This window comes from Amia ocellicauda, chromosome 10, assembly GCF_036373705.1.
Source record: "Amia ocellicauda isolate fAmiCal2 chromosome 10, fAmiCal2.hap1, whole genome shotgun sequence".
Classification (NCBI taxonomy): Eukaryota; Metazoa; Chordata; class Actinopteri; order Amiiformes; family Amiidae; genus Amia; species Amia ocellicauda.
In genome coordinates, this window is record NC_089859.1 from 8,372,587 (window position 1) to 8,516,765 (window position 144,179).

Consider the following 144,179-nt stretch of genomic DNA (forward strand, 5'->3'; position numbering starts at 1 on the left):
ACAGAGAACATATGATTATGTTCTTGTTTTTGTTTTGTATGGTATGGGCATGGTGAAAAATGAGCCACAGTAATTTAATTCACTAGAGAATCTTTCAGTTTCTGTCAATTATTATAATGCCTTCCACATCTTTAGAAGAAAAAAAAATCTTCCATACTACTTTTTCAGGAAACTTAGAAAAGTACTCTTCTTTCACCTCTCTATTTTTTCATCTTTCAGTGCCTCTCATTTTGTTTGTCTTTTAATTTGTAAATATACAATCAGATGTAGATTTGATTTATATATTGCAGATGTAATTTATTAGCACAGCTGAATTAAAATTAATTGTGACATATTACATGGGCCATCTAGTAGTGTAGTGTTGTGTATTAAGCAATATACTGTAGTTAAGCTTTATAAAGAAGCCAATGGAGGTAGGGGCTAATTAGATTGAGGGAGAGTATGATATAGGCCTAGCCTATATTTCACTGCTTTGCACTTGCTATTCTTTACTAACATGACAGGATTTATCTTCAGAGCAGCAATGATATCTATTAGTTATGATAATGTTAATACATTTGCAAAGCTTTTAATCCTACTGGCTACTGGGGAAAATTGTACAAATGCATGGTAGCACCATGTCAGAATTCCTCTGGACTTGTGTGTCCCCGTGTGAGCTCAATTATGTGCCAAGGGATTTTGAGAGATGGAAGCCAGGTGGTATGAGCTGGTTTTACATATATATTAAATATGATGTTTTCCCACGATGTAGTAGGAAATGGGCGAGGCTGCAGGTTGCAAGTCAAAATGGGTTTACATCTGTGAAGCTACAGCTGGGTAATAATGAGAAGCCTTATCTGATCTCAGTTTTTTTTCTCTCAAGTTCCAGTAATGTTATTTCAGTAATGCTTTTACTTTTTCTGAAAAGGCATTTCTTTCTATAATAATAAAAATATTACTTACATCAGACTTTACTGTAATCACAAATGTTTAGGCTGCAGAGTAAGGTGTTCTGGGGGAGAAATTTATCATTTATGTTGTTTTCATTATCTAGGTATTATTAATTGAGGGAAAATCTGAAGTAATTCCTGTTCAGTTTTCTGGGAAGCCAAGTTTCATAGATAAAAACTGGCAACATTTGATTTTCCATTCCTGGTGACATCTGACTGAAGGCATTGGGATTTTTATTTTTCCACATGCTGGATTTCTGTCTTTCTCTATCAGATTCCTTAAAGATTTATATAAAAAAGAAGAGGGACTCGAAATGCAAAATGTGCTAATGAGCTGAAAGCCACTGTCACTGCAAACCCGGTGCGGTATGACCAGGATGACTTGGAACTGTAGACGCATTCTTGCATCTGGAATGAGTTTAAATTCCGACCCTCTTTTCAATGGAAGACAAGACAGACAACTCTCTGGAGGACAGCATTACTCACCTAAAAGAGATTTGTGTCTCCAGATCCAAATTGTGTCTGATTTAGAAGATGTGGCATTATTCATTATTTACAGGTTGCTGTTTTCCTGACAAATCATCATTCAAAAAACATATACTAGGTCTACTGGGTCACTTAGCGACTCTGTAATGGCACCATTATATACAATTACATTATGTATTATTCATAATAATACTAGTAATTAATTCATTAGCAGATTCCCAATTACACACATGTGGAAAGTGGTGTTGACTCCAATGATTTATTAGAGGCCTGGAATACATAGACTGTACAACCAAGAGTAGGCAACAAGCCCCATCATTTATTTTTCAGGTGTGTTTAATCAGTTTAAAGTCACTTCTATCAAGTAAGTTAATGATGATAATGTAAATAAATAAGCATGATCCAACATAATGATTGTGACAGTATGACAAAATAAAACTATAAGTAAACACAGCCAAACTTCTGACATTCCTACTCCTTGTAATAGGTGTAGAATAAGTTCTATTTCTGTTTTAAAAAGATAACATGTCAAAATAAGTAGCTACACATCTGAAACCCTAGCTATAAAATGCATTACTGAAAAGTTTACAATTACAAAATATAAATAAAGAGAGAAAAAAGTTTAAGATTTTAAGACACTGAAAAATGAATTTGGAAAATTGTTTACAGTTTCCGTTAAACTGTTGTTATGTCTATGTTTAGTGACTCATTCTTTCAGTTTACAACATTTAATTCAAGGTTGTATTTGTTGGTGTGAATGTTGGGTTAAACATCAAAAGCTATCTACTGGAGGCTGCTACTAGATAGATTTGTCCTACATCATTTATGTTTTAGGAAGGGAATTACTACACAGTATATACAGAGTCCTGAGTAATTCAGAAATACAATGAGTCTAAAGTTCAAGTTGATTCGTTATATTACGAAGTTCCTGTCTGCGCATTCAAACAAATGGAATCAACTTCAAGCCTTTTGTTTTACATAATATAAATAAATAAACCCACTGCCTACTTGATAACTGCATTTGCATTTATGATGTCTGGTTTCTGTGACTCATTTGCCTTATCAGCATTTTCTTTTCTTTTTTGTAACTGTTCATGTTTTAATAAGACGAGACTGATCCTAAAATTAGCAGGGTGGAAGATTGTAAGCTTGGATGTTTTACAAATGTAATACCTGGCTACAGCTTAGTCTGTACTTTCTCAGATGGCAGTTTGCTAGTGAAAAGCAAACCCTCACTTTATCAAATAACACACTCAAATGAACCAGGCCTGTAGGAACCTGTAGGAACTTGTAGGAACTCAATTTTCAAACCTACATCAAAGAACTTTCACAATGTCTCGACCCTTTTGTATTATTTTGTGTACATTGTGTCTTATCTCAGACAACAAATCTGCAGAACTGTGCCCAGAAAGACCAGGCCCCCATAGGAACTAGATATTATTTACCTATTAAAAAGAAGGAAAGCCCCCACATTCTTGGCTTACATAGACTGCTTCTATACAGCTCATTGAAAGTAGACTGTAGGGTAAAGCAACTAGGAAATACAAGACAATCTCATGAAGGCTGTGATTGGATGTGCCCCCCTCCTTCCACTAAGCAGCATGTTTACTTGAAGTTTGCTCTTGGCAGAGAACTCACTCTGTGATTTACTTTAGTGGCTTCCAGATGGAGAGAGCAGATCACTTGAAAGCCCCAGTCTTGTGGTAGAACTGTCTGCTGTGTTCAACCAAGTAGCTAATACTGGATCAGACCTAATCTATTTAATTTATTCTGCTCTCCAAAAGACCAGTGTCCTTTGCATTTTGCACTCATCTTTAAGAAGCTCCTCAGATACTTGAAGGTAAAACATTTTTTCACTCCTTTTCTGTGCTGTGCTGTGTGACTTTTGTGGTAGTTTGCTGTTGCTGTGGATGACAAAAGCTTTTGCAACAGCAGCATGAAGCTTTCACAGCAGCCACTGCATTACTGCTTATCAAGAATGGATCTCAGCTTAGCTTGGTGGATTAAATATGCATAAGCTGTATGTTTTTATGAACTGATTTTCAGTTGCTTAGACTATTGAACATATTCTGTTGACATGAGTACCTCTAACTGGAATGAAGGAATTTCAATTTAGTGGTTTCAAAATATATATGGAAATAGATTTTATCCTGAAATCATGCTTTTCACAGAAATTCTGGAAATCGATCCTTTCAGTTAATTAGGCCAATTGCCAATTTTAACCTAATGTGATTTGTAAGCAACAGCATTGAAATTGTTCTCTATAATTCAGCTGGTTTCTTAGAAATGCTGAGCGATTTTAATGTCTCCCCTGACATTGAAGCTAATGAATCTTAATACCTTAACTGGCAGGCAGTCTATGGTTGCTAAGTTGGTGTAGTGGCATTTTAGATTTTTTGGGGACTGTGTTGTATATCCACATGATGCTGTGGTTATTGTTGTTGTCATTCTGAACATGTGTTAGTTATTTGCAGTAGTTTGCAATAGTTATATGTAGGAGCTTTCAGACACTATGGTGCAGATAGGGGGACCTAGCAATACATTTTTTATTTTAGACATGAAAAGCAAAGACAAAGACAATGCATTGGTGATGGCAGTTGTCACACTGGGTTCCTTCAGAATAACTGTTGTCTAATCAGTAACAGCAGGGAGGCGTGTAGAGAGAAAGTTCTGTTTATTCTTGACTTTAATATGTTTCAGCAGTAAATTCTAGACAGAAAAGTAACACAACCGTGATAGAATAATTTAAGAAGGACATCTGGTAGCTGTCAAATATATGTTTATTTATAAACAGTCATATCAAAAGGCTCCAGGTTACAATCTGCTTTCAATTAGTGACTCATAGCTGGGTGCATATAGCCCCCTTCATATAGGAAAAATGAAGAGGTAAAGTGGATAACATTGAAGGGGAATAAAATGGTAAGCAGACAAGGTTAATGTAACTGTAAAACACCACTTAAGGAGAGAGAGGGGGAAAAAGCATTGGATTGCTCTTCATACCTCTCTACATAATTTCCAGACTTCCAAGACAGATTTTGGCTCACAACTAAACCACAAACACATTAACAACTCATACAAGGAAAGAGTTTTCACATCTGTCATGGGATTGGGATAATCTACTTTGTGACCTTTCTAATAATATTCTATTAATAATCTGATTCTCAAAGAACTGTGAGTGAGTGACAGATGGCCATATTGCATTGGTAACCATTCGGTTTTTCTCTACTTTATGATTTGCCATTGTGCAGATGTAGCATTATGTTCAGGTTAGTTTGGATAGAAATTTAACTCTCAGGCCATATTCTTAATTTCTGCCATTCAGAAAACAAACTAAAAAGGAACAAAACATTAAAACAATAACATTCCCAAGTGCCCAAATATAAAGCCTGAAGTTCTTTCTGCTCCATCACTTGATATTTAAGTTTATTATGTTCATTCTGCTTTTTGAGACACTAGTTTAAGCCTAGTGGTCAAATTGTACACATATACATATTAAAAAGAAAATTCAAGTTGCAAAACTATAGCACAGTTTTCACAGGTGAGACTGTTGCAACAACACATGAAAACAGCTCAGATTGTTTCAGTTCATACCTGAAAAAAAAAGGACTTATGGCTAATCCAACCCCAATATAATATTACTTGCGTCTCAGTTACCCGGTTTGTTTCTATTTTCCATTCTGCTAATGCGCTTCAAGATCCTGCAGTGCATGTATAGAAAGCATTCAGCCTGCATAGTAATCATGTATCTTTCAATAAAGTTAATATGTTACTAAACATTTTTCAATTAGAGTTCAAACATCAGTAACCATATATAGCAGTTAATTTATTTAGTCTCCAACATTTAACAGTCTTAGAAAAAAAAGAAATAATAAAAAAAAAAAAAAAAAAAAAATATATATATATATATATATATATATAATGCAAATAGACCTGGCCACTCTATGTGACTTATATGTCACACTTGCCTAAACCCCACCATAGTGAAATCTGTAGCTATGTTCAATAAACTCTGTTAGTTTAAAAAAATACCCTTCAAACAAAGCAAATGTGGAAAGGTTCTCTGTAGTTAAATCTCAGTGCAAATCTTACTTCTGAGCATTTGATGTTACAGAACAATGATTTTGAAAGGATTTGGCATTTTTTGTTCTATCAAAAGTTGCAGAACAAAAACACTTTTGTCACAATAGTTGCTGCGAGAAAGAAACAAAACCATCAGGTTTCCAGTATTTTGTCACAGTTCATGAGTTTCTTACTTCAGCATATCGTATTTGAAGAAGTGATCTCTAAGATTATCCAGAAAGAGATTTCTCTAGTGCATCATCTGTTATCAGCTTTATTATGGGAATAAACACCTTCTGTGAAGTTCTAGCAACGGCATTTGTTAAATAAATAAATACATAAATAAATATGATGCACTAATTAAATATGTAGAAATAACTTTTATGAACATTTGGAAGAGGACGCACAACCAAAAGTAACAGAGACTTGAAAAGGAAAAAAAGAAAGCTGCACACTGTTCAAGCACTCCAAAAGGCAAAAAAGAAGAAACCCACCAACGTTTTGGCTAAGAAGCCTTCATCGGTGATGTTATAATGTTATAATTTGTACATTTTCCTATGTCTTATGATACAATGATGATAAAAGCACAAGTTCAAAATTACTACTAGAAAATTTCCAATAGGAAAAGGAAATGGCTCATGTTTAAAACTGGTATAATCACACCCAATGTATTTTTGTACTTTTTCCAGTCTTATAATAGAATCCTTTAAAAAAAGTTTTTTGACGAAAAGTACCTACATGTTAAAAGTATGTAAAATACCCCAAAAGTACACTGAGTCTCATGTTAAAAATAAGTATAGTCACATCCAATATAAATTAAGTTTTGTAAACTGTTTTTTAAACTGAATTCAACACAAGTCCTAAATATATCCCTAAAACATAGGGTCAACTCTAATATAATACATTTAATATATACTATATTACAATACTGATACTGCTTACTCCAAAACCAGGCAGTATGTCACTGTGGCAACAATATAATTATATTTTATAGAACTGTATTTATTACCATTTCAGTCTTATTATACAATGATGATTAAAATAACAACTAGTTCATTTGCAAGGAAAGTACCTAAAACATTAAAAGTACATTAACTGAAATGGAAAATAAGAGTTTGAAGCTCACCAATTGTATTTGTCACACCTAATGTAATTTTGGAGAATTTCAAATACATATCCTAACAATTTTCCTATAGAAACTGCATTATTATTGATGGGAATTATAGTATTTAATCATTTAATTTCATATGGATATATTTAGGCACTTTACAACTGTAGATGTAATGCTGTAAAGTCTACAATTACATGAATCATTGCAGTCTTGAGAAAACAAGATCAAAGCAAATGTTTCCTGCATTTACTTTGCTTTCAAAGCAATATATAATGGCTTTGTGATACTGGATCTTCTGTGCATAAATCAAATTGGTCTTTGCAAGAAATAAATTCTTATGTCTTTAGGCATACAAGCAAACGCACACATACAGATGCATAGTCAACATCGAGACATGGCTTAGGAGGAAATAAACAACACATGTTTTATATCTGCCCATTCTTGTCTTTTTTGTGTTACTGGACAGAAATCAAATTTGGTTTATAAAGCCTACAATGGTCCTGATATCAAATGATGTTGTGTTGAAACCTGAAGTATTTTCTATGAAGAACACACATTTATTGAAATGTAAAACGATATTGAGGGTGGGTGCAGCAATAAAACTGGCTAAATACCCATAACTAGATTTTACTAATTAAGGCTAGCACACTGTATTCTTACTTTTAGTGCTTTTTCAAATATGCTTCATTAGAATGCTTTCATGGTGCAAACTTCACTTACATGTGTTTTTGAAGCTTATAGGTCATTGGTACTTTCTTTACCTTCTCCAGATAATATTGTTTTCATTGCTCTGTTTTCATTCTTTTATTATCATGAGTCTTACCAGTGCAAAACAGACAGACATCCATATACCAGAAAGATGCTGCAAATGTAGTAGGATTAATATGAAGCCTAGTTTCAAGTGTAGACACTGTACATTTATAGGTCTGAAATGCCATTAACGTAAATCACCTTTAAACATCACAGCCAACTGTAAATATTGTCATTTGTTGTAAAGGTGTCCGTATACCATTTTCATCACATAAGAAACATGTGGCCTTTACCCTTGACAAAATTCAGAGATAAAATGGCACAGTTAATGTTGAAGCAGTAAACATGGAAGGTAAGAATGTCAACAATAAACCTTTTGCTGAGAACTGGGATTAAGTCCAGGCTAATGGTATAATGCCTGGGGCAAAAGTTTTTGAAATGACGATACATACTTTGTTGGCTGCTTTTCCATTTTATAAATCTCACTTAGTGAGCTTCATTAAACAGTATGTTTGGGATTTATATGGATACCAATAGTTACCTAGTCCAACAAAGGTATACACCACTCTGATCAGAGAGGTTCACTGGTGAAGGACTTGAAAAAACACCAGGCAGATGCTTGCTTTTTCATATTTCATACTGCTTATAATCACGTAAATGAGCTAATGTTCCTGCAAGTGTTTCAATATCCCGAATGTTCCCAGTTTGTTTCAAGTTCCAATTTATTTAATGGATTTAGATTTTTATCAGTTTACTCCTTAATTTAAACAGAGGAGCGTGTCAGCACAATACCCAACACATAATGAATAAGACCTTCACACTCTCGTAAGCAATAGCACAGAAAAGGCAATCCACGCTGTGCTAAATGCACATTTCATCAAATTGCCAAGTTTGAAAATAGTCCTGATTTTCACTGCAATAGGAGACCATGTTTTCCCCTGCTGTTGTTTATTTAGGGAAGATATGAAAACTAACTTCCAGCAAAGCTTCCAGCGAACCAAAACAAACCTGAATCCACTGCGACTCTGTGATTCTAAGCTTTTAGTTTCAGGAACTGGACCCTCTAGCATGATCTAAAATAATGTAGCAAAGTCTACAGGAAAACAGGAAATAGGCTACAGACAGTTTGACTGATTAAAGACAGATATTTGGTAGGAAACCTACAACTGATGAAGTAATAAATGCTATAATGTGCCCTTTTCAACTGATACTCTGTGGAATGCTTTTCCTCATGGTATTAGGGTTCAGGGGTTGTCCATCAAACAGCCCCTGAATTGATTGGATATTTATTTTGGATAGAAACCAAGCTGCAAGCAACAAACCCTTCTTAGGGCTAGTGTATTGAAGTATATCTCATTACCAGCAGATACCCCCTGTTTACAACGCCACTGTACTCACCATTTGAATCAGATGCAAGACATAAACAATGGAGAAACAAGAGAATGACGGATTGGAGCAGCTTGTTTTTACAGTAGTGTGAGGGCTTAATCATTTCAAGACTGCAGCAGCTTCTGCACTAGGTCAACTACAAACACTCCAGTTGGGAAATTGTATTATATCTGATAAAGTGCTTCTGAGTTCCTTCTGGGCACAATTAAAGTCTTGACACAGTGGATGGAGAGTCACACCTTGATCTTGTGCTGTACGATTTTAGGCTTTGTTCACGGCTACAGAGATCTCCGTGTCATCAGCAATCATCACCTTAATTTGCAATCCTGCAATCTTTTCTACACATGCTGTGTCTCTTAACCAAGGTTGGGATGCATTAAAGTAACTGTTGTTTTGTGCAATTTCTTGTCAAAGATCGGACGCGAGATGGAAGGATAGGAGGGAAAGGGAAGGTTTTGCGGCAGCCCCACGCGTCTAGTATCCAATACACAAATGGGCTCTTTCCTGGCTCAGAGGCAGTGGGGAGCATGCATGCATCAGTTCAGATGAAGAAGAATTTAAAGGTAGGATATGCTGTGGTGTGGCAATAATGGTTCCTTGTGTACAAAGTCCTCTACCCAGGAGCAAATATAATGGCACAGAGAAATCTAAATAACTAACAAAGTGTCTGTGATAAGAAAGGGCAATAAAAACTACCGAACTACAGAATTCTATTGAGGAAACCGTTATTATCTCCTATTACCTCAATGAACTGCACCAGAAACAAGGCTTTCATCTGATACCGTGGATATGCTGGATTTAGGTGTTTGATATATCATCCAACTCTGCACTTAAGGGAATAAAGTTCTTAGCCCCCTGATCTCTGAGACTTGATGTGCTATCTCAGAAGTTTCAGTCGTTTAATTACTTCACAATCTGCGCTGGCAGATTAGGTCCACTAATAAGATAGGGTCGTTTCTATGGTTTTATTGAGTGTAGGACAAAAGGGCACCTTTAGTAGCTGTGGCATTCATCACAGTTGGCACTGAGTGGCATTCATACATTTTTATAAAAGTGGTTCATAAAGAGTCTAGATTTTGAGTTAATACTGGCTTGCAGATGGTTGCTGATGACACCAAAATGAGTCTGCTGGTAGACACATCAGAGACTGTGCTAGATTAAGGAGACCATGTGCAATTTAAGGAGGTATTATTACACAGGCGAGTCTTTTGCATTGGTCTCAACTGTCAGAGGAATACCAGAGTCTTTGCAGATTAATTTATTGCTTTTTCATCTGCATGTTTTCCAGGGTGAACATAGGTGGACTACCATGTTTGGACAGAGTGTCAAACTGCTGCCGGTTCCTATTCAGAGTCTTTCTGAGCTGGAGAGGGCTAGGCTACAGGAAGTGGCTTTCTACCATCTGGAAGAACGAGAGCTGGATTGCAAGATTAGCATTCCCAAAGGTAACATCTTACTTTGTATTCCACTCAGGAAGTTATAATTTTACATTTGCATGCTTCATTGGTATGCTCAAGGCAACTTGTCAATGCTCAGAGTTTCTGACTTGTAACATGTCTTTGGCTGGGGAGGAGGGTTCTACCAATCCATGTTAAATTGTCTACGAATTGCCTAGAAGTACACATTCTCACATAGATGAGTTTATTGATTTATGTAGTGGAGGCTAGTTGTGAATGTAATTTATGTCGATATTGTGAGGCATTACCAATGATTTTCACTCTAGGTTTACTGCTATCAAGGAAGTGAAGTAGACCTAATACAGAAGTCCTTTCAGACGACAGTTTATGTTACAATTATATCTGACCTAAGGTGTCAGCTGCGTTGGACAAAGCTGAAAAGGCCAATTCAAACATGTTGTGAAAGACGAATGGTAATAAAAATAAAGCTGTTGTAAAGTCCATTATCAAATAAACAAGCTGATAAGCCTCACAGTGCATGTATAAAGCTTAACTGCAGTGCCACATAGATACACATGGATATATTTAATGTGATAAGGGGCATGTAAGGTAAGATTTTAGTCGTGTGCTGCTCTTTATCAGCCACTGATATGATGTACTTTTATTCAAAATATGAACCAGTGGTAGGCAAACTTGAACTTGGTATGAATAAGTTATGAATCATAATGAAAACATGTACTATAAGTACATGCAATCCAATGTATTTCAGGTCATTGTCCTGTATTTACAATACACACATTTGTTATGATACCAGTGCTCAATACACACTATTGTTTTTTTGAAGATGAGAAGGTTCCTGACCTTACATTATTGTTTATTTTCTGCAGATTTCCACTTTCTCCCTAACAAAAGCATTAAGCAATACCAACTTTTTGTGAGAAAGGGGGCTGCCAAAAGCTTAATGTGTCACAGCTTGGTTTGAGTGGATGTCAATGACATTTAAAAAATGGGATCTTACATATCTCTCTGGCATTTTGGAAATGGCAATGAGAGATGAAAATTGAACAGTGTCTTGATTCGCATAAAATCTAATTTAAAAAGGGAAACAAATGTGCAGACAAACTATTATATTATTTCTTCTGGCAAAAGAAAAAAAGGAAATATGACATAACTAAAAAACATTAATTATAATAAGGATGTGGTTTGTTTCTTTATTGCTGTTCTGGAAAATTAATAAAAGCCTGAAATCAGCTTGTACTTTGATAAGTTTCTCTTTTCAACAAAAGCAAAAGGGAGTTGTACAATAGTGCTTACATGGGATTACCAGGAAAATGCTCCTCATCAACTGTGATCTAATGCAATAAGGTCAGTAAAGTTTGTGGGAAAATTTACTTATGAAACTCATGAGTAGTCATGTACTCTTTTTGTGTATACTGGATTTGCTTAATCGTTATTATTTAATGCTTCTTCCTTGTGCTTGTGCATGGACTGCGTTGTGTTATTGTGTGTGCCCTTCCATTTAAAAATGCACTTTTGCATTTATTTATAAATCCAGACTGGCTTCTGATATTTTAACAACACATTCCAGTTGAACTGCATAGCTTTGTTTTTAAATGTACATGCAGTGGATGATATCTCCTAACGCAAATGTTAAAGGAAGTTTTTTTGTTTGTTTGCCGTTAACAAGAACGTGACCCTCTCTTTTTACTCAAAACTTAGCTGGGAACATACAACAATGTATTTCTTGTACTTTCCAGTGTCACACATTTGTCAGTAACCATTTTAGGGCAATTGAGTGTAAGCTGAATTTCTATAGATGGCACAAATATTAGCATTACAGATATTCTTGCACCTTCCAAATGAGAGATTCTACTAAACCCTTAATAGAACACCACTTCTATCAGGCATACATGTTAACAATGTGTCTGGAGGGGTTAATTTCCCACCATAATCTTGTTGAGTGTCAAATACTAGAATAAAGGAAGATCCATAAACTAATTTAATTTAAAAGTGGATTTGTCACTTCACTAGCCATTCCCTCATCCTTATAAAGTTGTTATTCTCATTTCTTAATGCATTTCCAGAGTTATGTTACTTCACTGTATCAATAAAACTCTACTAACAATACAATTAAGAATATAACCACTGAATGAAATGATTTACCCCTCCTCCCCACAACCACAACATGAACTTGACTTTGTTAGGTCACCAACAGTTTTTAAACTATTTTTAAACATATTTGAAATCCACTACATAAACTGACTAAGACAAAAATGTCTTATAGGCAGATATGATTTGGAGACACCACAAACTGATAGCAACTTTCAGCCTACTTATTTTGAAGTCAGTTTCTAAACAAACAAGTAAAAAATGCATCTATAGTAACAATTTAGTTTCTTGTTTTTTTATGATAGGGAATCCTAGGATATATTCTACGATATAAATTATCCATGTTTTCCAGAAGAAGACTCAAATCTGACCACAGGAAAACTTCTGAACGGAACTATGGACCTATAGCCAGTGTATGAGGAGAAATAAGGAAATGCAATGAATGAGACTTGATTTACTTTCACATCACAAAGAAACATTCAGACCCACTGCCTTGGTTAAGCCCAGTATTGACCAGACAAGTTATATTCACCTCCTTCATTCAGCGTCTTAGATACCTTCTCCAGGTAGTACCACCAGATCAAAAGAAGATCCAACTCCAAGGTCAAAAAGTCTGATCTAAGTTCCCTTTAATCTCTTAAAATCTCTTGAAATTAGACACTGAAAAAAAAAAACCTTCATTACCTGAGGAGACAACAACTGTGAAATAGTTTGTGTGTGTGTGTGTGTGTATTTCCAGTTCCCAGAAAAACTAAGCCACAGCTCAGAAGTTCAAACATGAATGCTTCACTTGAACTAAATGCAAACGCCACTGAACACTGCTGGCGAATCTGTTCTGAGTATCTGCTGATGCTGTAGCACTTGGGGGGGGTGCTTTAAATAAACTTTTAATTTCCGGCAGTCATGGGAATATGACCTCGCCTAAGCCTCTCTTTCTCCATAGGGGTCGGTTGCTCTGTTTGTGAGTGCTTTGTGTTGTTATCCTTTAAGTCGCTCTCAGAATGTGGCACATCTGGCCTGGTGCTGGAAGTAAAACTAGAACCCCCCCCCCACAATCTGGCTCATTTACAGAAAACAATGTAACCTGAAATAGCAGCCCTAGAGAATAGTAAGGAAGGAGCTACACTCAAAAGAAATTAAACCACTTTAGGGGGCTTACCGAAAAAAAGGGCAGTTTCAGCAGTATGTCTGGCTTTACACATTCATTTTAGTTTATTTGAATTTCCTACAACATTATTGAGAAATTTAAGAAACTAAAGATGTTAATAGACGTGTTTAGTCCCAGTGAAATACTATACCAGAACATAAAACTATCAGTTGTATAAAGCTATTTAATAAATGTGTTTGTGTTTGAGTGTAACATTTGCTATTGCAACATGGTGTCTGCGTTGCCACAGGTGCCCCAAATGTATTCCAAGAGCAGTTAGAGCTTGCACATTGCAAAATGATTATCACCTTTCAACACACTCTTATTTAATGTAGAAACACGTATGAAGACCTGTCTTATCCAGGGCAAGCAATTATCCTGATCATTACGGATTTTTACCACGGGATGAATGCATTGTTGGCATGGCAGGTGGTGTTGCTAACATGGTTTTGGATAGACACATTTTTGTAGGTATAAGATTATTCAATGAGTTTTAAAAATAATATAGAAACCTATATGCCATTTTCATATGGGCACAGACAGACCAACAACAGACTGATAGTAATAGATGGTAAATAGGAATTTTACGGACTTTTAACTGATCTTGGCAACAACAGAGTATTCAAATGCACTGTGTTCAAAGTGGTCACTACAAATGATTGAACTCGATTTTATTTCAAAATATTGGTCTGTTATTCGCAATTTTTTTCCAGTGTAACCTGTTTTGTTCATTTGATGGAAAGGTAAACAACCTCACTCCATCTTTAAAAAAAATGTTCACATATTGGCAAACCGTTTTTGTATCTGAACCAATGTCACCGATTACTTGTTTCTACATGGAGTTTATAGCGTGGAACACACACTCGAAGAGGCATGATACCATGGATCAGTGGTTTTCAACCCGTGTGCAGCGGCATATGACAAATTATGTAATTTTTTTTGTCAACTTCATAAATCTTTTATCAAATCAAACTTATTCAAAGTTATGAAAATGTAACATTTAAACATTTACTGTAGACTTTTTAAAATTATATATCCAACTGAAGTCGATTTCTAAACGGAAAGGAAGGGAGAACTGCGGCAGTCGGTTCGAGCTGGTTGTGACTGAATGCGCACCTGCGCTGAGTTGCAGTGCTATCAGTGGTACTGAAACGCAATTGATTAAATGGACGGATGTTGAATTCGTTTTTATTATCTTGCACTCTGCTTGTCCTTTTTCTAGGTTGGACTTGTGGACGAAATTGATTTTATAAATAATATGTTTGTCCTTGCCCTTTTGGTAGGCTTATTTATTTGATATGAAACTGCTTAAATTAACTGTGGATATACACCGATCAGCCATAACATTATGACCACCTGCCTAATATTGTATAGGTCCCCCTTTTGCCACCAAAACGGCCCTGACCCGTCGAGGCATGGACTCCACTAGACCTCTGAAGGTGTGCTGTGGTATCTGGCACAAAGATGTTAGCAACAGATTCTTTAAGTCCTGTAAGTTGCGAGGTGGGGCCTCCATGGATCGGACTTGTTTGTCCAGCGCATCCCACAGATGCTCGTTTGGATTAAGATCTGGGGAATTTGGAGGCCAAGTCAACACCTTGAACTCGTGATTCATCAGACCAGGCCACCTTCTTCCATTGCTCCGTGGTCCAGTTCTGATGCTCATGTGCCCATTGTAGGCGCTTTCGGCAGTGGACAGGGTTCAGCATGGGCGCCCTGACTGGTCTGCGGCTACGCAGCCCCATACGCAACAAACTGCGATGCACTGTGTGTTCTGACACCTTTCTATCAGAACCAGCATTCACTTTTTCAGCAATTTGAGCTACAGTAGCTCGTCTGTTGGATCGGACCACATGGGCCAGCCTTCGCTCCCCACGAGCATCAATGGGCCTTGGCAGCCCATGATCCTGTTGCCAGTTCACTGCTTATCCTTCCTTGGACCACTTTTGATAGGTACTGACCACTGCAGACCGGGAACACCCCACAAGAGCTGCAGGTTTGGAGATGCTCTGATCCAGTCGTCTAGCCATCACAATTTGGCCCTTGTCAAAGTCGCTCAGATCCTTACGCTTGCCCATTTTTCCTGCTTCTAACACATCAACTTTGAGGACATAATGTTCACTTGCTGCCTAATATATCCCACCCACTGACAGGTGCTAACAGGAGATTAACAGTGTTATTCACTTCACCTGTCAGTGGTCATAATGTTATGGCTGATCGGTGTATGTTTATCGTACTCAGCTCAGGTGTGCATTCAGTCCACAAACAAAACATTTCAGTTGCGAAACGTTTAATCAAATAGAATAAAACAGAGAGGATGGCATGTTTGATCCATGTGCTATTGTTTTTCAACAATTGTAATGCCCTTTGTTATGTTTAACCACTTAGTTGAATTAACTTATGTTATAAGATATTGTGAACTGAACATATTTTGCTGTTAATTTTATATTTACTGTGAATAGTTTTTAGTGTCTGGTCTTTGTCTGCCTGCACTAAATAAATGATTTGTATTATGTAATTTTTTATTATGTCTGTCTATTTTTTCACCATACCACTAAAGGCCCCTCCTTGCACATCACACATTTACCTTTTTAATTACTCATATTTTAAAACACCATGTGCACGTGATAATAGTTTTATCAACCCATTGCCATTCAGGTAAGACAATACCTAGAAATTTTTTTTTTTTTTTTCATGTTGGTGTGCCGCAAGGTTTTTGGTCTTGGCAAAGTGTGCCGTGGCATTAAAAAGGTTGGGAACCACTGCCATAGATATCAGTTTATAGAGTGCTTGCCTGTATTTTGTAATATGAATATTTATGAGTAGGTTTTGCCATGAATTTGACATTTAAGCATGAAATGGCGCATGTGTTCAAACATAAAAACATAATTAGAAATACTTTTACATTTAGAAAGAGCGAGCAATTTAACCTTCAACACATGAAGAAATTGTTTAATAGCAACTAGAAAATAACACTTGAAATAATAAAATAATGTAGGCCTACTACTTTCTTCCCTTATTATAATTTGCCACAATAACTGCAGTAATGTTTTCCCCCATGGTTATACCACATATTTACTTTGCTTTTACATGTTTTTCAATCATTTTTATCATGGTTTAATATACTTCTGTAAGAACTGGCATGATTATACTTTGCTTTCTTATTATGTTGACTCTACCGTTGTCTTGACCAGACTGCACTTACCTATATACAGACTCTCATCTCTCCTTCCCTCCCGACCTCTCCAGTCCTCCTGTGCCAGGAGACTCACTTTACACCTCTCCACTACTCATCCGACAGAGCCACTCATTTTCAACCCTTGCCCTTAAGTGGTGGAATGACCTTCCACTGAGGTCAGGACAGCATAGTCTCTGACCACTGTCCAGCGATTACTCAAGACACATCTGTTCATACTTTACCTGTAATACAGCAGTTTATTCTCCTGAGCTGTTCAGCACTCAGCAGGGCTATTATGCACTTTATTTAACTATGCTTCCTTATTCTCCCGTGTACATATGTACTGTTAGTACGTCTATGGTTTTACTGTAACTTTACCTATGCCCCCCTCTCTTTAGCACAGTCTTAGAACTGAATTACATCTGCATCTGCATGTTACATAATTTAATTAGGATTCTGTTACTGCACTTATATAAATACTATTACTACTACTAATTATTATTATTATTATTATTATTATTATTATTATTATTATTATACAGTATACCATAATACAATTAAATTGCATCAGTGTTTAAGTCATTTTTATTGATTTTCAATGTCTATTGTCTTCCAGAAACTCCAAAAAGGAGGAAATCACTGCGAAGGAAGTTTGACTCCTTTTCCAAAGAGAGAAAGGAAAGAGGTAAGGGCAAAGCAAACAAAAGTGGCCTTGTCATATTTCATGTCTGAATTTAAAAAGATAAGTACCTGTTAAGTCTGTCAAGCTCTCTGTGTGTCCCTAAGTGGTCTCTTGCACACAACTGAACAAACATTGGAAATAATAAGGCTAGAAGTAATCAAATACATAATGAGAATTTGCTTGAAAGCCCAAGGGACCATTTAAAAAGCACACACAATACTCTTACAAAAACAGTACCCCAAGGAGAATCATTCAAAGAACATATTCAGTATTGCCAACATCGAAGCTACATTGTCAACAGCTTCTAGTAATTACAGCACAAATGCTAAAAACACTTTATCCATCTGCTAAACATACCACTTTGTAATAGAAAGCAGTTTCAATTTTGCAGTGCCAATAAAATAAATGCTTAAATAATTAATAATGTGTGGAGTTGCAATGGACTGAGAAATGTTTAATGATATTGAAAAGAGATGTGGCAACCACACCCCTGACCTTAGGAATAATATTCTGAGTTGGAAAAAAATGATTGTTTTTCTGTTTCACATTTAGCAATGTTCCATGGGCCAGATGAGAATGCAGCTTGTTGCCAAGTTAAAGAGTTACATGGGTTTTCCCAGGTCTCTATAAAGCTCCTAGGCCCTTAAGAAGCTAGGACATAAATACCCTAATCAAAGGGTACATTGGTACTTTGCCATGGACATTACTAATGACCTGAGCACTTTGTGTTCTCTTTGTTTAAGTTGAGTCATTTATTATCATGTCAGAATATCTATTAGGGTTATTTCAGATCATTATGAAATAATATTTCCTATTTTAACAGATTTATAGCAACACATGCAGCAATTCGCATACAACAGTACTGCTATATACAGGGTCTAAAACATATTCAGCCCAATCACTTTCCCACACTAACCACTAAATGTCACTCTTCACACTACGTTCCATAGCTATGTTTTCAAAAAATAAAAACTCCATAACTTCTTGTGACACTGTACTTGGAATTAATTACATCCAATCATAATGACAAAAAACAAATTAATCATTAGGAAAATGAAATGAAAAATGCCACACAGAACCAAAAAACTGTGATAATGCTGTCAAACTGTACAAGGTCCTATTTCCAATGTGTAATGAATTATTACATTTGCTAGTACACAGAGGAGACGAGAGTTGGAGGTGGATAGTGTATGTAGAAGCATAAGTATAAGTTTGATTATTTTAATGTAACTCTAATCTGTAATTTATTGACACTTTGGAAACTGAAATTGGTTACATCTGAGGGTAGGGTGGAGGACTATACAGCAATGTGTGTGTTTTGGGACAGAGGGGAGTAGTAACTGCCAAATGCTAACTGGATCCAAGAGGGGAGTACTTCACAATGAAGTTTCTGCTATGTGTGCAATACAGCTATCTTCCTGCAGAACCCTCAGCCAAATTAAAGCTTAACGGGCTGGTGATGAAGTCTCAAAGCTGGAGACTGACAGTAAAACCTGATTGACCTTTATTTGCATTAGAGCATCTGAAGTCAGAAGTCAATTGTATTATTCTGGCTTTTTTTAAATTGTTAATTGTTTTAATTGTTAATTGTTGTTTGACAAAGTGTTGTCACACTTGCAAAGTCTCACATTTATAAACTGAACACGTATGTAGTCTGCTATATCACATATATCTTGATTAGTGTAAGGAAACAGGCTTTTAGGACATATGTGTGATATAGGCAACCATAGGCCAGGGTTATGTACTAAATTAATCCTCTATAGTTCTGAATGAATCCCCCATGTTATTGTAAATGTACAAATCAAATATTATCCAGAGGAATCTTTTATGTGATTCAAAGTGTTCTGAGAAAAGGGAATCCCTCCCCTTCAGCTACTCCTGGGCTTTCTCAATTCCTTACTCAATATTTTCCTGAATATGAATTACACTAGGTTGGACATTATGTAACGAGTGAGAGATCTTATTTTAATTGTTGGGAGTGGAAGATGCATTAAACTGGTGTCCATATTGTAATGTCGCAAAGCACTGGTAATACTTTAGTGATCCTTAAAGCATTGGTGAAATCAAGACATCTGATTAAAGGATCTAAAGGGCTGCCAGCTGGGGACACTGGCGCACATTGAGAGTGGATTATTTAAAGACAACAGGATTGCTCTCAGGTTTTCTCAAGTCTAAAGTCTAGTATATTTAAAGTAAAGGGTACATGATCCATATGTTGTATCATTACTGAGCAGTTGGAGACTAATTATCGATAAAAAATAAAACGTCTGACATACACGTCTATTTATACATTATTCCCTGCATCAAAACGGTTTCTGGTGCTCCACAGCTAGTGGCTAAACCACTACAGGCCCAGGTGGATATCGGTTCAACACTTCTTTTTGTGCCAAGATGTATTGCTCTGGTCAGTCATGCAGCATTAACGGTACAATACAATTCATTAGCACTTCACAGGCAGGGAGAAAGCAAACATTTGTGTAAGATGTTGTCATAATGAGATTAGAGCTTGCAACCTTCTGTCTATCGCGATCATTACAGTAGAATTTATACTTACCTAGCTGCACTGGGTATCAAATTTCGTCTGTTTTAAATCGCAAAAAAGTTCAAAGGTGTTGCCTCCCAGTGTGTCAGTGAAGCCATGTATTCTACAGTGAGTGAGTTATAATTGATATTACAGTTGTGGAGTGTTTAATGAACAGCATTTCGGCTGTTGGGTTTCAGAGACTGCTCCGAAGGCCTTTGGGATCCCTCTTTCCCATGTGATCGCGAATGACAGAGCCCACAAACAGAAGCAGGACGCCCTCAAGGAGAGCCGCAGGGACTGCCTGGACCTGGAGGCCAGCGTGCTGCGATTCCGGGCCGAGAAACAAAACAAGCCCCCCAACTCCGACCCCCGCACCACACTTGACCTGCACAACAAGCATCTCTCCCCCACTTTCCTGGACAACACATCCAGAAGCCATCGCAGGGTAAGCTATCAGCTGTCTCCCTGGCCTGTTCCAGTGTGTACCATCTCCAGGTGTAACCACAGCTCCATATCTAGATTTCTCTGCAAACCCCTCTCAACCTGCATCCTGTTCCTTACCCTAAAATAAAATTGATGTTTGCAGGGAGTATGAGTTGCCAATGGGAACATGTCGTAGGGCTTTTAATTGTTTTCCTCTGGTAAAAGCATTCCAAGAACAGAAATTCACAGATTCTATTGTCTCGGTTGTAGTGCAAAAAAATAAGAATTTGTTGAACAACCTGACCATTTTAAGCCTGTTTGTTGAAGTCTGGACAGAGACTCGTTGCCAAGTACTCATTTAAAGCCAAAATGTTTTTCTAATGTAATCAGCAGAGCTTTGTCCGATATAGACAAATAAACAAAATGCCCACTGTTGCACCATGGCCAGAATTGCTTATTGAGAAATAAGTACGCAGTGGCTGAAATACACACAAAAAATGCAGAAAAACATTGAGCCAACTCCCTTGATATTACTAGAGAGAGCAAAGTTGAGCTTGAAAGGGTTTTTCTTTGATATCCAGAGCTCCACGGAGATGTGTTCTTTTCATGTATTGACTATAATGAGTTACCATACTTGGCTAGGGACCTAAAGCCACTGCCACATTAGCTTCACCTTGCTGATCTGTCAGGTGATGCGCTTGGTCCTTGGCCTGGAATCTGTCCAACATCTGCGATAAAGATTTACGACTGGCTGGGTTTCTGATGCTTATGATAATGCTGTTGGAACTGCATTGTTTGGAGTCAATTTAAGTCTGGTTCACACAAGACCTATATCTGACATCAATTGGATGATAATTCAATTCAATGTTTATTTAGTATAGAGACCTTCACAAAAAAACAGAAAACCAGTAAGCACAGGAGAGAAAAACAAAAACTCTGATAGAGTATCAGACTGTTACAGGAGAAAATAAATCATTGAGAGCCTAGGGCCTAGCCCTAATGGTTGCCTCCTCTCCAGGCAAAAAACAAACACAGACACACACAAAAAAAACATTTGATAAACAAGGTCTGTTCTTTTCACTACAGGTAGGCCCTATCTGTTTGACTTATAATAATAAATCACCTTTTTCGATGGGAAAGGCTTACAGCATAGCATAGGAGATAGTGTAATAAGTTAAGGCATGTGATACATGTTTATATATGTATAAAACAAACACTTGCATACCTACAAAGTGTTTTAATGCCGGTTTATTTCAGGGAGGGCTGTCAGTGGATTCCATCTCAGACCTGGTTGACAGTCAGTCACGTTTATTGGAGGCCCTGCAGCTCTCCCATCCGAATGAACTGGAGAGCAAGAGGGTAACTGGGCGGCCAAAGAAACTCAGCCTGAATCCCATCTACAGGCAGGTGCCCAGGATTGTTGACCGCTGCTGTCAACACATCGAGATTTATGGTGAGTTCAGCAGAATCCAATGATGTTGTAATGTTGGTTACATAATGTATTCATGTTTGCAGTTTCACACACATTTTTTGTTTGTACTGAGTCAATAAAACACAATCTTTAAATTGTTTTATCTTGTAAAAAACGCTTAAACTTTTGCTACCAGTCAGTTTGTCTCTAGTGTCCACATGGGAGACTGAATCTTACTAATTATGGTCTGGGTAAGGGAGTTTGTTTATAATTGTTAATTCTTTGACTTCAAGCCAGATCCCTTATCACATAACACTGCTTCTGATTTTCTCTATAGAAGTTTTTACACATTTGAGATGTATGCCTTACATGGTTGTCCTTTCTAGAAAACGAGAATAATACCCTGACTGCTCAAAGGCAGTAAGGAAGTGTAACAGCTTGTAGAGGCACTCTGGTTTTTATTGGCTCATTTTGTCCTCTGCATAGATTCTTAAAGTATTCTCTCTGTCTGTCTTTCTTTAGGTTTGCATACTGTAGGGATTTTCCGAGTTGGGAGTTCAAAGAAGAGGGTCAGACAGGTATTGCATTTGCCACCTCTTTACCGTTCCTGAAACTTGCACAGAAATGGAATACTCAAAATATGTACCCATGTCATTCCCCCTCACTACCTGCTTACCTGTTTTTTGTATCAGACCAACTACAGTTTCTATCATCAAACACACCATGCCAGCATGCAAAGAAAGCTGTGCAAACATGCTGTGTATTTTCCTTATTTAAATATTTACATCAAAAATCTGCTGCCACCTTTTCCAGTAAATTAATTTATCAGCTTATAAGAATCATATTCCCATGGAAGTATTTGCATTGTCTCTTTAAATACATAAAATGAGAAGCTTGCTCTACATTTGAATGAATATTATTTGTCCTTGATTTAATGTAAGGGGCAGTAAGAAATGTGAACTGTCTACAGCATTTGAATATGATGTCCCCATGGCAGCCAAACTTAACATTGTGTTTGCCTTTCAGCTGCGTGAGGAGTTTGACCTGGGCAATGATGTCATTCTGGATGATGACCACAGTGTCCATGATGTGGCGGCTCTCCTGAAGGAGTTCCTGAGGGACATGCCTGATCCCCTGCTGCCCAGAGAGCTTTACTCAGCCTTTCTTCACGCTAATGGTATATAGCAAGAGAAAAACACTCAACGCAGTTTTGGAGTTTTTCTAAACCCGTGCTGGAATCCAAGTTATCCACATCTTTGATCTCACTTGCGTCTATTTATAGATCAATGATTCCAGAATATGCACTGCTTTATGTTGCATGTAAAAACAACAACATGCATATTTCATTTGAAAATGTGGAAAGCAGAGTGTTTATCGTTCAAAAACATGTACATAGTGTGAATTTCAATGTAAATTATGAAGTGCTGTGTAGGAAAAGAATTCAGTCAGTTGTTTGGGCCCCAGGGCGGGATTAGAAACTGAAACTCTGTATGAAACTAAAACTTTCACCTGATATCCATGGCGTTCGGGTTATAAATAGATGTCATGCATGTTTGTGTTTTCTATCAGTGTATAAAAAGCATGTGACTTGAATGTTATGTGAAATAAATACAAAACAGCAAAAACTTATTTTCACCTCTCTGTAATAAGTGGTCTCTTGTATTCCACAGACGTAGATTGTTGTTTGCGTGTCAGATGGCCATAAAAAAAATAGAAATATGGTTGAAACCATTTACATGTTCTTTAAGTAACACTATAGTTAAATATCTGACTGAAAGAGAGTGTATCAGCTTGGATTAGTTCACTCCCCTCTTGGTAGCACTTTGCTGCAGTGGGTTATCTCGCCCTGCCTTACGTTGTATCGCTTGTCTCTGTGTTACAGCATTGAAGGGGCCCGACCGACTCCTGTTCCTGCAGCAGCTGGTGTATCTGCTGCCGCCATGCAACTGTGACACCCTGCAGCGGCTCCTGCAGCTCCTCCACACGGTGCATAGCCATGCCCAGGACACCACGGGCCCTGACGGACAGGAGGTGAGCATCTCTGCACTCGCGTGGGGATATGATATCATACTGTTTAATGTTGTAGCCAATTAATTGATAACCCTGCCTGTTAACTGCATTTACATGAATCTGCAATTGTTGTCTTCTGTACTTTCCCTTCTTTACACTGTTTACTTGTTAATGATCTCAGTGATCATTATGACAATGAATGAATAAGGATCAAAACCATTAAGAGTACTCGGACTTGGCTGACTCTAGTGTCTCCTTCCATAGATTCAGAACTCTTTAAAGATCCCTCACACTGAAAATGTTTTCCTTTCTTTCATCCAAAGAATTAAAACAGACATTGGGTCTCTTCTGAATCCCAATTTGCACTTTCAGATTTCTGGGAACAAGATGACAGCCGCTAACCTGGCAGTCATTTTTGGACCCAACCTCCTTCAAGGGGAGAAAGCCACAGAGAAGGACTATAGCCAGCAGTCAGTGGGAATAGAGGACAGCTCCTCCATCATCTCAGTCACACTAGAACTATTACAGAACTACAAATCCTTGTTTACAGTAAGTTAGCCTTTATCTTTTCTCAGTTTTTTTCAAAGCTATTCAGAAATCACTTTTTCATTCAACAAATGGTGTGGACACATATCCTCGAAACAGCTTTAAACAGAGAAACTTGTGATTTAAAAACTAATATTTTGAACAAGCTGTGTAAATCATGTGCGGTGTAGTCAGGTCTGAGCCCCCATTATATAAGCTATGGCTGATAATAACAGAATCAACATTCATGCAGGAATAAAATTAAAAGTTAATGGTTAAATAATCTGATATCAGTATAAATAATAAGACAGTTTGTTGTATGCAGCACCCAACTTCATTAAATTCTAGTTGAGTGTTGAAAGAATATATCAGGTATCTATATGGAAAGAAATAAACTACAGCTGTCAGGGGGCAGTATCTAAAAATGTCCATGACTTAATTTCTAAACTTGCATTAACAGTTCCATACAAAATAGATATGCCAGTATCTAATTTAGGGTAAATGATGTCTACCTGTAACTCAGCAATACTAACCATTAAACAGAGTTTCAGCATTTGCTATAGGTGTTAATTCTCTTTAGTGTGCGTGCATATTTCAAACCCCATCCTGTCTTAAAGTCTTCTGGGATTAGGAGGCCTAGTATTTGCTGGGCATCACAAAAAGTGTTAACTGGACAGTTGTAGAAAACTGACTCACTCTATTCCGGACAGTGCTATTTATTTCTATTCCTGGAAGCAAGGTGGCCTTCAGAGCCAGACCCATTATTCCTGATAGACTACTAGGAGCATTAATGACTCAGCATTGCCATACAACAACTTGCACCATCAACTGATAAAAACAGAAATGTATCTTCAGGCAGGATGTTTGTGTTGCCAGCACTCAATGGAAACATACAATGGAATAACATGTCCTCACCTTGATCAAGGGAATTTAAGATACCCTGTGAGATGTGTTTTCCTCCCCAGCTGTGTTTGGACAAAGCAATATTGCTTTGGCTGTATTTCAACATTTGGTGTCTGATACAGTGCTATTTCACAACACCGAAGGCTTCGCACACATGCCATGGTCCTGTTATGTAGTGTGCTTCCACTCCCAGGCTATGATTTTCAAGAAAAATAAAAAGACCAATTTATTTTACTTTGACATCCCATTCCATGGGATTTTTTCTCTCTGCTTTAGAATGTAAAGCAGCCTGGTTGTGTAATTAAACATCTTCAATCTTCAGAGTTACTAGAAGCTTGCTTTATTGTGTACAGGTGTCTGCTGAGCTGCAACAGGAGGTCCTTATGAGTTTACTGCAGACTGATTCAGATGTCATTGACTATCTCCTCCGCAGGAAGCTGAGGTACAAAGCTAATCCTTGAAAAGTATGACCCTTACATTTACACTACCGGTCAAACGTTTTAGAACACCCCCATTTTTTTCAGTTTTTTTTTTTTTTTATGCAGTTCAAGTCCAGTGAATAACCTGAAATGGTACAAAGGTAAGCGGTAAACTGCCAGAGGTTAAAAAAAAAAAGTTTAGATTAACAAAAACTAAAAAATAATATACTTCACCCTCTTAAGCATTATTTGGCAGTATTACACGCAGCTTCTGTGCATAGAAGTGACACTGTATTCCTACAATGCCCACATCGTTTGAAAGCTTATTCTCTTGGTTACCAGCGTTTCATACTCAAACACATCAGATTTACAGTTTCCGTGTTGCCTGCCGTCATTCAGAGCCCGGGGGGTAAACGCACAGTCTGCTACGGTCTGCTCATTCCGACGGTCACAGATCACTCAATTTCGATCGGATTTCTTTGTAAAGAAAGCGTGGGGGGCGGGGTGGTTATAAAAAAAAGTTTTATATCAGAGACTGCTTCATATCGTTAGAAAGCTGATAATCTCGGCTTTCATGGGATACCAAATACTTGTCAAACAACACAACAGTGTAGAGTACACATGGGATTAAAGAGAAGCAAAGGGATATAGGGTACCAGAGGGGTTTGCAGTTTAAGTAGTTGATCTTGTTAAACAAAACGATTCCATGATTTATTTTTTATCTCCAATTGTTTATTTGTACTATGCTTTCATTTCAGAGTACATTGAGACATTAAACTGCACACATTTCAATAAAAACTGGTAAAATTGAGGTGTTCTAAAATTTTTGACCGGTAGTGTATATCAAATTTTGTGTTTGTTGTTTCTCATATTTTGTAGAATTGATGCATTAGAATATGTTATTTTTTCTGATGCAAATAATCCCATCATAAAAGTTGTCATGCTCATTTAGATATTTTTTGTTGATGTTTTGTTGTAAATTAAAAGCATTCTGTGATTTGGCATCAGATAATAAGGCAAGCCAAAACTGGCACAGGACCTTTGTGCTACTGTTATTGGCTTTTACAGCCAGGATGTGTTTTAGATTACTTTTGAAAGTTATCCTCTGATCTTAGCCCATGATCTTCTTGTGTGACAGAGTCTCTGATGTGACCAGTGAATCTGATTCCTCTGGGAGGCACTGTTCCTCCAAGTCTTCCTATGATTCCTCCACGCTGTCTAGTGGGGATATTTCCCCCCTGGATGCCTCTCCCATCTTCTCTGAGCAGCAGGGCGCTGGCAGCCTGAGCAGTGATATCTTCCTCAACCTCCTCAGACTCAACAAGCACAGGAATCGTAAGTCAGGAGCAACATGGGATAAAAGGTCAAAGGTCACTTTAGGAGGCACTGCCTGTCTTAAACTATTATTTAGCTTCTAACTGCTGTTTAGCGTTTGGGGAAATTGCCTCATACACTTTTAACATTTTTTATGTACCACAAAATGCTGCAATGTTCCTTTAACATGAACATGTTATTTCTTTTTGTATGATTTGTCTTCAATGTGACTTGAAAATATGTTCCACTAGATGACAAGAAGGCAATATTTAGCCTCTGCAATGTACAATGGCTCATAGTCATTTACAGAAATGTTACTAACCAGTATGCTCTGTCTTAGGTTCTTCTGAAGACAGCCCTAGAAAACCGATGAACCAGACAAGGCAGTTTTACTCGCACCACAACCTTATGAGTCTGACCCAGTCTCCCTGCGGAAGACAGTCAGAAGAAAGAGATCCTGTTGAACAGGAGAAGACCGTCTTCCATGCCAAGAACAATGGCCAATCCTCTCAGGAAAGCCCCTCTCAAAGCGATGCCCAGACAGTAAAGCCGGGCAGGGGAGGGGAGTCACCTCAGAAGCTGATGGGTCTCTCGGAGAGGAACGAGACTCCAGACATCCAGACTCTTGTAGACTACCCACAACGCCTCTTCAGCTCGGGGCAAAACCCCAATGCCAACAGCAATAACAACACAAACCCTGGCCCCACAGCCCAAATGAATCAGCCACCTTCTCCAGGAGACGGTGTATGGGTGAAACAGGACACTGCAGATACAGTTGAGAGCAGGCCTCAGAGCAGCCCCACAAATTTCTGGGACTTTTTCACAGGAAAAATCTCTGGTTCAGAAACAATCGTATGACCAGTAAGGCTGGTCCCACAATGGTAGCATTCTAGACTAAGACCTGGACATGACCAGATTTAAATCACTGCTGTGGTGTTTTCTGAGACTGTACAGAACAAACAACAGGCATGGTTCACCATTTCAGAATGTGTTCTTCTGTCAAGATGCGAGTTTTTGTAATTTTCCATCAGCTTGTGTTGTTTTCTGTGCAGCCTTGCAGACGTGCAACAATCTGCCGAACGACTGACAAAGTGTTGGCAAAAAAGTGAAACTGAAGATTATGTTTTCTGTTCTTTGGTGCACTACATCCCTCACATTTTTTGTTCTTGCCCTTCTGCTCATAAACATTGGGCCCCTGCAAACAAATTTGACACAAGTTCTCCTTTGAAGTTGTTCACAGTTGTCCCTGCCTTAGACATGTATGATATTGCCATATACTGTAGATATAGATACCTATCTATGCATTTTTATGTATCATAATTTTCATCATCATCATCCTTTGTTGATTCCCTGCTGGATTAAGGTCTGCCCAAGATGCTTCCCAATTGTTTTTATCTAAATCCTCTATTTTCCAGGTTAGACCACAAAGGTTAAATATTCCCATCTTCTATGTGGTCTTCATCTTGGTTATTTTTCACCTCTTGGGTCCAATACTATAGTCCTTTATTCCATCTCTGATATTTTCTTGCAGTGTGTCCGCCTCATTGCCATTTTAACATCTTCACTCTTTATATGCATAATGCAAACTTATTATTTTGCCAGTTACAGATATTGACATCAGGAAAAAGCACCTAAAAGCACTAAATGTCAGAAGAAACTGATGCCTCCTTCATAAGCTATGGTACTTATTTTCTTGTAACAGACTTGTATGTATTCATTGCACAAGAGAAATGTCTTCACAAATTGTTCATGATCAAAACCTTTATAAAGCTATACTTTATTTAATAAAGCCAGAACAGTGTCCCTGCAATGTACAAGTCATCCTTCATTTCCATATTGGTCTTCATCATAAATGGACAATTACATTGTATATCTGTAGATGCCTCATAGGGAGGGCCTAGTTGTCAAGACAATACATTCAATTATATTAACACTATATTGTGACCATCTTTTTGTAAGATCTGTTCTGTTTCTAGATCCTGGGGGTGATAGTTCAGATACATGTTCAGTTTAGTACTGACAACTTGACTGGATCACAAACCAGAAAACATAGGGATCCTCTAGGACAGGGGTGTCCAAACTACAGCCCACGCAACATAACGTGCCTACACATACGACTGGGGAAAGTGTGGTGAGACGATGGAGCGGTCAGGAGACAGAATGAGGCTACGGACAATGCGGTAAAATAATAAATATTGTTGGCTCAACAATAATTTAAGACCGGGGCATAACACATACCCTGGATGAAACACAATAAATAGCAGATAACAGGAATAAAGGGAGGACGAACACATGGGTGCCAAATCAAAGAAATAAAGAAATCCCTCATCCATTTAAGTCACTAAGGCAACACCTTCCTAGCCTAGCCCAAAAATACACATTGTAGCACCCTGTGAAGGACTAGCCTAGTGTGTTGAAACGGAAACCAAACCCTACGTGATGTAAATGTAAGCGCTGGGGCGTCTTACCTACTTACCTCACCCTTCCCAGGCTTATTACAGGGATGGGTAACAGTGGGATTTAAACAGATAAGATACACAAGACAATACAAATGCAAACCCGCAGGTATAGCAACAGCAAATGCACAAAGCTCTGAACAGCACAGACAACACATTCAGAATGACAAGCCTCCTGCTGGAGAAAATGGGAGGGGTGAAGTAGTCACAGAGCCTCCTCTGATTGGATGACAAAGGACAGCTTGAGAAACAACCAGACCAATGGTGTACCAGTGATGAGAGAGGAACCAAAACCAAGAGAGAGAAACAGAGAAACACAGCGCAAACAACAAAACGACACCACACAGGCTGCACAAGTGTGGGGTCGTAACAGCAAGTAATCAATCAGACGTCAGAAAGCTTGTGACAGGATAGAATTATTTTAAACACAATGCCAGGAAAAGATAATACTGTAGTTTGGAAACGTTTTGCAAGCAGGTGATTGGGTGGAAGATATTCATTGTGTACCAGTGGAATATAAGTAAAATATGTTGTTTTATTTATTTTCATTTTGCATTTCCATATTCATTGTTTTTATGTAGATTTTGATCAGGTGTATATGTGCTAATATTAGGCTACAGTGTGAGGACATAAAACTGCACTATAGTTACTGTACAGTGAAAGGTCATTAGACTGCACTATAGTTACTGTGCATTGTGAGGTCATAAGACTGCATTATAGTTACTGTATAGTGTGAGATCATTACACTACACTGTAGTTACAGCACAGTGTGAGATAATTTCACTATACTATAGTTACTGCACAGTGTGAGTTCAATACTCTGCACTATATTTACAGAACAGTGTGAGGTCAATACTCTGCACTACAGATACTGTACAGTGTGAGGTCTTTACAGTGCAATATAGTTACTGAGCATTGTGAGATCATTACACTATACTATAGTTACTGTACATTGTGAGATCATTACACTATACTATAGTTTCTGTGCAGTGTGAGGTCATAAGATTTCACTATAGTTACTTTACAGTGTGAGGTCATTAGACAGCACTATAGATACTGCACAGTGTGAGGTCAATACTCTGCACTATAGTTACTGTACAGTGTGAGGTCATTGCAGTGCACTATAGTTACTGAATAGTGTGAGTTCATTACACTGCACTGTGTGAGATCATTACACTGCACTATAGTTACTGAATAGTGTGAGGTCAGTTCACTGCACTATAGTTACTGTACAGTGTGAGGTAATTACACTGCACCATAGTTACTGTACAGTGTGAGGTCATTATACTATACTGTAGTAACTGTGCAGTGTGAGGTCATAAGACTGAATATACTACTAGAGGCTCAGGAGAAATTTGTACCAAAACATAGCAAACTGCGGACCATAAAACATTGGCCAAAATGGTTTAATAGAAGTATGCAAAAAAATATCAAGAGAAAGAAAATGTTGAATAGCGCATACAAAAGGGATGGAGACAAATCAAAATACAAAGAATATGTTGAGCTGCAAAGAGATCTAAATAAAAGGATCAGGAAAGCAAAGAGGGAAATAGAAAGAAACATAGCTCTTACAGCTAAAACTAATGCGAAGAGCTTTTTTCAATACTACAACAGCAAGAGGTCAATAAAGGAGGAAGTGAAACAGATAAAGGGCAAAAACTGAAGTAACTTGGAAAACGAACAAGATGTGGCAAATATTCTAAATGAGTATTTCACAGAGGTTTTTACAAAATGACAAAACGGATAACATGCCACAGGTTAACAATCAGTCCAGTCAAATCCTAAGAGAGATCAGGATAAATGAAGAGGAAGTACTAAAGGGATTAGCAGAATTAAAACAAACAAATCACCTGGGCCAGATGGTATATTTCCAACAGTACTTAAAGAAATCAGGGAAATTATTTATAGGCCACTAACTAAACTGTTCCAAATGACACTTAGAACAGGGGATGTGCCAACTGACTGGAAGACGGCAAATGTCAAACCAATCCACAAGAAAGAGGACAAAACTGAGCCAGTAAATTACAGACCAATCAGTCTCACCTACATCACTTGTAAAATGTTGGAAAAAATGATTAGACAGAAAATAGAGGAGCATCTTAATGAAAAACATATTCTTGGAGATAGTCAACATGGGTTTAGACGAGGCAGATCATGTCTTACTAATTTATTAGAATTTTTTGAACATGCAACTGCAGCTGTAGATCATGTGAAAGCATATGATATGATATACTTAGATTTCCAAAAAGCTTTTGATAAGGTTCCACACCAAAGACTGATCCTCAAATTGAAAGCTGTAGGTTTTCAGGGTAATGTAAGTAGATGGATTATGAACTGGTTGATGTATAGGAAACAGAGGGTGTCGATTAGAGGAGTTGCTTCTAACTGGAGTGAGGTTGTTAGTGGAGTTCCACAGGGATCAGTACTAGGGCCTTTGCTTTTTCTAATCGATATTAATGATCTGGACTCTGGGATAGTTAGCAAACTTGTCAAATTTGCAGATGATACTAAAATAGGTGGCTCAGCAGATACAATCTTGGCAGCACAGGCTATTCAGAGGGACTTAGATAACATTCAGTTGTGGGCCAACACCTGGCAGATGAAATTCAATGTGGACAAGTGCAAGGTAATACATGCAGGTAACAAAAATGTCCACTATAATTACACTATGGGAGGAACAGAACTAGATGAAGTAATGCATGAGAAAGACCTAGGAGTCTATCTGGACTCCTCACTTTCTCCATCCAAGCAATGTGGGGAAGCAATAAAAAAGGCAAACAGAATGCTAGGGTATATTGTCAAAAGTGTAGAATTGAGAACAAGGGCAGTGATGTTCAGACTGTACAATGCACTAGTTAGAGCTCATCTGGATACTGTGGACAGTTCTGGGCTCCACACTTCAAGAAAGATATCGCTGCTCTAGAGGCAGTTCAGAGGAGAGCAACCAGACTTAATCCAGGTCTGATGGGAATGTCCTACTCGGAGAGACTGAGGGACCTGAACCTTTTCACCCTGGAACAGAGGAGACTACGTGGGGACTTGATCCAAGTCTTCAAAATCATGAAAGGCATCGACCACATCAAACCAGAGGAGCTTTTCCAGATCAGCAGGGAAACACGCACCTGGGGACACAAATGGAAATTGGGCTTCAAGGCATTCAAGACAGAGAACAGGAGACACTTCTTCACACAGAGAGGTGTCACAATCTGAACAAACTCCCCAGCGATGTGGTTGAAGCTGACAATTCGGGAAAATTTAAAGTCAGACTGGATAGGATCCTTGGATCCCATAGTTTTTAATGGACACCAAACAAGCACGATGGGTCAAATGGCCTACTCTCGTTTTACAGTGCACCTAGTTACTGCACATCTGAGATCAATGCACTGCACTATAGTTACTGTACAGTGTGAGGTCTTTACAGTGCACTATAGTTACTGTGCATTTTGAGGTCATAAGACTGCACTATACTGACGTTACAGTGTGAGATCATTACACTACACTATAGTTACAGCACAGTATGTGATCATTACACTACACTATAGTTACTGTACAGTGTGAGGTCAATACTCTGCACTTTAGTTTCTGTACAGTGTGAGGTCATTACAGTGCACTATAGTTACTGTGCATTGTGAGGTCATAAGACTGCACTATAATTACTGAGCAGTGTGAGATCATTACACTATACTATAGTTACTGTACATTGTGAGGTCTTTACAGTGCACTATAGGTACTGCACAGTGTGATGCCATTAGACTGCACTATAGTTACTGTACAGTGTGAGGTCATTAGACTGCACTATAGTAACTGCACAGTGTGAGGTAATTACACTGCACTATAGTTACTGTGCAGTGTGAGGTCATTAGACTGCACTATAGTTACTGTACAGTGTGAGGTCATTAGACTGCACTATAGTTACTGCACAGTGTGAGGTCATTACAGTGCACCATAGTTACTGCACATTCTGATGTCAATACACTGCACTGTAGTACTGTACAGTGTGAGGTTTTTATAGGGCACTATAGTTACTGTACAGTTTGAGGTCATTATAGTGCACTGTAGTTGCTCTACAGTGTGAGGTCTTAAGACTGCACTATAGTTACTGTACAGTGTGATGTCATTACACTGCACTATCAGGGTGAGGGATGCCAATGTTAGTTCACGTGAAACATAGGCAATGGAAATGTACTTCATTTACATTCTATTAGTTGTGACATTTCTAACATTGGCGAAAAAATTACCTTAATTGGATGGAATCTAAAGATTGTGCAAAATGATCGTGGTCAGCTCAAATAATCACGGTCAGGCGATCATGTAATAATTGCGACAGGCCTAGTTTCTACCTACCATTTCACAGTTAAAGACATTATAAAAACACATTGGACTATATTATCCAGTGATCCCAAACACAATACAGTATTTAAAAACACTTTGCTTACAAATGTTCAAAAAATTTGAAAGACTATTTGACCAAATCAGATATTTATATGCCACCTGGAAGTATTTTTTTAATAACTGCTAGAATTACCAATTATCCTTGTTATAATTGTTCGAATTACAATGCTATGATTAAAGGTGAATATTTTACACACAAGGGGAAAGAAATGTATGTAAAAAGTGTAATCATGTGTAGAACAAATTATGTTGTGTATCTGTTGAAATGTCCATGTGGTTTGTACTATGTAGGGAAAACCAGAAGAGAAATAAGATTGAGAATACATGAACATAAAAGTACTATACTGAATAAGAACATTAAATCTTCTGTTGCCAGACACTTTAATGTCTGTAATCATGATGTGCGCTAATTATGTTTTTTGGTCATAGAAATAGTACACACCTCTAGAAAAGGAGGGGACAGAGGTCTAAATGAAGAATTATTTTTTGTTCTTTTTATTTAAGAAAGATTTGTCTTTGATGGATTTTTTTTGTTTTTTTTTCAAAACATTTTTTGGTTGAATTTTTTGTTTAAATTGAAAATGTCCAAAGTGAAATATTTTGAATTAAGAATGGTTATTTATACAAAAATGTATTGAAAATATATATTTCTATTTGAGTTGTTATTTGTTTAATGAATACTTTTGTAATTAGGAACAATTTAGGCTATACCCTGAATTAATAAACAACTAAATTGATGTACTAATTGTTCAATTAACTGTGATAACTATTTATGTGCTGTTGCATTCCGGGATTTTAAAACACTGAGGAAGGCAGATTGCCAAAACGTGTCTGTTTTCTTGTTCTGCTGTGGATTGGGGTGGTAATTTAGCAGATTTATACTATTTTGACGTGCTTCTGATCACCATTTTGTTAGTGGAGTGTGCGGGGCTTTTTTGATATGCAAGCTGATATAGATTGAAATGTTATGTACTACATGGTATAGGGAAGGCTAGGTGATGCAGCACTAAAAGCTGATGTTATCTATCTATTCACAGAAAGAATGTGTTTTTCTCACTCGGCAAAGCCGCAATCACCGTCTCCACAGGATTCCCAGTATCCATGTCATACTTGCAACAACAAAGCATTCATCTTAAACCATGTATTAGAGCTGTTCTTTATATTTTGTACACCCCAGGAGACACAACACTGATATGACAACAAACAGCAGCACCACTCCTTAAATATGTTCCTGCAAGGCTCTGGAAATTAAATAAAGAAATACCTTTGTTAAAAAAAAAAAAAAAACTCTGTGCCTGTGTCCACTTTAAGCTGCAATCCCTCCACCAGAGTTTAGCATCCTCTGGGGAGACACCGAATCTGTACCAGCAGCTCACCAGCTTCTGAATGTAATCCATTAACAAGGAAACCTGGTTAAAAGACCCATGTTTTTTCAAATAGTGTCTTAAGAACCACAGGTAGCCTTCACGTTGGTGTTTCAGACACTATGGTGCACCTTGTCACCCAACTGAGGCATTGAGTTGGGAATTTCTTGCCCAAAGGAAAGAGTGCCATCTATTGGTCCACTAAGACCAATCTCCATCTGCTTTGGATACCTCAATAAATAAATGAATGTGAAAGGCATCTGCCAGTAGTTAAAGGCCAACATCCTCTGTGATCAAAAGAAAGACATTATACACACAGTAGAACTTAGCTGTGTGATTTATGCATTGGACCATATCATATTCAATTGATATGTGTTGAATCACAGAAATGTTCTAAGGAAAAGTAACTGGAACAGCTGGACTACTGACCTTACTTATTGTTAGACATTCAAATATTCTTTTAAAAATGATAAGGGCATCTGCCAAGAAATAAATAATAATAATAATAATAATAATAATAATAATAATAATAATAATTGTCTTTTAAACCTTCTTTATAAAATAGTTATATAATACAAATCATATTTAGTACAGTGGTTTGTTTTTAATAGATATGTTTATATAATACATAAGGCAGAGCAAAGCAGACTATAATATCAACAGTTGGTGTCAATCTTTAGTTGAGCATCAGCACAGGAAATGTTATTTGAATACACTCTTGTTCCACTGGGCAGCGCCAATCAGCTCTAAATGAATCACTGAAGACTGTGATCAACAAGAATGCTTGTTGGACTAAATACAAATAGAACAATTTTACATTGAGTCATAATCATGCATGTATGAATATATTGTAGAATAATAATGCACCAATAATTCAGGTATATATTAAAACTGCTCCTGAAATGGCAACATTGCCCCCCTTCTGCACCGTTTACCCTGAAAATGTTCCTTCACAGAACAGAAACATATCCAAAAGTTAATTCCAATCGTTGATCTGATGACAAAAGATTACGGACTGATTTATTTGCTGTATTGTCTTGTTTGTGTCTTTTTATTATTTATTATTATTAGTTATATGTAGAGTAGGGATCCGTTCCACAGTGTTTATCGTAGGCTTGAGACAAGCTGGGGTTTTCTTTTGGAGTTTTGTGTCTTTTTGGTTTGAGCACTGTAAAGTAAAACACACATTTTCCCCACATCCCTGACACTGTGTTACTTAAACACACCTGAGAGCCCACCAGTGCTGGACATACCCCACACTGCCACAATATGATCAACATGATCAGATTTCCTATTTTAATGTATGTATTTACTTATATATTAAAATTATTACATTTAAAATCACATTTGTTTTCAGGTCCTTTATTATTTCTTACTTTACAAATGCAGTAATGTCCTGTCCAGTGGTTCATCTTTTCTTACACACACACAGTGTCTATATTTCTAACACGGGATTCTAGATTTCATTACAGGAATCATTACTGATTCAAATCAATGGACATTAAAATGACACAATAAGTATGTCATGAACAAAAAGAAAACCCAAAAATAAAATCCAACAATAGAATGCAAAATCATTCTCAAGTGTTTCCAACACTTTCCATTATACTGTAGTTTTGAAAGCTAAAAACAACAGTTCAAATAAATACTGAATGAACTTATCCCTCAAGCTGATGGGTTTCAACCAGGTCAAGTACTAGGTCAACACCCATTCAGCGAGCTCCTGGAAGCCTTCATCTCCAGCTTTGTTGTTTCCTGGCTGACAGGAGGCATTACATTCATTTTAATGCCAACTATTTGTAGTGGAAATAAGTTACTGGCTCTAGCGCTCCAGAATTGGAAATGCTAATTACAGAAATTGTCAAGGTCAGGCATCTATGGGTTTTTTAAACTGAAAACAACTAAGTAAATAAAATAAAAATACCCCCCACCTTTAGGGAATAACTGCATATTATCACTACTGAAGGAAAAAACACCAAAAAACAATTGGTTTCCTGCTATGCGAGAGAAGAAGGTCCCACAGTTTTAAGAGTGTGTGGGGGAATGTTTATTGTTCCAGCCGTTCGTGTTAATGACTAAGAGCAGTCATGGCAGCCAAAGGTCAGAAGTCAAACATTATGGAGAACTACCCAGACAAGCTGTAGAGTGAAGCTGAAGAACTTCCCAAGTGTTCGCATTTGTGACATTTCTTGCGTACGATCATTCTCCTCAGATCCCGCCCAGCATAAAGTGATACATTCTCCAAACCATACAAAGGCCCTTATTTGCCTTTAACTCTTTTTTTTTACCAATAATTTCTCACAGAACAGAAACAAACATCCTGTGAGTATATCTGAAACATCTTTACACTTACAGGCCCGTTCTGGCATTTTCCATTACTGCCTGTTTATATTCCAAATTTATTCTCACAAGGGAATATCTAATTTTAGCCTGTATGTAGTACAATGTAAATGGTATGCCAGTTCTGACATACAGAAACAAAAACCTAACCAGCCCTGAAGAGTACTAATACATTTATATATATATTTATATATATTTATATATATATATATACACATTTATATATATATATATATATATATATATATATATATATACACTCACCTAAAGGATTATTAGGAACACCTGTTCAATTTCTCATTAATGCTATTATCTAACCAACCAATCACATGGCAGTTGCTTCAATGCATTTAGGGGTGCGGTCCTGGTCAAGACAATCTCCTGAACTCCAAACTGAATGTCTGAATGGGAAAGAAAGGTGATTTAAGCAATTTTGAGCGTGGCATTGTTGTTGGTGCCAGACGGGCCGGTCTGAGTATTTCACAATCTGCTCAGTTACTGGGATTTTCACGCACAACCATTTCTAGGGTTTACAAAGAATGGTGTGAAAAGGGAAAAACATCCAGTATGCGGCAGTCCTGTGGGCGAAAATGCCTTGTTGATGCTAGAGGTCAGAGGAGAATGGGCCGACTGATTCAAGCTGATAGAAGAGCAACTTTGACTGAAATAACCACTCGTTACAACCGAGGTATGCAGCAAAGCATTTGTGAAGCCACAACACGTACAACCTTGAGGCGGATGGGCTACAACAGCAGAAGACCCAACCGGGTACCACTCATCTCCACTACAAATAGGAAAAAGAGGCTACAATTTGCACAAGCTCACCAAAATTGGACAGTTGAAGACTGGAAAAATGTTGCCTGGTCTGATGAGTCTCGATTTCTCTTGAGACATTCAGATGGTAGAGTCAGTAAACAGAATGAGAACATGGATCCATCATGCCTTGTTACCACTGTGCAGGCTGGTGGTGGTGGTGTAATGGTGTGGGGGATGTTTTCTTGGCACACTTTAGGCCCCTTAGTGCCAATTGGGCATCGTTTAAATGCCACGGCCTACCTGAGCATTGTTTCTGACCATGTCCATCCCTTTATGACCACCATGTACCCATCCTCTGATGGCTACTTCCAGCAGGATAATGCACCATGTCACAAAGGTCGAATCATTTCAAATTGGTTTCTTGAACATGACAATGAGTTCACTGTACTAAACTGGCCCCCACAGTCACCAGATCTCAACCCAATAGAGCATCTTTGGGATGTGGTGGAACGGGAGCTTCGTGCCCTGGATGTACATCCCACAAATCTCCATCAACTGCAAAATGCTATCCTATCAATATGGGCCAACATTTCTAAAGAATGCTTTCAGCACCTTGTTGAATCAATGCCACGTAGAATTAAGGCAGTTCTGAAGGCGAAAGGGGGTCAAACACAGTATTAGTATGGTGTTCCTAATAATCCTTTAGGTGAGTGTATATATATATAAATGTAATATATTATTACTGTGCATATTTTTAGCAAAGCTAATATCTTTACATTTCCAAGTTTGAAACACAAGATGCCTATCAGAACCCTTATAGATGTGGCTGATGTTTAACTCTTGATTCTCCAAGTATAAATTGCTTTAATGATTCCAATCCAAGTAAACTGAATTTGTGCAGACGGAACACAACCCAGGAACATCCCGTGAATCTCAATGCTTGGAGTCAATAGTCACTGTTAGACCCTGTCTTGGTCTCTGCCATGTTAAAAGTACTGCATGTCAACTGGTATCATATCCTAGTTCTTGCATCTATACTTATGCATTTAACTAAATTCAGCGTTGCAGATTTTCTTTCAATAACCATTTGCCATCACAACAATCTCATCCACTAAACCAGAAAAATTAAAAAAACATTCTGAAAAATACTTTTCAAAGAAAGACAGTTAGATTTAGAATTTAAATAAGCTGGATGAAAATAACTAAAATTATAAAATTCAAATAATTATATATTACTAAGAGTACAGCTACAATTCTTAACAATGGCCACACTGAATAATAATATAATATCAATCAAGTCCTATTTGCATTTAAGGCCCTAAGTGCAGATGCAGAAAACTAGAAATGTAATTTCCCATCAGGTGTTAAAGGGGTTTTGCATAGAACCTTAATGCATTGAAGGCAATATGCAATACTGGGTTCTATTCAATATTTACATTATTCAATACTTAAAGGGGTTCATGCAACTTATTCCTGGTTGACTGTATTGAGTCAGTATAATTTCCAGAGGTAATCTGTAAGAAGCTGCCTTCCGTGCCAATACTGAACAGGAGAGCCAGTGGGATCGCTATTGCATTTTCTTCAAAAGAAATACCGTCAGAAATACAGACCAACAGACTCCTCGTTTTATTCATTCTTTATTCGAGACACCATCCATCCATTAACCGTCCATTGTTTCCGGTCATTTACAAATTAGAAAGTTGATATCAAAAGTGCACTTTGTTATTTTTGCAATCTACAGTATACATTTTTTGCGGTTTTTGTACAACAAAAAGAAAACTAAAATACTAAACAAAAAAAACGATCCTGCCCAATATACAAAAACAAAACAAAAAAATACTGTAGTGCTCTGAATGGCCTAAAATGGTTTGATATGGACTGAAGTCAATGAAGGCAAAGAACCGATGGATTAATCAGGTCTTGTCCATGCTTCATTTTCTTTTTCCACACATATTTTTGATAAGTGATCAACCAAAATGTGTTTTCTGTACAAGTTTATCATTTCATTGAGGTTGCCTTTTAACATCTTTTGCATTCCAAAACGGAGACCTTGGCCTACACACAATGCAAATATAAAAAGTGAAAATCTAAGAAATTAAAATAATATAACTTTTTTTCTTAATCTTATTACTCATAAAAATAGAAGAGCTTTCCTTTTACACACATTCCCCCAACCCACCCGCATCACACTACCTACTTCCAGTTAACACGTGGATTGGAGGACTAGTAGTCAAGACCTTCATTCGGGCCAAACTCAACCTTCACCACTCGTTTGCGAACACCAGAAGAAACAAAAGTGTTTGGTATCCACTTCAGTCAACTACATTTTTCAAGTTTCAATCTCGTTATCTGGTGAGGTAAATGCTTTGCATGAACAATAATCAGACAAATACTTGAGCGTTTGCCTAAGACAAAGTAGGTTTCTGAAATTAAACCCAAACACGGGATCCTTGGCGGGCCACGTTCACGTTGGTGGTCAATAAACCTCCATTACAATTCGAATCCAAAACCCACATGTAGCATTCGGACGGTGTTTTCCCTCTGAACCCAAAATGTCTCCTTAATCTCTTACAAATCACTGTCAGCACAGACTTAAAACCAGCCAGTGTGTACAACCACCAACTCCAAATATTAACTGCTGCGAAAACTCACAAACTGTGCTTGAAGGATCAAATATAAATTAAATGAAAATATTTAGTGCTTAACTTTGTCAAGTTACAGAATTGGCAGATTTCAAGTAATTTTTTGTTCCCAAAAGACTGCAATACAAATACTTTGCCCTTCTACTACTAAGAGTGAGAAAGGTACCCATAACAGTGAACAGTACAAATCCTCCACCTCTGAGCACACTTCCCATTGGTAGATGAAGGGAAAGCACTGTATCCCAAACCCCAACCAGACAGAAGGGAGACCTTAAATTATCCAAGCCCCTCACTCACAATAATTGATCCAATTAACCCTACAGAAACTTAGTTGGCAGGCTGCAGATACAGCTGAATAAAACTGCCCATGTGAATACATTGCTGTCGATGACATCTTCCGTCAATGTGAATCAGAAGATAGTGTGAAAGGTCCTGCTATGGGCTTGGTAACTATGTGGCGTTTCAGGAAGCTGTAATATAAATGCACTGGTTTGCTCGGAAAACAACTCCCACTCACCCAACAACAAAAGATATATATGTATACTGTAATTCAAGCATGGAAATGGTTAAAAGTGTTGAACCTGCACAATCCTATGTATCTTTTTAGTATATTCAATAATACTGGAACTACTAAGGGCCATATTACTCTACCCACCAGCCCTTCCAAATAGATTAAACATTTAATATATTAAAAGGGGGGGTTTACAATTTAAGGAATCATTTAAACTGGTTGTAGGGACTGTGAGTATATTTAATTTTGTGTATATACTATATACACACAAAAACACTAAATAGTGCACTTGGTGGGATAGATACATTTTATGAATATGGCCCTATACATCTTCATTTTAGTTTGTACAAAAGTTATGTTCGACTGTTCAGTAAATCACTGCATTTCAGTTTGGGACATTTCATATAATTTGCATGCAGCAAGGCCTTGAGAACGAATACAAGACTCAAGAATGTGTGATTTGCGTACCTCACTACAGAGTCTACAAGAGCAAAAGTCTATCATTGAAACCAATCTTTAATGAACAAAAAAAAGTTAATATCTCTTTTGCACATTACATTTTTTTCAGCTGCCCTCTCTAAAATTACTTATGCCTCAGTTTCCTTGTTTGCGTTGGTACACTCCATCTATTTTTTTTCTGTGCACTATACTGCAACAGGCGGCAGTAACAGGGTACTTTAAAATAAACAAGGAAACTGAGACGGCACGCTTTACTAATATGTCAAAAGACACTGACTGAAAAGGGGATTGTAAAATATAATAAACCCTCTATCATTATATACAAAAAACACAATCCACTGTTTAAACTGCTGAAACAAAAGCAAACGAATAATAAGAAATAACAAAAAAGGTAATTATAAACCATATAAATATAAACAATTTGTCTGGCATAAAAGCAGCAGAAATCATCATTAACCCTTTAAGGTCCCCCAATGGCCCAACCTTTTTGTTTTCGAAAATCATGCTATAACCAGGGCCAAACTCCACAGGGGAAAAGAGCAGAAATGGTAGGCCATAGGGTTGGGTTGCTCTGGCAGGCACCAACAGCAATTGTACCCTGTATGGTGTGTGTGCAGTTGCAATCCCATTTTGAAGAAGAGTGCCAGCAGTTTCAATGAGAAAAATGCACAGACATGGCAGCCAGTTTACCACATTGCGCTTATTTTGTGGAGTGTTTTAAAGGCTAGCACAAAAGGTATGTAGGCTCTGAGAAGGACGGCCGGTACCTTTTATTTCAGTAAGGTAAACACTTTAGTTTAAGGATCAACTATAAGGCAAGTACTGTATTAAGCTTCATTTACTAATGAGCTGTAGTTAAACAGTTACCGAGTAAGTATAGAAAACTAGGAGGCACATTTTAAGTAGTAGTTGCTAGGTAGTTTAGTCATTAATTGCAAAGGAAAATAAAAATATATACATATATATTACTTAGTGTTAAAAACAATTAGTGGCTAATGAGCACATTGTTTTCTTTGCAAAGTCTTAATAAAGTTTTAAGTCTTGCATTTGGATTTTATGCTTTTATTAGTTAGGAATTTGTCTCCGTTAGCTAAAAAGCAGCACCATTTAAACATTACAAATGTAATTATTTGATAATTACTCATACTCTGTGCCCCTTGACTAGATCCTTAAAATAAAGCACACCCAAATACAATCTGTATAAATGAACTCAACAGTTAATCACAGTAGACTTAAGAATACTCTGCAAATTAGTCTATAGTAGGGTCTAAAAGGGTTAACCAAAAAAATTAAGAACAACAAAAAAACATATATATGCTTATATGGAATATTAATTCTAGTAGAAGTTAACAGCAGTATAGTCTTCTGTTGGACCATAACAAACGCCTACCTGTACCTGAGCAAGTCTCTTCAAAGTTGTAAAGTTGTAAGAGAGTTAACATACAATTTTCCTTAATTCACACAGGTTCGGATTTGTATTTTGTATTTATATGCAATCTGTGCGACAAGAAAATAAATAAATAAATCCAACGTCCCCCCCCAACCATCCCAATGCTTCAACGGTGGTATACAATGGTATACAAGTGTGATTTACAGTTAAATTCACCCCATGAACGGTTTACTTCAGAAGACTTAATGGCACAGAAACAGAGGACTGGGTCTACTGACACTGACAAGAAAAACACACAATGTACTGTTTTGTTCAGTCAATGAACAGACAGTAGTGCTTGGGATAAATGGGATGAAATACACTTCTTCCACCAATTTCACAATTGCTCAGTTATTGTAGGGGGTTATTGGACTTTGCATTCTGTGCCAGAAAGGATTCTGTGTTGGACGCTTCTTGGATAAAACCGGATTGACCTTGCAGTTTCTGTAGCAGTGGTATGCGGCTGACACAGCGCCCCAAAATGTCCGTAACATAACTAACACAGCTTCCCTATCGTTGAGACGAGACTTGCACAGGAGGAGACTTGACAGGCCCTCACTTAACGGATACAAATGGAGTGGGTAAGACCTGCCCCTCAGCCAGATCATCTTGTGCTCCTGTCTGAAGATGTTTCTCCTAAAGTCTGTTGCTCCACAGGAAGCCTGCGGGAGGGGAATCTGCCGAGCCAGATCCCGCCCCCAGCACCCCACCCCCCCGCCCAGTGATGACCACAGCTCGTCGCTTCAGCTCAGTCTCTTGACTGATAGAAGAGGATGTATCCCGACTCAGAGTTCTTGGAAATGTCAGATGTTAGACCGTAAAATTCCTCTATTGCTTGGGCGTCTATTTTCTACAGGGGGTGTAAAACAACAAGAACAAAAATAGACATTAGTGGCAGGGAAGTATTATGGGAAATTAGAAAAGCAGGATCATAACCTTGTGGTTTGTGTATCATAAATAAACAAAAACAGGTCTGTGTTGTATTACACAGAGGAAAATAAATTACGCGACAGACAACTGTATTTGTTAACCCCGGCCTCATGCATCATACTGTCCTCATATCTATATCCACGTTGTTTTTGGTGAGATTATGATTATTATTGTTTGTTTAAGCTTCCCTATCTATTTTTTGTGAAAGGGACTGACGAAAACATTCTTTAAAGGTTCAAATGTGAGAACTTAAACATTTAAACATGTAAACACGGAATCCCAAAGGACTCTCATAACTAAGAATAAGAGTATCTTTCCCAGAGAAAATACATCCGACAGACAGAGATACACATGGTGCTCTGCTGTTCAATCTTAATTCCTTCAAAGCTCCTTTCCCATGAAGGTCATCGATCGGCCAACTGACCAATCCTCTCCGTCTCTCAAACTCAGTCGCCCCCTCACTAGTACAGAACAACAGCTAAGAATGCATTCTTCATTTATTATTCTATTTTGGTTTGTATATACAGCTATTTCGGGGAACACCTCCATCCATGGTTTCTATATTTAGACACCAGAGACAAATCGCAGTATGTAAAAGAAAATACGTTCTTTCTATTGAGTGTCTGCTACAGGACACGCCTACTGCGTTTCCCTCTCTGTGAAACATGCCAGTAAGACGTCTGGAATGAGATTTGTTGTGCTTTGTCAATTTGACCCAAAGCACTTTGCGTTTCTGAACACGCTGCCAAAATTCAAGTTCAATCACATTCATGGGCAGAGCCATCATTAGAATAGCTTTTGACTTGGAATCTATGCATATGCTGCCAGTGCTATTTCTTACGTTTCTGCCTGGCTTTTCTATATGCTCCCAATCGGCAGTCATAAAAAGATAATCAAGAATATATTTGATGAATAGAACTTCAATCTAGATTTGTCATACTGATTAACTCCACAGTTTCCTTAAAGCTTTACAAATACAATTTATCCAACATAGCCTTATACAGCTCTATGGGTGTGTGTGTGTGTGTGCGTGTGTGTGGACACGCATGTTCTTTTTGGGGGGAGGATGACCTGAAGAAGGGATAAGTCATACCTCTACAATGTCATCATCAAAAAGCAGCCAGAACCCATGACTCTTCACAATGGTGATATAATGACCTCGATTAGGGCCACTGTGGATGAAAAGACAAGACATAAACAACTTTAAGAACACAGGGAAATCGAATATTTATCCTTATAAAGTTAGCTAGAACATGATGGAATTTGGTTCATCATATTTAACCTGACATACCCTGTTGTATATTCTGTATGCAGGTTATAATTTATCTCATTTTCTTGTGTAGGCCACGTTTACCACAAGTACACTTATCCCTTTCATAATTAGTCCTTCCAGACAAATGTAAATTCAATAAAAACTGTACTGAAGCAGGGTTTCAGCAAGTATTACAAAAAACGATCCATCGATGAAATATGAAGGGAGAGCGGAGGGTCGGAATTCTGTATCGGCCACGTTAACCATTGAAAGAAAGAGAAATAAAATATTTAGGACCACTTTATTAGTTCAAATCTCTTTTAAACTCATAAGGTTGACACCTGGAACAAATCGGTTACCCTCTTGAGCTTTTCCCACACGAAGGGAAAACACACACCAGATGTGACAAAATCTGAAAGTTTAACTTCCCTACAATGGCATCCTGAAACACTTAAGGGAAGCTTTAAAACTTAATGGCCGTTTCTATATTCGCACAGAAATGTACAATGGTGGCAAGTGTTCCATAAATATGAGTCTATAGACATGAAAGAACCCCCTACCCTCCACAACTGCCCCGAGACACCAAATACTGCACTCAGGGCAGCCTGACAGTTTATGCTGGATGTGGTTACCTGCCACAGTGCACCACGACAGCCACCAGGTCATACATTCGGTCAGGGTTGGTGGCGTCTCCAGATGTGTTGAACAGTCGCAGCTCCAGCGGGAAAACAACGCGATAGGAGAGCTTAGTGTATCGGTGGAGCTGATCCATGTACTTAAACCTCTTCAAGTGCAGAGCCAGAATCATGGGCAACTTCTTTACCCTCATCCTAAACATACAAACATACACGTACATAAAGACAACAAAGCTCTGCAGCATTAGGGCAACATCAAAGGGAATTCATGCCTGACTGGGGGTTTCGACTGGTAATGTCAATCTGAAGTCAACACTCGACAGCCTCAGTCTGTTCTCAAATTCTCAAAAAGCTCAAGTGATTAATTGGGCCAATTTAGGAAATGTCTACCAACACGGCGCATTTTATGGCACTTTCTGGGCAGGCACACATTTGATTTAATTGTCTATTTAATGTACTAGTCTGCATTAAATATAGGTTTCTAAATCAAGACAAGATAAGAATCTGCTCTGATGGGAAGTTACTGAGCCAAGTTACTGGGCTTGCGTCAGTGGGTAGCTCGGGTCTTCTCAAAACGCAGGGCTATGTTTGATTATGTTTTATTTTAAATGGTAAGTGTGAAAAAAAAAAACTAACCTCTTCTGTGCTTCCTGTTTACTCCGACACTGTTCACAGTAGTACTTGTACTCGCTGCATAGGGTCTCAGTGTTGCTGAAGCCCCTGTGGAGAAATAGGACAAGAACAAATGATTGTGTGAATTCCAACCAACATACACATTGGAAAATTAAGAAAATGTTTCTTAGCCCACCTCAAGCAATGGGTTATTGAAGTGTTTTGTTCCACATCTACCGAGAGATCCAAAAAGTCCTCATCTTTGCTGCTGACCTGCGAAGAGAAAGACGTGCAAACTGAAAAGATCAGCCTCATGCTGCAGTTGAGGCCTTCAACGTCCCATAGTCAGCCACGTCACATTTTCAGTAAGGCGGCCTACTTTCGATAAGATGTAACGATGCCAGGCCCTCCCTAGTTAAGCGTGTGCCTCTCACCGCTTCGCAGTTGAGACAGCGAGTCTCGTTGGTGAGCGTGCCCTGGAAGATCTCGTGGACCCAGGTCTCCTCGGTCTTGTCCGCCTCCTCGCTCTCCACACAGCCGTTCTGCAGTTTGCCATTCTGCTTCTCCTGGTTCATCTCCTCCTGCAGGAGGTCAGCAATGGTGTTGAGCAGGTAGTTCAGGAACTCATGCGCATCCTGTTGCATATAGTTGTCAAAGAGCTCTGGGGGAAAGAGCAGTACACAGACATGGTCATTAGTCGTCATATTTAAAATAATAAACAAACGTTTGAAGGGAAAAGCTGAATTTGTTTGTAAAGAAAAATTTACACTGCAATTTCCAAATGTCTTTAAATGAAGGGACACGTTCGATACCTATTGCTCACCAGTCAGAGAAGTATATTATCTATCTGTTTAGGCAACCTGGGGTTTACACATCTTATCAAGGATTATGGGATGTTTGATTTCAGTCAGATTATAAAAGATGCTAAGGTAGAGTTTGATGTATCAGTATTAATTGAGATTGTTTGGTTTATTTAAGGTTAAAGGAGTTTCAACCCAATCATTACTAAGAAATAAGCTACACGTAAGGATTATAGTTTGAAATGGATTAAATTGCAAACTATTTCTGTGTGGAAACAAACACTAACACACTTGGTAAAATAACACAAATTATACCACAAAAAAATTGTCAATAAAGTCAAAATATCAATCACAGAAACTAGAAACTTGATCTTTATAACTCAGGTGTTTGAGAGGTTGAAATTAACACGGTGCCTCTATAACATGCATAGTGATATTGATTGAGATATTAAAAAATGCATGAGACACAGTATATTAATTAAAAATAAAGTACAAAATTTGGATTTGTAGAAAATGATCTTAAAGATATTAGTTTAAACTTAGGATAACCTTAAAAACCCCATAATCATGATGGTGTTGTGAACCACATAATTCTAGAAGCAATTTACACGCTTTAGCTCCGTTTTCACTTGAGTAGTGTTGCCATAGGAACCGGTTCAGCGCTAACAGAAGCCCCCCCCAGCCCCCCCCCAGCCCCCCCCAGCACCAGCACTGCACAGACTGGAGGCCAAAGTCAGAAAGTCCGTCTGCCTCCTGCTTCACTGTCTACCAAGTTATTATATTGGCTTGAGTGCCCCTTCAGTGTGAATCAATACAGTGGATTAGCTTTTCACTTTCAAAAATATTGGGCTCTATAATGCAACCTGTGCCCCTGAAAAGGACATATGATCTAGCGGAAGTGACTATATCCATTACCCCCCTCCCCTTTACTTTACCAAAGGCTTTGAGAAGTTAATTACATAAGAAATTAACTCCTGGAAGAAAAAATAAATATCTAGACCTTTGCATCTCTATCTTTAATTGCCGCTTATTAAGATTTGTGACTATTTTGCAAAGTGGGAATGTCCAACTATCCTTCCCTGGAATCTATTCAAGTTTGTAAGATAATAATAACTTTTAAAATGACTAATGTTTTTCATAATGACAATTCATTCCATTCGGATTTTAACTTGACGTAGAAACTGATAAAAACTAAGCTTTATCTTGATGGGTTTATTTCGGTATGATTTATTTAATTTTTCTTACCTTATTTGGAAACCAGAATTTCAAAATTCCACAACTAAAAATAAGATCTACATCTAATTAAACTACTAAATTAATCTTGGGTATACCAAGACAGCACATGTCATACATTCTGTATCATTTATTTTCCAATATGAAAGACTTGCATAGTTAAATGCATTCAAATGTCTACAAGAGGCAAACAGAAGAGGTATACAGAAGAGAGTGTAAAACTGGCTGCAGGTTTTAATATTTACTTTTCACAGTGTTAAACTGATTGGTCATGAGCCATGTATCCCAATAACAGTGGAGAGGAGGCATGGTTTCTGCTCTAATGATGCACACTGTGGATCATTACAAGCATGGGTAGAAAACAACAAAGCACACTCAGTTGTGTTTTTAAGTCATTTCCATTTACATCTAAAAGTAGACAGACTATTACACGGTAAAAACCATTCATGTATTTAAAAACAAATCTCTCTCCTGATACAATGCCAAAATAACCAAAATAAGTGCTTAAATAAGTGATTCTTACTTAAATAATATTAGTTTAAATGTTGTTTACAAATTAGGGATAAAATTGACAAAGTTCAAAGAGCAGAACCAAAAGCATCTCTACAACTACATGACAACGTTCAACGTACGTAGAACAAATGAAACAGTTGATCTTATTGTCCCGGGCAATCTGTCCACCTCATATTAAATTAGTCCACAGTTTACTCAAAGTGAAAATATAGTTTATATACGTCTTCTCACCGTTTTCTTTCCTGAGCCGGGAGATGAACTTCTTCGGCGGGATGACTCCCACCTTCTTCTTCTGGGTGGCGATGCTATTAAAGAGGTCCGACAGGCAGGTCAGCAGACTCTCCTTCTTCCTTGGCTGGATCTTATATGCCAGAACTTTTTCCCGAAAAGGCCGGCAGAAGTAAAGTGCTTGCAAGACGGAGTTGCAGTAGCAAGTGTTTCCAAACTGAACAAAGAGAAGGAAAGAAGGGTGATCAGAGATCTCAACACAGAGACAACAGGTAAGGTAATGTCTAACAAAAGGATATAACAGAATCACTTGGCTTTGTTAGTGATGAAGGACATAATATGAAGACTGATATTTATAACATGGGCATGTAGGTATTGGGGGGAAACTAGACAATTCTACTGTATTTGGGGAGGCATATTTTAATACCCCAAGGTGGTGTAGAACTTTTAAAAAGTAATTTTGTCAATTGACAACTTAATAAGACATATTAAACTAACTAACTAATTAGATAAAGTTTTGAAAAACACATGTCAAAGACTACTGGATCATTATAAATGTTGCCAATAAAATCAGAGACTTTTAATAACACAAGGTTAAGCAAATATTCCTAGGAGCCACTTGAGAGAGAAACTGAAAGGCAGGAAGGAAACATTTACATTTCAATTGGATATGGAAATTGGTATTTTGCAATTTTTCAAGAATTTGCATAGGATACGAGGAGATCTGCATACAATATACATGGTGTATAGTTACCAAAATAAGCATTTAGCTACAATCTATAAACTTACTTGTAAACTATTTTTGGGAGAAGGACCCTTATTTGCCGTGAGCTCCCATATCATACATTCCTATGATAGCAATGGATTCCTTTCATACTGACTGACACATTGTTCTTGAATTCTGGGTCATGAACTCATAGCTAAAAATAAGCTGGGTATGCCTTAAAGCAATCTGCATGGCTGCTATAATGTGGCTGGCCAGTTCAATTACATTGTTACTGCAAAGACACTACTCTTAAAGTGGGTGAGCAGCACAAACAATAGAGGAGAAGAATTGAATATATTGTCTACGTATAAGGTATGGCATGCTAATTTGGGTGCGTTTATAATAAAAAAATACTTTTCTTCAACATTGCAATATGGAAGTACAGTTATAAGAATATAGCATTCAAGTACAATTAAAATTGTAACGTAAATATAACGTGGATTAAAAATATATATACAATAAACTCTAAATTATTAATCTTTATAGAAACATGTAAACATAAGCTCTCTTAGGGTATCAAAAAAAACATGTAAACACACACACACACGTATATAGGCTACACTATATATTTATACCTTAATAGATGCAGATGTCTGCACTTGTTATCTCATTGTACTAGGATGTGTTCTTATTGTATTTTGTATTACTGCACATTTGTAATGTTTTAAAATGTGTTTTGTGTAAACTGTAAGATGCCCTCAATAAGGTCCTCAACTTAGAAATAAATATAATTATATAAATATAATTGCTGTGCCAAATTAAGGGCTAGACGCATATCTAATATCACATTTCAATTTACTGTTAGAAGCATCTTTCTACTATTTATATATCAAAATGCAATAACAACTTCAAAACTTGCGATTTGCAGGTGTGTCATAATTTTGATGTGGTGTAGCCCTGTTTTTCATTTTAGGATTTCACAAATTTAATTTAAAAAAAGGCACAACACGAATTTCTTATAATAATGAAAGAAACTAATTAAAATCAGCCAAATTTCCATCCAAAGACCTTCATTAATTTTACACATTATCTACTAGAACCCCTAGTATTTCTCTAGTATTACTCCCCCAGGGCATCAAATTTAGGTTGCCCTAAATCAGCATTTATCAAAAAGTGTATCTCCAGTGTCATGGAAAGTGTTTTCCATGAACACAGCAACAATATAGATATGCAAACCATAGTATTTTGACCAAAGAAAGCTATCAATAGCTATAAGTGTGGACTAAAGTATTCCAAGGTCAATGACTCAGATCTGAGTTCAATTCCTATATCTGTAAGAGTTAATCATTTGAAACAACTATAACGCCTCGCATTTAATTATATTCAGGTCAGATATTTTGAGGTGTGAAAAACACTTTGAGACTGTGCATGACTCATCCTGATTGTTTCCAGAAACGTAGGGTCTCAAATGCTTTAGACATACTGTATGCACTGATGGGGTTTGAATTACATTCAGGAAAAACACACACTTACAGTCAATAAACAGAAAACTGAAATAGACATTCACAGAAATATTAAAGAATACATTAAAGCATTTGCAGCCCAAACTACACAAGACAAGTTTGTTGTTCTGGTTACAAAAACAACAACACCATGTCCAAGCTAAATCAGATATCCAGCTGTACTTTAACTTGGAGCTCATTACAGTTCTGCTATACATTACTTTACACATTTTCTTCTCTCGCTCACAAACTTCTGGGTGAAAATCGAACATAAAGATTCACAAATAATAATAATTTCTTGTTTGGGGCCTTCAAGTAAACCCGTTCAGAAGTCAGCGTGCGGCAGAGAGCCAAGCGCAAAAAGGAAAAAAGGCACTTACGTTGACCAAGCCGAAGTAGTGTTCATTCACGGGAAACTGTTCCGGTCCAATCTCTTTCTCCAAAGCTGAGGCATTGGCGCCCTTATGAAGACAGACAATTAAGGCATGTCTTGTTATTCATTATCCAGTCTCTAACACAGCAGTCTTAGTTACAGTCTTGGTAATGATCGACTGAAAAGCTCTGAACTTAAGAGAAAATAAAAGGCTTCCAGAACATAACATTTTAAAGCTTATATCCACCTGCATCACCTCAACAGTTTTTGTCTTAGGACTGCGATGCATCTCCTGTGTTCAAACCCTGAGCAGCCTTCAACTGTCTTTGGTTTGAAATCCGCTATATTTAGTTTCAAGATGTCGGTTTGCACATCTGGGAAGTTTCCAGAGGTTTCACATCTGGTTCTGTGTTAGAACTCACAGAAAACTCATGGCATCAAGGAATCCTCAAATATCTAAAACATGCACTTTTACAGCTGGTAAGCACTTCCAATCTGAGGAACCTGACACAACATTAAAATAATTAACTTTTTATGTCCAGCTTGGGAATGCATTCCCTTGCAGTTTTCAATGAGGTACAACAACCTTCACCTCCATTCCAAAGGAGTTATACAACTGTTAACAAAATACAAAATGTAATGAATAAATACATGAATAAATCACACTGCTTGCACTTTGATATTTCTACTTAATCCGCAGCTGTAGATATTCACAAAGGAGACACATAATAGACACCTTTTCCTGATCACATGATTGGTTCATGGTTTTTAACTGATGATTTGAAAAATTGCAGTGTGTGTTTAATATAGCATATTATAGCATATAGGAAAAGGCTGGATGAAAAGATGAGGAAAAGGGATGATGAAGGGGTGGCAGGAGGTTGCTCCAGGGCAAGGTTCAACACTGCGAGGTCTAGAGATCAGGGAGGCTTATAGTCTCAGACCAGACTTCAAATTAAAGGTGGCTGATACGATTGCTTTAGGCATCTAGTCTAGCCTGCTGTTAAGTGTCTCAGCTTTCAGATCTCCTGAACACCATGCAGGACCTCACTGCTAACCTCACATTGTACTTTTGTCTGCAAGACACTAGAACAAATAAAAATAAAAGCCTGGTATCATTTATTTGGCTACTGTTTTCAAATAGTAAATGCGTGTGTGTGTGTGTGTGTGTGATAACTATTTTCCTGTTCTAGCTTTTGTTAAATCACAATTATGTGTGTGTTTAAAGCAGCCATGCTTACGTTAATGGGTTGTAGAGTTTGTCATGGAAACTGAATGATCTCTTCCGCTTGTTGTGCAATATGCATAGCCTCTAGTCAAAATGGGCTGCATTGGTCTGGGTGCTTGGCTTTAAGAAATCAGTTAAACATTATTATTTGAAACATTAAATTTGAAAATGTTAGAAGGTAACATAAGCATAAGCTGTTACTCAAAAACAGTTGAACATTCTGGAATATATACTGAAGATATATCGTGCATCATGTCAGTAAACTAGGAATCGATATTCATAACTTCATCTACAGGAGCGGACAGACAAGAAATACGCCAGTCTGTCACACTAGCACTGGTCGCTGTGTTTACGAGTCATCAGCACATCATCCCGCTCCTGTGCTTTAACCCTCAGTGCGTCGTGCTGTTGGCGGTGCAGCGCTGGCAGGACAAACATGCACCGTCGCTGTCCCACTAAATCTGCCTGACAGACGAGCAAAATAACACTTAAACCCCCACTTGATTCCTGAATGTTGCGCATGTTATTTAGCCCGTAAATACGTCTCCCTATGTGTGACTGACGCTGGCGCCGACAGTGCTGTTTAAAGTGCTCAGATTTAAAAACACATCCACCTCCGCGCTGCACGGCTGCAAACCACAACTATATCTGAACAACCGGCTGCTTCATCACCTTCCTGCCCAATGACCAGCGAGCAGGGATCACTGCGACCGGTTATTTTTACCGCACGTCGTGGAAACTCGGATCGGTTAAAAAAACACATCGCATTTCAACTTGAAGGAGCTTTAATAATAAAAGCCGATGCACCCACGCCTCACTGATATCACTACCACCGCGCAGCACTAACACAGGGGCGGGGGGACTTCCTGGAAAACAACGCCGGGAATCTACCGCATCGCCGCCGGACCGGAGCCAAACGCAACTCGCCGCGGTCGCAGGACACCCAATCTGCCGGCAGGATATGAGGAGAAAACGCTCACCATCGTACAAATCGAGGCGATCTTTCGGACTGTCATCAGTATTTCCATCCGTCTGCCGCCATATTGGACCGAACCATACACTGAATTGACAGCCGCAGCGGCCGGAGTTCCGGGGAAGCTGGTCCAGCCGAGCCCACGGTCACAAAGAGGGAGTGTCGCTGGGATATGCGTCCGACGCAGCCTGCAGTGGTTAATAGGCCCTTCCCATAAGGGCGGCCATGTTGGAATGAAAACGAGGCTCCGCGCACACGCAGGCACTGTGACTTTCCCAAGTCTGGTCTCCACTCCACCTGACTGGGTGTGCAGCATGAGGAGCAGGTCATCTTCACTGTGGTGAAACCATAAGCACTGCTATTACTGTATAACACTGTTAACCGATTTAAAAGTGTAAATACCAAAATGCATGTAAATGAATGAGTTCTGAAATAATTAACATAAAGGTATTTAGCTGTTTTGTTTTCTTCATACAGACAGGGAGTGTGTAAAGCATTTAAATGTGCACTTTGAGATATTCATGTCACCCCTCATTGCATACACTTATTTGAACAACTTAGCTGAAAACAAACCTAAAAGCAACAAGAACAACAACACAAAGCTGAAATATGAGATATTGATAGTGGAATAATGTTAACAACACTAATAAAATTAGCGGATACATGCATGAAATGGTTCAATGCAGAAGGTGTAAATATCTTAAACGGAATTAGACTAACAGGAAATGTACTTACTACAAAACTCAAGTGATCTCAACATGATCCTGTAATCCTGGAGTTTACCCTTCAATAGTCTTTGATACCCATCCCAGAACACAACTGCAGAGTGAATTACACATTTAAAATAATGTATTTCAGGTAACTATTAATGTACATAACTGCATCCAGTATGAACAAAACGCATCATTTGGCATCAATCATCATGAGGCACTAGTCGGAGATGGCAGGGGAAGCCAACACATGGTTAAATAAGACATGCCCTCTCAACGCTCAAGCACAGGGTTGCATCCCGCCCTCAGGACCCTGTGCTCTAGCGTTTGCATTGACCGAGGCAGCGTGTTACTCACTGGAGCCGCGTTAACGCACAGAGACAGGGCTGCTTTTCAAGGGTTGCTGGACACCGACCTGGCGTGCGTGTTTTGGGTCGGGATCATTTTTGGCGTTCATCGTCTATCTAACTAAGTGAGAGGTCACTTGATTTGCGCCCTGCCTTGTTTTCCATGCAGCAGCTGGACTTGTGTGGACACTTTTGTTTGTTTGTTTCAGATTGTTCTGGGAGCCTGTGTTCATAACGGTAAGGGTGCGGACCAGCCAAAATGAAGTCCTAGTAGTTGGTTTTGGAAGCACCAGGAGATACGGAGGGTTATTTTCGGACAACATTAAAAAGATAAAGAGTCAAGCCGCAGTTTATAAATGCGTCTTCTCGTCCATCATCAGAAAACAATGACCAGCTACTCTAGCAACTTTCTGCTAGTCCCCATACCGGAGTATCCTGTCTTAGACTGTGTCCCCAACAAGACCGTCAAGATTGTTGTTCTGGGAGCAAGCCATGTTGGTAAAACAGGTAAGTCTAGTCACATCCACTTTGATGATAGTGTGAAAGACCCAGAAACATCTGGGTGAACACCCAGAAACATCTGGACAGTTGCATTTCCAATCCACTTATAAATACCAGAGTTCTCAAGGTTAGATAATTCGTCCTGAACACAATTGCAGATCCAAAACAGCAACTAGAGCATTTCCTTCCTGCTTGGCTATTGCAAATATAATTTTAAGTGGGTAATTAAATCGTAGCGGAAAAAGATACCTGAACTGCAGCAACTTCTGTCAGAAAAAAAGCAGTGCAATATTTTGAAGTTTCTCCAAAAGGTAACACCCCACATATGCTAAGCTGCTTTTGCAATTAGTCACTCATTAATTTACGAACATGTCTTTGTGCTTTTATGTAATTTGCTGGTTGTTCAAGTGGATTTTGTGTTTTGTTTTGTTAAATCATAAGTTGTCTCTCGATTTGTCGGGGAAAAAACTACACAAACCTAATGAGCAATGGCAATACTGTGCATAATTAAGCATGTTGTCTTTCATTCATTTTTTTTTTACCTATATCAACGCTTTAAACAGAAAGTCCTCACTTTCCTAACTCCTCTTATTTGTGACGCTTCTGTATCTTTAAGAAATATTGTTCAATCAAAAATACAGCGGGCCTTATGTATTGTGTGTGTTTTAATGGTAACATGAAAGATGTTTGTCTATATTTATTTATATAACATATAAATAATTGGGGGTACCTGTTCAAAGGTAAATCATTGGCCCCATTGTAGGGCCATATAATGTCCTAATCATTCTTGCAGAGCACTCTGTATAACATAGCTGAAATACAAGAGAAGGTTTCACAGCCACTTTAAAAGCTAAATTAATCGGTTTTGATTCTCGTATGAATATCAGCTATTCCTTCTTGATGATGGTTGTAGCTTTTATCCCCCCTCCCATTACATTAAAATGCCTGCTAGGCCATCAGGGGGCGACATATGAGTAATTTTAAAAATGCAGTGTAGCCACTTTAGCAAAAATCCCTAAATCTGTTGAGCAGATGCGACAGAGCAGTCTGAAGTTGTGCTTTTATTCAAACCCCCACCAACAGAAAATACTGACTTAAATGCATTGTGTTTAAGGATGAAGTATCCTCACAATAATCACTTGTGTTGTTGGTAATGCATAACTATGGCTTGAGCACTGAGAAGCATCATGTGATTGAAACAGTTGCACAGTTTACTGCTTTGCACTTTGGCTCACTGCACCTCATCAACGGTCTGTCGCCTGATTAATGTCTGATAACAAAAAGACTAAAAAGAAAAAAATCAATCCCCTTGCGGTTTGCTTTCTAATATAGTGCAAGAAGAGGAAGTCAATTTGCAATTATGGTTTAAACAGATGGATATGGAGGGAAAATGTTATAGTCTGAGTTGAAATTGATCATTCAGTGATACAATATGATACATTCATGAGTACGATGGTCATACCTATTAATTATGCCTGCAGAAAGGACATGTATTTTCAAAATTCTGTATGCACATTGTGACTATTTTTGTTGAATTTGCATAATTAGTACACAATAAGCCAAGACTGTCAAAATAGTTTATGCTGGCTGAGAATGTCTTTTTTGTTTGTTTGTTTAAATGTTTTGACAATGTTGATTGAGATATTCTGTATGTGTCTTTTTCAGCTTTAATAGTGAGGTTTCTAACAAAGAGGTTCATTGGAGACTATGAAGCTAATACAGGTGAGCCCCTTCTCTTGAAAAAAAGGATATATATATATATATATATATATATATATATATATATATATATATATATATATATATATATATATATATATATATATTATTTTCAGTAAGACCCATATTAAGAAGCAATGATTTGTAATAGACTAAGAAGACCTTTGATACTTTGTTCAGATGTGTATTTTCTTCTCCACTCAAACACCCTCCAGTTAAATTATGGGACTGGAATTGGATTGCTAATAAACTAAAATTGTAGAAAAATAGTACAAACACACAATTCAGGTCAAGCATTAATGTAAGGCCTGTAAATTATCAAGAAGCTCACAGTTCCCAGGCAGACAGTCCATACAGAAATGGAAGATGGCTATCAAGTTAAAAGAATCAGCAGGACTGAGTGGATTTCTGATGTTAAGTGAGAAACAAATATCACAGTATTTATATAATCCTGGCAGCAAGTAATGGAAAAGAGAGAGCAGATACAAATTCAGTTAGGAAGAGAAGAGAGGAATGTCTGTTATAGATTCACACCACCTATGAAAATGATACTAAGGAATTAACAATTGTGTATGTTAATAGCTATTTAATGAGGATATACATCATCTGCACTTGCTTTCATCCTAGGGGCCCTCTATTCCAGAAAAATAAGCATAGACGGGGAGCAGGTATCTTTGCAAGTCCAGGACACTCCATGCGTTGCTCTCCAGGTAAGGTCATTTTAGAAGATGCTTTTTCACATCACAGTAAAAGCTACAGAGAGTTCAAACCAACCAGTATTACAGGGAAAGACATATCTTACAATATGAGCTTACATTCCTTTCCTTTGCAAAGTCTCTATTCTAATGAATTGATAAATGTTTTAAGGAATATTCTGGTGCAGCCAAAGGTCTGTCAAGTAAATAATCTACTGGATGAATCAAAGTACTGCAAAGGTAGACATAACTATAGTGGAAAATAAATCACTGCCATACTTAAAGGAGCAAATTGGAAATGGATACAATAAAACTGTGAGAAGAAAGCACACACAAACGCACACATATTGTGTAGATTTTCCTTGTTCATCATGCCAGATCTGATATAGATATCCAGGCATAAGGCTGATATTTATACCATGGGTGCAGAAGTACTGTGGTAGAATTTGTACATAACACAGGTGTGGGTGTGTCCATTCTTTTATAGAAAGATGTTATAGTTGTAATAGTAATAAATCATTAATTACAGTAAATAAACAAAAAAGAACAGGAAAACAAAGGTGATATAAACTTGTCATATAAGAATAAAGACTATAAACATTGAAACTGTTACAATACTAGAGACCATACTAATGGACTTTTCAAAGCTGCCTGAATATCCAGGTTTTGATTGACATATTTAATTTGGATGTTTTTTAATGGATTCATGGATTTACAGAAGAACTAAAATATATATTTTTTGTTTTTGTTCATTATCAGAAAGCTACTTATAATTTCAATTTTTTTCATTTTGTTCTTTGGTTTCACCAATGCCGCACAAGAACTTTCTTCAGATGCCACGGTTGTAAACGCTTCATGTACCATTAAAAATAAAGATGGAGTGCTGTACTGTTAACCTGATCTCTGTGGAAAAAAGAAAAACAACAACAAATAATCTCCTCATTGTGCTTATCCTGTTTAAAGTCCTGCACTGAAATTAATAGATGTTGTGGACAAGCACCATAGAAGTGTTTCACAAAAGCATTTGATTTCATATTAACTTCAATGTCTTCGATTTGTATCTTTTTCCCATGATGGAAGATGGATCACTGAGTACTTAATGCCTCGTGGCTAAGGACTAAACACAAGCAAAACTTTTTAATGTCTTGTCAGGCTCTTTTAATAAAATCCAATTTCATGAGAAAAGTGTTGCCTCGTTTTGATTGTAAAATTCTTGAAATGTTTGCGGTATTGGAACTACCCCTTTGGTTTGAGCACTTAAAATTGTGCTAAACTGTATCTTATGTTGAACAGCTGTGACTGATCTGTTAAATACTGTGGTATCTTAAGGGGATAATCTGTGTAATCATTTTAGATATATGATATATATATATATATATATATATATATATATATATATATATATATAAAATAAATATTATTATTAACCAGGACTCTTAACCCAGGGTGACTTATAAACATCATAAAACTCTTTATATGTGACAGATCACGAAATGGAGATGAGACAATCCAAGAAGAATCTGGTCACTTGGCTCTATGCACCTATATTTATGCTACCAGGGTGGAAGAATTATTGGTAAACCTGGCAAAGCCCACTGTGTTTGGCTTTAAGTTTTATAAACATATAATATGACGTGGTTTTGTACACACAAAAAATATATACAATTATGTAAAATAAGGAGTATCTCATCAAATTGAACTGACATTTTCCATTTTGTTGTCCATATTTCTCTTTTGCAGGATGATGCAGAGGGTCTATACTGTCAAGAGCAGATTAACCGCTCCATCTACTGGGCAGATGGTTACGTGCTTGTCTTCTCCATCACTGATGACAGCAGCTACAGGACCATCCAGCCTCTCTACCAACATGTCCGCAAGATCCACCCCCGTGGGAACATTCCAGTCATCCTGGTGGGAAACAAGAGTGACCTGCTCAGGGCTCGCCAGGTGCCGACCAGTGAGGGCGAGGCACTGGCCCAAGAGCTTGGGGGGGTATACTTTGAGGCATCTGCCAGGGAGAACCACGAGGGAGTGCAGAACGCCTTCCTCCACCTCTGCCAGGATGTCAGCCGGGCTCTGGGCAGCAGCAATGGTGAGAAGAGAAGAGGGCTCCACCTGGTCAGACCTAAGTCTCCCAACATGCAAGACCTCAAGCGTCGTTTCAAGCAGGTGCTTTCCTCCAAGGTGAAATCAGCCACCACTCTATAACCAACATCCCTCCAAAGCCGGGAGGACAGAGGCAGCTTCTGATTCCAACTGGCCAGGCCATCGATGAATCGAAGACCAGCAAGTATATTTTCTGGCCAAGTCATCAGAGAATGGGAAGGATATCAGAGACACTCTCCAAACCTTGTTGATCTTGTGTCAGGCCAGCAACTTGTTCTAGTTCTTTACAAATCTCAGAACTGATTTCATAAAGGATTATTTGTTGTGTCCACACTAAACAAGGTCCTGTTTCCACGAAGAACCTGCATTAACTCTTTCCAGTATGTTCCTTGAAAGACAAGGGAAACTGCAGATGATAGTCTGTTTGCCATAGATTCGCAGAAGTTGGAATGGCCCCTGCAAAAAATGTATTCCTTTTAAACTATCAGGAAACACACTCATATTACAATAATTAACTTATATCAATTAGATCACTGGTGTAGATTCCTTTTTGGATTTCTATGAAACAGTGGAATGAACAGCACATTATTTGGTTTATTATAATACATGTTTGTAGTGGGATATGCTTTTAAAAAGTGTCAAATAAGTACAGCATGGTAATATCACTAGAAGAGTACTAACCAAGCCTGGTACTGGAGAGAAGCAGCTGTGCAGGTTTGATGGGTATTTTTAAATGACCAATGGCCATTGAAATAATGGAATAAATTGATGTTGTAATTAAAACCTTAAGAGGAATGAAAAAGACTATGCCACTAAAATACCAGAGTTAGCTTTGCAAAGCCAGCAAACATCTACAATGAGTAATTACAGGTTTTAAAATTGGGCTGTGTTCCCAAAACCTGATAAATAATCTTGTATTTCTTTTTCCCATTTATACTACTTAAGAAAGCCAGTTTTTGATGTAAGTTTTTACTGTCTGCATAGTATATATAAAGTTGTTATGTATATCCAAAACATGTCCAATTTTGCCACTATTCACTACCCTGTGTAATGTACACAAGATTATGTCCACAGACATACATTTTGGAAATATACACTCCATTTATTTTTGACAGGAAAAAAAGGATTGATGCCTGAAAACGTTTTAGTAAAACAGTAAAAAATGCGGGGTTACAGAATGTGTCATGTGGCAGGCCTTTTGCATTTCGGTTAGTTGGCTTTGGTTTGTGACATTTTACTGTGTTTTTCTTGTCTGAAAATAGGAGTCTTTAGTGTTTAGTGCTCATAAACTCCCTTCACTTACTATCAGTGTTTTAATTTACTGCAGTAGTAGGAGGCAGTAGCATGATATCAACCCCCAGATTTTTCCTTCCTTTTCAAGGACGTTGGAACGTGTTTCACAGATATAAGAGCATTCCTATGAAATACAGTGGACATAGACGGGAATTCCTTTTTTCCTTCTATGAAATTGTTGTAGTCCTTTGCGCCACTAGCATATAACTAACTCAAAGTGAGTGGATGTCTTAGCAGGTTTTAGAAATGAAGGCAACAGATTAAAGTGAATGTTTTATACCTGGTTATATTTTCAGTATAGACAAAATCCACAAGCTAAATGGGATGTGAAACAATTGAGAATACTGGGGAGTGAATAAAGCTGTTTAATCATTTGGGGGTGAGCAGATCTCTGAAATCCTTCTTAAACCCAGATATGACTGAAAATAATTGCCAACAAGCAACAGAGCATTGAAAAGAACATACAAAAAAGGATGGAAGCAAGTAATACATGGAATAACATAAAAATGCATATGCTGTAATCTAATTATTATTACTTTTTTTTAAGGAACACAGTCATTTCATTACAGTGAAGGATATTTGTCACTTGGTTAATATGCTTTTTCTGTCATTTCTCCGATCACATTAAGTACCATATGCACAATGTGAGTGTTTCCCCCCCCTGCTGTTTGTTAGCTTTTTAATTTGCAGGGACAAATGTCAGCATTTTGGTATGTATTGCCTCTGTTTAAAATGAAGCCTAGCTAAAGATCCAATTCAATCAGTTTGCTTTCATCTCTGTAGACAGTCCCTATTTTTATCTTCTGAAGCAGCCGAGTTTGACTACACTGCCTGCCTTATCACAAACTCACCCTAGACGGTGACTGTAGAATGGTTAGTTAACTCAACCCTCCTTTTGTTTTTTGGGAGAGGTTTTATTTCCTGTCTTCAACATAATTGGTGGAAAAGCCATGGCCAACACAGTGTTCCCAGTGGACTAAGTGTGTTTCAGTGTATTTACTTGACTTGTTATAAAAAAATAGGTAAAGGAATGATAAAATCACACACATACACAACCCCACACATACAAATGTTTCTTTTGATTTGAAACTCAAAGGCTGCAGCATATGGTAGACATCTATCTCCTTCAGGTAAGCTAACAGAAACAGGATTTCCATAAACATAGACCAGGAAATATGTTTTTCCATTCATCACGTTTAAATACCATCAAAAGCAACCTGTCCTAAGATGCTCTTGATTCATGTTCAAATGTTATACACCCAGTGCAGATTTTTTAATAGAGACCTAATCGCTACCTTCAAAACACAAGTACAAAGCCTGGATGAAATACAATTACTTACTGTGTTTCAGTATAGGGAGACATGACACATGCAGCTATAAAAAGATAAGCACATGGGGATATAGCTATAGCAAGGATTCCCAAACCAGTCCTGGAGGACTCCCTGTCCTGTTTTTTTTTTTCTCCAACTGAGAACTGAATTGCTTAATTGAATCCTTAATTAAACTAACTGCAATATAAAACTCAATTGCGTAATTAATAGCTGGAACAAAAACCAGCAGGGCAGGGGGTCCTCCAGGACCAGTCTGGGAATTCCTGATCGATAGGAATGTAGATTTATATGATTCGTAGCATGACGACCTTCTTACTATATGGGCTTAATACAAATCAGTTAATAATAATTTGGGCAGAGGGGTGCTTCAGTAAGGTTGCATTGATGCTGATTGTGCCACAGAAGAAGATGAGGTACTGTACTATACTTGTAGACATGTGTAATAGAAAGTCTAGAAGGGGATTTTTTTTCTCTCTTTAAAAAACACAGACACATATACACACATTCAATAAATGTCTATACATACATATGCATACATACATTGAGGGAAAAAAGTATTTGATCCCCTGCTGATTTTGTACGTTTGCCCACTGACAAAGAAATGATCAGTCTATAATTTGAATGGTAGGTGTATTTTAACAGTGAGAGACAGAATAACAACAAAAAAATCCAGAAAAACACATTTCAAAAAAGTTATACATTGATTTGCATGTTAATGAGGGAAATAAGTATTTGATCCCCTATCAATCAGCAAGATTTCTGGCTCCCAGGTGTCTTTTATACAGGTAACGAGCTGAGATTAGGAGCACTCTCTTAAAGGGAGTGCTCCTAATCTCAGCTCATTACCTGTATGAAAGACACCTGTCCACAGAAGCAATCAATCAATCAGATTCAAAACTCTCCACCATGGCCAAGACCAAAGAGCTGTCCAAGGATGTCAGGGACAAGATTGTAGACCTACACAAGGCTGGAATGGGCTACAAGACCATCGCCAAGCAGCTTGGTGAGAAGGTGACAACAGTTGGTGCGATTATTCGCAAATGGAAGAAACACAAAATAACTGTCAGTCTCCCTCGGTCTGGGGCTCCATGCAAGATCTCACCTCGTGGAGTTTCAATGATCATGAGAACGGTGAGGAATCAGCCCAGAACTACACGGGAGGATCTTGTTAATGATCTCAAGGCAGCTGGGACCATAGTCACCAAGAAAACAATTGGTAACACACTACGCCGTGAAGGACTGAATTCCTGCAGTGCCCGCAAGGTCCCCCTGCTCAAGGAAGCACATGTACAGGCCTGTCTGAAGTTTGCCAATGAACATCTGAATGATTCAGAGGAGAACTGGGTGAAAGTGTTGTGGTCAGATGAGACCAAAATCGAGCTCTTTGGCATCAACTCAACTCGCCGTGTTTGGAGGAGGAGGAATGACCCCAAGAACACCATCCCCACCGTCAAACATGGAGGTGGAAACATTATGCTTTGGGGGTGTTTTTCTGCTAAGGGGACAGGACAACTGCACCGCATCAAAGGGACGATGGACGGGGCCATGTACCGTCAAATCTTGGGTGAGAACCTCCTTCCCTCAGCCAGGGCATTGAAAATGGGTCGTGGATGGGTATTCCAGCATGACAATGACCCAAAACACACAGCCAAGGCAACAAAGGAGTGGCTCAAGAAGAAGCACATTAAGGTCCTGGAGTGGCCTAGCCAGTCTCCAGACCTTGATCCCATAGAAAATCTGTGGAGGGAGCTGAAGGTTCGAGTTGCCAAACGTCAGCCTCGAAACCTTAATGACTTGGAGAGGATCTGCAAAGAGGAGTGGGACAAAATCCCTCCTGAGATGTGTGCAAACCTGGTGGCCAACTACAAGAAACGTCTGACCTCTGTGATTGCCAACAAGGGTTTTGCCACCAAGTACTAAGTCGAAGGGGTCAAATACTTACTTCCCTCATTAACATGCAAATCAATGTATAACTTTTTTGAAATGCGTTTTTCTGGATTTTTTTGTTGTTATTCTGTCTCTCACTGTTAAAATACACCTACCATTAAAATTATAGACTGATCATTTCTTTGTCAGTGGGCAAACGTACAAAATCAGCAGGGGATCAAATACTTTTTTCCCCCACTGTACGTACATATGCATATATCAATTCTGCATATGTGTATGTTTCAAGGGCTGTTTTCATTAGTTTCTGTAAACCACTAGCACAAATCCTGTCTTTTGAAACCTTTTGTTTTTAGAACAAATTGCATTCTTTGTTTATGTCTAGGGATGACATTGTAGAATCTATGCTGGAAATATCAGTCATGAGCGAATGTCTTCCTTTTCTTAGAAGGAACAACAATACTTTTGGACTGCACTAACCTAATTTTCAGGCCATCATTCCTCAAAGGGAGGGACTGACTTAAACACACTAATTTGGCTGTGTTTTGAAAATCTTGTGAACACGGAAAAGCTGCTTCAAGTGAAATGCCTTTTCAAGTCCTTGCTCTCTGTGCTTTTTTGTGTGTTATCAGATTTACAGGAAGTGTGACTGGATTTTGTCTTGGACTGCGTTCAAAACTAAATCCCTAGGGTTAAGACTTGAGCTGAAGAGGATTTACAAATTCTAGGCTGGGATCTGCCTTGAAAAAGAGTACTTTTTTGCCTTCCACTTTGAATGTCCTAATCCTGTTAACAACACTTCCCATATGCACTGGTGTTCACAAGCATGGTGCTATCTGGAATTCTTTCTTAAATGCAACTAAGAAAGACAGGATTATTGATGTGCATGGAAACATTGACTTGGAACAGACTCAGTCCAATGCAGATTATGTTTTGCTAGCCTTTAACTACAAATTGTTCTCATCAAAACACCAGACCGTTACATTGAAGTGGGGTGAAGACCAGCCCATCAATTTTAGCACAGATTGTTTTTCTATCTGACTTTCTTTTTCTCATCTAATTTAGTCAAGCACTGTGTTAAGGGTCATAATCATTTTTGACAAACAAATCCTTCACTCACAAGTCACCTTCCTGAGGATCATGCATCACAATGAACAATGAAAAGATTTTGGGCCTTTACTAAATTTACTAAATCTCCTGTTTACACATCTGGGAATAACAGAATTGTTGGGATTCAAATAGAATGGGATCGCAGCTCATTTGATGATAATTTGATACTATGAACTATTGGGCAAAACAAAGTGCAACTACTGATTGGTGGAAGAGTTTCCTCCCAAGAGTTGTACTGCACAAGCAATCCATGAATTGAGAAATATTTCGTTTTAGTGTCAAAGGATGGAAAAGTTAATTGAAGGAGTGGTGTTAGAAAGCAGTCTACACATGTCCATACACATGAACAGTTTTGGGCCCTCAAGAAACCAATGACCCATCAAATGTGAAATTCACTGACACTGTTAAACAAAGTAGACTAGTGCTTAACGCCTGGGTCACTGGTGCAGCAGCTGTTTGCAGCCCTCCACATTTGCAAAGTCAACTAATGAAAAATAATTTGAATGGAAAAATTCCAAGTGTTCTTCATTTCACCCTAAGCTGTAATGTTAATAAAAGACCAATATCTCTTCTATCTTTTATTGGCACATATGAAATTTAAGACATGTATTATATGCAATATACAGAAAAAAGCACCCCTCTCTTCCTATTCTCTATGCCTTCTGCCTAGAATATGTATATCTGCCTGTTTTGTGCCATGATATCACTAAACTGCCTCTTGCTGGTTCTCCAAGTTAAACAAACAGGACTGTCAAAGTGCATGTGTTTATTTGCGGTAGAAGTATTTCCTGTGGACGCTGGCACTGTTTAATTTCATGATCTCCTTTCCCAGCCGGCTAGAATTCCCAACAACGGAGGCAAGCGTTTTTCCCACAGTGCCTGAAACAGGAAAAAGGACTTTTCGAAAAAAGGCAAAAGCTCTTTTATAATCTGTAAATCATTAAGGTCTTCAGCAGCTTATCTCTATTAAGTTATTTATTATTCCATCTGCTCTAGCACTCCTCAGCAGGGGAGATTTCTACAGGGGCAACATGAACTAACAAAGGCGCAATCTCTTCTGCCCAGTCTAATAAACTATCTCTTGCATCGAATAATGAAACAGAATAATAAACACCCTTGTTAGCCACTGTTTGTAAGCAGCCCTGAAGCAAGACAGGCAGGTGAGGGATTATACGGGATTATTTAATCACTATTATTTATAATCTTTAGCTCCCACATCAATCTGTAAATAGGAGAAGTAATTAACTAGCATTTCATGTATGACTTGTATGTCTAACTTACTTTTCCTGGTTCCTAAAAGACTTCTCACAGCATAACCTTGAAAGAGCATGTTTTGGAAAATGTATACTGGAACGTGCAACAAGCAGAGAGATCGAATCACAGCCAAGTACTCAATTACATATTTGATGACTTCAAAGAGATGCTTTCACAAATAGTCCTTAAAATATCTCTTTTATGTTGTAGTTGACAGGATTTTAAATTTAATTACGAATCATCCAATACATAACATAAAATGTGGCCTGTTCTATTTCTTCCCTAATTACACCTTTTTAATCTTCAGTTTGGACCACCTTCCAGAGGGCATACACACTTTTTGACATTGACATTGATTCAATCACCTGGGAATGCTCTTTGCCTATCATCCCTGATAGTCTTCCCAGAATAAACAATTAACATTGACATACCTGGCACAATCTGCATTTACAACAGCAGGGCTTTGGATCTGTTATATGCCAGAATGTAGGACATAACCAGTACTCTGCAAGCCTGAGTTTAGACTGCTCAGGCGTTCCAAGGATTTTTAAATCAAGTAAACCTTATCTTAAATTAAAAAAGGATCATCGCTGTTCTGGAACCTTTTTGAATTTAAATCCTTTGAAGGTTATCCAAATCAAAGAACCTTTTTATGATCACTTCAATAATTTCCGCAATCAACCTGGAATTTTGGAAACTATGAGTCTGCGGTCATAACTGAACTCAAATGCAGGGCTGACATACAGTGGCAGAACAAATTCATAGATAAGCATGTATCCTTATGGGAAGTCACCCATAACCTGGCACATTCTAAAACATGGGCAGTAAACCAAATCAAGTTTTAAAACAGAAGACCACTGTTGCCAAAAACAAAAACTAGATTTTTCAAAGATTGCATGAAGTTTGTCCGGGGACCAGGCTACATTTGGATTTTCATTGAATCCCACTCAATGACATAAAGAAAAGCTTTGTCCACCACAAAAAACATGTTTGATGGTGTGTGACAGACTTGGTTAATATGTTACCTGCACTAAATCAGATTCCAAGAGCTCAGATGTTGCTGTGTCTGCCTCAGTAGTCTCAGTATCTGTGGTTGAGCTCATAAGTCTTGCACATCTGGTGATAATATGTGGGACTGCTGAGTGACTGTGCACTTCCTTCATCTTTGTCTCCAAACACTCTTTCCTGGGTCACAGTGGAGAATCTGCTAAATATACAAAATATCTAAACACGGTGATGATACGAAGTGTGGTACCATATAAAATAATGTGCATTACAACTGCTATGGTGTGAAGTACTACTACAGTGAGGGGAAAAATGTATTTGATCCCCTGCTGATTTTGTACGTTTGCCCACTGACAAAGAAATGATCAGTCTATAATTTTAATGGTAGGTGTATTTTAACAGTGAGAGACAGAATAACAACAACAAAATCCAGAAAAACGCATTTCAAAAAAGTTATACATTGATTTGCATGTTAATGAGGGAAATAAGTATTTGACCCCTTCGACTTAGTACTTGGTGGCAAAACCCTTGTTGGCAATCACAGAGGTCAGACGTTTCTTGTAGTTGGCCACCAGGTTTGCACACATCTCAGGAGGGATTTTGTCCCACTCCTCTTTGCAGATCCTCTCCAAGTCATTAAGGTTTCGAGGCTGACGTTTGGCAACTCGAACCTTCAGCTCCCTCCACAGATTTTCTATGGGATCAAGGTCTGGAGACTGGCTAGGCCACTCCAGGACCTTAATGTGCTTCTTCTTGAGCCACTCCTTTGTTGCCTTGGCTGTGTGTTTTGGGTCATTGTCATGCTGGAATACCCATCCACGACCCATTTTCAATGCCCTGGCTGAGGGAAGGAGGTTCTCACCCAAGATTTGACGGTACATGGCCCCGTCCATCGTCCCTTTGATGCGGTGCAGTTGTCCTGTCCCCTTAGCAGAAAAACACCCCCAAAGCATGATGTTTCAACCTCCATGTTTGGCGGTGGGGATGGTGTTCTTGGGGTCATTCCTCCTCCTCCAAACACGGCGAGTTGAGTTGATGCCAAAGAGCTCGATTTTGGTCTCATCTGACCACAACACTTTCACCCAGTTCTCCTCTGAATCATTCAGATGTTCATTGGCAAATTTCAGACGGGCCTGTACATGTGCTTCCTTGAGCAGGGGGACCTTGCGGGCACTGCAGGATTTCAGTCCTTCACGGTGTTTTCTTGGTCCCATCAGATCATTAACAAGATCCTCCCGTGTAGTTCTGGGCTGATTCCTCACCGTTCTCATGATCATTGAAACTCCACGAGGTGAGATCTAGCATGGAGCCCCAGACCGAGGGAGACTGACAGTTATTTTGTGTTTCTTCCATTTGCGAATAATCGCACCAACTATTGTCAGCTTCTCACCAAGCTGCTTGGCGATGGTCTTGTAGCCCATTCCAGCCTTGTGTAGGTCTACAATCTTGTCCCTGACATCCTTGGACAGCTCTTTGGTCTTGGCCATGGTGGAGAGTTTGGAATCTGATTGATTGATTGCTTCTGTGGACAGGTGTCTTTTATACAGGTAACGAGCTGAGATTAGGAGCATCCCTTTAAGAGAGTGCTCCTAATCTCAGCTCGTTACCTGTATAAAAGACACCTGGGAGCCAGAAATCTTGCTGATTGATAGGGGATCAAATACTTATTTCCCTCATTAACATGCAAATCTATTTATAACTTTTATGAAATGCGTTTTTCTGGATTTTTTTGTTGTTATTCTGTCTCTCACTGTTAAAATACACCTACCATTAAAATTATAGACTGATCATTTCTTTGTCAGTGGGCAAACGTACAAAATCAGCAGGGGATCAAATACTTTTTTCCCTCACTGTATACTACCTAAAATATACTTAAAATATGTTTCTGATAGTCCCTACCAGTGTTGTTCCTGGTGAACCTGGTTTCCAGCGTTTATAGATATTTTTTCGTTTGTTGTTTGTTGTAACAATTTTTGCTGTCAATGGCGGCAGATATCTAATCTTCAGGCATTTATTTAATGTCATTTTTAGGAGTAAAGCTGTTATGGTTATAAGTCTCCATGTCTGAGCATATTTTTCTTGGCAGCCATGACATATTAGTAAAGGCAACGAGAAGCACAGTGAACAGCAGTGTTGAAATCATTAGTGTTTGGCTTTTGGATTAACAGGCTCCTCAGTCTTGTCAGAGGAAATACCTTACGACCCGGGACAATATCTCTCTTTAACAATTTCACTTAGTAAGTAAAAGAAAGCTGTCTTCTCTGTACCCCTTTCATTATATCTTATTTTCAGACAGCTGTGTACAAGGAGCACTGCAGTTCATTCATTGCATGAACACGACCTACTAATTAGTCACTGTAGACAACCTCAGTGCATGCAACACTAATACAGGCAGTGATGGAGGCCAGCTGCTTGTTCTGAAGACGTACGTGTTTTCTGAGATACAGTGATGACATATTGAAAGCTTTTCTAAATAACTTTTCTCTGTGTCCATCAGTAATGTTCCATCATTTTACTTTTGCCACAGTGGGAACACATTCACTGATGACTCGCAAAAGGCATACAATTGTATTTCCGGACACTGAACTCATCCAAATGCCTCTTCTAGTCTTTATTCCCCCTTGCAATCCTGGCTACTTATCTCTGTAAGCTCTTATTTCCCGTTCCCTTGTGTCTCAATGTATTCCCTCTTATTCGCAGTTTGTTTGCTGGCTGTCTGACTCTCCCTCAACTCTCCTGTTACTGTTTGCTTGCTCATTCTCCTGAAACTGCTCTATTTCTATCCAGTGCCCCAAAACTCACCAAATCTGATCACACCTGCACTATGGCCCTTCGCTCTGGTTACTTTCACTGCCTGCTATAGGAGATCACATCACAGGCACCTTTTGTTTGTTAGCTCTACTACAAGCTCACTATTGGTGATCCTTCACCTTACATGCTGTGACAGCTGTGTGTTGTACTGTACAGTTTGTAAAATGTATCATTTTCCAGATATGCAACTTTGAAGACACAATTAAATCAATTACCTCATGTATTGCAAGTATGGCATAATTTGCCAATAATTTGTTTGTATCCAAAATTCATGAGTACAGCTAAAGTCTGTGTGGGTTCTGGTCTGAATGAATGTAGGGAGTGAAATTGCTGTGGGCCTGGTTTCAATCACTTGCTGGTCAAGTTAAGCCGTCTATTGCATGCAAATATTTGGGAGAAAAAGCCATTAAAACCTACAGGGGAGGACTTATGTTACACTGACCTCTTGTGCTAAGAAATTGTACTTCAGACTGCTGAGCTACTAAGAAGGAATGCTGCTCTATTTACAGTTACAGTTACAGTTGTATCAGTAAAATGTAAAATAATTGGTCATTTCCTGTATGCACCAGAAGATCAAGACCAAACATTCACCCCTTGATAACAGCACGCCCTTTATGCTACTATCTCTATAAGGTTAATCAAAATCAAGAAGAGGAGGATAAAATATGTTTTTATCTGAATTCTGGGGCTTTAGGCATCGACAATTATTAATCATGCTGCCTTTCAAGCATTTAATCTGGAATGATATCAGGGAGGAGGATCAGGATGTGATAAATTACACTGGGGCAGAATTCCTGTTACAACGTTACTCAGCCAGACACGGGAAAGTGTATTTTATTCTATTTAAGGGAAAGAGCTCCCCGTCAAAACACTGTGTATCTGCCATTGTCTGCATGAACACTGTATTTGAATGAGCTCTCCTGCCCTTTGCAACACTGCTGTCGAATGGTCCTGGCCACTATCAATCAAGACAGGATCCGATTGACAGATTTTATAGGCAGGAACTGGTAATGAAAGGCAAAGCAAAAATGCATTTGTTTCCCCCCACCCTGGAAAATCGTTGTGACCTTTATTGTGGTTCTTAATCCTCTCATGTGAATTGTCTGTCTCATGCCGACATCCTTGGGAAAATAATGGTGCCAGAAGCAAATGGAATCTTTCTCCCAAGACTTTTTCTTCTTGATTGTAACCAGTTGCTTGGCTGGACCACTTGATGACAGGAAGTCCATAGCTAGGAGATACTGCATTTTCAGGTTAAACAAGTTTAATTGTTTAGAGAAAGGGGTCAAAAGGGTGCTATTTTTGGATTCAAAGGGGCATGCAGACTTATGGACTAGCATTTATCTCTCCTTTAAAAGGAAATATAATTACAGGAAAGATATTCAGTTTTAGGGGACTTAATTTACTATTTCCAATTACAGCTAAAATTCTTCCATTCCCAAAGGTGATAAAACAAAGTCTCACCACATTGATGTGGTGACACTGAAACTTTTAACTTCAGAGGCTTTTGTGTGAAAAGGGAAGTACATTGAGTATTTTGCCAGTTAGACACTTTTAAAACTTTGCATGGAGTTGAGAAGCTATCGTAGCTGAGCTTTACACTTTGTCACAAAAGACAAGGCTTTGTCACTTAAGAAATGCTCCATTGCTTTAAAGAAATATGGAGAAATATGTCAGGAATTGTTATGCATAGAGAGTGCCCTGCCTTCAACTTGTTAAAAGGTACAATTGCAAAACAGGACAGATACAGATTTAAATGTATTTTATCTTGGTGATTTTTCTGTGTGATTTTTGCTACTGTTATATATAATTGATTTAGGGGGAAAAGCGTCTTCACATGTATTGCATTCCAATGCCTGTAATTCATTAGTAGAGAGTTTTGAAAATCCTCAGTGAAGCAGAATGAGATGCAGTAGATGGGATTTAATATAATCTTCAGGTCAATCTATGTAGGTCGGTAGTATTGTCACCCACCTGATATGACTTTAAAGGATTTAGCACGTCGGTGAATAGGATTCTGATCCAGGCCCACATGCCAAGCACTGAACCTCACCTCTAGGGCTTAACTGACCCTCCGCTCAGTTCAGGATTATTAAAATCCATGTTTATTAATTTGTTTTAATTCATATTTTTTAATTAGTTGAAACATCAAGTTCTCCATGCTTCTGGATTGCATCTTGGAGTTGGGCGAGCTCTTTTGGGAGTAACCTTGATTACATTAAGAGATTTTCTGAGATCAGCTAGTTAATGCGGCAACACAACGAGAGAAAGTAGAGTGTGTTTCCTTTTCAACTCACAATGGTAAGACACTTTATTAATTTCACATCAACAATTGGATAAATGTCCATAATTGTAAGCAAATATATTACCATTGACGAAATCAGCAATTTAATGAGTTATTTTATTAAGGTTAATAATAGTTGATTAATAACAGTTTAACTGTACTTAGAAATGTATTGATTCATTTAGAATGTATGTCATTATTTCCTGAGTGAATTGCATTTTTCAAAAACCTTTTTAAAAGTAATTACAAATTAATTCATAGAAGGCATTTAACTTTATCTTTTATATCCTTTATTTGACAATGCATGTAATTTACAGGACAAAAAGGATAATAACATAAACTGTCCAGAGTTTCATTGCCATATTTAGAAAATCCTTTGATGGATTAATTCATCCAGTTACACTCTCATTGTTTCGAGCAATAAAAAGCAATCCAAGCATTTTGGGAGCAATTTTGTAGTTTTAAAAGCAATAGGTTATGAGGGAGGTTGGTTTCTTATTGCCTACAAACAACGACAGAGAAACCCTGTGATTACAGATAGAATTAACTGAATGCCTGAGTTCCATTTTTGGAACACCAAACAACAATTGTTCTTAGATAGAGATTTCACACACACAAAACATAATAATAATCTCATAGCTTGTTGGCTGCAAATATGTTTACTTAAATCACTTAGTTACCATGGAAGATGTGTCGATTTCCAGTCTAAAATGTTTAAAAAGCGTAATACTTTTCCCATCAAGTCAATAAGATAAACTGTAAATTTCACAATTTCTCTTTACTCTATGTCCTTAACTATTTAACATGTTTAATTACAACTGGGTTATTTCAGTTTTACATTACTGTGATATATTCTTATCATTATTTCAAAGAGTGCTGGAGACATTTCTTCTTGATCTCTTATAAATTTGCATAAAATAGATCAAATCTAACTGAACGTCAGTAAGGGGCCAGAAAGTGACATTTCCATCGTATAACACATCATTGACTTCAAATTCTGACCTTTACAAGAAAAAGAAAAAACACCCTAACATATAAGGAAGCTTCTAGTAATTAAACTACACTGGTAATTTCTTGGTAATTAAATAAATACAATTATGAGGAATACCTTTGACCCCTTATTTTATATAAGTTAAAATAAGACTTTCAACAATAATAACAATAACAGCAATAATAATAATATGAAGAAAGAAACCTAAGAAAGAGAATGTAAGGATAGAGTATTATATTGTGATGGTTCCTAACCCAGTCACATGGATTATAAAGGAGATGACAAAAATATGTACAGGAGATACTATCTAAATCAACTGGCATTTGCTCTGATTTGTACTCAAGCCTGTCCCCTGTGACCTATCAAATCTAGGTAGATGTTGTATGTTGATATATGATGTAGGGCCATTACAGATTAATTTGGTCTGGGTTTCATTCAGTCGAATGGCAAGTGATTAAGGAAACATTACTTTGAGGCTTGCATTAATCAGCTCCAGGAATTCTAAGGAAAATCTCTTTAAGAATGTTCTTTCTTTATTTTTTTAAGTATACAGCATAACTGCGTTTACATTTCATCAACATTTCAAATATGAAGACTCACAGTTCTCACAGTTTTTATTTTTCCAGTGTTGAATTTCCTGTGGCATTGTAGGTTACCTGCTGTTACATACTAGCATGTAAAGAGACTTGACAAATTGAAACAGATGTATTTTGGAACCACATGAGCATTGGCATAATGTGAGAGGAATTTATATACCTCGCACTGCTATTTTTTTCTTTACACAAGACATCAATGCAGTTGCACAATGCTTAGAGGAGGTCAGTAATCCTGGTCTGTTGCAAATATATTATCCCTATTCATATTTCACCAATGCAGTTCCATCATAAACAAAGGTGTGATCCACTGGAAAAGTACCCAGCAGTTTTTGTAATTACTAAGTTTAATTTAAAGCACCACAACAAATAGAAGTAATAAAAACTACTATGGCGTAGTATAGCATTATAGCATTATAGCATTATAGCGTACCCGGCTTCAGGAATATAGTTCCAAAAGATAAAAAAAACATTCACTGCAGTGAAGCTGAAATAGCAATCCAGGTATACCCTTTGAAAAATGTTTCAAAGATCTTTCAAAGGCTTTCGACGCAGTTCAATTTACATGACTTGAATATCAAGCTTCCCAATATCAACTACATCAATAGTTTAACTTTTCAATGAATATTAACCACCTTGTTCACATTCTGTCACAGTTTTATTATTAAGTCAAGGCTGCTTTTTACTATACTTTCTCTGTGCACTGACACATTACAGCCAGTTCTTCTTAATATTTGAATGACCAACGATATGGTAATGATATGGTAATGAGCCAAAGAATAGAAATGGAAAATCTGTGGTTGTGTTGGGAGTCTGAGGAATTGGGGCCTGTTTTCTGAGAACATAGCAAGTTTAAAAAATAAACTGTATGACACATCAAGTAACTAAAATGTAACATAGTAAGCTTCACAATATTATATATATATTTTTTAAGTGTGGTAGCTACAATACAAAGAATGGACACATTTTGAAGTTCTAATGAAATAGAAAATGGCCTTTATTTGATCATGTATTCATATAACTATGCATTTATATTATACAATGTTAAAGCCTTTAATTATAGTTGTAATGTCTCTCTTGCAAAGTGTACAGAGGTTTTGGTTGTCAGTATGGAATTGCAGCAGATTTTTAAGAAAGCGGGATATGAGAATTAAATAGATGGTGACTGTGGTTGCTCATCTGTAAAGCTTAATCTGATTTCAGATCATATCCCAAATTAGAGTACTGAGGCCTGCTAAATGTATTACCTCTGAAATGGTGATTCAGTTGCTGATATGTTTCTAAACCCTGCAATCTTGGAATCTGAATTTTAATCTAAACATACATGCTAGGAATTTAGATTGGTGACATTAGACGATTATATGAACAAACAGAATCCTGGCTTCTGAGCTTTACAAAATCATTATTGATGACACTGTTATGTGCCCTTTCCAGCTATGGCATATTGGCAAACCTGTGTTATTGCAGACAGTCAATTCTGAAGTTTGCTTTGATGCTGTGCAGAATAACTTTATTATTTTTCTCACTGGCCATTGTGTTCATATTCTTGAAACTGAGCAAGAGGTGCATTCAATCCCAATAGAAATGTTGCAAGCTGTGCTGTGGAATTACATTATTCAACATCAACTCGTCATTACACAAAGAGAAGGGCAAATCGAACATGTTTGAGGACTGTATTTCCCAGACTGGTTGTACACTCCTAATTAAATACATAATGAGGTATGTGCTGTATGTTTTCATTTTTTAAGTAACTGAAATGGTTAGCTGAATGAACATTTCCTACAATGTCCTATTCCTACACCTTTGGAGCCACACACTTTTATGATAGCAGTTTCAATACCTTTTCATCCAGGGCTGTTTGCCTAAATATACCCTTATAAAGTGACCAGGATTTCTAAATGTATTTTTAGTTATATGACAGGAAAATATTTTTCTATAATCATCTGAACCCATGACCTTAGGTGTGAATGAACTGAAAAGCTGACATATCAATTTACAAACCACATGCACACAGCTATATCACTGGATGTTTTTAGAAAGAGTTCAAGTGTGTGTTAATTGGGCACATTGGGGGTGGGGGTTGTTAGTTTTTATTCATGTTAGGCACATTGTAACTGCTTAAATACTCTGTAATAAACTATTGAAAGCAATATCATTAATCAGCTGGGAGATGTACATACAAGGACTCTCTATAAAACGTTTATACACTCACCTAAAGGATTATTAGGAACACCTGTTCAATTTCTCATTAATGCAATTATCTAACCAACCAATCACATGGCAGTTGCTTCAATGCATTTAGGGGTGTGGTCCTGGTCAAGACAATCTCCTGAACTCCAAACTGAATGTCTGAATGGGAAAGAAAGGTGATTTAAGCAATTTTGAGCGTGGCATGGTTGTTGGTGCCAGACGGGCCGGTCTGAGTATTTCACAATCTGCTCAGTTACTGGGATTTTCACGCACAACCATTTCTAGGGTTTACAAAGAATGATGTGAAAAGGGAAAAACATCCAGTATGCGGCAGTCCTGTGGGCGAAAATGCCTTGTTGATGCTAGAGGTCAGAGGAGAATGGGCCGACTGATTCAAGCTGATAGAAGAGCAACTTTGACTGAAATAACCACTCGTTACAACCGAGGTATGCAGCAAAGCATTTGTGAAGCCACAACACGTACAACCTTGAGGCGGATGGGCTACAACAGCAGAAGACCCCACCGGGTACCACTCATCTCCACTACAAATAGGAAAAAGAGGCTACAATTTGCACAAGCTCACCAAAATTGGACAGTTGAAGACTGGAAAAATGTTGCCTGGTCTGATGAGTCTCGATTTCTGTTGAGACATTCAGATGGTAGAGTCAGAATTTGGCGTAAACAGAATGAGAACATGGATCCATCATGCCTTGTTACCACTGTGCAGGCTGGTGGTGGTGGTGTAATGGTGTGGGGGATGTTTTCTTGGCACACTTTAGGCCCCTTAGTGCCAATTGGGCATCGTTTAAATGCCACGGCCTACCTGAGCATTGTTTCTGACCATGTCCATCCCTTTATGACCACCATGTACCCATCCTCTGATGGCTACTTCCAGCTTAATCAGGATGTGGTGGAACGGGAGCTTCGTGCCCTGGATGTGCATCCCACAAATCTCCATCAACTGCAAGATGCTATCCTATCAATATGGGCCAACATTTCTAAAGAATGCTTTCAGCACCTTGTTGAATCAATGCCATGTAGAATTAAGGCAGTTCTGAAGGCGAAAGGGGGTCAAACACAGTATTAGTATGGTGTTCCTAATAATCCTTTAGGTGAGTGTAGTGTATTACACTGTATGTTCTTTGTTTAAGCTTGTCATTAAGGTGTTATGGTGGGGATGCTGACATTGATGGTAGTCCAAGCAAAATATCAACACAATCTGTGTCCAAGGCAGTGGTTATAAACCACACACAACACATTCATTATAATAATTATACTGTTTGATTCTAGGACATAAAATGTGATGCCCAGTTTGAACAAAAATGGTATTAGAAACATCTAAAGTATTATTAATTAAAATACATGGAAAATGATTGTTGGCATTTGTCATTTTTCTTTGACTGAGGTGTGTATATATATATATATATATATATATATATATATATATATATATATTATTTAAAAATAAAATAGATTGTATCTCCTTTAACTTGGCTTACTTACACATAAATAATTGAATCTACCCAGTTTAGTCTAGTTTGGTCATAAGAACATACAAGGGAAAAAAAAAGAAAACTGTTGCTATTAATAATCAATTCCATAATCTAACCCAGACGTTTCTTGAAGAATCCCAGAGTCAGCAACATGGCTGGGTAGTTTGTTCCAGATACCCAAGAATCCTTGTTTAAATAAGTGATTGCTATTTTAAGTCCACACATTCCTATCTTCTTTCAATTCTGATATTATGTCCTTATTTCATTGTGGAGCTTTAAGGAGCCCTTTGGGTTGACTTAAATAAATATCTTTGAGGATTCTGAATACTCAAATTCAATTTCTTCAACTTACTCTCCTGGAGACTACCAGATTCAGTTCAAAAGAAAACAAAAATTTTAAAATGTCCTAGCCACCATTTGGGAACCTGACCTAGGACTAGCATTGTTTCCTTAAACTTAGCTAGAATGGAGACATGACAGAGAGCTAACACAAAAAACAACTTGACTTAATGTACATTTATAAAGTATTGACTCCATTGCCTGTAGCCGTATAGCCTTCACACGACTTCCTGGTCTTGGTCAAATTACAATTTATTGTATAGAATTACAGTGTTTTATCTGGCTAGTTTCCAAAATCACTTCTGCCTTTTAGTGCTGGTTTGTGTGAGTTTGATCTCCTTTTATATATATTTTTTCATCAATCTGAGTATGAGTTATTGCTAAGGTTAGCTTGAATGTTTTTGCTGATGTTTGAATTTGTCTGATGTACAAATAGCTAAATATTAGAGATGGGGGAGTAGCTCATTAATAACAGGAATTATGCAGACAAAGATAATGGATCCTGAAGCTTTTTAGTCATTGAGTCATTATCTTATATGCAATGGAAGCCATGAATGAATGCTCCATAAATTAAGCAGGTGTTTTTTCCCCACTCTAACTATGGTGTTTTATTTGAATATTATTTTCTGACTTACCTGAAATGGGTAGAAAGACTTTGGGGACCTTTTCCTGACCTCTTCACTGTTGAGAAACGCATCCCTGCACTAATCCTGAAAGGATTAACAGTGCCAGGTGATGGAGTATGGTTTGAAAATGAACATGATACAGGATTTGGTTAGGATAAATAGATGATACTGTATAGACCTTCTCGAATCTTGAATGGTTAGGGTGGGAGTAGATTTTCATAGAAGTAAAGTAAGTAATTTTCTTAAGATTATACTGCTTGAAAAAGGTATTCCAACAACATCAGATCACATGACCACAAGTTGGCTGTTTTTCACCATATAATCAAAGTTTTTCTGTTCCTTGATGTTTGATTGTATTTTACTGCCAATGCATGATCCTCTCACTTTGAATCAAAAAGAGTAAACTCACAATCATATACAAAATGTGCAGTGCATTATCAAGTAAGGGGGTGGACCATTATTTTTTCTCCTTTTCAAAAAACAAAAACAAATTAATTAATTTTGTCTGACTGTCCTTTTTCTTAATATTTCAGGAAGTTGGAACTGCAGAAGAAACATCCATTGAAGGGAAATAAATTACTTGCAAAAGCAACTGCAATGCTACAGCGGCTTTGTCCGTTCCACAGTTTGCTACAGAAATGGTGGACAAGCAGACTAACAGCAACTGAACCAAAGTGCCAGAGGTTTCCACTCCCATCAATGGATGTGCTGTTGTTTTGTGTTCTGTTAGCCATCCTGTCCCTTCCTTGTAGGACTCAGGCAGCTGTTTATAAGGTTGGGGTAGTGGGACCTTGGTCATGTGACCCAATTTTTGCAACAGCCCTCCCAAGTGTGGCTGCTAAACTAGCTGTTGACCGCATCAACAGTGATATGTCTCTTGAGCTAGGGTACACTTTTGAGTATGTCATACTCAACGAAGACTGCCAAACATCCAAGGCCTTGAATTCGTTCCTTGGGTACTACAGGTTGGCTTCAGGGTTCGTTGGGCCCACCGACCCCGGCTACTGCGATGCAGCTTCTCTTCTGGGAAAGAACTGGAACAAAGCTGTCTTCTCTTGGGCCTGTATCAGCTATGAGATGGACAATTCTCGTAGCTACCCCACTTTCGCGAGGACCCTGCCCTCCCCCACAAGGGTCCTCTTCAACTTCCTGAGGCACTTTAGGTGGGCACACATTGGCATAATATCTTCTTATGAGGACTTATGGGTTAATACCGCCAACAACTTGGCCAACGCCATTCGCAGTCATGGCCTCCCTGTGGGCATTGTTACCTCAATGGGCAGTGACTCTGAGAGTGTCAGACAGACTCTGGCAAAGGTCAAGAAAGTGGATAACCTTCGTGGTAAGTCACAACAGATCACAACAGCTGATCTGTTTCTCATCAACTGATCAGGTCATATTGTGGTTGTCTTTTTAGCTAAAATGTTAAAATGTTGCATTAAATACTCAGTTCACATCTCAAAAAGCATGCTTAAAATATTTTATATTTTAAAACGGTAGATCAAATTGCTTTCATCCAAATCAAACATCAATGTTTCTTTTTAAACATGTTAATCATGTACCCTTTTACCTCTGTCTGGTCTTTCCTTCTCTCATTGCAGTGATAATCATGTGCATGCACTCAGTGCTGATTGGAGGAATGGCACAGAAGCAGCTCCTGGAAGTGGCTCATGACATGCAAATGACGGAGGGCTCCTTGATGTTTGTGCCATATGACACCCTACTCTACAGTCTCCCATACAAGGACGTACTGTATCCAGCACTGCAGAACAACAGCAAACTGCGCAAGGCCTATGACGCGGTTCTCACCATCACAGTGGACTCTGCAGAGGTCTCCTTCTACCAGGCCTACCAGGAGGCTGTGGACCGGGGTGAGCTGAAGGCTTCACTCAAACCTCAACAGGTATGCCTCTCTACTGCACTACAGTCAGGTACTTAAAATATCTGAAATGTAGCAAAGCATAAATAACCATACAATTTTTTATAGCCATTTTGTAAATGTTTGACTTGTCACAATAAGGAATGTGTCTTCTTCACTGGCAAATATCAGATAAAACATAATATGTTGCAAGGCACAATAATCCAAGTAAAATCATTCTTTAATCCTATTACGATGGTGTTTTGTTTGCTGGTTTGTTTTTTAATAACGTTTTAGAGAAATAACTCTCTCTGAAATAAAGCTGTCCTGTTTGTTTGTTTGTTTGGCCAACAGGTGTCACCTCTGTTTGGAACAATATATAATGCCATCCTTTTCATGGCCAATGCAATGCAAAATATCCAGGAAACAGGGGCCTGGCTATCTGGCAGTAACCTGGCACAGCACTCCCGAAACCTGGTCTTTTACGGCTTCAATCATAGGATCCAGACCAATAGCAGTGGAGCTGGATTTGGAAACTATGTCATCCTGGATACAGATGGGAGGTCTGGCGAGATGTACAGTACTCATTTGATTGACTTGGAAATGGACATAGTGCGATTTCTGGGAAGAAATATTCACTTCCCACGGCGGGGATCCCCAAAAACCGACTCAGGCTGCTGGTTTGCTCGAGGCAAAATCTGCAGTGGAGGTAAGGCCAAGAAACACACTTGAGAATGCAAGTTATATATTCCTAACCCAGAGGTCTCAACCTGGCTTTCAGCCCATCTTGAAATCATCAAATGCCTCAGATCGCAAAAACATTCATATTAATATTGATACAATAAATCAGTGTCCCTAAATGACCACAGACTGCAGTCTCTGTGGTGGATTGTAAAAAAGCATTCCATTTCACAAATCAATAGTAGGGCCCGACTATCTGAGTCTACAGCAAAACTTTTGTGTTTGTTCAGGAACTAGGCTTGCAGGCCAGGGCTGTAAGTCACTAACAGCAAGAATTATTTAGGGTGGCAAGAGCTTTGTATTGTCATTATCATCAATCTCTTAGAAAGTCATTATTTCTTTAGACATGCAGTTATTGCCAGTTATTCAGGGAATGTTCAGATTATATTAAGTTTAAATAACCTAATAATATGTATTTATTCTTTGTCATGTCTTTTCTATATTTTCTTTCTGGTGGCCTTTTTTTCATTCTTTCTTGGCTATAGGTGTTGATCCAGTCTTTGCTTTAATGGTTTTCCTGTCTGTCTCCTTCATCATTACCTGCATTATCGGACTCTCTTATCTGATAAGGTACAACATGTGGAGTCCATCTTCATTTTAAGAATTTACCAAAACTGTATGAGCTTATGAGGCCATGAGCTACATTGGTACATGCATGTTTGCGAGCCATACATATAATCGTTGTGATTGCTGTATGCCATGTCTCATTGAACTCATTGTGTGTGATTTCCAGTCAGCATATCGGTATCCTCTTTTGAATAGAGCAAACCCAGCATTTGTATTTTTGTTTCCTTTTTCACAAATCAGGACATTCGTTTCTAAAAGTAAGCTTGTGAAGCAAATTATATGCTTCACTCTGGAAATTTAGAGAAGCATTCTGAATGAAATTGCTTTATGTACTGACAGAAATTTCAATGAAATACAAGTTGATTCGATCTAATCATCCTATCAAAAAACTATCAGTTCCATAAACCTTTGCTGTGCTCTCTGTAAAGCAGGGGATTGCTTTTTGCTGCTATTGCATGTACTTTTTTGTCCAATTTTTTGTTATATATTACCTCTTGGTATATAATATCATTGTGACACTGAAGAAGACAGATTGTTTAATAAAGATGAATACAATATTTTTTCCAGTATGTGCCTTATCTCCACTGGGAATATATTAGCATCTGATATCAGGTTACAGTCAAATAAGTCAAAGCATTCAACCTTCTGAAAAACATTGCAAAATAAGCAGTGTGATAAAATAAATGTCACACTCTTCTATTACATTTAAAAAAATTGTTCAATACATGGTATCAGTTGATTTGTTTTCTACAAATACTATATATTATGTATTTTATTGTTTTATAGCTACTGTCTAAGCTCTAGTTCTATTTCAAATGTATGTAAGAAAATAATTTTGCCATGCTTTGCATAGCTTAGGGAAAATACATTTGTACTTAATTATACCTAAACTTACACCTAAAAAAACACATCTTTAGATAAAGATCCTGAGATATGATGTAATGGGCAGGTGGTCTGACATTTTGTTCAGGGCCTATATGAAAAATGGCTTTTCCTATTCAACCACATACATCAGTATGACATCATGATGGACATTGTGACAATAAAGTGATCAACCCATTAGTAATAAACCCATATTTGATTGGAGGGCTAATAGCCATTCAGTTCCATCTAGTGGACCAGAAATACATTTTCATTTTCTCAGAAAAGCCATCAAAAAGGAAAGATTCTAGACAAAATCTTGATGGGAATTAACCTTATTCCATGATTCAGGCGGCGCATAAACCAAATTCGATTGGTCCGGGGCCCCAACAGGATTCTGCTGACGTTAGCTGACGTGACCTTCATCAACCCTCAGCTGAGCACAAAGGCAAGTTCCACAAGGTGATTGGTCAAAGAACCTGAGCACTGTGTGTCTGCAGGTCCCTTTATAAAAGGCATCCATAACAATCCTGTAATTCAAATTCAAATTGAACAAGACCAAACAAGCATATTGTACAAATTCATTTTAACCTTATTTCTTGTTCTTAGTGTAACATAACCAATAATTGTACACTTTTAATTGCTTCTCCACACATGCATAGAGTGTTTTCTAATTACAGTCCCTGCCATTTTAAAACAAACAAACAAACAAACAAACATAGTGCAATCATCCAGTTGTTCCACATAATGTCAGTGCTCCTGGTATAAATATCAGGCTTCTACATAAGTACCTGCACATGCAGACTGTGTTTTGTATTTGCTTTTAATGAGGCAGGCCTCTGTGTATTGTGGTACCCTTTATCAGAAATGTCATGACCTTGTCAAATCAGATCACTTCAATCTTTTTTCACATTTATTCTCAGAAGATGAGTTCAGATGACAGTAAGGTAAGTGACCAAGGGAGGAGCTTCTCTGATGCCGACCAAAGTCTCAGGTCTCCATATTCCACTTCCAGCCTCACCCCAGCCACCCATGAGAACTCCAATGTGGCTATTTTTGAGGTGAGAAATTTAGCCAGCTTTGTTTTTAGGATTTCTTTTCTTGTATGCTATCTGTCTGTGACTCTTCAGTTAATCTGTTGAAAGCCTTTAAATGAGTCCAGGACTGGCCCCATAGACTGCAGGTGACTGGTTCAAATATTGTCTATGCCAGTAGATGACTTGTTGCTGGAGCTCTGAGTCATTGGTTGAGAGGATTGACATTGATTGAGGAGTCCTTGTGTCAAACCTCTTATTTCACCTTATCTGTGAATTACAGAAGCATTGGTTATGTGCTTTCAGATATGTAGAGTAATAATGTCTCTCATTTCCCAGGGAGACTGGGCTTGGATGAAGAAACTACCATCTGGAAACTTTGGATCCATCAACCCCAAAACCAGTGACATCTTTGAAATGGTCAGTTGGGTTGGGTGGCTCTACTCTCTTGTCTGTGGAAGCCTAGAACAGCTGAAGTAAATCTTAACAGCATCCACATTTACCCTTCTGTAAATCCAATAGTATTTACAATATTTACAGTAAAGACCATATCAGATCAACTGCAAAAGATTTAGAAATTAATAATATTGTGTATAACTGAAAATCTCCACCCAGGTAATCTCAAAAATTAAATGTAATGCCTATTTGCTCCGATTTCCTAATTATCTGATTATAATCTTATTGGTTAACCTACTTGAACATTCTATCAAAGTGTTCTTTTAGCCTTCACGATGTGAATAAAAAAGTTTTTTTGAAAGATAAAAGACGCAGATTTTCTGTAAATAATCAAATAGCTATCAATTGGCACAAAAGCCATTACCAATGGGTTAACTACCATCCTACTTAACTTACCATTCAGCGGCTGTATAAGGCTTTACTTTGGACTTACCCCAACCACTGTAATATCGGTATTTTTCTCTCAGATGAAGGACATGCGCCATGAGAATGTCAATCTGTTCCTGGGTTTCTTCCATGATGGTGGAGTGTTTGCCATAGTGACCGAGTTCTGTTCCCGGGGGAGTATGGAAGACCTACTGCGCAACAAGGATGTCAAACTGGACTGGATGTTCAAGTCCTCTCTGCTGCTGGACCTCATCAAGGTGTGTGTGTCAAAATATCGCCAATCAATTCCTCAACAAGCAAAAAGGTATCACTCTTGACACCTGCTTTTATTCAAAACAAGCTTTCTCTGAATAGCCTTTTTCTTCTCAGAATTAGTTAACTATACTGTACATAAATTGTCACATACAATCTTAAATATTTTGTCAGGTGAGAAAGAGGCTGTGTAAGATTTCTGATTTCAACTGATTTTTAGATTCCCATCTAAAATGTGTTAGTTTAACATGTGACTTTCACCTTCATTGCCAGCATTTTTATATTTATTTGGGTATAATGTCCACTTCCTGTAAAATGGATCAGAAAGCTGTTCATACTTTTAAGAACAGTAAAGGCATTACATTACATTTCCAAATTATTTCAGCATGATAAATATGTTAAACTTGTACAACGTCTCATTATAATCTTAAAACAAGTAGATTATAGTACCAAAATTGAGTACAATAAAGCATTTGGGCACTAGGAATAGAAACCTTGTGGAAATGCCTCATGGGAAATTGAGACCAGCAGAATCAATAACAAACCTATGTGTGGTGTAAATAGTACCCATAATGTATATTGAAGCTTTTTTCTTTTAATGAAACTGATAGGGTATGAAGTATTTGCATCATCGGAATATTTACCATGGCCGATTGAAATCACGAAACTGTGTGGTTGATGGGCGCTTTGTGCTCAAAATCACAGACTACGGGTACAATGAGGTGCTCGAGGCACAGAAGTTTCCATATAAAGAGCCTCCTGCTGAAGGTAAGTTTGAATCCTAATCTCTCAGTCTGACAGCACCTGGATCCTGGGCTGCACACGGCACATTTCAGAACAGGGGAGTAGAAACCATTGAACATTGTGCGCATGAGCTTTTTATGGGATTCTGAAATGGCCTCCTCTCATTTGTAATTTATTTATTTAAGTACCCTGTGTGTGTATATTCATTGATACTGATATGGTGTTTAAGCAGTCTGGGTGTCCTGCAGTCATTGACAGGTACCGATTATCATAATTAAGAGTTGTCTTTGTGGGTACTGTTGCAGAGCTGCTGTGGACAGCCCCAGAGATACTGAGACAGCCTTATCCCGGGCTGTATGGCTCCTTCAAAGGTGACGTGTACAGTTTTGCCATCATCATGCAAGAGGTAGTGGTGCGCGGACAGCCCTTCTGCATGATGGAGCAATCTGCCGAAGGTACAGCTCAATTTTACTCTTCATATTCTGTTTTTCTGCCTGTAACTTTCAAATTAATTCTTCCCTCTATATGTCTCATGTACAATAAAAGCCAATAGAGACTTCTAAGTGCCTGATCCTCACAGCTCCACCAGCAGAGTAACAAACCCATGACACCCAAAGACCTGTCCCCTCACACAAGGTGTTTGAACACCCTACTACTCTAAGTTCAGAGAGGGATGACATCACCATAATGAGGTCATAGACTATGAGCCCCATTATACATCAATAGTTTGATAGCTGTGTATCAGTCCTCCCCATTTTGTCTTTGCTATTTGGCATCATGTATCAGCCTTTAAACTATACAGACTGAGGCAACTGTCTAGAGGTCTCTCGATAGGAACTTCTCATCTCAGCACAGAATTTGTGATGTGCCTATTCATACCCAGTCAGTTTGCTGAGGGGTCTGAGACTTCCATGTCCCCACAGAGTTGATCCAGAAGATTAGGAAGCCACCACCCTTGTGCCGCCCCGTGGTTTCCCCGGACCATGCACCAATTGAGTGTATCCAGCTGATGAAGCAGTGCTGGAACGAGCAGCCTGAGAGGAGGTTCACCTTTGATGAGATCTTTGACCAGGTATTGTACTCCCAACAGAACATTTTTTGCTATCCTCTGTTGGACAATCATTTATGGATGGGCTCATTTTTTCCTAGTTTAAAAACATCAACAAGGGAAAGAAGACGAACATCATCGATTCAATGTTGCGGATGTTGGAGCAGTATTCCAGCAACCTGGAGGACCTCATCCGGGAGAGGACAGAGGAGCTGGAGATAGAGAAACAGAAGACAGAGAAACTGCTCACACAGATGCTGCCTCCGTGAGTACAGCTCTCCTAAACACTCATGCACAGGCAGCAATTGTATTTTCACCAAAGCGTCTGATTATGCAGCATTTGACAGAGCCCTGAAACTATATGGAATAACATGAAACAGGAGTGTAAATCAACAATGCTTTTATTGTAATTTTATACCTTACCCCCAATTCAGTAGTCAACTGTAATTGTAATGTATTTCTTCAGAGATTGTGCATTCATCAAACTATTCACACAGGTTTTAAATAGTGTATTCATTTTCTTAAAGACACCAGAGTCAGAGTTGATATAGTTTCTTCATGAACATGGGAGAGAAAGCTAATATTCTGAATTTTGCATTTTTAGTGATGATGATACACAGAAGATAAGGCATCTGAGAACACATATTTGAAATTTCAGATGGTCCTGGATATCAGTGTAATCCCTGAATAATAAACACAAACCCCACATAGATTTTATCTAGACAAAATCACATATGGCAAAATCCCCCATAAGTATATATATATATATATATATATATATATATATATATATATATATATATATACATACAGGCGGGTGATAAATTAAAGGAAAAACCTGAATAAATGAGTGGAGGAACATAACAAATGCAGATGCCTCCAAACAGGTGTCCTGCATGATACAATTAAGCAATTAACATCCTATCATGCTCTGTGGCATGTATAAAAATGCTGGATCAAGATGGCAAAAGGAAAGGATCTAAGTGACTTTGAAAGAGGGGTCATTCTTGGGGCATGAATGGCAGGAGCTTCAGTCACAAAGACTGCTCAACTGGCTTGTGTTTCAATAGGAACAGTGACTAAAGTTACATTTCATTTAGATTTATGGGAAAGACATCTGTAAATAGGTTTGGAAATTGTGGTCAAAAGCGCAAATTCGATGACCATGATGCTCATGCATTACTGCGATATGTAAAGAAAAACAGAAGAGCAACTCTTTCTCAGGTGACTGAGAATGTCAATGCAGGATGTGAACAGACTCTGTCAGTCCATTGAGAACTACACAGAGAGGGCTATTATAGTAGGGTCGCAGTGCATAAACCCTCATTACAAGACAAATGCACATTTGAGAGTTCAGTGGTGCAATAACCATAGGCACTGGTCAGATGAATCATCCTTCACTATATTCTCGACAAGTGGGCGAGTGCATGTGTGGTGACACTAAGAGAACGGTACAGGCCTGACTGCTTGACCCCTACAATGAAAGGGTCTGGAGGCTCTGTTATGCTGTGGGGGGCATTTTCCTGGCATGGTTTGGGTCCACTTGTCTCCTTGGAGGGAAGGGTCACTGCAAATCATTACAAAGTTATTCTGAGTGATCACCTTTATCCTATGGTGAAACATTTCTATCCTGATGGGAGTGGTCTCTTCCAGGATGACAATGCCCTCATCCACAGGGCACGAGGGCTCACTGAATGGTGTGATGAGTATGAAAATGATGTGAATCATATGTTATGGCCTTCGCAGTCACCAGATCTCAAACCAATTGAACACCTATGGGAGATTTTGGACCGACGTGTTAGACAGCGCTCTCCACCACCATCATCAAAACCCCAAATGAGGGAATATCTTTTGGAAGAATGGTGTTCATCCCTCCAGTACAGGCCAGAGACTCGTAGAATCTGTGCCAAGAGCATTGAAGCTGTTCTGCCGGCTCGTGGTGCCAACACCTTACTGAGACACTTTATGTTGGTTTTTCCTTTCATTTTGTATATATATACAGCTCTGGAAAAAATTAAGAGACCACTCCAAGTTCAGAAATCAATGTTAAGTGGTCTCTTAATTTTTCCCAGAGCTGTATACATATATATGTGTATGTGTGTATAATGGCCAAAAAAAGATAAAAACAGTTTATTAGTATATCTCAGCTAAAGGCTAGCATTGTTAAAAAGATCCCTGTTCATTCATATTAAGAAGAATACATATTGTGGATTGTTTTTTTCCTGTGGGGTTTTGTTGGCTTACATTCCGTACCCTGAGATCCTAACTCAATTCACGTAGATCCAAAATCAAGAACATAATTTGTTGGCTGGGACGTGTTGATCATGGGGCGGTTTTCTTCCAGATCTGTTGCCGAGGCCCTGAAGATGGGGTGCACTGTGGAGCCTGAATATTTCAACGAGGTCACCTTATACTTCAGTGACATTGTGGGCTTCACCACCATATCTGCCAACAGTGAGCCCATTGAGGTGGTTGACCTCCTAAATGACCTCTACACATTATTTGATGCTGTTATTGGAAACCATGATGTATATAAGGTATTGCCAGTTTTTCCTTTGTATGTTATCATATCTTCTTTCTGAAAATTCACCTAACAAACACAAATTCCAATAATCATCCAATAACAGTCACCTGATAGTTCATTCAAAACTGTTAGATTGCACTTTTGAAAGGGGTAGAAGCTGCCCAAAAAGAACGAGTGTAAAATAAAGTGATGATCTCAGTCTTTTCATTTGCTTTTACATATCATGGATACATATGGAACACAGTTGGGTATTTAAAGAATATGGTTTTGTACCTTAATTTAAGGCATTTTAAGAAGATGCCCAGCATTTTCTCTAGAATAAACTAGAATAGGCAAACTATAGGCAATAATGAATGATAATTAAATGAAATATAAAATATCAACCTTTGTGACTCATGGAACTCAATTTGGTGTCTCTCCTGTGGCTCAGGTGGAGACCATAGGGGATGCGTACATGGTGGCATCGGGGCTCCCCAAGTGCAATGGGAAGCGTCACTCTGCGGAGATCTCCAACATGTCACTGGACATCCTGAGTGCAGTGGGCACCTTCAAGATGAGACACATGCCCGACGTACCCGTGAGGATCCGCATCGGCCTGCACTCCGGTGAGAGACGCTCAGCATGCTCTGGAGGACAGAGGCTACTGACTTTACAGCTCTAAATTGATGGGGGTGGTAGGGGATGTGCCCATTGGAACAACTGCTCCCAAAATACTATAGAATAAATAATATTCATGTATTTATATTATATTTATATACCTGAAGGATTCCACATATATTATTATTATTATTATTATTATTATTATTATTATTATTATTATTATTATTATTATTATTATTATTATTACATATAGGGTACTAATTGTAATAGGGTAGAACCATGTATGCACTTGGATGCACTTTGTTTTTCCACATAATGGATGGTGTGTGGCAGTGTCTTACTATACATTTACTATACATATAATCCTGTCCATGTGTTTGTGTTTTCAGGCTCCGTGGTGGCAGGGGTAGTGGGGTTGACCATGCCAAGGTACTGCCTGTTTGGTGACACAGTAAACACAGCTTCACGCATGGAATCCACAGGGCTCCGTGAGTACAGCACAATATTCTTTACCATGAGGAGAGTGAGGACCAGAGGCCGAAAATGGTTCCCACAATGAATTCCTTAAACCTTTAACATGTTCGTTTACAATATTTTAAGAAGTACCCCTTCTCAGCCATGGCCATTTCATTGAAGTGCACACTCATGATTTACCTTCCAGTCACTTGCAATCAGCTAAATTTTGGATCAGCAATGGGGTTTTTCAGTAACTCAGCTTTAAAATGATTTCACTCTTACTGACACTGTATTTGAACATGTACTTTTGTCTCAAAGACCACATGTGCTTTGCAACACCTGCTTTCATATATGCACATCTTGTGACAGAAAACGGATGGCCAATTACATTTATACAAATACTGCATAAAAATGCATAATAAGAAGACTGGGTTGTAAAAATGTAGATGCTCTCAAAAAACAATTCATGAGGAAAGGCCTTAATAAGGCAAATGTACTTTGCTGTATATGGAATTTATGAAGGTATTAAAAAGGCCCAGTGGAGTTGTTAAAGTTATTCAATGTTCTAGTCTGATGACATATTGAATTAGTGTACTCATCATGCATGGCTCATAATTAAAAGGACAGAGATTTCCTGGAGAAGGCCCAAAGAAGGACAAATATAGAGACTTGAGTCATGATGAAGAATCGAGACCTTAGTAGGCAATGACAAGGAGGTGATTTGATTTAAGTTTTAGAAACAAGTGAAGGATTAACCAGAGTGGATGCCAGCAGTTATTGCAAACTTAATTCACCCACACTGGGACATAAATGGATACATAATAAAAGTAGATTCACAACTTTTATGATGACTTATCATTTTACACACAGTGCTAAATGTTCAAAATAGTTCACTTTGTCATTTTAGGTGCAAAAGTGAACTCTTGGAAGCTTTGTATTGTCCCATGCCTACATAAATGTTTTAACTATTACCACAGGATTTGCAATGCTAACCCTACAATTTCTTTTTGATTTGTTATTTTATGCAAACCTCATGTCCACAAGTTTCTTCCAAAGTTCCAAAAGAGATGACAACCTCTCAGCAGATTTTGACTGTTTAAATCTCTCTCCTGGAATTGACTTTCCAATATAGGTTTTATGTTCTACATGTTCCCCTCTTACTATATAAAAAAATCACAATGAAACTTTATGTCCCTGCATATTTGATAACAAAGGGTCCCATTAGACTCTTTTCATGTGCTGTGCACTAAAATCACATCTGTAACTCATCTTGTCTTGCAGCGTACCGCATTCATGTCAGTCACAGTACTGTTAAAATACTTATGGAGCTAAAGGAAGGCTATAAAGTCCAGCTAAGAGGAAGGACAGAACTTAAGGTTAGTGTTCATCACCTGGTGGTCTGTGTGTCTCCCACCTCACCCTATGCTGATTTCATAGGAATCTTTCCTCCACAGTGTCATGAGAACTCCCTCTCCCCATTTCTACATCAGAAACCTATGAAAATTGCCTAAAATACCAGAAAGCTCCACAAAACCATTGGCTAATGCATGCTGAATGTTTTCTAGATCTGAATTTACTTGTCCCAGAAGGAAACTACTACAGCATAACATATTGTAGCATGAATATCTGCTGTCCATGTTGTGATAAGTCTGAGTCGGAAGAAGAGTGACCTCTGGTAGGAAGCAGAGGTTCATTTGAGTTACACCACAGAAATAAAACAACGTAGTGCTCTTGCAGCAACTTTCTGGGGAACCATCTCTGAGCCCCAATGCCACTGACTCACTGTGTTTTTAGACAATTCCCAGTGAACCAGCCATCTGTATAATATAGATGGTGAATCATATATTGGGAACTTTCTTGGCTTTAGCTGCTGGTTTCTGCTGAGCAAAAATCCATATACCATCTTGGCCTTCTGTCTTTCCTATGCAATAGTGATAAATTAAAATCTGGAATTTAGTAATTTCAGAAGACTCCTTCACTTCCTACTAAACATGCACCCCCTGTGACTAAACAAGGATGTCTCAGGACTAAGAATTCAGCAGTTTTCCTTGTTAAAATTGCCATCTGTGCAAAACATCCTCTGAGAGTAAAGACCGTCTGGAACCATCTGCGAAGAGAGAGCAGAGTCTGGGATAGTTCTGAATGTAAAAGACTTTAAGAGAACAAGTGTATTGAAAGAAAGACCATTTAAACAGTGGAGTGACTCTTCACTTTGTTTTGTTTAAGGGCAAGGGTACAGAGGAGACGTATTGGCTGATTGGGAAGGATGGCTTCACCAAACCGCTCCCCGTACCTCCAGAGATCAAGTCAGGGTAAGGACCTTAATGCTGACTTTTGCGTCTTGCTTACTGTAAGTGTTTGCCTTGTTTATGGTACTTCTTTAATGTATTTTGCAGGCAAATGGCTCATGGCTTGCAGATGGAGGAAATAGCTGCATTCAAGCGCCGGAAAGCAGAAAAGCAACTTACAAAGAAGAATAACTGAGGTAATGTTATGCATGGAAAATGTATAACATTACTTGTCCTTGGCTATTAACATTGTGGGTTAGAGATATCTCGTCTTCTCCTCAAATCCTCATGAGACAGATTTCTCTTTTCATTAAGTTGTCATGAAATCCTTCTAACTGACAGGAGTGGCAAGTAAACAAGAATTCAGCTGCTGCGGCTTGCTAATATTCACTCTGTCTGATTACATTTAAAAAAAAAATATTATTAAGACATTTTTATATGACAATTGGGCTGCATTGTTTCCAACCTTGGCATTAATTGATTTTCCTTCAGTCTTGTTTTCCGTGGATGAAATCATTGTTGTTTTTTGCCCTCATTTTTCTCCAGTGGGGAATAACCTTTTGAAATTTTGCTTCCTTGTTGCTGTGAGCAGATAAAAGGGGGACCTGCTGAGCAATGGGAGTCTCCCAGTCTTTAAGTCTAGTCAACTCTCTTTTCAGTTGATGAACCCAAACAGCAGATGTAGGCATGCTAATCAACAAAGTCTAACAGGAGCAGTGGTATGAAAGTGGGGCAGCGAATGAAAAACAGGCATGAGCAGGCATCATCCTCACACCATGACTAACTCTGTACATTGGTCTGTCTTTGATGTTTTGTGTTTGTTGGCTTGCTACTCACCTGAAGTTACTGCAAACACTCTCTTTTAAGGGGTTTGTGATATGTCATCATAAACCATCTGTAAACTTTGAATACTTATGCTATTGATTGTTATTTTTATAGAGAATTATATTGTAATGTCAGAAAAAAAATACAATTTATTATAATATTTTGTAGCTAAAAGCAGTTTAAATAATGCAAAGTGTTAATAAATGCAGGTCCCCAAGTAAAGCGTTGCAACTTTATTCAAGATAGTGTAGCTTTTCAATTGAAACACATTTTTATACAAAATTACTTGTTTGTAATCCATGCTTTGGGTGATCTGAAATCCCATTTTAATAATCTTACTGGTAATTACTTCAAGACTTATGCAATTGCTTTAAAGCAGTCTGGGTCTTTGATTGCTTGGCAGGAGTAACAGGAAGTCACATGTGGGGGACATTCTATGGTTCTTTTGATCTCAGATCACTCAAATCACTGGTTCTGAATTATTATTTTTCACATGACTCAACACATCAATGAAACACTAATCTTTTTAAAATCTTAGAATCAGAAATGGAAACATCTGCTTCAAACCTCTTCATCCTCGTCACCTAATTTAGTTTTAGTTAATCAGTAGATCAACTACAGAATTGTGGTGTGATCTAATTCTATAATAATGGTGGACCTCATTTACTAAAGCAGGGACTTTGATAGTAATGGGTAAATGCCCAGGAAACTACATTCAAGGATGGAAGATACAAATTGCTTTATCTCTACAGTCTTAACATTTATGTTTTTTCTACATTTTCAGGTAAAACGTACTTTAAGATTTGTGATTTAAGCTCCCTGAATTGGATTGGACATATTGATCTTCGAGGAGAAAAAAACACCTTTGTTTATTCAAGTATCTTGTTTCTTTCAGGAAAAACATGGCAAAAGACTTCAGGCTGATGCTTAGGAAGGCAGTCAGGAAGATATCGCATGTTCAGCAGGTATCTCGGGTAACCACGACGGATTGCACAGAAGGCACAGTTGGCATGTGTCACCACTGAGGTCTGTGAAGCAAGCTGGCACCTGCCAATGGCCATTGGGATACTAGGACAACCATCAAGATCCACTTCCCACAGAGGGGGATGTTTTTGTTTGGTAACGAAACAGTGAATTAAAAGCACACATCTCAGCGGAGCCAGAGTGGTGCTTTCATCCCCCCTGCTTTTGAACTGTGTTTTCTGGAAGGAAAAGTACTGTGATGTCCACTAAGCAGGCATGGAGATGGCTGGCTTGAGCTTAGAGGCTTTTTTTAGAAGCACCTTGGAGACTGAAGTCACTTGTGGAGCTAAAAATAACCTGAGGGATTTAAGTTCTAAGCTCAGTGAGGATCAAATCTGCCACCCCCTCCTTGTTCGGAGGAGAGACACCTGTTCAGTTACCTCCAGGTTAATTTGCCCTTCAGGATGGAAGGACTTGCTTCAACCGTCTACACACAAGTATGAACATTTGCAAGCTGTGAGTTTGGGGACATGTTCTTCCTAGTTCTGTTGCGTTGCTAGGCCCCCAGCTGTGCTGACTGAGGAACAGAAGGACAAATTAAGCTTCTCTTACTGCCAAGGCCAGCTTCAGGTTTTGCCAGCATTTTCCCATTCACTTCACATGGAACAGTCAGAAATGTAACATTGAAGGAACCATGTAATGGTTTTGTAATGCAGCTAGTAAGTATAGAGCAACAGCACTGATGAGGGGGGAGAGATAATGTTCTCTTCACAGTTAAAAGCATTAAGAGCCCAATTCAAACACAAAAGGACAGAAGAATACATTTTCTGGTGTTGATCATGTAGAACATGGACTTGATCCACATCATTCTTCCAAGGCACAGGCATGGACCAATCCTTCTGCCAACGGTCTAATGGCTGCACCAACATTAGGTGGGATGTGTCATATTTTCTCAGTGTTAGAAAGGTCACTGCTACATGTACAGGTCCAAGAGATGTCATTATCTACATATGCCAGGGTCAACTGGCATTCTCTAGTTAGGGCACTCTTACAGTTTGCACATAGCAACTCAACTCTTTCTTATCAGTCCTAGGGCTAGATTAAATCAAAACTTTGACCCACCCACTAATAGAAAACTACAAACCTGTACATCATAGCGGTTACATTTACGATTAGAAGAAAGTAGCATCTTACTAAAAATGAAGCCGCAACTGAGTACATGGCAGTTCCGTGGAGTAGTGGCTAGGGCTCTGGACTCATAACTTGTAGTTTGTGGGCTCAATTCCCAGGTGGGGCAGTGCTGTTGTACCCTTGAGAAAGGTACTTCACTTAGATTGCTCCAGTAAAATACCCAACTGTATAAATGGGTACAAATGTAAGTTGCCCTGGATAAGAGTGCCTGCTAAATGACAAATAATGTAATGAGTACAGTTCTGTAGTTTTCTATTAGCGGGTGGGTCAAAGTTTTGATTTAATCCGGCCCCTAGTCTGATGCACACATACCTGATGAGAATATTCAGCATTGATTTTAATTTTAATTTGGAATGTATTTAACAATGCACAAATGTTGCTCTTGGAATTGTACTGGAACGATTACCATGTTTGTTTCTGTGTTGTTTTAAATAGTCTGAACTTTCAGTTATAAGTTAGCACATTGTATAATATACACATTAAACATTGAATATTTTTTAGCATATAGTTAACACCTTGCATGTAAGTGCCAGGTAACTGTAGGTCATCTGGAGAATGTACTGGAAATTGTGTTAATTGTCACAGCAGTCAAAAGTCTTTCATTCTGTGTAGTCCCCAAACCCATTAACTGTATTCATCAAGTTAAGCCACAGCAAAACACAAGGGACTGAGTAAACAATCAAAGGAACTTTACAGAAGATTTGCTGTAATTAATTCTGCAGTTCAAAATAAACAACAATGTATTAGGCATGATCAAGTTCAAACAGCCACCAGCTAGCCTAGGGGATCTAAGTTTATATCAAATGTAAATCCTTTGTTGATTCCACCATGTCCTGCCAGTCATAATGAAACCCCAGCACTAATTTATGGGAACACAAAATGGGTTTTGTCCTCTAAGACCAAGGGTTTTTCCAGCATACTTTCAATTAATAAATCAGAGCATTTAAGAGAAAATGGATGGATTTACGCTTCATCTCGCTGATACCCTGCCAGCCACAGGAATCTCTGCCAAACAGCAAGTAGGATTTTCCCCACCCCAATCACGATGGTGCTACAGGCCCATGCAACCCTGCCATCACCAGCTCGAAGCTACAGACAGTGACTGGCACAGCCTGGTGTGACAGCTGGTGTCTTCAGACTCGTAGTGGTTACCCTGCAGACACAGTCAAACATTTTACAAGATGGGTCTACTTGGAAGTCCTACACTGTTAGAAAATAGGTACAGAGTAATTGCTTTCATGTGCCCCAATGAATTTAAATATATTTATTTTGGACAATGATAGTCCTTATGCATCACTCTGAAAAGGTACACATTTTTTTAATTTTAAGTCAAAAATACACTAACATTTGAAGCTCATAAATGAGTTGTGTGTAGTTTTCTTTCTACCAGTATACTAATGTCAGTTTTTGTGCACTTTTTAATTTACAATCCCTCTTGTCCTTTTGTAAAAAAAAAAAAAAAAACACAAAAAACTAAAAACATGCTCATACTGATGTAAATTATACAGTGAAAACTAAATCTAATGGTAAATGTATATCCTTTTTAAACTGGAAATACTATCATGCAAATTTCCCTGTTTGCACAGGACCTGTGTAATAGTTTTGCTCAGAATGGATTAGATTGTACTCCCATCAGTAGTTTTGATAGACTTTTTGATTTGAAGATAATTAATTTTCTTCCATATAGTACAATAAAAAATAAGGAATGAATTCTAGTAACTACATTCTGAATCACAAGATTGTTACAGTGTTATTGGATACATAAAGAAACACCAATGAACTGTAACCATTGTTTCTTCATGGCATTGTTGCCAAGAGCCCCTGAGGTAAACTGAATCTAACTTTACAAGAGAGAAAGCATGTTCAGTTTTTTTTTTAATTGTCACAACCTCTTCTCTGATAATGCTCTGCGTTTTTGTTATATTTTCCTAGAGGTTATGCTTTGCTGTGCTTAGTTACATTTCTGTAGCTCATGTCAGCGTCTATCATTTCAGACTAATCCTGCTGTAGAATGCCTAAATTCACTATTTTTGACAGATTTGCTTTAAACAAACCTTTAAGATTTCACAGATAACTATATTGTCTCCTGACCCACCATTTTCCTAAATGTATTTTTTTTTCTTTCAACCTGCTGGGTTAATTTAATCTTAATCTAAATCTAACAAGATATATATATATGTTGAATATGTAAAATAATATTGATAATATCACATAATAATTCTTGTTTCATTTATTTAGGAGTTAATTTGGAGTTAGTGGGACAAATACCCACACTGATGGAAAACAAAATTGAAGCTTCTACAGTTTGGGTAAATTATGGTTGACTAAAATGAAATGTGATCTAGCAAACAAAATAAATGGTGAAGGTGTAATTTAAAATATACATATGTACAGGTGTGTAAAAAGAAACACAATGTACTGTGCAGGACAGGAAACAGCAGCTGGATTGGCCGATGTGTGAAACAGAAGCTGTGTTCCTGAGAAGAGGCCTACAGCATCACCTGGAGGGAACGTGGGAAGGTGCTCCAGATGGTGACCTCAATACTGAACGGATTATCTGTGACTCGGAGCATTTAAGAAGGACACAGGCAGGGAGGTCACTCTTAACGAGATTTAAATCGTCCTAAACCTTTTTGTCACCTGGGACAGATTAATATTAATGGTGGGAATTTTCAATGGTGCATCGCAGGAAGATGGTGAAATGGCAGCATCAGTGACACGATGAATGCCTTGTTTTTAAAACAGCACAATATAGATTGATATTCAAGACCGTCAATTACCAGCCTACCTGTTCCTAAGAAGTTAACACACTTGGATGCATTATCACTGACAACACAATGATGAATGGTATTTGTTTATTTTAAATACATATACATTTGTAAATTGGCAATGGATAGATTACTTTTTAAATTAATATTTATTAAATTATTATTAAAATGACTTATTTAAAAATCTACTTATTTTCTTTCCCTTTACCCATAGGTCTTCTCTATCTTTCTTTCTTTAAGAAATCTGTAATTTTATACTATGCTAGGTGTGCAGAAGCTTTTTGTCCTCTTCCTTGATTTATTTCAGGGCTTAAATTATTTAACTGCATTATATATATATTAGGCTATATTTTAAATAAGGTGTTAATTATGTATCTGTATATGTATGTATGTATGTATGTATGTATGTATGTATGTACTTATCTCCAGCTGATACTAAATACATTCACAAAAAGGTAAGACTAAACTGTTTAACATCATACTTATGTACATGTTTCTTTTCAAAAAGCATACCAATCTGAAAAGAATCATTAACAGTCTGTAGAATTCAATATTTTCATTTTAATACTTCATGATATCTATTTCTATAGGATGAGAACTTAATATACTTTTTTCAGGAACTGTATCTATTTTTCTAGAAATCAAAAGGGAGAAAAAACACAAGGTGGCACTGTTTAACACACGATCGAACCAGTAGATTACATCAGGATGTCTGTTACTACTTTAGGACATTCTCAACAGATCAGATGTTGTAACTGAGAGGTGTGGGAAAAGCACAAAATCTTATGGATATACAATCAGACTGTGGGACTGCTACACAGAAATACTTGTGTTCTGGAAATGTTACTTAAAGATACTCCCGCCCCAGATCAATAAATATACAAAATATATATGCATTGACGCTTTGAAAATTGGAGAGGTTTGTATTATTCATAGTTTTGAATGTACATTTTTAAAGTGAATTTTGTGAAGTGATTTGGTATTGCATAGCCCAAATCACACAGTGCTCTAAGCTAAATTTGGGTGTCTTTAGTCAAAATCTTTATCCTTTTTATTACCCATTTGTTTAAAATAAAATTGTACAGCAATAAATATCTATCCAATAAGTAGCAACATATGAAATCTGGTTACTAAAAATTGTCCTATGTACATTTCCACAACAAATTCAAATATAAAATAAACTCAACTTGAAAGAACTGCAATTATCAGATAGTTCTGAATTACTGTGCTGTTTGCAAATTCAGTATAAACACATTTTTATTTTAGGCAAACATTTTTGAGAATGCTCTTGTGGCAATATTAGCTACAACCATATTGTCCAAAAGGTGGTGCTATCCGTCACTGATTGTAAAGAGGGAACTGTTGCAGTCACTACACAGTCCCCATTGTTTAATATGGAAGCATGTGTTAGTAGTAATGTATAAGTAAACTACCTGTGATTTTTCTGTTCCATTCTACCATATTAGTCACTTTTAAAACCTAAAAGTGTAACCTTCATCCCAGTCAAGGCTGCTGTAAATACCCCACATCAGGGCTTTTCTATGGGGGGTGTGAGATTTGGAAGTGCTGAAAAAATAAAGCAGGGGCTGCAGCATTTTCAGAAGCGATAACGGAAAGGGAGGTGCATTGTGAAATATATTCGACTGATGCCATTGGACAGCAAGCAAGTCACGTGGGCCGAGCAGCTTCTCAGAAGAGACAACAGAATCTGAGAAACGGCGCCAACTGCGCAGAGCGCGAAGTGTCGTATTAATATCGCTGTGTCTTCTGCTCTCTGTCCACTGTGCTGACATATTAACAGTTATAGGGCTGTCCTAACATGTATTAGAATTAATGAAAGCTTAGGTAGGAGACAGACTGGGGTTAAAAGTAGCTATATGTGGCAGTGTGACAGTGCTTTATTTTTATTATTATTCTTAAGCGCTAACAGAAAACATCCGTTAACAATTCCATCAGAAGGAGACGTTTATTGATTTAATAGACAAGAGCAGGAGCTAATTTGGGAAATGCAAAATTAGAGAGATGGCTTTAACAAATATGAATAACTCCAAAAAACTAAGAAACAATAATACACAACACATTAATATAAGATAGTATTTTTATTTTGGGGTGGCACGGTGGCGCTGGTCCGGGTCTTGGCTCGGTGTCTGTCTGCGCGGTTTCCCGGGTCTCCCGCTTCTTCCCACCGTCCGCCAGGTTGATCGGCAAAGATAAACTGACCAGCAATGGGCTGCGTCCCGTCCTGGTGTGTTCCTGTGTTCCTGCCGATCCACCATGGGCTTCCCGCCACCCTGACCAGGATGAGCGGCTTCGAAAATGGATGGATTTTTATTTTATTACGGACTTTTGCATTGTCTCTCTAACTTATCTTAATTCTACATGCGTTTTATACTGAATGTACTTTTCTGCTTTAAAACCATGTCTGTAGTGTTCTGTACAAAACCTGTTGGGAACCTTAACCTTTGTTGTATTGTCTACTTCAAATAAACAATTTACAAATGTCCCTGCACAATATATATTATAAAGCAAACAATATATATATATACACACACACACACATTAACCCATTTACACAGAAATGTATATTTAATTGATATAAACAGCAACATCTTGTATTATTATTATTATTATTATTATTATTATTATTATTATTATTATTATTATTATTATTATTATTAATGAGTGTTATTCTATCTTTTGGAATTGCTCTCAAATTAGCCTGCCCCACTTATACGTGACCAGACATTGTAATTTACAATGGATCAGGACAATTTTACTTTTTAAACATAAAATCTTTCAAATACAGTTAACAGAAAATAAAGCTTCTACAGTAAATTAATAAGTGTAACAGAAAAAACACCAGCCGAGTACATACTCACTCTAGACAAGAAGATTCTTCAGCGGTTCTATCGACCCTCTGGGTTCTTCGTGAGTTAAAGGGTTAGTTTAAGAAGCGTGAGCTCTGTGGTAACACAAGGTAGCATTTAAGAAACCTTTTCATCATGATCGCGATTGATTTAACACACATTCAACGTGCTTTAAGGATCCTGGTTTGCAGGGAACCTTGGTAAAGGGCTCTAATGAGAACCAGGATCCTCCACAGTATCAACCCTGGGATCCAAAAAGGTTCTTATTACAACCTTCACTTCTTAGAGTTTACATATAGGCTGAGTACTGTAATTGTATATGGAAATATACATGTTTAGTTAAATTAGTGATTCCATAAGCTTTCATTAATTCTAATACATGTTAGGACAGCCCTATAACTGTTAATATGTCAGCACAGTGGACAGAGAGCAGAAGACACAGCGATATTAATACGACACTTCGCGCTCTGCGCAGTTGGCGCCGTTTCTCAGATTCTGTTGTCTCTTCTGAGAAGCTGCTCGGCCCACGTGACTTGCTTGCTGTCCAATGGCATCAGTCAAATATATTTCACAATGCACCTCCCTTTCCGTAATCGCTTCTGAAAATACTGCAGCAGTTGCACTTCAGGGCCACCGTACTTTTCTGTGTTTCAGGGTGTCATATTTCAACACATCTGCAAGAGCACAGAGTTTGTCTTCCCTGCATTAACTTGGTAGTTAATTAGAAATATGTTTTGTGTTTGGTGCTGAGTTTGGGTTATTGAAGATAAACAATGAGAAATGATTATTATTATTATTATTATTATTATTATTATTATTATTATTAGTAGTAGTAGTAGTAGTAGTAGTAGTAGTAGTAGTTTTAGGGTAACACATTATATGCATTTCAAAAGTTACACCTGGTGTAGATTAATTTCCAAGCGTAGCTACAGGTATCAATGATCATCTGTCTATTCCTGCCACTGAACAAACAGCTGAACAACTCTACTGATTTAATATGCATGAAATCTGTCTTTATTTATTTAGTTACTTGTTTGGTTATTTATTTATGACCCTGGACCACTTACAGTTGTCACAATATACACTTCCCAAAAGATTTACATAATACAGTAAAGTACAATAAATGCAAAATACAATATACAGTATAATGTGATCTAACAACAAGTACAAAATACTGTGCAGTTACATCACTAATCGGTGCATTGGGTAGATCATGCATGCTTATCCTTATTACATTTAGAAAAGGAAGTTGAATGTGTCATGAGCCTTTGTTCTATGTTTTATTGCAGTGCAATGAGACTCAATTTGGTAACCATGTAAATAATGCCTGATTAAAATGTCTCTCCGCTTAAAGGCTACATTAAAATCTCATCCTGTTCAAGTGTCCCGGTGAACACGGAGCCATACGGTCACTAGCACTGAATGTCATCATAACCCAGTCTGCTGCAGGGAAGACAAATCCCATGGTCTTATGCATGCAGTCTTTGCTTTCTTTTAATGAAACACAGAAGAGCTTTCCAACGGGTTATTCACAGCAGCCTTGATTGTGATTGTGTTTTACAAGTTATTAAAATGACATAATGAAACCAAATACTTTACTTATACACTCCTACTAACACATGAGAACATTTTAACCAGTCATTTTAGGGACTGCAGTAGATCCCCTTTGTGCATTAGAGTATATATTTTTTCCAGTTCCAATAGATAAGATATTGTTAATATCCTAAGGTCCAAAATATGTTTCATTGTTATTTTTTCAAGATGTTTCTTATTATATCAAAATGACTGCTCTGATGGGATATCTGTTCTGGTTTAATTTGCACCATTCAATATTTATTTTCCCTTTTACGCATTAAAATAATGTATCTAGTTTGGCTAATTATTTCCATAAAGTAAGTGAATGTATATTGTAGTATTTATAAAGTGCCCAGCCCCGTTGATATATAATCTCTTGGCATTTGCTTTCCATCTCTCCATAAATAAGCTTTACAATCCAGAATAAAACAAAATACCATAAAGATGTATTATACATGTTTATTTGCAATTGGTGAGAAGTATTGAGCAAAAAGCTTCCTGTGAAGAATTGAAAATGTGTGGGCTGCTATGACAACCACGAGTCTGCTTTGAAATACAATGCCTTCTCTATTTCAGACGATACAAATGCCACAGAGAAGGGTGAAGAAGCATGATGTTAAAAGCACCAATGTCAGTTTTTGGTAGCTAAGCACTTATGCCACCTGTTTCATTTTCAATTACCTGTATGGTACTATCTGTTGATGTATAATGCAATTAAAATGACCCTAAGAAGGCAAGTCCCACACAGACTTACAAACTACGTCAAATCCCATGATTCCTGTAACAAAATCCAAAGGATACCTATAAAAGTTCAAGGTTTTGGAAGAAAATTGGAACTAATGGAAATATCCATCTGCCTGTGAAATTAGTCCTGCAATACTTTCACTGTGGCATTCTTGTCCTGTTGCATGGTGGTGTTTTATTGTGTTTGTGTGTGGGGGAGCTAACTACACTTGGATTCATGAATCCCTGGCTGATGTTTCCCTATTTAAAATGTACTTGGTTTTCTTTTAGCCTGTTAGATACAAAGGTCATTGTTCATTCAATAACATCTTTGTTATGACTTAACATTTCTTGATGCATCTTTTTCACAATGCTGCTACAACACATAAGAGTCAGAACCATGCTTCATTTTATTTCCTGGTTCTATATTTAAAGACCATAGGTTGATAGATTACTAATATAGTGTAGTAACATATGTCCATCTGAAAAATACCTATCCATCTTTGTTGAATGCAACATCCTTGACAACCAAGAATAATCTAGCAGCTCTCATCAGATTCAGTTCTACTGTAGTGATGCTGCAGCAGGAGTAGTGAGTGATTGCAATGGCTTTAAGCTCTGTCTCTATTTGTACTATGTGTCTCACAGTGCCCACCTCCCTGTTCACTTTAAATACATGTCAACAAGTAGACTAAATGTTCTTGAATCCTTAGGAAATAGAACTGTGACCTTTTCCACTTATTGATACCATATAATTGTATCATTCAAATGTTGAAAATAGCACATACTACTAACAAGCTCTTCCAGGCTACTGTGTAGGTGTTAATTGGAATTTCAATCTTTCTTAACAAGACATTATTACTATAATACATGCAATCCAATTGATGGTGCAATAAAAGTGGTGTTTTAATGCATTATTATATATTGTAGCACAACAATAATCATATTGCAAAACTGCAAAAACTGCAAAACGTTGCATCTAGGTGCATTTTTAGGTCTGGATGCATGGTTAATAATGCAAAAATAAATTCATTATCATGTCCATTAAACAATAAATAAATAAATACAGTAAATATTTAAACAAAATATTAAATGGAATAGTGGAAAGCATTTCAGAGAAGTGCAAGTTTAATTATACCAGCGCAGGAAGATATACATGTTAATGTACAACAGTGTCTCAAAAGCTCAGTTAAACTGGGAGATAAAGAGTTAAAATCTGGTTTGAGTAAGTTTCTTGTGTACTTATATTCTTTTACAATTACGGAGCTCAAATCTGTCAAATCTGCTAACATGAAATTAGGAGGAGTAGCTAATACTCTTTCTGCAGCAAAGTTACTGCAAATGCATTTGGACAAGACATAAAACTGGGCTAAGGCAGGGCAAATTAGATAATAATAATAATAATAATAATAATAATAATAATAATAATAATAATAATAATAATAATAATAATAATTTATTTGTTAGCAGACGCCCTTATCCAGGGTGACTTACAAAATATAAGAGCAAAACAGTGCAATTCAAGGCATAATAAATTTTACAAATTTACAGTGTAAAAGTGTATACAAGATATACAGTAACAATATATTAGGTCTTACATCCTAGATTGTAAAAGCTGATAAGTGCCAACAAGATGTTAAGTCACAGTTAAGGGCCGATTTAATTTAATGATTTTAAGTCGGCTCCAAGTGTTACATGCAGGTAACAATAATGTAAAACATGCATATGAAATTCAGTACTGTGCAAAAGTTTTAGGCAGGTGTGAAAAATGCTGTAACGTAAGAATGCTTTCAAAAATAGACATTAATAGATTATATTTATCAATTAACTAAATGCAAAGCGAGTGAACAAAAGAAAAATCTACATCAAATACATATTTGGTGTGACCACCCTTTGCCTTCAAAGCAGCATCAATTCTTCTAGGTACACTTGCACACCGTTTTTGAAGGAACTCGGCAGGTAGGTTGGCCCAAACATCTTGGAGAACTAACCACAGTTCTTCTGTGGATTTAGTCGCCTCAGTTGCTTCTCTCTCTTCATGTAATCCCAGACAGACTCGATGATGTTGAGATCAGGGCTCTGTGGGGGCCATACCGTCACTTCCAGGACTCCTTGTTCTTCTTTACACTGAAGATAGTTCTTAATGACTTTCGCTGTATGTTTAGGGCTGTTGTCGTGCTGCAGAATAAATCTGGGGCCAATCAGATGCCTCCCTGATGGTATTGTATGATGAATAATTATCTGCCTGCACTTCTCAGCATTGAGGAGACCATTAATTCTGACCAAATCCCCAACTCCCTTTGCAGAAATGCAGCCCCAAACTTGCAAGGAACCTCCACCATGCTTCACTGTTGCCTGCAGACACTCATTCGTGTACCGCTCTCGAGCCCTTCGGCGAACAAACGTTCTTCTGCTACAGCCAAATAGTTCACAGTTTGACTTATCAGTTCAGAGCACTTGCTGCCATTTTTCTGCTCCCCAGTTCCTGTGTTTTCGTGCATAGTTGAGTCGCTTGGCCTTGTTGCCACGTCGGAGGTATGGCTTTTTGGCCACAAGTCTTCCATGAAGGCCACTTCTGACCAGACTTCTGCGGATAGTAGATGGGTGTACCAGGGTCCCACTGTTTTCTGCCAATTCTGGGCTGATGGCACTCCTGGACATCTTCTGATTGTGAAGGGAAGTAAGCATGATGTGTCTTTCATCTGCTGCAGTAAGTTTCCTTGGCCAACCACTGTGTCTACGGTCCTCAGTGTTGCCTGTTTGTTTGTGCTTCTTCAAAAGAGCTTGGACAGCACATCTGGAAACCCCTGTGTTGAAATTTCTGCCTGGGAGAGACCTTGCTGATGCAGTAGAACTATATTGTGTCTTGTTGCTGTGCTCAGTCTTGCCATGGCGTATGACTTTTGACAGTAAACTGGCTTAAGCAGCCTCACCTTGTTAGCTGAGTTTGGCTGTTCCTCACCCAGTTTTATTCCTCATACACTCATACAATGATTGTGTTTCAACCTACATATTGAATTGATGCTCATTAGCACCTGTTTGGTATAATTGTTTAATCAGACACCTGACTATATGCCTACAAAATCCCTGACTTTGTGCAAGTGAACCTAGAAGAATTGATGCTGTTTTGAAGGCAAAGGGTGGTCACACCAAATATGGATTTGATGTAGATTTTTCTTCTGTTCACTCACTTTGCATTTAGTTAATTGATAAATATAATCTATTAAGATGTCTATTTTTGAAAGAATTTTTTCACACCTGCCTAAAACTTTTGCATAGTACTGTATTTCATATGCATGTAACACTCGGAGCTGACTTTAAATCGGCCCTTGACTGTGACTTAACATCTTGTCGACACTTCAGTTTTTACAATCTAGGATGTAAGACCTCATATATTGTTACTGTATAGCTCGTATACACTTGTGTAAATTGAAATTTGTAAAATGTATTATGCCTTGAATTGCACTCTATTATTGCACTTTGTATTGCTCTTATATTTTGTAAGTCACCTGTAAGGGCATCTGCTAACAAATAAACAAACAAATAAATTAATTAATAAATTAATAATAATCTAATTTGCCCTGCCTTAGTCCAGTTTTATGTCTTGTCCAAATGCATTTGCAGTACCTTTGCTGCAGAAAGAGTATTAGCTACTCCTCCTAATTTCATGTTAGCAGATTTGACAGATTTTCACACCTGCCTAAAACGTTTGCACAGTACTGTAGATGGAACAGAAGCAGAGCAGTCTTAGGTAGCTGTCAGCCAAGCAAAGAGCAGGAAATAAAGAGTAATAAAATTGATCTATAGTAAAACAAAACAAACAGCAAAAACACCTTCTAAACTCACTTTAAGGGAAATCTGTCTACAATGGTAGTATGACCTGATTACAATAATGTGTTAACTATTGGTCATCACATTTAAAAAAAAAAAATGTGGACAGTTTAAAACAAAATACTACAAACCCAAGAAAGAAGAGCAAACTAGAATCATACAGGACTGAATAGTATTTCTCATACAAATAGATCTAAACCTCTGATTTTTGGTAGCCCAGATATCTCAGAGGGTCAAATCTAATGATTACTTCAATATCAATACATCCCAGACCAGGGTTGAGGCCATAACTAAGTGCAAATAAATTCAGTGGTGAATATGTAAGAAACTTTACAAAATGATATGTGTTGGAGAAATAAAAATATGTCATGAAAGGACACTTTCGACTGAACATTACTGTGCAAAAAAAATAGATTACAATAAATCAACAAAAAAGAGCATGGATAAGCAGTGTTATTTATGTGACTTTAGAAACATAGTTATTAGAAAATGGCTTCTGACATTGATGAATAGACTACTAAATTACATTGTTCATAGTCATTGCAAAAGAGTTTGGAATTTGTGTGTTGAACGGGATATATTATTTGATGTATTTCAGGGTCTTGTAGGAAAATGCTGCTCTGGCAAAGTATCAATGTGGCATGCACAGGCTACAAGCAGAAGACTTCATGTTTTGCAGCCATTTCTTTATTTATATCACCTCTATCTTCTTATTTTATGCAATACACTAGTGATATTGTAGTCGTCGATCCAAGTTCAAAAATGTAAATTTAATGCTTTCAACACACTGCAAGCGAAATCTGATCTAGTTTTGCACGGTATACCTCAGTGAAGTCCAGTGTACCAAAGTAGATCATTGCTTAAAACTACAATTTTAAAATGTTGTAACCCAATGGGGGCAATACTGCCATATAGGCAAACACCTGGTGGTCTTTTATAACTATCGATATTTAAACGTATACGTGTGTCAATCCAGAAAGCTACACAAGTGATAAGTGTTAATTAAATGTGATCAGCAAAATGTACGGTTTGAAATCCAAATAGGTCCAAAATGAACTAGCAATTACAGAACCTCTTGGACGTTTTAATTTCAAAGTGTATTTGTGATATTTCCCAGGAAGAACTGAACAAATAGCCTATATTATTAAGTAGCTTATTTAAAATGCATTTAAATGATTATGTGCGTTATTTTCATATCTTATGTTATCAGTGTTATACAGTTGACATTCGTCGTGTTATCGTAGTTGCTAAAATTAATTTGCAACGAAATAAACTGATGCTCCTGCTGCGTATGGAGCTGGAAAGTGTGCAAATCATTATTAAAAAGACAAATCGCTGATGAATAACATATACATAATATGGAACTGATTTCTAATTAACATAGCAGCAATATAAATAGGGCGAATGTGTATTACTGATTGCATGCGTCTTTTTATTTCGTTGTTAATTTAAAACGAGCCTTTGCCAGACTGTCGTACGATTATACTAATGACGGTTAGGTGGCAATGCAATAGGCTGTGATTGTGTCAAATACATTAAACAAATTATGTACTATTCTAGAAAATAAGACGTTCATTTAAATGCATTTAACAGCAATGTGTACAACACTGCAATACGATTATGTAATACACAAGTAAAGTTTTCCTCGCACACACTGAAAAACAGCTCCCCATCACCTCAAGTATGTTCGCTTGTTTACATCCACAAGCCCTGCCCACCTCCAACATCTTAACAAGAACTAGGCCACGGCAAAGGCTCTCTAAAACAAACAGCGATTGGGTCCTACTAACATCAATCACAAGAATGAGTCCACTGATTGGTCTAACTGAGATGCTCGCTAGTGACGCCTCCTAAACTCCTTCTACAATTGGTCAAGAGGGAGTGTCAATCATTTTTACAACACCGTCGCCCCTCCCTTAAGAAAAGAAACGCTCTGTAATCTGATTGCAGGACCGGATTGATGTAACAGTCTCTTCGGCGATGTGGATTGGTTCTCAGGCTTGTCCATCAAATCGGATTTGCCCCACCTCCCAATTGAAATGCCGCAATCTCACATGCGCCCTCCCCGTCCTCCGCTGACGCGCAGATCACGTGTTGTTTTCGCTCTGCTCCGGAGAGATGTGTACCGAGAGCGGGCGAGCGGCGGGGAGAGACTGATGAGAGAGGCCAGTGGATGCGGTTATGTAGCAGTCGGCCGAGTTTGTTTGCGTGCAGCAGCCCGTGGTGGATTTATACCAGAACCGGACCGTTTTACCTGGACTAATCGCACAGGATTGAAACCGACCACCGAGATGGGGTCTGCGTCGGTACAGATAAGGTAAAGTGACCTTTATTTGTGTTCTCCCATGGCAAATCTGATCAATTGTCGAGAGGACAACGCCGCGATGTTGATGTTAGAAACGCAGCAGCGCGGAATTGGGACGAAAACAACAACAACAGCAGCAGCAGCAGCAGCAACAAACGGCGACACCTCTGTTGGGGAAACCCCTTCATCTTTAATTAATATTAGTAACGCGCATTTCCAGCAACACTTGCCTCTCTCGTTTCACCACAGACTCCAGCAGCAGGAGCAGCAGCAGCAGCCGACACAGCCACAATATTATGGTGAGGAAAGTCTTCAGGAGGAATTGCTACGGAGACCGTCTGCTTCTTCCCTGTCTCTTGTGCATGAAGAAGCTGCTGTCAACACTACCGCTGCTACTGTGGCTGTGGCTACTACTACCACCACTAGGAACGACGGGCTGGATGATGTAAGGAAATGTGGCTACTTGAGAAAGCAGAAGCACGGCCACAAGAGATTCTTTGTACTCCGAGGCCAGAGCCACCTGGGTCCCAGCAGACTGGAGTATTATGACAGTGAAAAGAAATTTAGGAACAGCACAAGATCCAGCGCCACTGCTTGCCAACCAAAGCGAGTGATCCCGTTGTACCAGTGCTTCACTGTAAACAAGAGAGCAGATGCCAAGAATAAACACCTCATTGCTCTGTACACTAAAGATGAGTATTTTGCTATGGTAGCCGAGAATGAGCAGGAGCAGGAGGACTGGTATGTGACCATAAGTGACCTGATGAATGAGGGGAAGAAGGGACAGCTGGAATCGGAGGAGCTGGATGATGGGTACGGCACTGTCACCCCCGGAACTGTTTTCAAAGAAGTGTGGCAGGTGAATGTGAAGCCCAAGGGCCTGGGACAGACCAAGAATTTAACTGGGGTGTACAGGCTGTGTCTCTCCAGCAAGACCATCCACCTGGTGAAGCTGAACTCTGAGACGCCCTGCGTGAACCTGCAGCTGATGAATATCCGTCGCTGTGGCCATTCGGAGAGCTTTTTCTTCATTGAAGTTGGCCGCTCCTCTTCCATCGGTCCTGGTGAGATATGGATGCAGGTGGACGACTCTGTAGTGGCCCAGAACATGCACGAGACCATCTTGGAGACCATGAAAGCTCTCAAAGCCTTCGCTGAGTTCAGGCCCCGCAGCAAGAGTCAGTCGTCCGGCAGTAATCCGATTGCCTTCATCACCACCCGCAGACACCTTGGGAACCTTCCCCCTAGCCAGACTGGACTGCAGCGACGCTCCCGGACAGAGACCATTGTTGGCACCCCCCCAACGAGCAAGAGTGGGGGCTACCGTTTCCGGACCTCCAGTGAGGGGGAGGGAACCATGAGCAGGCCCTTCCGCTCCGTCACGGGCAGTCTCATCCACCTAAACACGGCCCGCATCAACCTGGGCAGGCAGGAGAGTGGTGGGCGCTACGTGCGAGCTCTTCCAGGAGGCGCCTACCACACGCGGTCTGCCTCGCTGCCCGTCTCTCATTTCCCCTCCACCACCAGCCCTGTCAGTGTCTCTTCCAGCAGTGGCCATGGCTCAGCCTCCGACACCTTGACTCGCCCCTCCAGCGCCTCCATCTGCGGCTCCCCTAGCGATGGAGGCTTTAACTCCTCGGACGAGTATGGTTCCAGCCCTGGGGATTTCCGCTACTTTAGGGTGAGAAGCAACACCCCAGACTCTCTGGGCAACACGCCACCCATCCGGGAAGAGAACTGCCTAAATGACTATATGGCGATGGATAAACACAGAGAGGGGCTGCATGGTTATGATGGCCTAAGGGAGGACTGCGTGGAGGGTGACAAGAGCTTCCGGAAGTGCACTCATTCCTTCACCAAGCCAGGGACTAGTGCAACAGCCGCGGTTTACCAGAAAATGACCCAGACCACTTCTTCGCTGGATGAGCCCAGCGCTGAGGCCAGCCCACTTGGAAGCAATGGCCATGTGACCTGCTCTGCTTCCTCAAAGCTGACCTACAACCCTTATCCAGAGGACTACTGCCAAGCTAGACCCACAGAGCAACACCAGAGCAAGTCCAAGGATGATGGCTACATGCCCATGATGCCTGGTGTGGCATCCCCAAGAAGTGCTGACTACATGCCAATGCATCCCAAGAGTCCTTCAGTGCCCCAGCAGATTGTCACCCCCCGGTCTTCACAGCAGCAAGACTCCCAGGGCTATATGATGATGTTGCCCAGTGGCGGTTGCTCACCAGTTCAAATCTGCCCCCAGAACAGCAGTGACCGACTATCCAATGGTGAATACATGGACATGTCCCAAAGCAGTGGCGCTGCCCATCGTAAACAATCGTGCTACTATTCACAAACCACGCCTGAACCCCCAAAATCCTACAGCTCCTACTTTTCCCTCCCAAGGTCTTACAAAGCCCCTTTAAGGGAGAATCGTGAGCATGACGAATATGTGCCCATGATTTCCCCTGCGAAGCCCCTCTATGCAACGACAGAATGCAGCAGCAGGGGGTCAGTGAGTGACGTTCCGCCTTCTCTTGTAATGCACAATGGCTGTGGGGAGACCCACAGCAGGGACAAGAGAGCTGTGCGGCCCACTCGCCTTTCTTTGGGGAGACGCAACTTCCACGGGACCTCCAGGGTCTGTGAGCAGGTGGAGCCGCCCCCCAGCCCTGGGGAGTACATCAACATTGAGTATGGGGAGAAGGCCCCCCACACACCCTGCTCCCTGTCTGAGTGCTCTCCATCCTCCTTGGGCTCCAGCAGTGAACACCGGCGCTCCCCTCTACAGGATTACATGAGCCTGGAAATGGATCACCCCTCTCCTAAAGTGTGCTCCCCAAGGACCTTATCTGTGGCTCCCAGGAATCCCCCGGAGTACAGCTTACCCCTGGCAGGCACTTCTAGCACTGTGAGGACAGATGACTACACGGAAATGACCTTTAACCTGGGTGGAGAAGCCAGGAGCCCCTCAGCCATGGTGAAGCACCTGCACATTATTGAACACTACCCTTCCCTGCCCCCTCCCAGTCCCCCAATTGAGCCCAAGGTCATCCGGGCAGACCCCCAAGGCCGAAGGAGACACAGCTCGGAGACCTTCTCCTCAACGCCCAGTGTGCCCAGCAGTGCAGCTCCGGCCAGCTCCCTCCTGATGGACAGCAGCAAGCGACACAGCTCAGCTTCCTTCGACAGCGTCTGGCTCCGGGTGGAGGGAGCAAGTTCCACAGAGCCGTCATCTGAAGGTGGATGCAGTCCCAGCAGCAGGATGTGCCGCAACACTTCAGCTGGCTATCAGAATGGTCTCAACTACATCGCCCTGGACCTGAGGGGGGACCCCCTGGGCTGCTGCAATCCGGCACCTCCTTCCTCATCCCCTCCACCCTCTCTGTCTGAAAATGGAGCCTATGCCAGCATAGACTTCTCCTCCAAGTCTGATGGACTGACTGCTGCTTCAAAAGGTTGGTTCTGTTTCTGTCTCCCTTTTGGCCAGAAGTGACAAGAGATTTACTGAGTTAGGTTTGTGGTTATAAACCGTAAAAAGAAAATAAGGTTTATTTTGAATTAGGCTTAACATGAAAGAAGGTGAGTCCAAGTTGTCTTTGCCCAGGTAACAAACCTGCAGTTTAGTCAGGGGGGAAAAAAAAAAGGCCTCATAAAATTTAAAATTTCTTGTTGGACTTTGAAACTCAGTGTAGAGTTTTGTGATGAAACGTATGCTCTTTTTTTGTCCTTATATAGCATAACTAAGGTATAAGTGTTCTAGTGTGCTCAAGAACTAGAATCTATGACTTTCTAATGGCTGTTGATTTTTTCCTTTAAGGGAGCTAATTGCCTAATATGGCTTCAGGGTGATGATGTTAATGGCTGTGACCTTAACTAGATGACGAGACCCATTACCTCTCCAAATCCAACTCTATTTCTCTTTGAGGGGGAGGTAGTAACCTTTGTTTACTGAATCTGTAAATTTCATTTTTATTTTTTTTTCTTGGGATCTCTCACTTCGGTCTGTACTTTTTGTATCCCTTGTACGTCAAGGACTATGAGTCAGATTATCTTTTTCTCTTGTGCAATGTATTAGAGGTTCATTATATATTTTTTAAAGTTGCACACTGAATCATGTTTCTACAATCTTGGGGCTTAGATTACACATTTCAAACTGGCAGACGGGAGGTCTTGAAGTTATTAACCTATTTGTCTGCACTTTAAAGAAGGCATCTACTAGTTGATTTGTAGTTTATTTCTGTCACTTGTTTACTGTAGTGTTCAGAATATTTGGGACATTATGTATTATGTTTGTTATTATGTATGTTTGTTTTTAAAAAAATAATGTTTACATAAGTACTTTACTTTACGTAAAGTTGAGACATGAATTATAACAAAAACACTGCATGTTTCTCAATTTATGAGCTTCAAACTTGTCTTTGTCTAAAATGATGAACATAAACACACTAACATCAGTCTGTAAATGGTTGGAGTTAAATTGTCCTCAAATTGCCAAACATAGAGACCATTTTACTGTCTAACGAATTCTGAACACTTTATTTTAAATCTGCAGATAAAGGTAAATTAATATCAGAAATCAAAAGCGTAAATGTTTAAAAACTACTTGAAACTGGTCAGTCGCTGTGGGGAATGTACCCTGCTAATTTGTTTTGGCTCTTTTGATTTATCTGACCTGCTGGATTGCTGTATGAGGAATGACACTTTGTTCACACCATTAAAGGGAAGCAACACAGTAAAGCTGTTATCTGATTAATCTTCCTAACCTTTCCCTGAAGTGTTTATTTATTTATATAATATCAACCTTTTCCTTTCATAGAAACTTTTCTTTACGGGCTATAAGTGTTGGGCTGGAGCTCCCTCCTCAGTTACATTAAGAGGAAATTGGGAGAAAAGCAGTACATTCTTTGTTGGGGTTGTGGTAGCTTCTATTAATAATGGTATTAGAATTGACTGGTATGTGACTCGCTGCTTTAGTTAGGATTATAAATCAATGAACTTATTTTAAAGAGTGCCTACATGATCTGAAATTGTTTTACAGTGAAGCGTGAGTCTTCACAATAGATCATCTTAAAAGGATTAAATAAGTATTTCAGTGGAAGTTTACTCACTGGAGGATAGTATACTGTAAGAGCAGGGGTGTTCTGTTCTTGCTCAAGAAGTCTGTCGTTTATCTTAACGGGAGTAGTACTGATTTTAAGGGTTGTTTTTGTGTTTCTTCCCGTTTCACTCCAAAGTGCTGAGACTGGGGATCCAGGAGTTAAACTTTGAACACCATTATGCTAATCAGGGGAAAACCTATTTATGGAAAAAGTCTTTTAGTTCACAAAGAATTGATGACAATGTGAAACAATGATACTTTTAATCACAATCGACATGAAACAAGCTCTCCATCATACAACCTGTTTTTTTTTTTTGGAAGAAAGATTGCAGACTAATGTGTTTAGGTAATTTTATTAATTTGTTTTGGATTGTATGTCATGTAATTTTCCCCTCCATCATTGTGAAACGTTAGAAGCCCAGTCTGGACTTTTGGGTGCTGTCTATATGAGCACCAAAGAGCTTCCTTTTTCTTCCGGTCTTACTTGTTTGTTCTTTCAGCAGTTACCTGGCTTCATCTGCACTGCAAGAGGGACTTTGTGATGAGTGTGATTTAATACCATCTCCGTACCACTTCATAACCGTCAGGATCACCCTCTCGGGTCTTGGAGAGTTCTTAAGCTTTGCCTGCATGAAACTAGCTAGCCAATTCCAAGTAGGTTAAATGTGCGCAGCTATGTCTGAGTGTTTCCTGTTGCGATGTCATCTGGAAGCCATTAATTCAGTAAAATGAACAGGTGCTAGAATGTTCAAGGCCTTGATCTCTGGGTTTTTTGGTCAGAATACTGTTGATTTTCACAGAACAGGGGCTTGAAAATGTTGTAGATGGGCTTGTTTTTTAATACACTGCTGTTCATAGTAGTGTAATTATGGCAAGTTCATAATCTATGCAGCTCATGCTGATTTAGAAGTGTCACTGAATCTCGCTTCGAGTGGGATCTTTTAGCAGTGTAACTGAGTTTCAGATAACTGGTCCATAGGTACCTACTGTCCAAATATGGTCTTCAGTTATTAGGATTCACTGTTGTGAAACAACAGTGAAGTTCATTAAATCTACCTCAATAACTACTGTGTTATGCCTCATTTGAATTATTATAGTTATGTTTGTCAGATTAGGTTCCTGCATTCCAAATATTAACTAGAACTAATTCTAGTGAAACACGAAACAATTAATAGTCTGAGAGCCCTGTATGTATTGCGTTAATTGCACCATTTGGTATTATTTCAGTCTTTGTTTCCCCTCCAAGCCATTTATATATTATATAGAAGTCAAAGACTTGGGGTCAGGATGCTGCAGGAACTCACTTGGCCCCCAGCATGGAGTTCGAGCTTTCCTCCTGTATATAGTTTGCTGTAACTTCAGTAATTGCCTGTAGCAAAGTATATGTTCTATACAGAGGAGGGTCTATTTATGTACCTATGAATAAGCTTGATTTATGTTTAATTGCACTGAGTTAAATTAAACAATATTCCTGGTTAAATTAACAAAATCTCTTTTGCTGATTAAGGGCCGGATTAAATTAAAACTTTGACCCACCCTCTAATAGAAAACTACAAACCTGTTCATCATTTATGATTAGACGAAAGTGTCATCTTACTAAAAATGAAGCTGCAACTGAGTACAATTCTGTAGTAGCGGGTGGGTCAAAGTTTTGATTTATTCCGGCCCCAAGTCTGTGCAATATTGCAAGCTTATACCTACTTCAATAGTTTTTTGGCCATTGTATCTACAGGTGTGACTTTAAAGGATATGAGTCAGTTTTAATATAAGTTTAGACATGATTTTGTATTACATAATATCGTATTACACAGCTTTTTAATTTCCACCTTGAATTTGGATTTTGAATTGGATACACTTGCTATAAAAGTTCACTAGATACGAAGGAGGTGTGTGTGCCTGGTTTGAGAAGGAGAACTATGCCATTTCTTATCTTGCTAACTTACCTTTTCTCTGCCCCCGTTTGAAATTCTTCAGTTCTGCACCCCTCTGCTCTCTCTCCCTCCCTCCCTCCACTTCATCTTTGCTCTCCTGCTCTGGTCCCTTGCTGGTTGACTGGCTGGCATGTGAGTCAGTAGCCGTGGCGTGGCCCTGACGCATGTGTTTATCACAGCCCTACAGGAGGGACGGGGGGGTGTGGGGGGCAGGCTCTGCTGTAGCCTGTTTGTACAGCTTGCCTTGCAAAGCTGCTTCTATTCCTCTACCTGACCTGTTTATCCAGCAGAAATATGAATGATTGAGTCACACTTTTTGTTGTTGTTGTTCTTTTTGAGTCAGTTTCTGTGGGTGGGGGTTTGAAAAAGTCCCAAAAAACAGATGTCCATTGCAGCTGCATCAGCGTTTGCACAATCCTGTGTTTTTATTATTCATCTGTGAAGCCATGCCACAGGAAAACTGACATCGCATTAAGGAAAAAATGAAATTAAAAAAAAAAAAGTTCTGGGGTACACTGGGGACACATGACGACTCAAGTTATTCCTTACTACTTTTAAATAATATACAAACTATACACTACATAATACATATCTGTACACTGTACACCAACATTTGGTTACTTCTACTGAATTTATTACTATTCCGTGGACATTTTACCTTTTAATTTTCTATTTAATCCGCTTTAAGAACACAAATTTTGGTTAGTTATTAGTTATACATGTTTTTTCTGCTACCTTTTTTTCCCCAAGACTCCTTTTGTTTCCCTGGTATGTATTTGCTTGTAATTCTAAGCTATGCATGGATGAGTCAAACCTTTTACTAACATTTAAATTAAGGCATGTCAGAGCAGTCACAGGAAAGTTAATTGGAGAACAAAATGAGAAGCTAATACTGTTGCCCACGCACCTGCAGCTTCATACTGTGTAAACAGTTTGTTTTAAATATGCGTTGCTTGGGAGAGCAGGCTCTTTGCAGTAGGAGTAGTGGAGTATCACTGCTTTTCAACATACTTCAAATAAAAGTGCAATCCAGTGTGTTGATATAAGCTGCCTAATTGCAGTCTCTCTGGTTATACTGATACCATGTTGTTCATTCAGTTGGATGTAACCTTCTTTCCAAACATGTTCCCTAAAGCCTTTTAAGTAATTCCACTCACCAGTTTATAAAATGTGTGTAAAACAGTCAGGTGCCAATAATAATGTAAAAAATAATATTTGTTTATAGTAACATTGTTTAGGTTATATCTATCCCTAGATGATGATGATGATGATGATGATTATTATAATTACTACAACTGTCTGATTTATTAGGCACAACTAAACATTTATTTTTGCTCTCCATATGAAAATAGAGAAGCTGTCACCATCTCATTGTTTTTACACGTTTACAACTAAAAGGTTTGAGGTGAAACCAAAACAGCTTAGGCTTTTTTTTTTTTTTTTTTTTTTTTAGGTATTTTTGGTGTCTGTTGAAAAGCGCTAATATTCTAATACTTGGTATTTCGTCCACTTTTAAATCCCTGCTATTGTGCCAGGTAGGCCTAGTGCATTTGATATTTCTTGCGTTGGCTTTGGCTTGAATAATGTTATCATCTTGCAGTTATCTATCTGTCCCTGATTTCCTGGTTTGAGTACTCCTTGGGGCAAATCCGCCCTATACAACTGTTCCCTTACAGTTCATTTGTGGCCTGTGTGGTTTGTACAGGTCCCACCTGTGCCTGAACACCACAGTCTCAGATGCCTACACTTGGATTTTAAACATGCTAAATTTGATTAAATTGTGCATGTGGTTAAGGCAGCTTGTTGGTAACAACTGTATAAATCTGTTATTCTGGTTACTGCTCATTCCTGCAGTGTAATCCTATACCCAAGATGGTTAGTTGCTTGCAGTAGCAGCACTGATGCAGTATTACATTGCATTCTGAGATTCTCCACCACTAAATCAAGCCCAGATACAAATTGCGTTTGGTGGTGGTCTTTGAGATTTTTACTTTACTTTAATGTTATGTAACGTATATAAGCACTGTGAGACAGGCTATCAGATTTAAAGGTCCCATTTTCCTACAGTGTTAGTCACGAGCATGTAGTTGGCACAAGTCTCGATTATTGGTTTTATAATTTCTGTCCCCAAATGGTACAACCTAAACCTGCATGACACTCAGCATTTCACTATGTGCTCCTCAGTGAGTTTAAATAATTTTGTCAGGGATAAGAGTTTGATTTGGACACCTGAGGTGTTTTGTGTTTGTAGCTCTGACATGTCTGCTCCCCCCACAGGGTTTTAGCATGGGCAGGCAGCCTGGTCACAGGGCCGTCTGGCTCCCCGCAGTGTGAGGATGGGCAGCCCCTCTCGGAGTGGCACCCAGCGCATGTCAGTGATGGCACCAAAGGTCAATCACTGCCTTTGGCTGCACAAGTATTAAAATAGAATTTGTTAAGATGGTGTTGAAGTGGAAAGCTCTATTCACTGAGCCGAGATTTTAAGCTGAGGAGAGCAAATGTACTACAGGTCTATCTGAGATGCTTGGTCTGAACTCTCGTTCCGCAAAAAAGGTCACCCCATGGATAATTTCCAGTGCTTTTGAATGTAAAATATTTAATTTCAAGTATGAATATCCTGTTTCCAGTTTGTTTTATCACACAAAGTGCTACTGTCCTCCAAAATTACAATCTTGTGTTGAAACCTCAGGTGTACATCTAAGTTTCTTGTTGAAAGGGACTGATGTAGGTTGCTTCTTAAGTATTACTGTAGTGGCATGCTGGACTTATGGAGTCCTATGTCAGGCCACCAGCACACATTATGATCAATGGAATTTTTTTTCCTCCTGCAATGCTGTCGAGGGGGAGAGGGTGCACTCCTCCCTCCAGTGAGAAGCAATAGTCCAGTTAATGACTCCAGGAATGTAGATTTTTGTTACTCATTTAAAATGTGTTTTTCACAACAAAAAAGAAGGGTATAGATCAAGTGGCTGTAATTGGGATGTTTATTGCCCTCTCAAAATTTCAACTTTAAAGTATTGGAGAATTTTCACTTAAAAGGATCTGTCAATATTTGACTGCTTATTTATTTATTTAGGCCCTGCTTCCCTTGAGCACCCCTTGTTAATGATTCTACAGCAGGGGGCCCAATCTGGTTTGCTATTAAGGTTATAAAATGTTTAAAAAAATCCTTCTGTTACATCATAGAATGATAGTTTTTCTCTTATATCCATATTCATCTATCTAATATAAGAGCTTTTTTTTATAAGCATCTGTAACATAAGTAAGTGAACGTCTGATATTTAAATAATACAGGGTGAGTCTTAAATTATGTACATCAATAACTATAGGCCTACCCCTTAAAACTGGCTTTTAACACCACCATTCCCTGTAAATGTGATTGTTTTATACTGAAAATCAGCAGTTTTTATGTTTGAAGAAATTGGGACTTTCTTTTAATTTGACATAAGAGCAGATTTTATTCTAATATTAAGAAAATTAAAACAATGTAGTTACCAAGTATTTCCATTAAAAGGTTCAGTAGCAATTCTGTTCCCGAGGCAAAACTTTTTTCCTTTCTTTTCTTTCAAAAAAATAGTTTCTGTTAAAGGTTAGAAAATGTCATTTTTGAGTCTGTGCCTATTTTCCCCAGAGTGTAAAACCTGGATGACTCTGAAGTGACTCATCCTGTTAACTTTCATTCTTTTTCTATGTACAATACATTATAGCTGCCTAAAATTACGATAAAGCACATCACTTGGCAAACTGATTTATGGTAACTGAGAGCAACAAACCCTAAAATACAATCTGTTCAATGTAGTTGTTGACAAAAAACCCACTAGAATATGATTGGGGGTCTGACCATCTAACTCATAGCCTACAGTGAGAGAGTAATTCCTTTTTTCAACATTGCTGTACAAAAGCTTATTTAAAAAAAAAAAAAAAAGTGTGGCTTTCTTATATTCAGCTCTCCAAATAACAAAGGAAAAGCAAACAAACATGAAGGTTTAATCCAGAATTACTGGAAATGGGAAGCAAAAAAGGGTGGAGAGGTAGTTTGAGTGAGCGGTACTGATTCAAACATTAGGCAGCAGGTTTGAAAGTAATCATTTAAATCCCAATTTCCTTTCTCATTTCCATTACCTGACAAATATGTTTTAAAATTCTTCCTAATTACTGCTTGCTGTGTTGCTAATGTCTGCACAATGCTTTTTATCAATCACTTCTTCGCTTTGGGCAGTCGGATATTGCCAATTCTGAAAGTCCTAATCTAATTACTTTGCTGCATTTCCTGTGCCGAAGCACTACATTAAACTGTACGTTATCAGTTGCAGAATTGCTCTTGAGACAAATCTTCTCAGGTGGTCTGTACAAAAATAAAAAATATTCTATTTTCCAAACACAGTCCATAGAATAGACCCACATTAGCATTAGGTAGGGACTGACCAATGTTTTTTTTTTAGGTCCTAGACTAGTGCTAAAGCAGGTCTGTGAAACCAGTCAATATAATCTGTTCTGTATTCCACAGTGACTCGACATTAAACATGCAACTATGTAGTCTTTGTGATTGACTTTTAACTTTAACATTCCTCTTGTATTGTCCCATACCTTCCCTTCCAAAACTGTCGGTGCATTGATCCCTCACCATACAAGTAGATTTGCAGTCTCTTGCTTGAGTAGCAAACGTACAGAACCTTGAACTAGAGATAATACAACTGTGACCAAATGCCAAGCCTAAAATGGAGCAGACACAAATGCTGAATAGCTACTGTACCTACACACCATAATTTCAAATGGAAGGATATGATGGGCTTATACATTTTATCAGGTAAAAGGTGCTGGGTAGTTGCTGTGCATTTTGCACGTTTTTAATCACACTTCTCTACCAACCTGCAGTTCATCCCTTTTTGGTTCATGGTGCCCTGAGCCCCCCCCCATGGGCTGAAACACTAAACTTGCTCTGCCCAGCATTATGCTAACGTGGCTCCTGTCTGATTCATCAGCAACAGACCCTGTACAACTCTCGCACCTCTCCAGCAGCGCGCCGGCCCGGTGCCACCACGAATGATTTCCAGCATGACAAGACTCCCTATGTTCTTTGCGTGGTCCAGACATTCCGTGTGTGACTCGGTGCCGCTGGGCCAGGACCCCCGACTGCTATCTCCCAGTAGGCCCTGACACATGCCAACCGCCTGCTCTAATGCCATCCATACAGGCAGTCTCCCTTGGCTCCAGGCAAACTATACTTTGTATGACTTATGCCCTCCTTGTGTCATTTTCTAACTTGGTTTTGGAGTTCTTGTGTCCTCTATTGTCAAAGTAGCCTAAATTGTGGTTCCCAGAATCTCTTGGACATTACCTCTGTGCTAGTCTGTTTCTATTCATAGAGCTTGGTGCTTAGTCTTGTCGTTGTTCAACTTCCCATTAGAAGGTATTTTTTAAATAAATCATTTAATTTTGTATAGTTTACATTATATTGTGTATGAAAGTGAATATATAAAAAAAAATACTTGTGCATTTTCACCCCCTCACACACACACTTTTTATTAAATTGTTTGTATGAACATTGAACCATCTTGAATTTGTTTTGTAATCATGCCAATAAATCCGCTTTGAACTCCAGAGAGTTAGAGAGCCAGCTAGAGACATAGATCGAGACAGCCAGAGAGAGGGCTCCCAGCTACAAAACAGTGAGTCCAGAGTTCACACAAGGCTGTGTCAAGCAGAGTTAATATTCAGTTAAAATTCATGTTTTATGTACTTGACAGTCTAACTGCTTTAAGATTCAAAGTCATGCTGGGATGGTGTCTGTCCTTGAATTGTGTCTGTATATTTTTAGATGTACACCTAAGTTACCAGAATGTAAATAACATTGAGGAATCTGTACAGATCAAGGACATGGCCTAGTCTTACTTGGTTCATGCTGTTATTATTATTATTTTTTTTTTAAAGGATCTTAAAACAACAGCCTTTGAAACTGGATTTCTTCTCTGAATTTGTTCTTTTAAACCTCAATAATTTAATGATTGAGTTAGTTTTTGATTATTTCCAGATAATTAATTGTATTAAAGTGTCACTTCCATACTTTTATGACCCTTGATTTGATTAAATATATTTGTATATGATCAACACCATTTAGAAGACAAATGTATGTATTACAGGCTGGGTATGAGCCAGGCTGATAAAACGGTCTAAATTGTGAATAGCTTTTGAGAGGGCAGGGTATAGACATAAAGTGTAAATCATAGGGCCTCACTGTATCCTGCAGTACGCAGCTGCTTTATCTCCCACCATCATTGTGTTAGGTTGGTGTGGACGGGAAGAGCGTTACATTAAGTCTTTAAAATGCTTCATGCAGTCAAGACATATCTGATTGAACAGTCCTTCGCCAAGGAAGCTCTGGATTTTGTAAAGCTGCAGTGAAAGTAACAGGATAGTTTGTATTTATTTTATTGTCTTTACTTAGCACAGGTCAATAACCATTGCTACAGATGGACTTTGGGGACAATGCTGATAACAGACCATAGGGCAACAAAGACACTAGTGAAGTATGACAAAAATAAATCTTTTTTACTTTTATTTAATCTGCAGTCTTACTAAAATAAATTTGTAATGAATGTATGCATTGTATATTAGAAACCATGAATATATTGAACTGATATTATTGGTGAATAAAGTTTTATCAATCGCCGACCAAATTTATCTCCAAAAGATAGCAGAAATGCAGTTATTTTTACCCGTCTCTCTAGGTCATGTTTTATTTTATATATGGATATTTTCCACACTGCTTTTCTTTGCCCATCTAGTAGGCCCGCATGTAGTAGTATCGTGACCAAAACTTTCAAAGGTGTGTTTCAGCAGACAAGGAAGTTATACTGCCTAGTGGAGGCTTTTGGTTTCCTGTCAACTGGGAGAAATAACTGAATGTTTGCTAAGAACCCGTTCCAATTTTCTTTGCATCTTTGCTGTGAAACCTGACTGAAGAGGACAGACTAACCCCAGTTCTTGAGAGAGTGTTACATTTTAATGGGGTGGCAGATAATATCCAGTGTAGTTCAGTCTAGTACACCATAAGGGTATTTGGTGTAAGCCTGTAACCAGAGGTAATGGCATTAGGACTGAAGGCAGCCCTCGGCCAGTGAGAGTAGAGTTTGCATCAGAGTACTGTAACTGCTACAGCGCGGGATTATGCCTTCTTATCTTGTTAAAGAGGAGGGGATTCTTGATCAGAAACAAGCGGGTGGGGGCCTACTGGTGAGACACCTACTCCGAGCAAGCCAACATGCTAACAATAAAACGTCTCTCCAGGATGGGGTCAGCTCGGTAAAAGAGTTTTTACACGGTAAATGCGCTCGCTAATCCTGGCAGTGCTATCTCAGTCCAGGCCCTTTTAACACTGCACAACTGAGAGGTGTCACTTGTCCTGTTGAATACACAGCCCCTGCCATATTGAAATGATCAACCTTGACCCCATTCTTTTAATTTTAATTTTAAATACTGAGAGTTCTCCTGCCTCACCAAATTTGATTCAGCACCCATGCAAAAGGCTGACATTTAACGTGGTGGTCGGAATTGGGCTTTGCTTGATCCATCAGGCCATGCTAGACTGCTCCCATTTCACATTGTTTGGTAGTCAAGAAAAACAATTGGTTCATGGATTGGCCAATTGGAGAGAAGCTCAATGTCCACCACCCATTCCAGCAGTGGCATGTCCTTGTGCTAGCAGTCAATGTGAGATTAGCATCAGGTCAATAGATCAATAGACATGGAGCCGGGGGCTGAATTCATGAACAGTGTAATATGGACTCTAAGGTGGAAATCACACGGGCACAGCAAGCTGCTCTGATGTCACAGCTGCTTATAGTCCATGCTGATGTCTGCCTATGGGGCTGCTGTAACGTGTGAAGTCCTCAGCACCAGCTCTGATCTTCTCCAGTTACCTTCCACAGCAAGCAAACACGTAGAGGCAATCCCGGTTATTTAATAGCTGTAGCGGTGGAATCCATACTCGGAAGGGGAGTTTGTGTGGTAATCCTTTTCAGTAACTTGTTGAATCAACACACTTAAAATGAGAACGCCACACAACATCAACATCACTTAGGGCTCAGGGAAGAAATCCCACTAAAATGAGACTTCAAAGCAAGTCACTTACGTACCTACATGTCACAAATGATTCTGTCTCTAAAATTAAATGGAAAGAATGTAGTACTTTCCTTCGGTATGTCAGTGTGACCTGTGAGATTTGTGATGTTGTCTTGCCATTTTCCTTTACAATAAAGGGTGAAAGCTAGCAAAACAACAACCAAAAAATGTTCTTGCAGGATGTATTGGAGGGCAGTCTATACTTCAGTGCAGGATAATATCTGACAATTATACCAACACCACCACCATCAAAAAACAAACACAAAAACAGCAGAAAACTAAATTAATGATGAAATCTATTGATCATGGCTCATCAGGGTCTCGGAAGCTGCTTGAACCGAGTCACCACTTGAAACATACATAGTATTCGGTGAAGTCTTGAAAGATGGAAAGAATAAAAAGTATAAAACCTTGAAATAGGACCTGGAGCTCACAGGGAAGCCAGTGTGGGCCTGGTTGATTCTGAGCACAGTGTGTGTTTGAGTGTGGACAGCGTGAGTAAGCATTCTGGCAGCACCAGTCTGACCGAGCTGAAACCTTTTGAAAGCATCTGTATTGTGCTTGGCTTGGTATTGTGTTCACAAACAAAGCTCTCTATCAAACCCTGACAATAAGAGTTGGGTCATCTGAAGTTATGGCCAGCAGATTACCAGTCCTGTCAGTAGCAGCTCAGTGGCAATAGTGCCAGGGGTGCAGAGTAAACAGGGCAGGAGTGTAGATATTTCAGGTGACTGGACTGAAAAGCATGGGATTATATGGGCTGGCATTAGAACAAAGGGTGGGGATAGGGGGGTGAATGAAATCATGTCAATGAAACTGAATTATTTAATTTAAAATCGTGAAACGGAGGATGGATGCAATTTGTTCATCTGCTGTCATTGTTTTCCTGCATTTTAAGCAAGGAATTTGAAAGTTTCAGGTAATGCAACAGATCTAAGGAAACAATTGGGGATTTGGGGGACAATTTGGGGCCGATGGCTGTTTTGATGTGGGAGGTGGGGGGCTCTGCAGAAATTCTGTGCCGAGTTCTGTTTTGTGAGTAGTTCTTTTCAGGTAATCCATTGAACCAGTATGTTTTATAATGGAACATTTGCCACACACAGTCACAAGATGGGATAAGAAATAATTATGAATAAGAAATAATTATAATTATTTATTTATTCCCTGATATACTGATTTACAAAATATATAAGAGCATTGGGATGAAATTAACAAACTCTTCTCTTCCTTTTACAGACTGAAGACTGCATTTGAAGCTGATCCTGAGTGTGGTAGATGGATATGACAGCAACAGTGTAATTCAGCCCAGCTCTCACCAGTTCCTGGGGGCATCCCTACTAAAAGAGAGACCCTCGAAAACCCCCAAGAAAAAATGCTTTATTTTGTATCTTTATACAGAGCAGCAGTACCAACAGTCAAATTGTACCTATGTGAATTTTTTTCCCCTCTCTCTCAATTGTAATGTCACGCTTCGTTTTGGTGAGGAGTAGTGGCTGCTTTGATTGGAGCACTTCGGTGTGACCTACAGAATGTTGGTTGATTTTAGTTTTTTGTTTTGTTATTTTCTAACCAGCCCAAGGAGGTCAACACTGAAAAAATGTTTGGCTGGGTGACAGTCTGCAGAGTTTACAAACAATACTCCTGACATGTTAATATTTATTACTACATAGATTTTAAAATGCTTTTTATTACTCGGTACAGTGCAAGTGTTGATCCAGTTCTCTTATTGCAGTTCCAGTTCAGGCAACCCCCCCCCCCTCCGCAGATTGTGGTGCCTACTACTCCTCTTAATATTACTACAATCTGAGGCAGTGGTGACGTAAGGAGCCCTGGTAACCTAATACCAAGGCCAGGTGCAGCATGCTGTAAAATTCTTGTTCTTTTGGGCCCTATGGAGACCGACAGAATCTATCTGTGCGTCATCAACCCCCCTCCCCCAACCCCAACCCCAATCCTTCTTGCAGTCAACCAATTGCCAAGTATGTTTGACAAATGGGGATCTATACTTGGACTTTAAAATTCACCATCAGCCAAATGATCTGATACCCTATCCAGCCACCCATACCTACCAAGCAGCAATGCCAAAGGGCAGATGTTTGACCTACTTTCCCATTACATAAGCCCATCTCTGCGCACTAATATTTCTCCACTTAACACTGGAGAACAAGTGTTCAAATTAGAGTGGTGTAGTACCACACAAGCTGTGCCCTTTTGCTTTAAAACAACTCCCTGGACTTATGTTATCTTACAATATGTTGAAAGCTTACGAAAAGGCTCTTCACTAACTGAGAAATCTCTGATGAAACCTTGTTTACTGCATTAGGTGGTGCCTGAAATCCTTAAATCTGCTTTCAGAGTTTTCCAGTTTTTACTGTCAGCCTAATACAGCAAAGACAAGTTGCTTTGTACATAAGGTGATGAATGGCATTACTACACAGACACATGTCCAGAATGTTTCTTGCCATTAACGTTTCACATTCATGTTGAACGGTGAACCCATATGATTGATTGATTGATTCATTGCTTTCTCACTGACTGCAGCAGAGAAAAGCATTATGGGCATATTACTCATGTCTATCGGCAACACTGTCAAAATTAGTGGATTTGCAGATCTTGGACAGTCATGAGACCTCTTGCTTTCCGGCCATGAAAAACAACGCAGAGCTGTAACCCTGGCCACAGAGCAGGGATCCCATTGAAAAGGATTTGTAAATATTGCTGCAGTGGTCACATGTCGCATTGGTTAAGCAAGGAAGCATGTTCTGTGTTGTAATTCGGCTTCACTCATTACCATACACTAGCAGAACAACAAGAATTGTCTGAAATCTACATTATGTTTGACATATTGATGACCAAAAATTTCCTAATTTATTTTATGGTACTCTTCTTGGCAAAAATGGCTTTGACCTGTATTTTAAGCTGGTATAATATATTTTATGTATCGTTAAATCGACAAAAATACTAGTGTGTTCCTGTATTTCCAGCAAGGCATTGGAGACTCTATGAACTGTTACAAACCATTTTACAATATTACTTTGGTACGAAATGCACTATTTTTTGGTGGCACAAAACATGACAGTGCAACAGAGCCAGAGCTCCAGAGCCTTGTTCATAGATATTTATAAACTATTTATTGGTACAATTTTACCCCTAACAAGTCTCCTTCATATGGGGTATAGTTTTACATCCGTGTAGTACAGAAAACCACATTTGAAACCGTGAAAGAACCTCAAATCTTATTACTGAAAGTTGTGAAGTGATGACTCTGTGGATTGGTACTTTGGACTGGTCAATTTTGCATTTGTTAAGTGACACACACTATAACCAATAACCTGCATCTAGGCTGACTCATCTTCTGCAGTATTCTTCTTTACTCTGATATTTCCTATAACTGGACATTGTCTCTCATAGGAATAATGTCTCCACAGTACAGAGGATTACAGACTGCATTACAAGTGATGTACAAGAAGGCTGTGATTTGGAAATTTTTGAGGACTTTATAGTTCATGATCTGGCACAAAGTTTAATGTATCAGTGTTTTTAACAATATACTGAACTGGCACAGCAGGGTATTTGTATGAGACAGACTCCGTATAAAACATACTCAAGAAATCTGTTTTAAGTTACAATAACTTACCAACTACCTCGCTCAATAAAACTTGTTTTTAATGGACCGTGCACACATGGGCAGAACAGAGTTTCTCAGTCCAACTCTTTTTATTTTATTTTACAACCTTTCTTGTTACATACAGTTTTGTCTGACATTTAACAACTTTCCTCACATTTGGCAGTGCATTCAAAAATACTTGATCATACAAGCACTAGTGAGATTTGTTCCTTTTACTGCATTTGTCTGGTTTGATATCCTCTGGGAGGTAGACTGTGTAGTTGACCATTCAGTTTGTTTAGATTGTTTTCCTTGCTCCTTAACAATTCCAGAAAATGGCAGCAGTGCGTGTATGAGATCATTAAGATGGGTCTGTAGGACTGCTGCCTGCTCGCTGAAAATTATGTACAACAGGGACATAGATTGATACAGTTTTATAGGGATTGCTCAAGAAGGGCCCAGATATACACCATGGACTTGTGGTTCCTTGATATGGTAGCAGACAGCAAAGCAAGCACACCTAGGTACCTTACAAAACCTGGGTCAATTGCAAGATTCTCTATTTTTTTTATATCGCTTTCATCCATTTCACATTTGAAACCCATTTGAACAAAAGCTTGTGACGATATATAAATATTTGAATTATTTCCAATTACTCTTTTTCTAATTCAATTAAATGATTTGCTGACTTTGCAGACATCTAAAATTGTGGGAGGGAAAAAACATTCATATGGTATATATTTTTGTAAGGATATTTGGTTACGTTTTGCATATTTAAAAAGCACAAAATATAGGCTGCCTTTAAGACTATTATAATGAACCTTTCCCATTTGTCACCAATGTAATAATAACACTGATTTTTGTCCTTCATATGAGCAAATCTACCATAATACTCAAGTTGCATAAACACACTACAGCCTCAGCTTTAGTTGGATTAAAATAGCCATTTTTTTTAGTATTCCAAAATAAAGCTAAGGACCCTCTATTAATTATTTAAAGCAGTTCTGGCCCAATCCTGTATCTGTCCTGCATTAGGGTATAAACAATAAACTGCTATAAAATAATTTTTCAGCATTAAGAACATTATTTCATTTCAGTAGCTGAGAGCATTCATGGAACCAGAACCAAATAATTATTTGAATCTTGAGAGCCACCAGACCCACCATCATTTATCTTGTCTCCCATCTACAGGGTAAACATTTGGCATGCTAATGTTGGTTTAATATTGCTTATTGAATACAATACAGTTCCACCTTAATGTGAAAAGGATGGGAACATGAAAGTGTGTCGCTTCATGGTGGTGTAACATCTTGTACAAAAGTCCTCTCAAAAGTCAACATGCACTGCTGCAGTTCATATTGCATTTATCTCATCAGTTAAAGTGACCTTTTCTTAAGCAAATTCAAGTAATTATATGGACTTTGAGCTGGAGATTCATTAAAGGTGTTTCTGCTCATCAAAACCCTTGTGAATTCAAGTTGCCCTTAATTAAAACCCTCATCCTTTGTGTCTGTATGAAAGGAAGCCACTACAATACGTTGACACAAATGTTAAAAAAACAAACGTACTGCCCTGTACGAGACTGAAATGTATGAAGTAGCATTACGTGTGCACCGTGTGTTTCCAGATAAATCTGCACCTCAAACATTTGCTCATGATAGCAAGGTCCATTTTCCACAAGCTTCACAAACATGATAACAAAAGGATGAGCTGCAAACAAAGATGGTGGAAGATCACTTTTTAATTTTTCATTTTTTCAATAACTGCTATGCAAAACTGGCTGGGTTTTCTCTAAACGACAGTGTTTCACACAATATGTGCCATGCCTGTTTCTTTCATGTGGCGAGTAGTGCTGTTTGTTCAGAATGTTCTTACGGTACTTTTGTGTGTTTTGCGGTATATCTGTTAATCACATAATGCCATGATACTTGAGGCATACAGAGAGGGACATCTGGAAGAGGTCAGAGGTGAACTTTGTGCTGGTACACGTCAACTGCTTCATTATATTGATTTTGGCCCGATACATTCATAAATCCTGTAAACTTGATTTTTGTATTTATTTATTAACAGAACAAAATGTGAACACCTAACAAATCTTGAATCATATATGAGAGGTACTTGAGTTCTGTGCACTTTGATTCAAGTATTCTGTACAGTATTCGTGTGGGGGAAAAAATACTGTGATGCTTAAAGGTTTACGGTGTCTCTGTTTTATGAAATCCCTCTATGTTTCTTTCAAATTCTGTATTGAATATTGAGAAGTGAAAACCTAATTTAATACAACAGAATAAATGAATCAATTTGATCCCAATCCAGATTTGTTATACATTGTTAACTGCATATACTGAAACGTCAGACCCTGTGGTACTGTAACCAAAGATTTCTTCTGGATCAGTTTTGATTTGTGTTCCCACTCATTGGCAATCTACCTGTTGATGATTTGGATCAAGCAGAAGATATTGGTAGATGAATTACTGTGAACACCTCTGCTCACCTTCCTGATGATACCTGGGTACAAAGAGCACATGTGTGTCTTGGCATTATAATGGTTATGTGTACGCACTTGTTTATTTTAGGGGATAGGGAAGAGAGAGGACCTCCTCAGTTACATAAATGTTTAGCATATTTAATGATATTTAACATTGGTAACTTTATTCTTAAAAAATATATATTTTGCATTGAACTAGTCATTTATTTTAAAACAGGAGAAAAAAAGAACTATCTGCCATTTTGGGACATGAAAGCACTGATTTACATGGTATACAACAAAACAATAACCTCAAGAAGCTTACAGGTACGGCATAAAGATTATGCAACTCTTCACAAAATTATTTTTTATCTAGTTTACAGATTTCAACTCTTCTACGTTTTGGTTTTGTGCCAGATGGTTGCCTAAAGAAAAGAAAATATGAAAGAAACAACATATCACAAAAAAAAAACATTTTGCAGTTTTATAAACCTCCGCACACTGTTTTGTAATTAAATTTGATTTGCTGCTGTATAGTATAAATAACAATTGATGCTGATGATGAGACAATGTCTTTGCTATGCTCCTTGTGTTTTATTTGATCATTTGCTATTATTTCGGCTGTACAGAATGGAAGAGTTCACAGTGGATGTGTGTCCATAATGTGCATTATTTCTGCGGCAAGTGTCAGGGGAAGAGAGATTTGAGCAGTGTATCTAGCAGTGTCTTCCACTGTAAATACTGTTGCGTTGTTTTCTTGTAAATTGCGCCGTGTTGGCGTTGTTTTTGATTTTTTTCGTTTGTTTTGTTTTCCGTTTGTTTTATTTGAGGGTTGGGAGAGGGGGGGAGAATGATGGCATTGGGGCGCTGTATAGTGTTTATATTTATCTGACTTCTTTTGCTTTCAATAGAGCTATTGCAATAAAATGTGTTAAGGTACCCCATGGTCCCTTCCTTTCATTGTCTTGATTTTGAATGACGTGCTAGGTATGTGTGAATGATTGATTGATTGATTGATTGATTATCCTTTGAATAAAGATTCCAGAAAGACATCAAATTAACCTTTACTCTCTGAAATTTCTCCTATTCATTTTTTTCTTCTAAAGAGGGCAGATGTTTGTTTTTTTGTATTCAATAAAGTAATGCCTGGAATATCAGAAGAGCTAAAGTGGGTGGATATGAGTTCAGAAGTTCATATATGATTCTAAAGAGGAAAACCCTATTTTTTTGTCTTAAAAGAGATGTTTTTGAATTACTGTACAGATGCAAACGCTGATCTTTAAAATAATATAATAACTTCAGACATCCCCAACAATGGTGGGGAAAATATGTGTTTTTGATGGTTACAGCATAAACAGTTGTGTGAAAGAGTGAGTTATAATACATTATCACTCATTTTGTGGAGATTTTCCACCACACTAGCTGGTCAGTATATGAGCGCAGTTAGACATCAAACCCCAGACTTTGTTTTTATGAGGACAATGGTCAAACCTAATGAGCCAAACCAAAAATAACATTTATATTATGAATTGATGTACTTACAGCTCTGCAAGGTCTGGGTGTGAACATGTTGATGCAGACAGTACTTTACATCAATGTGGCCAACACTGAAAAACGTAATTGAACAAATAGTTTAAAATAATATAAGGAGTACAGTATTTTGATGTGAAGATTTTGTACCAGTTAATTTAAAGTTGTTTAATTAAGACTTTTTACTCAGTTACAGGTAAACTAAGCACTTTATAACAGCAAAATATCTATGAAACCTCTTTCCATTTTTCATATTAAGGTGAATGCATTTTCTGCAACACGTAAGGGTACAAACAAGACCTTTTCTCCAAAACACTTCTGAAAAGTTATCCAATGTAATCTGTCTTTGTGTTGGATAGTCCACTAGAAAACTATATTATCCTGAGAAATTCTTGATGTGTCAACAGCACATCATTATCAGGAAAAAATTACCAAATCCCATCCCACAGATACAGAGGATTATCGGAAGCATTTGGCCCTTTTTGAAGAATTTTCCCAAGAAATAAAATGACACAGGTTTACTGGATTAAGAAGTGGGAGTAGTAACCCTTTATTAATTAAACACAAACTTCTCTAGTTCTAAAACCGATGAATTATCAGTTCTTTATTCTGTTTTTTATTTGTCAGTATTTATACACATTATGTTCAAATTTGTTTAAAATCTTTGTCTTCTATCATCTCAATATGTTTATTTTCAACAGAGGTAAGGATGTTTTTTTTCCAGGCAACTCATCCTTGTTCTTAGCTGCTGAATTTCCCTTAAAGGTCTTATGGCCACCCTATAGCACAATATAATATACTATTGCTTACATCTCAGTTTTCAAGTTTGGTTTCATACATTTTATCTTATTTAAAAGCATTCTGCATTCTGAATCACAGTGTTAAAGCTTCTATATACACTCACCTAAAGGATTATTAGGAACACCATACTAATACTGTGTTTGACCCCCTTTGGCCTTCAGAACTGCCTTAATTCTACGTGGCATTGATTCAACAAGGTGCTGAAAGCATTCTTTAGAAATGTTGGCCCATATTGATAGGATAGCATCTTGCAGTTGATGGAGATTTGTGGGATGCACATCCAGGGCACGAAGCTCCCGTTCCACCACATCCCAAAGATGCTCTATTGGGTTGAGATCTGGTGACTGTGGGGGCCAGTTTAGTACAGTGAACTCATTGTCATGTTCAAGAAACCAATTTGAAATGATTCGACCTTTGTGACATGGTGCATTATCCTGCTGGAAGTAGCCATCAGACGATGGGTACATGGTGGTCATAAAGGGATGGACATGGTCAGAAACAATGCTCAGGTAGGCCGTGGCATTTAAACGATGCCCAATTGGCACTAATGGGCCTAAAGTGTGCCAAGAAAACATCCCCCACACCATTACACCACCACCACCAGCCTGCACAGTGGTAACAAGGCATGATGGATCCATGTTCTCATTCTGTTTACGCCAAATTCTGACTCTACCATCTGAATGTCTCAAGAGAAATGGAGACTCATCAGACCAGGCAACATTTTTCCAGTCTTCAACTGTCCAATTTTGGTGAGCTTGTGCAAATTGTAGCCTCTTTTTCCTATTTGTAGTGGAGATGAGTGGTACCCGGTGGGGTCTTCTGCTGTTGTAGCCCATCCGCCTCAAGGTTGTACGTGTTGTGACTTCACAAATGCTTTGCTGCATACCTCGGTTGTAACGAGTGGTTATTTCAGTCAAAGTTGCTCTTCTATCAGCTTGAATCAGTCGGCCCATTCTCCTCTGATCTCTAGCATCAACAAGGCATTTTTGCCCACAGGACTGCCGCATACTGGATGTTTTTCCCTTTTCACACCATTCTTTGTAAACCCTAGAAATGGTTGTGCGTGAAAATCCCAGTAACTGAGCAGATTGTGAAATACTCAGACCGGCCCATCTGGCACCAACAACCATGCCACGCTCAAAATTGCTTAAATCACCTTTCTTTCCCATTCAGACATTCAGTTTGGAGTTCAGGAGATTGTCTTGACCAGGACCACACCCCTAAATGCATTGAAGCAACTGCCATGTGATTGGTTGGTTAGATAATTGCATTCATGAGAAATTGAACAGGTGTTCCTAATAATCCTTTAGGTGAGTGTATATTCAAAAGTGCCTGTGTTCAGAGTTACATTTTGAGGAATGTCGTTGCAGCTGAAGTCATCTAATTCAAAACGTTCTCTCTAAACATCTGTGTTGCACTGGCTTATCTTGTCAGATTGGGAAAGAGTGTAAACACATGAACCACATTAGTGTACGTTGTTTCAAACTAACATTAACAGACACTGATAGATGTGTTCTGTTGGGATGTAATTATGACTCATGTGCCAGGGAAGGAGTTTCCTCGAGAAAATCCCCTTAAGGACTTTTGTCGGATGCTAAAATAAGATAAAGGCCAATCCTTGGGAGAGCGTCTCAGAAAGCATTTCGATGTTGCCTTTCCTAGACGACCCGTGAAATAGCGCTGTGAGGCCCAGAACATGATAGTCCCTCCATTTCAAAGTCTCCCTTCATAGAAAATGTCAAAGTTATTAGGAGACGCCACCCTCGGGCCCGTTGACAGGCCGGGAGAGAAGCCATCTGAAATGGCTCCACCAGAACTTGCGTGGAAGCGGAGGGAAGGGGAGGGCAAAGTACCCCTACATCCAGCATGTGTTTCTAGTATTTAATTCTTAAATTAGAGACCCCCTGGGGACCTTGTATTTACCACTTACTTGAGTTTCAAAACAGAGTACTCGAAAACACATCTTACTGGCTTACCGTCACTTACCAGCCCGGCAAAGGTTACATTTTTTCAGCAGCTGCTTCCTTGACAAATGTAGCTGAAATTCATCACTGTATCCCAAATATGCCTGCCCAGCAAAAAAAACTATCATTCAAGCTATGTGCGCCATGAAATTGACGGAGGCATCTTCCTCCCTATGACAAAAGTTAGTAAACTGCAGCAACAGAGAAACCAAACCCCCCGGACTCGTGATCCATGGCACTAATATGGATATTACATATAGCAGTGACGCACACTATCAGCTTGGGTTTTCCAGAAAAGGCCATTGAGCTGCTTCAGACTCTACAGTTATCTTCAAAACATATGTATATAAATGTATCAATGTTTTTCACACCTTCATATATAGAAAAACATTTATATCAGAAATGAAGTTAGAGAAGATTCCCCAGCATACATTACATGGGCAGGGATACTAGGAGCTCCTAACAAAGTAATTCCTCCCGATACACACACTATATCACCAAAAAGAAGGGGCCAACAGCAAAATACACCAGGCATGTGCTTACAACTGATTCAGTTGGGTGCCGTTACATTCCCAGCTTTGTGACAGTAATTATCAACGCACTTGTTGTTTGTACATGTACAGAACCCCATCATACAATGTAGTGCAAAGATAGTAGTACCTGTTTCTCTAAAACCAGCACCATGATCTCTGGTCCAATCCTTTAATTGTGGAAGGAGGCCCTTATTAATATCTGTATCTATCCAAGCTGAGTCAAAGGAATTTGTTATATTGATTGTAAGGGATTGTATTTGGTGATGACAGGAGAAAAATGTATATTATAGCCAGCAGGAAGACAGGAGAATTGCAGAGACAAAAGTAGGAATCCATCTGTTATTTATGCACAAATGAATGTGCATTGTGCTAAAGGTCAGAATTACATTCTCGGATTACTCGTGTCCTCCTTTGGTTTCGATTTGAGTGTATATGGTTCATCAATTCACACCAGTGTTTTCAGGCTTGTGGATTTCCTGGTATACATGGGTATTTTTGTTTTGTTTGTTTGTTTGTTTGTTTTTTAGTCAACTGCACTGCATTAGCCTGACCAGCTGTTCAACCCTGTTCCAGTTCAGAGAGTTTTTCATGTTACACTTCTGTATTCATGCATATTCATTCAAGGATTTCTGCTTAATTTCTTGCAGTATTAAACAAAAAAAGGAAGGTGGATGTCAGTCCAAACAACCCTCTCCTCCTCGTTCCCTCTCCTTTATGATCCCAGTCACGGGGTGGGTGTGCACAAGGAGCGAGCCGAGAGCGCTGCAAGAACAGATGAAGCTGGCGGAGAGAGAGAGAAAAGCAGGCGTTCAAACAGCAGGGCACCGATTTGAAGGGCGCTTAACGTATTCAACAGGATCAGGTGGATTGGCTAAAGAAAACCAGGAGTATCAACCACTCAGGGGACCAACAAAAGAAAGCCCATTTAAAAGATCAGAGAGACGCACTCCAGGAAAGGAACACGACCTTTTCCGAATGATCCCGAGCTGAGAAAGATGGACAAAGCTGTGAGTGACTGAACAGTGGATTCAACCCACACCAGCTCTGCAGGGGATTTGTAGCCTCTCGATTATGATGATGAGGAGAGGTAATGACCGGGCTTAGATTCAAGCAGTACTTAGCTGACCCCATAGGGAGGCTTAGGTACAACGAGCACTTAACTGAACTAGGTACGTGCGTTAGAAGTGGACTGTCACCTGTAAGGGAAGTGGTGGTGAAAATGCAGACTTGTTGACCCTGCAGAGGTGGACATTGTTAAACAAGGCTCAGCAGAACACAACAACACAACACAACAGAGAATTATATAACCTAAGTAAGGTGGATATGATTAAAAAGCCGAGTCTCAAACTGCCAGGGGCTTATGGCTTTTCTTTCCCCGAGCAGGACTAGTAAGGAACAAGTATCTTTTGGTGATCCAATAAAATTGCAGCCAGGATTAGATGATCCCTCACAGACAGGTGTCAGAAATAATTGGATGCATCCCATGATGCCGTTTAGCGTTTACTAGCAGCCTGATACGTGTGCAGTGGTGTTTGTAACATTGTATAAGACTTCTAGCCCCATAATATGACAGGGAGCACATTCAACTGGAGGTGACAATGAGGACATGCTATGTATTTTGAGAATATGCCAAAAACATGATTGGAAAATAAAATCTGATGGTGGTGAAAGAAACAAGTTACATTTAAAAACAAAGTCCAACTTCTGCAGGGCTGCCTCCTGAGGCAAGCTGAGAGTATTCTGCATGGGATCACACTAAGGGGTGTGGGGGATTCCCAGGCAAAGTAACACCTTGATCATTTCCTTGTCTGTGCTGTATGTGCTTAAAGAGAAGGTTTAAAATGACGTTGAACAAGAGAGACCCAACCAATATATTGTGCTTATTTCACTGGTTATGACCTAAAGTAGGGTTCTGGATAGTTCCTGGAGTCCTGCATATCATATAAAGAGCTTTAAATGTTCCACAATTAAGTAAACACTTTGTCCAATTCAGTCATCCAATCCCCAGCTGGAGCAAAAAACACAAGACTTGTGGATACAGGAACATAGTTACCAACACAATAGCTACAACATATCCGCAAAGGAGCGACTGCCAACACATTATGCTTCACTCAGATTCTGATACAATACATAATACAGTTAATATGAAACCAATCTCTGATCTACTAATACACACACAAACATGTATCAAGAAAATGTAAAACTTGTACTTAAAATGCTGAATACTAAAGTGCCTGCAACTGCATATGTATTTCCTAGTTACACATTCATTAACTAATATTTGCATTTCATTCTGTATACTGTATTCTTTTCATGAAGTACTGTTATGAACTGTGGACATTGCCATTTGGAATGAAAGTCTACCATACAGAGAAAATATAGTGACAGACTTGACAACGGTGCCCTCTGTGGACAGAATGGTGATACTACAAGGGCAGCATGTTATGGATATGCACTGTAATATTGAATGACCAGTTTGTAACAGCTAAATAGCGTTGCAGAGATGGATTTGACTTCAAAATAAACTAGATAGTTGAAGTTCACTTAAACCACCTAACCATGACATTAAAACGCAATTTTTTTTTACATACATTCCAGAAGATATGAAATCAAGGGTCCCAAGATTAATGTTCATTCCGTTCATGGTTTGGATTTATGATGTTGCATTGTGTTAATAAAACGTGAACTAGTACAGGCACATGCGGTTATTTTGAGGACACTTCACAGAGATCTATAATATGCAAATCCACATATGCACAGCACACCTGGGATTGGCATATTGAAGTAATGAGTTGACACTTGTTCTTCTATGATCCAGCCTTCAACACAGTTAATTTGGGTTCTATAGAACTGCATTCAAAATGCAACAATCTGCACATCTTTACAATTTTCAGTAACACTGAACAATTATTGGCCTGTTTTTAATGAATGAATATAGGAACCTATGAATGCCCAATGCACATCCACTGAGTTCTGCTGTTAATCACATGTATAAGCCCTATCCTTAACCTTGTTATACATGTGATTAACAACAGAACTCAAATTAAATGGATAAGTTATTTGTGGGTTATTCATACACATTGTAAAGTGTGACTCAATCATTTTGTAAAATCCCCCCCACTAAATAAATATTATCTTGCTCCAACAGGCTTTTTCTTTTTTTTTTTTTTTTTTACACAATTAAGCTGCTTTCAGCTAATTGATTTTAAATAAATGTTACACATCTTATTCTGTATTTCAGGACAGACACCATTGAACTTTACAGTAATTCAGTACTGGAAAGCAAAGAAAAAATGTTTTTGGAACTGGTATGGTTTGATTTAATTCAATTTAATTTTGGTAGTTTATGCAGGTGCTTTGATAAAGTTAACAATTTACTACCAATGTTTTGTGAATACCAGCAAACATGGGACGGACGGGGACAGACAGGTTTCCTTCCTTCCATTTATTTATTTTGATTTTAATTTTGAATGAAAACCTTTCAACTATAAATACCATTAATTACATGAAATTAGTTTTAAGTGATGTCTTGGGTAAAAAAGTTCTGAACATTCCACTCCATTCCACAGCTGTGCATTAGGGTGAACAACATAAATCAAAGATCATGCTTTAGTTTTGCAAGAGCCAAGCATTTACTTTATATTTTCTTTATTTCAGTCTTAAAAGTTTACAACTTCTGGATAATATACATGAAAAAACAGATTTTAAAGTTAATACATATATATGAACCTTTGGCGATTGAAATTCTGAAGGGCCAGTTTTGTCATTAGAAAAATAATATGCTTTACCAATCTTTCTTAATATCATATATATCTATATCTATAGATAATACATATAATTCTGGCATTGATGGTTTATATTATGGCTAAATTCGTATATTAAAAATATCTAGCCCCCCTTAAAGAAAAAGACATTAGTAAAATGGAATACAACATTTTAAAACCCTGATCAAATTATGTTCAGTATTGTACATCAAAAGATTTATTTTCAAAAGGTGGATTTCCGGCAATGATTCTTGTCTTTAAAAAAAAAAAATCAGTAGTTTGTTAACTTTTAGTTGGAGAGAAAAGGTATAACCTTGCATAGCCAAATATAGTTTATAAAAATGTGTCTTTTAATATATATTTATATATAAAATACTGTTTCATTTAAAGAAAGTTTACTTTGTACAATGTGTTTGTGAGAGCAAATGTGAATCAGCAACGATTCAGAAAAATCATTTTAGATTTTACACTAAAAAGTGTTTTACACAATATACACATTTTATTACTTACAAAAGAGAAAGGTTTATACTTAAGAGTCTGGGATTACAGTAGTGTTAGTAGCACCATGAGAAAAACAAACAAACAAAAAATAAAATAAAAATAATTAAAAATGCAGTCTCACTAATGAAGGGTCTTCAGTGCATCTCTTCTCTTTGATGTTTATAAAGTCAAAAGTGCCGATTTGGTAACATGGAGACAATTCCACTTGTTAAACCCCAGCGCACTTTTCAAATGTGTAGCAACAACACAATTTAAGAAAAAAAAAAAAAAAAAAAAAAGCGTATCAATCCCCTCTCAGTCTGTCTGAGAAAATGCATCATTTATACACCTCCGCCATGGCACCTTTTCTGAGGTACTTATTAAAGATCTGTTGATTTCAAAGTTTATCCTGTGTTGCACAGTAGCACCATTGAGTTGAACTGGAAGATAATGCACCACTGGAATTCCACCTGTTGCCCTGGCAACCTCTGCGCCGTTACGTCCTCTTCATGCACACCACACAGCGGCTCACGCGCGTCCGCAGGTTCCCTGCTTTCAGCGTCTCTGACTGGGGCCGACTGTGGGGCCACAGAACAGATCGGTCAAGACGTGGAAACGCCAAAGAGGAGGAAAACAACATGGACACAGTTACAGGTTTGTTAATGTTTACATTTCCAAAATACCTAATGCCACCAACCCCCTTCCACTCCATCCTGTCTGTTATCTGCAGTTAATGTGAGTCGAGAAATGGATACATCCATGACCCTTCAAAAACTATTATGCCTGACCTGTATATTCATGGAAATAAAGTAGCTCTTTTGCAATAATGACACCTTTGACCTTTTAAAACTACCTTAAAGAATCTGGATATTTAGTTCTGGAGTGAAAATACCCAACAGTAGCTCTGTAAACCTATTCCTCTGTTCCACTAATTTCTCATGCAAGAGACCTTGAGTCTGGGTTATACGGTACCTGAACATTTCTGACATATCGACAGTAGCGAGCCAGAAGCTGTAGGAGTTGCCGTAGTAGTTGCAAGTGCCCTTGCCGTGGCACTCAATGAAGGGAGCCGAGCGGAACTCCTCCAGACAGGATCCCGGCGATGCCAAGGCCTGGCCCGAGCCCTCCGCACCCGCACTCGTGTGCTGCCGGGATAGAGAGAGGCACACATGACAACACTGCACTAATCACATCTGCCTTCATGGGGGGGCCCCCCATCATCATCTGTTACTTGTAATTTCTGGGGGCAGGCCCCCTTCTCATCAGCCACTGCCCACAGCTCCCTGTTTGGCCAGTGTCATGCCAAGTGTTCTCCATTTTGGAATACAAAGGTTTGTTTCAATTCAGTTTTGTACCTTAGACCAAAGTGGAAAGGGCCTAACATTTCTTAGATTATATTGCATATATACTTGTACATTTAGTTTCTATTTTTGTAAAGTGTGAAAAGTGAAAAGTTTTAGTTACAATTATGCAGGACTTTCCTTGGGGACTGGCAAGAACTCGGTGCTGGAGAAGGCAAGTAGCAAAAATCTGAGTATAATCACATTGGGGGGAACAATTTGTCTATGGTGCTTTAAAAATGCTCAGAACTTTTCATTGAGCCCTGAGAGGAACATTCCCCCCTTTTCACAGTGCTGTCGTACACTGCAACTCCACCCTAGTGAACCTGAACAGCAGCAGTTAATGTACCATCATGAAGGAGTATCCGATCCACAGGGGTTCCCACTCCACGGGGCAACTGGGCAGCTGGATGGTCTGACTGTGGACAGCGATGACCATTGCTGGAGCTTCACACACTGAACACCTGAGAGAAACAAACACACAGACATGCACACACACAGTTAGGGATGGGATCTCCCTAAATTTCAGTTTTCTATCTGATCTTCATTGTCAGGACCTGAACAATGAACATGTTCCCTGTTAGCCCCCACAGATACTTTAATGAAACTGTACTGTTACTCTTCTGCATCTCTCCATTAGAGAGAGTCTTTCTGTTGTGCCCAGCACTCCTCCCTGATCCTTACCTGCTGATGAATGGCTTGATCCCCTCTCCTGTCACTGGGGCCATGCTCATTGGCATGGGCTGAGGGGTGGACAGCCAATAGGAATAGTCGTTTCTGGAGGCGAAGTTGCAGACGTTGTTGATGTTGCAGAACATGAAGGGCATGGTGCTGAAACGGCGTAGGCAGCTCCCAGCAGTCCCTGTGGCAGAGGAACACCATCTCAACCAGAGACATACACACAACACACAGCATGGCTCCACCAGTGGTTAATCAGAGTCAGCTGTCTGACCAGGGGTCTAGGTCTACTCTAACAAACACAGCAGTTTCACTGAGTGTCCTTTTATAACTTGCCCTCTAAAGCTCAAATTATTCTGCAATCCATGGATCATGTAAACTCTGAATGTGTTTTAATCTGGACAAATTTGGTTTCTTTGAGACACCCTTCCATAAAGCACGGTTGGTACTCACCCAAGTCTTGACCATGAGCCCTCTCGTTGCCCTGAACGTACAGTAGGGAATAACCCTCATAGATCAGCGACGTGCCAGAAGGGCAGAGCGGGACTTCAATGGTTTGGCTGTGTCGAGTGATGAGGAAGCCATGGGCCACTGAGCCAGAGGATGTAGGGCCAGGGGGTCCCTGCTGTCCTTCAGGTCCCGGAGGGCCAGGGTAACCTCGCTGACCTGAAAGGAGAGGGAGGAGCAGCCTGTACAAACTTCATCCAGATAGGATGGCAAAGTTGGTTCATATTGTACCATTTATCAAAATACACAGAGAAGACCAACTTTCAGGTACATTAGGAACATTCTGACAGTTCTGAGGGACTTCATAGTTTAAAAATGAATTTGGACATACAATAAGACTGGTCTTACCAGGTTGTCCAGCTGGGCCCGTGTCACCTTTGCGCCCTGGAGAACCACCGAATCCAGGGGCACCTTCAGGTCCTGGGTCTCCAGACGAACCTGGCGAACCTGGAAGAGATTCAGCACATTGTTACAATCCGCTTTGTTCCAGAATGAGAAGGACAATGTAGTCATTTAAAAAATGGTCAAACAAGACCTGTATGAACATTGGGTGTTTGAACTATACTAGCATTATTAGTTGGTATTGAGAAAGGGTGTAAAGCACATTTCATGGTGTGACAATTAATCAATAACTTGACTTACATTATTTATTCTATCTTCCATCAGGGTAAGGAATTCACTTTTTTTTTTTTTTGTTAAGCCAAACTTAATATATATGATCAGATTTTTTTTTTTTAATTGTACGGAAGACATACCTGGGAGGCCATCCAATCCCGGTCGTCCTGGGGGTCCACGGGGCCCTTGTATTCCTGGTGGTCCCGGGGAACCTGGCTCCCCTTTCACTACAATAGGTGCAGGAGAAACTGCAGGAAGTCCAGGCTGACCTGTTGAACAAGAACATGAAAAGGAAAATGTAAATTAATAAAAACACACACCCCCCCAACCAACCAAGAAAGTAAAGAAATCTGTGTGAGCAATTGGCCAGCCTTAGCTTTGAACTCAAATTTAAGTTTGATCTTAATTTCCACATTCAAATTTGAAAAGAAATGGTGCCAGTTTTGAGTTGGCTGGCTCTTCACAACAGAGCATATTCTGACCAGATACTTTCTCACTAAAAG

At 38.5% G+C, this 144,179-nt stretch overlaps 6 protein-coding genes across 16 annotated transcripts in view; 4 read left to right on the forward strand and 2 right to left on the reverse strand.

The window, feature by feature from the left end:
• Positions 1-28,576, forward strand: part of arhgap36 (Rho GTPase activating protein 36) — a 36,595-nt gene extending 8,019 nt beyond the window's left edge. For 4 of the 8 annotated variants that reach the window (XM_066714870.1, XM_066714871.1, XM_066714872.1 and 1 more), the window contains 12 exons: positions 9,139-9,287; positions 10,013-10,169; positions 17,172-17,240; positions 19,959-20,206; positions 21,442-21,637; positions 22,118-22,173; positions 22,622-22,772; positions 23,478-23,626; positions 23,978-24,154; positions 25,387-25,475; positions 26,591-26,787; positions 27,107-28,576. In XM_066714870.1, coding sequence (XP_066570967.1) covers positions 9,252-9,287; positions 10,013-10,169; positions 17,172-17,240; positions 19,959-20,206; positions 21,442-21,637; positions 22,118-22,173; positions 22,622-22,772; positions 23,478-23,626; positions 23,978-24,154; positions 25,387-25,475; positions 26,591-26,787; positions 27,107-27,624 — 2,043 coding nt within the window. In that variant the 5' untranslated portion in view covers positions 9,139-9,251 and the 3' untranslated portion in view covers positions 27,625-28,576. Of the gene's footprint in view, positions 1-3,042; positions 3,256-9,138; positions 9,288-10,012; positions 10,170-17,171; positions 17,241-19,958; positions 20,207-21,441; positions 21,638-22,117; positions 22,174-22,621; positions 22,773-23,477; positions 23,627-23,977; positions 24,155-25,386; positions 25,476-26,590; positions 26,788-27,106 lie in introns of those variants that run through there. The other 4 variants (XM_066714867.1, XM_066714868.1, XM_066714869.1 and 1 more) reach the window with 3 other exon arrangements.
• Positions 28,577-32,122: 3,546 nt separating this feature from the next.
• Positions 32,123-54,327, reverse strand: usp12b (ubiquitin specific peptidase 12b). Of its 2 annotated transcripts, none has more exons than XM_066714874.1 (9): positions 54,108-54,327; positions 51,907-51,987; positions 49,322-49,535; positions 46,979-47,205; positions 46,741-46,817; positions 46,569-46,652; positions 45,930-46,127; positions 45,139-45,217; positions 32,123-32,344 (listed from the first exon to the last, which is right to left on the reverse strand). In XM_066714874.1, the coding sequence occupies exons 1-9, from the start codon at positions 54,153-54,155 to the stop codon at positions 32,198-32,200; spliced, it is 1,155 nt and encodes a 384-aa protein (XP_066570971.1). In that variant the 5' UTR covers positions 54,156-54,327; the 3' UTR covers positions 32,123-32,197. The 2 variants fall into 2 exon arrangements, with proteins under 2 accessions (XP_066570971.1, XP_066570973.1); XM_066714876.1 differs by lacking the exon at positions 32,123-32,344 and adding an exon at positions 39,696-43,965 and having other exon boundaries at positions 54,108-54,317.
• A 741-nt stretch (positions 54,328-55,068) lies between these two features.
• On the forward strand, positions 55,069-61,854 carry rasl11a (RAS-like, family 11, member A). Of its 2 annotated transcripts, XM_066714878.1 has the most exons (5): positions 55,069-55,394; positions 55,538-55,664; positions 57,324-57,380; positions 58,005-58,087; positions 59,813-61,854. In XM_066714878.1, exons 2-5 carry the CDS (start codon positions 55,544-55,546, stop codon positions 60,278-60,280), a joined length of 729 nt encoding a protein of 242 aa, XP_066570975.1. In that variant the 5' UTR covers positions 55,069-55,394; positions 55,538-55,543; the 3' UTR covers positions 60,281-61,854. The 2 variants fall into 2 exon arrangements, with proteins under 2 accessions (XP_066570975.1, XP_066570974.1); XM_066714877.1 differs by having other exon boundaries at positions 55,072-55,664.
• An 11,060-nt stretch (positions 61,855-72,914) lies between these two features.
• Positions 72,915-99,117, forward strand: gc2 (guanylyl cyclase 2). Its single transcript, XM_066714879.1, has 19 exons — positions 72,915-73,167; positions 79,916-80,724; positions 80,984-81,285; positions 81,595-81,949; positions 82,467-82,551; positions 83,761-83,857; positions 84,333-84,470; positions 84,783-84,863; positions 85,367-85,543; positions 86,150-86,306; positions 86,588-86,737; positions 87,206-87,354; positions 87,432-87,595; positions 89,675-89,867; positions 90,285-90,459; positions 90,844-90,942; positions 92,192-92,286; positions 93,137-93,222; positions 94,919-99,117. Exons 2-19 carry the CDS (start codon positions 79,980-79,982, stop codon positions 95,046-95,048), a joined length of 3,378 nt encoding a protein of 1,125 aa, XP_066570976.1. The 5' UTR covers positions 72,915-73,167; positions 79,916-79,979; the 3' UTR covers positions 95,049-99,117.
• A 10,926-nt stretch (positions 99,118-110,043) lies between these two features.
• irs4b (insulin receptor substrate 4b) lies at positions 110,044-132,403 on the forward strand. 2 transcript variants are annotated; one of them, XM_066714881.1, is made up of 3 exons: positions 110,044-110,258; positions 110,496-113,695; positions 126,627-132,403. In XM_066714881.1, exons 1-3 carry the CDS (start codon positions 110,098-110,100, stop codon positions 126,629-126,631), a joined length of 3,366 nt encoding a protein of 1,121 aa, XP_066570978.1. In that variant the 5' UTR covers positions 110,044-110,097; the 3' UTR covers positions 126,632-132,403. The 2 variants fall into 2 exon arrangements, with proteins under 2 accessions (XP_066570978.1, XP_066570977.1); XM_066714880.1 differs by having other exon boundaries at positions 110,044-113,695.
• Positions 132,404-139,900: 7,497 nt separating this feature from the next.
• The window catches only part of col4a5 (collagen, type IV, alpha 5 (Alport syndrome)), a 67,084-nt gene continuing 62,805 nt past the window's right edge, over positions 139,901-144,179 (reverse strand). Inside the window, exons 45-51 of the mRNA XM_066714882.1 lie at positions 143,817-143,945; positions 143,410-143,508; positions 143,008-143,220; positions 142,561-142,738; positions 142,226-142,340; positions 141,509-141,681; positions 139,901-141,114 (exon numbers count right to left, since the gene is read on the reverse strand). Coding sequence (XP_066570979.1) covers positions 141,033-141,114; positions 141,509-141,681; positions 142,226-142,340; positions 142,561-142,738; positions 143,008-143,220; positions 143,410-143,508; positions 143,817-143,945 — 989 coding nt within the window. The 3' untranslated portion in view covers positions 139,901-141,032. The remainder of the gene's footprint in view (positions 141,115-141,508; positions 141,682-142,225; positions 142,341-142,560; positions 142,739-143,007; positions 143,221-143,409; positions 143,509-143,816; positions 143,946-144,179) is intronic.

Excerpts from the sequence above, each read along its gene's own strand:
- usp12b (XM_066714874.1), bottom strand. The coding sequence starts at position 54,155 with ATGGAAATACTGATGACAGTCCGAAAGATCGCCTCGATTTGTACGATG. Across the intron at positions 46,653-46,740 it reads TCAATAACCCATTGCTTGAG|GGGCTTCAGCAACACTGAGA; the intron begins GTGGGCTAAGAA and ends ATTTCTCCACAG. Across the intron at positions 46,128-46,568 it reads AAACAGGAAGCACAGAAGAG|GATGAGGGTAAAGAAGTTGC; the intron begins GTTAGTTTTTTT and ends TTGTATGTTTAG.
- rasl11a (XM_066714877.1), top strand. The coding sequence starts at position 55,514 with ATGCGTCTTCTCGTCCATCATCAGAAAACAATGACCAGCTACTCTAGC. Across the intron at positions 57,381-58,004 it reads AGACTATGAAGCTAATACAG|GGGCCCTCTATTCCAGAAAA; the intron begins GTGAGCCCCTTC and ends CTTTCATCCTAG. Across the intron at positions 58,088-59,812 it reads CTCCATGCGTTGCTCTCCAG|GATGATGCAGAGGGTCTATA; the intron begins GTAAGGTCATTT and ends TCTCTTTTGCAG.
- gc2 (XM_066714879.1), top strand. The coding sequence starts at position 79,980 with ATGCTACAGCGGCTTTGTCCGTTCCACAGTTTGCTACAGAAATGGTGG. Across the intron at positions 80,725-80,983 it reads GAAAGTGGATAACCTTCGTG|TGATAATCATGTGCATGCAC; the intron begins GTAAGTCACAAC and ends CTCTCATTGCAG. Across the intron at positions 84,864-85,366 it reads CCAGTGACATCTTTGAAATG|ATGAAGGACATGCGCCATGA; the intron begins GTCAGTTGGGTT and ends TTTTTCTCTCAG.
- irs4b (XM_066714880.1), top strand. The coding sequence starts at position 110,287 with ATGGCAAATCTGATCAATTGTCGAGAGGACAACGCCGCGATGTTGATG.